At 36.6% G+C, this 144,179-nt stretch overlaps 10 protein-coding genes, 1 long non-coding RNA gene and 1 other non-coding gene across 13 annotated transcripts; 4 read left to right on the top strand and 8 right to left on the bottom strand.

Annotated features, from left to right (window-relative positions):
• Window positions 1-26,123: 26,123 nt before the first annotated feature.
• Window positions 26,124-27,840, top strand: LOC104104573 (6-phosphogluconate dehydrogenase, decarboxylating 2-like). The gene has a single exon (XM_009612706.4). The coding sequence runs from the start codon at window positions 26,124-26,126 to the stop codon at window positions 27,579-27,581; it is 1,458 nt and encodes a 485-aa protein (XP_009611001.1). The 3' UTR covers window positions 27,582-27,840.
• A 2,637-nt stretch (window positions 27,841-30,477) lies between these two features.
• LOC104104572 (protein SOB FIVE-LIKE 1) lies at window positions 30,478-31,570 on the bottom strand. The gene is made up of 2 exons (XM_009612702.4): window positions 31,248-31,570; window positions 30,478-31,157 (listed from the first exon to the last, which is right to left on the bottom strand). Exons 1-2 carry the CDS (start codon window positions 31,258-31,260, stop codon window positions 30,739-30,741), a joined length of 432 nt encoding a protein of 143 aa, XP_009610997.1. The 5' UTR covers window positions 31,261-31,570; the 3' UTR covers window positions 30,478-30,738.
• A 4,990-nt stretch (window positions 31,571-36,560) lies between these two features.
• Window positions 36,561-38,573, bottom strand: LOC138900501 (uncharacterized). Its single transcript, XR_011411557.1, has 2 exons — window positions 38,467-38,573; window positions 36,561-37,203 (listed from the first exon to the last, which is right to left on the bottom strand). It is a non-coding gene; the product is annotated as an uncharacterized lncRNA (long non-coding RNA).
• A 12,600-nt stretch (window positions 38,574-51,173) lies between these two features.
• On the bottom strand, window positions 51,174-51,280 carry LOC117278843 (small nucleolar RNA R71). Its single transcript, XR_004509202.1, has one exon. It is a non-coding gene; the product is annotated as a small nucleolar RNA R71 (small nucleolar RNA).
• A 25,020-nt stretch (window positions 51,281-76,300) lies between these two features.
• Window positions 76,301-76,696, bottom strand: LOC138900317 (uncharacterized). Its single transcript, XM_070187042.1, has one exon. The coding sequence runs from the start codon at window positions 76,694-76,696 to the stop codon at window positions 76,301-76,303; it is 396 nt and encodes a 131-aa protein (XP_070043143.1).
• A 478-nt stretch (window positions 76,697-77,174) lies between these two features.
• LOC138900316 (uncharacterized) lies at window positions 77,175-77,885 on the bottom strand. Its single transcript, XM_070187041.1, has one exon. The coding sequence runs from the start codon at window positions 77,883-77,885 to the stop codon at window positions 77,175-77,177; it is 711 nt and encodes a 236-aa protein (XP_070043142.1).
• Window positions 77,886-95,406: 17,521 nt separating this feature from the next.
• Window positions 95,407-108,364, top strand: LOC104099691 (ASC1-like protein). The gene is made up of 7 exons (XM_009606760.4): window positions 95,407-95,775; window positions 97,540-97,769; window positions 98,113-98,268; window positions 105,001-105,186; window positions 105,644-105,828; window positions 107,602-107,668; window positions 108,060-108,364. The coding sequence occupies exons 1-6, from the start codon at window positions 95,638-95,640 to the stop codon at window positions 107,625-107,627; spliced, it is 921 nt and encodes a 306-aa protein (XP_009605055.1). The 5' UTR covers window positions 95,407-95,637; the 3' UTR covers window positions 107,628-107,668; window positions 108,060-108,364.
• A 572-nt stretch (window positions 108,365-108,936) lies between these two features.
• Window positions 108,937-109,344, bottom strand: LOC138900315 (uncharacterized). Its single transcript, XM_070187040.1, has one exon. The coding sequence runs from the start codon at window positions 109,342-109,344 to the stop codon at window positions 108,937-108,939; it is 408 nt and encodes a 135-aa protein (XP_070043141.1).
• A 3-nt stretch (window positions 109,345-109,347) lies between these two features.
• On the bottom strand, window positions 109,348-109,935 carry LOC138900314 (uncharacterized). The gene is made up of 2 exons (XM_070187039.1): window positions 109,761-109,935; window positions 109,348-109,676 (listed from the first exon to the last, which is right to left on the bottom strand). The coding sequence occupies exons 1-2, from the start codon at window positions 109,933-109,935 to the stop codon at window positions 109,348-109,350; spliced, it is 504 nt and encodes a 167-aa protein (XP_070043140.1).
• A 228-nt stretch (window positions 109,936-110,163) lies between these two features.
• Window positions 110,164-110,724, bottom strand: LOC138900313 (uncharacterized). The gene has a single exon (XM_070187038.1). It carries the CDS (start codon window positions 110,722-110,724, stop codon window positions 110,164-110,166), a length of 561 nt encoding a protein of 186 aa, XP_070043139.1.
• A 6,311-nt stretch (window positions 110,725-117,035) lies between these two features.
• Window positions 117,036-121,514, top strand: LOC104099690 (uncharacterized). 2 transcript variants are annotated; one of them, XM_009606758.4, is made up of 3 exons: window positions 117,078-117,162; window positions 117,674-117,952; window positions 120,495-121,514. In XM_009606758.4, the coding sequence occupies exon 3, from the start codon at window positions 120,517-120,519 to the stop codon at window positions 121,327-121,329; it is 813 nt and encodes a 270-aa protein (XP_009605053.1). In that variant the 5' UTR covers window positions 117,078-117,162; window positions 117,674-117,952; window positions 120,495-120,516; the 3' UTR covers window positions 121,330-121,514. The 2 variants fall into 2 exon arrangements, with proteins under 2 accessions (XP_009605054.1, XP_009605053.1); XM_009606759.4 differs by lacking the exon at window positions 117,674-117,952 and having other exon boundaries at window positions 117,036-117,162.
• Window positions 121,515-124,192: 2,678 nt separating this feature from the next.
• Window positions 124,193-128,932, top strand: LOC104099688 (DNA-directed RNA polymerases II, IV and V subunit 3). Its single transcript, XM_009606757.4, has 3 exons — window positions 124,193-124,800; window positions 126,429-126,663; window positions 128,413-128,932. Exons 1-3 carry the CDS (start codon window positions 124,352-124,354, stop codon window positions 128,683-128,685), a joined length of 957 nt encoding a protein of 318 aa, XP_009605052.1. The 5' UTR covers window positions 124,193-124,351; the 3' UTR covers window positions 128,686-128,932.
• Window positions 128,933-144,179: the final 15,247 nt, after the last annotated feature.

The following is a 144,179-nucleotide window of genomic DNA, read 5'->3' as shown; positions in this document are numbered from 1 at the left end:
CTTTTCATAGCTCTGTTATGTCATTTATAACTTGTGTGCAAAATTTGAGGTCAATCGGAGTTGATTTGAAAGGTTTCGTCATCGAATGTAAAAGTTGGAAATTTTAAGTTTCATTAAGCTTGAATTGGAGCATAATTCGTGGTTTTAGAGTCGTTTTATGTGATTTGAGGTTTCAAATAAGTTCGTATGATATTTTAGGACTTGTTGGTATAATTGGTTGAGGTCCCGAGGGCCTCGGGTGAGTTTCGGATGGTTAACGGATCAAAACAATTTGACTTAAAAAGCTGTTGCAATTTTTCCTTCTGCTAGATATTTTGGGTTGTGATCGAGCCCAAGATCGAGCCCAGGGTCGACGGCCTAAGGCGAAGCCAGGGACAAGGCTCAGTATCGAAGACAAGATCGAAGTCCAGCTCGAGGGCCATGAACTAAGGCAATGCTCGAGGGTCATGATCGAAGGCAATGCTCGAGGGCCATGATCGAAACCCAAGATCGAGGGTCACAATCGAAGGCTCACGCTCGATGCCATGATCAAGGCTATGATCGAAGGACCAGGCTCGATGCCATAATCAAGACCATGACCGAAGTCCAGGCTTGAGCCTGTGATCGAAGCCACGATCGAGGCCTAGGCTCGAGGGCCATGATCGAAGCCACGATCGAGGCCCAGTTCGAGGCCCAATTCTGAAGGCTGCCTCGGCAGTTTTATAAAAAGAAGGCATTCGTCTCATTCGCCATTTTTAACAAATTGGAGCTTGGGCAGAGGCGATTTTGGATAGATTTTCAAGGAAAGACATTGTGGTAAGTGACTCTAACTCGGATTTAGTCTATATATACAAATATATCATTGGTTTCACCATTTAATTAGTATTTTGAGATTGAAATTTGGAAAAATTTTAGAAATCTCATAGAAATGAATTTTTGAGATTTCAGTATCGATTCGGAGTCAGATTTGAGTGAAACTGGTATGGTTGGACTCGTAATTGAATGTGTTGTCGGATTTCATAACTTTTGCCGGATTCCGAGACGTGGGCCCCACATGCGAATTTTTAATTAATTTTGGGATTTTATTGAAAATGTAGTATTTTCTTATAGAATTGATTCCTATAAATTTTAATGATTGTATCGAATTATTTTGGCTAGATTCGAGCGAGACAGAGTTGGATAATCGAGGAAAGGGTATACTAGTGGATTAAATTGGAGCAATGTGAGGTAAGTCTCTTGTCTAATCTTGTGAGGGGGAAATTACCTCATAGGTGATTAAAATTAAATAATTATTGCTAATTGTAGGGGCTACTTACGCACGAGGTGACGATAGTCCGTGCGTAGCTACTATTAATGCTAAAGTCCGGGTAGTTTAGGACTCAAAGCATGAATTACTTGTGTAAATTGTATTCTTTGTTTAATTAATATTATTTGATATATATATATTGTGAATTGTTAAATAAAAATATTAAAGGATGGCAATCTCATATACTTGATTTTTCTGTTTAAATTAATTAATTGTTAAGAGAAATGTTTTTCCTCCTAAATTTATCTTATAACAAATATACTCTCATTCCAGAGGTACATAAGAAAATGTCCTCATTTCTTATGGAGCGGGCCGAACGCCTCGGCAGGATAGATGCATCTATAGATTGTGTCACACGTCCCTCGGCAGTGTACACAAAACTCTGGATCGGGCCGTATGACCTCGGCAGAAATCATGCTTGATAATGATAATAATTACACGATTTTTGTAAAATTGAATTGTAGCTTGTAAAGCTATTTGATAAATTGGAAATTTATTGAAATTGAATTGCAGCTTGTAAAGCTATTTGATAAATTGGAATTTTTATTGAAATTGAAGGATCTAATTAATAGATTGGGAATTGTTGCATCTGAAGGATTTTTATTATTTCTGCTAATTGAATAAAATTATTGTTAACTCTGTGAATCATGCTAATTTGAATAATTATAATTTATTCTAATTATTATTGTTGACCCTTAGTGAGTGTCAAAGTCGGCCATCTCGTCTCTACCATTTCGAGATTAGGCTTGATACTTACTGGGTACACGTTATTTACGTACTCATGCTACACTTGTTGCACCTTTTGTGCAGGATGTGAGACAGATACTAGTGGAGGACCTATCATAGCACATCCTCATTATCCAGGGGCGTAGTGGTGAAATGCCTTTCTGAGCCGTCCTGCAGCTACCAGTGCCTCTTCTTATATTTTTAATTCTGTCTATTTTCATTTCAGACAGTATTTGAATTTTTGTATAATCTACTAGATGCTCATACACTCGTGACACCAGGTCGTGGCACACACATTGGTAGAATTTGGTGTCTTATTATTATTTTTTCGACTTAAATTTTATCGATATATGTTTAATTTATTAGTTTGCTTGCCTAGCTATAGTGTTGGGCGCCATAATGACCTATAGGTAAAATTGGGTCATGACACTTTAGCTATGACCCATTATGGTGGAGGTTCGAGCAGTCGGCCAACTCAGTCCGCACATCAGATTACTCGGGGTGCCCCAGTAAGTTTTTATAGTGCACCACCGACACGAGATTTTTACAGTGGTTATTCCAGTTATCCGGCACAGACTCAGTACGAGCAGTCGCGACCTCAGAGGGGCTGTTATGAGTGTGGTGACACTTGGCACATTATGAGATATTGTCTCAAACTTAGAAGGGGTGGATTTTATCTGACACTCAAACTATGGGCCCTAGTGCATCTACTACCCCACGTGCACAGCCAGTTAGGGGTGGAGGACAGACGGGTAGAGGGCGCCTAAGAGGTGGAGACCTGACCCGTTGATATAATCGCTATGATTTGGCTGAGGTCGATACACTAGATGGTGTCGTTACAGATATGATCCTGATTTGTTATAAAAGGATATTTTTCCTTAATTTGATTCGGTTATGAATATTGAGGCGAGTCCTCCTATTATGCTCCGCTTATGGGTAAGCATCGTAATTTTGTGAACCACTTATATGTTTATCCATGTAGGGAGGTTTGATGATGTTAGCCAGTGTCTATCATTTTATTTTTGGGCACTATTGAGGGCTATAAGTCGAAAAGTATTTTTTATTATTCATTACAGTGGGTTTGATGTGTTTCAGAATAATTGATTTCAATTTTATGAATTATATGCCCTACCGGTATGAAGGTTCATTATGTGTTATGAAAAATGTTTATAAAATTTATTGAAAAGAAAAAAGAAAGGAAATTGAAATTTCAGTTGGCACAATATGCAAAATACTTGTGATTCGGAGTTGAGGACGAGATCCTCGCATTTTTATATGATGTGAAATATTTAAACCGGGCTACAAGCCGCAGTGAAAGTTATATAAGGACGAGGTCCTTGTGGTGAAATATTTATGAGTTTAAATTCTCCCTTTGTGAAGTTTAATTTGTACTAAAGTACTAATAGGGAGTTATGCCTGATAGGCTTATGTGATAATTCTTTTATGTGTTTTTGTACCATAATTGTGCCGTAGTTATTGAGTTTTAGCCTACGAGGTGAGTGCCCAGGTGGCGTTAAATATGACTCGTTAAGTCTAGTAAATAGTTATGAGGTCTTCACGCCTCACATTCTGTTGTCAGTATTGTGAAAAATTCAAAATAAGGTGTTGGTTAATATGAGATTAATTGATGATGCTGTAATTAATTATGAACAGCTTTTAAGACCAGAGATGTGGTGATGGGCATACATATGATGTGCTTCATGTCCTGATATCATTATGATAATGCAGTGCATGTAATGCTGAGATTAGTGTTATTGATATATACATTGTGGTGCTTTGTTGGGTTGTGGATGTGTTGTTAGGAGTTATTTTGGTGTTACTCTGGCAGGTGGATAGGCCCATTTACAGGGGAGACTCTGCCGAAATTTTTGAAACATTTGGGAGTTAGTAATAATTTGGGGGATTGAGACATGCAAAAGAAGAGATAAGTTAGGGCGAATGATCTTAAGCGAGGGAGAATGTAACACCCCAAAATAATTTCGAAGTACTTTAACACTATCAAGAAAGTTGATGTGTGTGTAGACACGAGTGGCTATAGCCAGTTGAGATAAATACCGTGTGTTGATGTGAAAATCAGGCCTTTTGAAAATGTTTGGAATGTAAGAAATTGGTTTTTAGGCTTACAAGTGTAAATCAAAGAAATAATCTCAGCTGATACGGTGTTGTCGGGCTTATCTCAAATACGGTAACGTAGGATCAACCGTAAGTATATGTGTAAAAGTAAAATCATCAATTTGGTAACCTCAGAATAATTCTTAGCACGTTCGAGGACGAACGTTTGTTTAAGAGGTGGAGAGTATAATGACCCGACTTGTCGTTTTAAGAATTAACGCCTCGTTCAGCGACTTAAGTTCTCTAGAAACTTTGTAATAAGTATTATGACCCGTGAGCGTGGTCGAGTTTGATTTTTCGGAAAATTCGGAATTAATTAAAAGAAACAATCCTTAATTTAAAGCTTAAATGGAAAGAGTTGACCGGAGAGTATACTTTTGAGCAAACGACTTCGGAATAGAATTTTGATGATGTCAATAGCTACATATGGTGATTTTTGACTTAGCAGCGTGTCCGGAAAATTGTTTGGAGGTACGTAGTGGAATTAGGCTTGAAATGATGAAAGTTGAATTTTTGGGAAGTTTGACCGGGGGGTTGACTTTTTGATACCGAGGTCGGAATCCGATTCTGGAAATTGGAATAGGTCTGTTATATCATTTATGACTTGTGTGCAAAATTTGAAGTCATTCCAAATTGATTTGGTGTGTTTCGCCACAAGATATAGAATTTGAAAGTTCAAAGTTCATAGATTTTGATTTGAGGTGTGAATCGTCGTTTTGATGTTGTTTGATGTGGTTTGAAGCCTCGTCTAAGTTCGTATTGCATTTTGGGACATGTTGGTATAATTGGTTAAGGTCCTGAGGGCCTCGGGTGTATTTCGGAAGGTAAACGGAATGGATTTCGGACAAAGAGGGTTGCTTTCTGTTGTAGAGCTGTTCGCCAGAAATTTTTGATGCGTGGAGCCAATTTTGGAAGCTTATATCTCTCAATCTATAAGGAATCTGAAAATCTTTAAAACGTCAAAGTTGTAGCTCTTTGATTCTAGTTTCCAGAAAGTTAAACCATTTATTATTTGGACTTTTTATAGAAAGTTATGATAGATTGAATGAAGGATGGTAGAGCAATTTCGTCAGAAATTTTTAATGCGTGGAGCCGATTTTGGAAGCTCATATCTCGCAATTCATAAGGAATCGAAAATTTATCAAAACATAAAAGTTGTAGTCTTTTGATTTTAGTTTTCAGAAAGTTAAATCATTCATCATTTGGACATTTGTACGTAAAGTTATGATTGATTGAATGAAGGTTGGTGCAAGCAAGTTCTGGTGTGGACTTTTAGTGACGGAAAATGGACTTTTAGTGACGGATTGGCAGAAACTTAAGGACCAAAAATGGTCATTTCCTTCATTTCGTTTTGGATTTTTGGAGCACGATTTTTGGGTAATTTTCACGAAAAAATATTGGTGTAAGTGTTCCTTATCCTATATTGATTATATTTCATGATTCTATTCTCATTTACATCATAAATCCGTGAATTTATGGAAGGAAAATCAAGATTTTTGCAAAATCTTCCAAAAACGAAAATTTAAGATTTGGAGGTCGAGTTGTTATCGGAATTTGATAAAATTGGTATGGTTGCACTCGTATCGGAATGGGTGTTCGAATTTTATAAAAATTATGTCGGGTTCCGAGAGGCGGCCCCGCGTTGACTTTTGTTGACTTTTTAGAATAAATTTTCAAGTAGGCGTTTTATTATCCGGAATTGTTTTTGATGTATTTTAATGAAGTTATACAATTAATTTGGATGGATTTGAGCTGTCCGGAGGTTAATTCAAGCAAGAAGGCTATTTTGGAATATCGACCAAACTTCAAAAAAGTAAGCGTCTTGCTTAACCTCGAGTGGGGGAATTACCCCTTAGGCATCGAGTCTTATGTGCCATTTGGAAATGTGAAAAGCCGTGTACGCGAGGTGACGAGTACGTACTCGGGCTTATATGTGCAAAATTTATTAAGTTAAAGTCTTGGACATATTGTGTAGTAAATTGGATAATTGTTGGTATATATTTAATCATCTAATTGCAATGCCTCAAATCACAATTATTGAACTTGTTTTTATATGAAAATTTGATGTAATTATTATTACTTGTATAGTTATGTGATTTCCGCGAGTTTGATGGTTTGATATTTCTTGGAATTTGATTTCATTATGAATTTTTCCTATGCAGATAATTAATTAAGCAAATTTAAGAAGAAGTGTTAATATAATTATATAAATTTGAATTAATGAAGGTGTGCCCTATGTTGATTATTTTTCTATCTCTGTTGATTATTTTTGAGGTTTTATATACATTGTGTAGAGCCTTGGGCTATTTGTTGTGAAATTAATTGATTTTGTTATATCCTTGAAATTGGTTGTGGCCATTGGTCAAATTGTGATATTAATTGATTTTTGTTAAATTGCCGTGATAATATTCCGTGTAAATTGTTGTGTTAATTGAGTTATCATTTTGAGGATATAAGGGTGGCATCTCACTGTTGATATTACGTGGGCATAAGGAAGGCATTTCACTGTTATTATGTGTGTTGGGGTATTGTCTGGGCGGAGCGATAAGTGTGGCTATAAGAGTGATAAGGGTGGCTATAGGAGCGATAAGGGTGGCTATTGATATTGTTAGGGCGGAGGGATAAGGGAGGTTATTATAGGAGTGATAATGGTGGCTATAGGAGAGATAAGGGTGGCTATTGTCAGGGATGATATGTGATGATGTGGGGTTGCTGCGTTGGAAATTTTTATGTGATGTTGTGATTTTTATTGTTTCTATTTTTATATCTTGTGCAATTGGTTTTGTTGTTGGTAAATTGGTAATAGTCTGATTTATGTTGAAATTGGGGCATGTGGCCATTGCCAGGCGGATTATGATATGAAACGTGGGCACGAGATGTCGTGAGTAAATAATAATAATATTTGCACGTGAATTGTCCGTGCAGTTGTGATATGAAATGAGGGCACGAGGTGCCGAAAAAATATGATAATTTAATTATAGGCACGAAGTGCCGTGGAAATATGAAAGTGGGTTGAGACCCGTGTTTATGAAAAATATGAAAATGGGCTGAGACCCGTAGTGGTATGATTATGAAATGAAGTGTCACATGGTGACTTTTTAATTGAAAGAATTATATTCAAAATATTTCTTTGAAAGGATTTTTATTCAAAAAGATTTATTTGAAAGAATTACATTCTAAAGGTATTTATTTGAAGAAATTATATTTGAGAGAGATTTATTTAAAGGAAGTATATTTTAAAGATATTCATTTGAAGGAATTATATTTGAAAGAGATTTATTCGGAAGAATTATTTGTGAAAGATATTTATTTGAAATACTTGATTTAATTGGGTGTACTTATATTTATAAATAGTTGAGCGTTATTAATGGTGTTCTTGTTCCACTTATTGTTATTTGTTTCCTATTATATTTTATATCTTATTGCAAATGCTATTAGACTAGTGAGTGTCTTGACTGTACTTCATCTCTACTCCACTGAGGTTATTCTTGATACTTACTGGATACCGACCGTGGTGTACTCATACTTTACTTGCGCATATTTTTGTGCAGAGCCAGGTATTGGAGCTATCAGACTCGGACAGAGTTAAAGTGTGATTGCAAGGATTCAAGATAGAGCTGTTTGGTCGTCGCAGTCCCTTAAAGTCTTTTCATTTTATTGTACTGTTAATTATTAATCAAACAGTATTGAGTATTCAATCCTTGAGATCATTTCATGTATTCAGTTAGAGTTCGTAACTCAGTACTACCAGTCTTGGGAGGTTATTATATTCATATTTGTTCCGCTGTTGGTTTTGATTACCTATTCAATTCATATTCAAAAAAATAATGGCTTCGAAATGTAATGGAAATCGGCTTACCTAGTCTTATAGACTAGGTGTCATCACGGCGCCTGTGGTGGGATTTTGGGTCGTGACACTCTCTACCATTGACAGCCACTAAAAAACTTTGAAGCTTTGAAATCGAATTTGGATTTTCAAAAATTATTATTTGTTTGGATTGGTGTTGTTGCAAACAATTGGAAATATTGTTTGGAGTTTATATCTCAATTTTGATGGTATTTTGGTGAAGATTAGACTTGATTTTGGCTGAATTTCAAGAAGAAGAAGAAGAAGAAGAAGAAGAAGAAGAAGAAGAAGAAGAAGAACACATGACATACAATATACTTACGGAATTGTAGTAAAGTTGTAGTATAATTGTATGTAAATTGTATTCTGTTGTACTTATATATATTTTTTTCTTTGAATGTTGTATGAAAGTTAAAAAATAGTTGTATAATGCATGAATCATTATACAAAATTTGTATTCAAGTTATCAATACTATCTTTTTACATAAAGTTATTGATATGTATCAAAATTGTATTAAGAGAGTAAGTTTTGATTGGAATTTTAGAGAGGAAGAAGTACACACCAGACACATAATATATACAAACCAGATACAAAATATACAAAAGATATATTGTATAAAAATTGTATTTAAGTTGTATGATATTGTAGTTATATTTAATTGGGTAGAAATAATGTATGAAAGTTGTAGATAAATTGTAGATAAGTGTATATTGTATAGTTAGTTGTATGAAATTTATTTTTAGTATGTTTGAAAATTGTAGATAAGTTATAAATAAGTTGTATATTATATAATTAGTAGTATAAAATTTATTTTTAGTTTATATGATGTTGTAGATGTATCAAATTTGTATTAAACTTTTATGAAATTTATTTTTTTATTTGTATGTTATTGTACCATATAAATTTATCATCTCTCTATTCTACTTATGCTTCAACTCTAACTAATCTCGAGATCATTGATATATATGTCATGTTTGTGGTATGTGCCCCTTCCTCTCTAAAATTTCAATCAAAACAGAGCTTGGTGAAGTCGAAATTAACTTTCCAAAAGTTGGGAATATTTATAGAAGCTTTGAAAAAGGTCATGGCGGATAGCATATATCTGTTCCGAATTTCTAAGATGAACTAGGTGAAAAGAAAAAAGATAAGTCAGTTAAGAAAAGCAAGGATTCTGCAATAAAAGAAACAATTTATATTCCTTAAGGAAAACCATACCGCAACTAAAGAATGCAAAATAATTCTACAATTAAAAGAACAGTTGATATGCCAACTATGGAAATAGAGAATAGGGAACGTGCAATTAAAAGGAATGCAAAATTTTGGGTTAGAGAATAGGGAAATTGAGGGGAAGAGGAAAAAAAAATAGTATAATTAAATCCTCTAATTTAAGGCATTAATAATGGATTGTGAGCCTTTTAAGGTGGAATGTATATAATTTGTAAGTAATTCTTGTTTAGTGCGGGTAATATACAAAATTAGAATAATTTTAATAAATAAGTTTCAAATATTATATAGGAACAAAAAAATCCCTTGAGTTAGTATCCTAAAACCCGCCTAAACTATACAACCTTTGTTAGTTGCCTACCAAACTATCACATGTCTTCGAAAACCCCCTGAACTATATCTCACTTCATAATAAAAACATCTCATCGCTTTCTTACTAGTTAGTATAATACACTTTCTAAATTATTTTTAAAATCCGTCCTGTGGCAATCTACATGGATATTTATTTAGCTTAATCTAAAAAATCAGACTTAATTAATATTATATCATTGTAAAAAATTACATGATAAAAATAGAAAAGGAGGGCTAGGGTTAAAACTAGTGGGTCAATTGTAAAAAATTTATTTTCCCTTTACTCTCATCAGAGACTTTGCTCTCATTAGAGAATGGCTACACTAATCTCTCAGTAGTGATTTTCTCCATTAATCTTGGTTCTAACCTCGATTGATTTATCTATTCTTGCTTCTGTTTGACAATCGGGATAAAAACTAGGGTTTGTGCTCCTAAATCAGTATAAAAGATTAGGATTTTGACATACCTAAATTCTGAAGATTGTTAAAAGGAGATACCTAAATTGTTAAAGAAGATAGCTACACACAGGTCCTATTTCTTTGTTCCCTAATTTCTTGAAAGATATTAAACATCATGCTCTACAAATACTTGAAAAAGTATTCTTTCTTTCAAATAAATTTAGGTAAGAAATGAAGGATGCATAAAAGGATAAAGATAAAAAAAATAAACTCAGATAATAAGAGAGAGAGAATTTCAGATGGATTCAGATGAAGAAATAGAAAAGAGAGGTGAAAAAATGGAGAAGAAAGGTAAAACAATGAGGAAGGAAAGTGAAATATAAAGAAAAAGAGGAGAAAACAAAAAGAAACATAATTTTAAAAAAGAAGAGCTAATTAGCCATTAGATACTGTCGGGTGGGCTATTTTAATGGCTTTTTTTTAGCTTTCACGCGCTCTTAGGCGATTTGTTACACACATTATGCCACATAAGCGACAAGAGGGTTTTATTATGAAGGGGATATAGTTCAGGGAGTTTTCGGGAACATGCGATAGTTTAAGTGGGCAACTGACAAAAGTTGTATAGTTTAGACAGGTTTTAGGATATTAACTCTTTGTTATTTTGTCGTTGTTATTGTTCTTGTCTCCATTATTTTCAACATTACTTCTTTACTATTGTTTTTGTTTTTCATACCTACGTTGAAATATTTTTCTTGAACCGAGAGTCTACCGAAAATATCTTCTCAAGGTAGGGGTAAGGTCTGCGTGCACACTATCATTCCCAAAGTCCACCTGTGGGAATGCACTGATATATGTTGTTGTTGTTGTAAATCATGTTAGCAGTTCAGTTTAAATTAAGTATTTTATTATTTATGACACATGTCACCCGGGACGGCTCAACAAAATTAGAGGCCTAAAGCCAAACTAGCATAAGAGGCCTTGAACCCCTTTTCCAAAAAAAAAAAAAAAGAACTTTCTTATATACTATAATTTATTTAAAATTTAATTTTCTAACTTTTTGAAATGCAAAATTATGAATAATTATTTTGTTATAAATTTCTTCTAATAATTCTTTTTCAATCGGTAATATAGCTAATACATTCAATCTTTCTTGCGCCATGGTTGATTTTAAGTAAAAAAAATTCAATTTTAATTTTAAAAAACTTCTTTCAAGTTTCTAGTTTGTGGTCGAGGGCGGCCAAAGGCAATTGATACAAGAACTGATATTATTATTCTATAAGTAATATAAATATTTGAAAAAGAATCAAGCTTTTTTATTTGATTGAGTATATCGACTAGAGTACTATTAATTCAACTTTTTCCCCTTAAGTTTTGAATAACTGGATTCATACTTTCTATTTGACATATTTAAATTTTGATAAATACTAAAATGATAATATATGCATACGTACTGTAATATCAAGAAAAACAAATGTTAGATGAAAACTAACACTAAAAAGTTGGAATAGAAGAAGTTGATTCATTAACTTGATGTAAAAATAAATATTTATTGCTTTCATAATATACTTCTCATAGGCTTTAGCTTGATAAAAAAAATTGAATATTGTGAAAATCAAGAAAGAAAGTGAAAAGATTTACATAATATTTAATGAGAAAAAGATATTATCACTTGATTTCTTTCATAAATTTTGCATTTACATGTTAGGGGCCCAATTTTAAGGAATATAGATATTTTTTATTTTTATTTTTGCCAAGATATGTAATAAGAGTAAAAATACTTAATTTAAAATAAAATTATAGAGTAAAAAGTTGGGGGTCTCTAAAGTTGGGGGTCTCTAAAGTTGGGGGCCTAAAGCTTGGGCTTCATTGGCTTTACCCAAAAGTCGGCCCTGCATGTCACGACCTTATTGGTGCGTGATATCACACATATTTTTAAAAATCGATCAACAAAAAGTGGTGGGTCTTAGACACACTCTATAAATGTTGAGTGTACAAGATAATTTTCATCCGTAAAAAATATATAGCAGGAATTTGATCCACAATTTAGGGGATAACTGATGTATTTTGCCTAACTAAAATGATAAGTGTCTTGGCACGGTTCAAACGGCCATCTAAAAATCTCGAGCAATTTATAAAAGATGAACTCTTCAACTCACAAGAAGCAAAACGGGTGATAGTTAGGGAAGATAGAGATGGAGCGTAAATATTCTGATTTAACTTTTTTGTCCACAATATACAAATGGTGGTTTCTACACACAAAAATAAGACTTTAATATTCTTTTAAAAGAAAATATAATAATTTTTTGTTCACCTAACCTCGTGGAGAATCATGACTGAATATATTTTTCTCACCAACCTACCCAACCCCAAATAATAAAGGTCCATTTCTGAAAGTGGCACTCAGACGAGACTTTTTCTAATTTAAAAAAAAAAAAAAATAGTAATAACTACATCCAGAAACCAATTTTATTTAACAGAATTAATATGTTGATATAAATTATAATGTGAAAGAATATTCTAGATCAAGTGACATGTGCTTAATTGATATTCGAGTTACTGTATAAATTTGGGATCCGAAATGAGGAAAATTTGATAGAATTATTGGAATACTATTGTATTTAAATCTTTATGATTACACCATGAAATTTTTAAAATTTGCAACTCCCAACCTATTCAAATTAAAGTCACATGAATAAAATTTGTTTACTTTATTTCATTCTATTACCTTGGCCATTGTCCAAGCTTGCTTAAATTGAAATACCCTCCAAAAAAAAAAAGAATAAGAAGCCATAAGCTAAGGTAGGCATGTTCATGGATCGGATTTCGTATATTTTGGACTATAATTTCGGATTTCGAATTTGGTAAATTGCAATCCGAATTCGAACCAAATTAAATTCGGTTCGGATTGCATTTTGATGTTTGGATCGGATAAATATTTCGGATTACGATTCGAATTGTAAGCCTTATATATTAAGATGCTAAAATAAATGACTTTAAGTATAGCTAGCTATCCTGCTTCACTGCAAACTAACGAGTCATACACAACATTACATACAATTACTCAAATCTTTCATGATAAGGAAACTATGTATGATCACAATATACATGGATTGAAAAACATGCAAAAGCACACCCGTTTTAACCATTACATACCCAATTAGAACAAAAATATAAGGACATGATTAACCTCACTTGTGTTTCTCAACAAGAAAACTCAGAGAAATTATCTGATGTAACGCTCACTTTTATATGTAGACCCTATATTTTGAATTTCGGATCGGTTCGGATTTAAATTAAGCCAAACTGTATCCGATCCGATATCCAAAATAATTAAATCTCTAATCTGAAATCTGATCCAAAGAGTTGAAATCCAATCCGAATAATACGGATCGGTTCGGATATTCGGATTGACCCAAATAATGCACAGCCCTAGGCCAAGGTGCAAGCGCTAAACTTGATAGTTGAGTTGTGCTAGTTATCAGAACTTTTATCTTACGAGTAAGTGTGATGATCCAAAAGGTTATCTTTAAATTTAATAATTAATTCTATGTTCTAAAATCTCAAAAAGCACTATTTATCATTTCTCGACTTGCGTGCGTAGTTCGTAAAATTTTCCGGAAAGTTTTTATATGAAAAATTGATTAAAATATGAAATAGAGCCTTAAAACTCAACTGAGTTGACTTTGGTGAATATTTTGAGCAAACGTACTCAGATCAGTATTTTAACAGTTTCGCTAGGTCCGTATCGTGATTTGGGACTTGGGCGTATACCCAAAATTGAATTTGGAGGTCCCTAGCTTGAATTATCGCCAGTTGGCGAAAACTAGAAGCCTAAAGGCTTAAAGATTTCAAAGTTTGACCACAAATTGACTTTTATTGATATCGGGGTCGGAGTCGAGTTCTAAAAATTTTCATAAGTCTGTTATGTCATTTATGACTTGTCTGTCGAATTTGGTGAGAAACGGAATTGATTTGACATGATTCAGACGATCGGTGGTGAAAATAGAAATTTTAAAGTTTTCTTAAAAATTTCATTTGATTTGATGTCCGATTCGTAATTCTAGGTATTAAATTTGAATTTTGATCACGCAAGCGAGTTCTTCTGAGGTTTTCGAACTTGTGTGCATATTCTAGGTATTAAAATTTTCAAAAATATAAAATTAAGATTTGAAGGTCAATCCGGTGTCAGAATTCGATAATATTTGTATGGTTGAACTCGTATCAAAACGAGTGTTCGGATTTTGTGAGTTTTTTCGGGATTCGAGACGTGGGTTCCACTGATAATTTTTGAGATAAATTTCGGATTTTTATCCGAAAATTAGTAAATTCATATGGAATTAATTTTTACGATTTGTATTGAATATATTGAATTATTTATGACTAGATTTGAGGATTTCGGACACTAATTCGCTAGGCAAGGGTGTATTGAAAATTTGAATTTCGCTGCGAAGCGAGATAAGTGTCGTGGTTAACCTTGACTTGAGAGAATAGAACCCTTGAATTATTTGTTATGTGAATTTCATGTGTAACAATATATAGGCAAGGTGGCGGGTGCCTATACTTTATCAAATTAATTGTTTCCTAATTATTTAAACATCTTAAATTGTTTTAAGACACGAATTAATCGTTATAATAATTGTTTCACTCGTATTCCTTGTCAGATATTAATTCTTGAATTCCTCAATAATTATTACATGCTTATTTATTTTATGTGTCTTAATTGTTATTTAACGTTTAGCATATTAAATATTAAACTGCATATTTTCTCCTTGATTTTCTCAATTAATTGCTACTTGTCATTGTTTGTTCATAATTAAATTATAATTATTGTATGCCTTGATGCTTAATAGTTTCTCATTGAACGTGGTTCTATTACATTTAAGAGTTGTATAAATATATATGAAGGATCGGGTTGCAGGCCACAACATATTTATTTAAAGTTTATATGGGGGATCGGGTTGCACACCGCAACAGATTTATTTAAAGTTTATATTGGGGGAACGGGTTGCACGCCGCAATAAAAACAAGTTGAGAGATTGTGACTGTTGAATTGACTTCAAGTATTGATATTATCTACCGGTCTTACTACTATTCCCCTTATTATTATTAATATTTGTGTACAGGTTAATTTAAGCAACCTGCCTTAGCCTCGTCACTACTTCGTCGAAGTTAGGCTCGGCACTTACCAGTACATAGGGTCGGTTGTACTGATACTATATTCTGCACTTCTTGTGCAGATTTAGGAGTTGGTCCCAATGGCGTACTGTATATTTGCCTAGATATAGCTACCAGTAGAGACTTGAGGTATAACTGCACACTGTTCGCAGTTCTGAAGTCCCCTTCTATATTATCTCAGGTGTGTATTATATTTCAAACAACTTAAATTTTATTCAGACCTTTATTTATATTATTCTAGAAACTCGTGCACTTGTCACTCCAGTTCTGGGATGGTATTTAGATATCGCGATTATTATGGATTATTCACTTTATTTCAGACTTTATTTTCGCATTTATTTTCTTGTTATTAATTAATTTAAAATTTTGTTAAAAATAGCTAATTGTATTCTAACGTTGGCTTAACCAGCAAGTGAAATGTTAGGCGCCATCACGGTCTCGAAGGTGGGAATTTCGGGTCATGACAGTTGGTATCAGAGCACTAGATTACATAAGTCTCACGAGTCACGAGCAAATTTAGTAGTGTCTGAAGGATCGGTACGGAGACGTCTGTACTTATCTTTCAGAGGCTATGAAGTTTAGGAACAATATCACTTCTTTCTTATCCTGTTGTGTGATTTTATTCTATCATCAATAATTGAACCATTCTATTCTTATTCTCTCGCAGATGGCGAGAACACGTAATACATCTATCGACGGACATGGACCAGAGCCCCCAGTGGCAACTATGACCAGGGGTAGAGGTCGAGGCCGAGGTCGTGCTAGAGGTCGAGGCCGAGATCGTGCTAGAGGCCGAGGTAGAGGTAGAGCTCAGTCTAGAGCTCGAGCAGCCACACCTGTTGTAGAACCTCAGGTGGATCTTCAAGAGGAGGTTCCTGTTCAGACTGTACCAGTTAGACCAGTTCAGGTCCCAGAAGGATTCATAGCTACTCCAGTGCTTCAGGACGCTCTAGTCCGTTTGGTAAGTCTTATGGAGGGTGTGGCCTAGAATGGTACATTTCCAGTAGCACCAACCGTCTCACAGGCTGGGGGAGGAGTACAAAATACCACTACTCCCGCTCCAGAGCAGATGGCTCTCCAGAATCAGGCTCCAGGAGTCCCGCCAGTTGGGGTAATTCAGCTAGTTATTGCGGCACAGGCCGGTGATAGGCCCGCCATGTCTTCTAAGGCCTTATTGAGACTGGATAATTTTACTAAGCTCTTTCCAGTTCACTTTAGTGGTACACCTTCTGAGGACCCACAGGATTATCTTGACCGCTGCCATGAGGTGGCATGGAACATGGGTATAGTTGAGACCAATAGGGTCGATTTTGCTGTATTTCAGATGACGGGTTCCGCCAAAAAGTGGTGGAGAGATTATACATTGACCAGACCAGTTGGATCGCCTACATTGACTTGGGAGCAGTTTTCACGGCTATTTCTAGAGAAGTTCCTCCCTATCACATTGAGAGAGGATTACCGCAGGCAATTTGAGCGTCTACAGCAGGGCAGTATGATTGTTACTCAATGTGAATCCCGTTTTATGGATTTAGCCTGTCATGCTCTCCTTTTACTACCTACTGAGGGAGAGAGAGTGGGGAGGTTTATTGAGGGACTCACTTACCCTATCAGGCTTCAGATGGCCAAGGAGGTCGGAAGTGAGATTTCCTTTCAGGCGGCTGCTAATGTCGCAAGGAGGATAGAGATGGTTCTTGCACAGGAGAGAGGGCAGAGGTATGATAAGAGGCCTCGTCAGTTCGGCGGTTTCAGTGGTGCCTCGTCTGGAGGTAGGGGTAATTTTGGTAGAGGTCATCCTCCCAGACCGTTTCATTCAGCACTTTAGGCATCTCCCGGTGCTTCAGGGAGTCACGGTCATATTATGCTTTACTCTGGGCAGCCAGCATTTAGTGCACATTCAGCTCCTATCAGTGCACCATCACTCCAGAGTCACTACAGCGGTTATCCAGCTCGTTTGGGTCAGCTTTAGCTTCAGCAGCCACGGCATCAGGATGGGTGTTATGAGTATGGGAACATTGGTCACATCATGAGGTATTGCCCTAAGTTGTCGAGTAACAGATCTCGACAGGATTCTCGTGCCATCATACCGGCACCGGTTGCTTCACCGCCTGCTTAGCCAGCTAGAGGTAGGGGTTAGGCAGCTAGAGGTGGAGGTCAGGCCATTAGAGGTGGAGGTCAGGCCGTTAGAGGTGGAGGCCAGCCAGTTAGAGGTCGTCCCAGAGACGCAATTTAGAGTGGTGGGGCCCAGCCCCGATTTTATGCTTTTCCAGCTAGGCCTAAGGTGGAGTCATCCGATGCCGTGATCACAGGTATTATTCCAGTTTGCCATAGAGATGCTTCATATGTGTCCTCCATGATCTACTTATTCATATGTGTCCTCATATTTTTCTTCGTATTTGGTTGTGCCTTGTGATTCTATGAGTGCTTTTGTGTGTGTATCTACATTCTGTTGTAGTAGACCATGTCTATCATTCATGTGTGGTTACTATTGGTAGTCTTGAGACTAGTGTGGATCTTCTACTTCTTGATATGGTAGATTTTGATGTCATCTTGGGTATGGATTGACTGTCACCTTATCATGCTATATTGGATTGTCATGCCAAGACGGTGATCCTAGCCATGCCAAGGTTACCTCGGTTAGAGTGGAAAGGAACTCCTGGTCATTCTACCAGCAGAGTTATTTCTTATATGAAGGCTCGATATATGGTCGAGAAAGGGTGTCTAGCCTATTTGGCTTATATTCACGATCCAAGTGCGAATGTTCCTTCTATGGACTCAGTACCAACTGTACGTGAATTTCCAGAAGTATTCCCTGCAGATTTTTCGGGGATGCCACCTGACAGAGATATTGATTTCTGTATTGGTTTAGCTTCGGGCAGTCAGCCCATTTCTATCCCACCATACCGTATGGCCCTGCTAAAGTTGAAAGAATTGAAGGAGCAGTTATAAGACTTGCTTGATCAAGAATTCATTAGACCCAGTGTTTCGCCCTGGGGTACACCAGTATTATTTATAAAGAAGAAAGATATTTCAATGCGAATATGTATAGATTATCGGCAGTTGAACAAGGCTACTATCAAGAACAAGTATCCACTGCCAAGAATTGATGACTTATTCGATTAGCTTCAGGGTGCCAAGGTGTTTTCAAAGATCGACTTGAGGTCTGGTTACCATCAGTTGAAGATTAGGGCATCTGATGTCCTTAAGACAACTTTTCAGACTCGGTATGGGCATCATGAATTCCTAGTGATGTCATTTGGATTGACAAATGCCCCAGCAACATTTATGGATTTGATGAATCATGTGTTCAAGCCCTATTTGGATTATTTTGTGGTTGTATTCATTGGTGATATCTTGATTTACTCCAACAGTCGAGAGGAACATGAACAACATCTTCGGAGTGTGCTTCAGACTTTGAAGAATAATCAGTTATATGCTAAATTTTCAAAATGCGAATTTTGGTTAAACTAGTTGCCTTTTTGGGGTATGTTGTATCGGCAGAAGGCATAAAGGTGGATCCTAAGAATATTGAGGTTGTTCACAATTGGCCTAGACCTACTTCAGTTACAGAGATTTGGAGTTTCTTGGGTTTGGCAGGTTATTATTGTCGGTTTGTGGAGGTATTTTCATCTATAGCAAGCCCATTAACCAGACTGACCCAGAAATGTGCCTCATTCAGATGATCAGACGAGTGTGAGTTGAGCTTTCAAAAGCTCAAAACTGCTCTGACTACGGTGCCAATATTGGTATTACCCACAGGTTCAGGATCGTATACGATATATTGTGATGCATCTCACATTGGGCTTGGTGCGGTATTAACACAAGATGGCAGGGTGATTGCATACGCGTCCCGACAATTGAAAGTTCAAGAGAAGAATTATCCTGTTCATGACTTAGAATTGGTAGCCATTGTTCATGCGTTGAAGATTTGGAGGCATTACCTCTACGGTTTCTCGTGTGAGGTATTTACTGATCATCGTAGCTTTCAGTATCTGTTCAAACAAAAAGATCTTAATTTGAGGCAGAGAAGATGGTTGGAGTTGTTGAAAGACTATGATATCACCATTTTGTATCACCCCTGAAAGGATAATGTGGTGGCCGATGCTTTGAGTAGAAAGGTTATGAGTATGGGCAGCATTGCTTATATTCCGATTAGTGAGAGACCGTTAGTTGTAGATGTCCAGACTTTGGCTAATCAGTTTGTGAGGTTAGATATTTCAGAACCTATTCGGGTTTTAGCTTGTATAGTCGCTCGGTCTTCTTTATATGAGTGCATCAGAGAACGGTAGTATGATGATCCTCATTTACTTGTCCTTAAGGACACGGTGTGGTACGGTGATGCCAAACATGCTGCTATGGGGGAAGATGGAGTTCAGCGAATGCAAGGTCATATTTATGTGCCTAATGTGGATGGGCTTCGTGAATTAATTTTGGAAGAGGCCTACAGTTCCAGATATTCTATTCATCCAGGTGCCGCCAAAATGTATCAAGATTTCCGGCAACATTATTGGTGGAAGAGAATGAAGAAGGATATAGTTGCATATGTAGCTCGGTGTTTAAATTGTCAGCAAGTCAAGTACGAGCATCAGAGACCTGGTGGCTTGCTTCAAAAGTTAGAAATTCCTGAGTGGAAGTGGGAGCGTATCACTATGGATTTTGTTGTTGGGCTCCCACGGACTCAGAGAAAATTTGACGCAGTTTGGGTCATTGTGGATAGGTTGACCAAGTCACCACATTTCATTCCAGTGGCAGTTACCTATTCTTTAGAGCGTTAGCTGAAATTTACATTCGTGAGATCGTCCGCCTTCACGGTGTGCCTGTGTCTATTATTTTAGATCGAAGTACACAATTTACCTCACACTTCTGGAGGGATGTACAACGTGAGTTAGGCACGCGGGCTGAGTTGAGCACAACATTTCACCCACAGATGGATGGACAGTCAGAGCGCACCATTCATATATTGAAAGATATGTTTCGCGCTTGTGTTATAGACTTTGGAGGTTCTTGGAATCAGTTCTTGCCACTTGCGGAGTTTGCTTATAATAATAGCTATCAGTCGAGCATTCAGATGGCTCCATATGAGGCATTATATGGAAGGCGATGCCGATCGCCAATTGTTGGGTATCGATTTGGTGCAAGATGCCTTGGATAAGGTTAAGATTATTTAGGATCGATTTCGCACAACTCAGTCTAGGCAAAAGAGTTATGCTGACCGTAAAGTTCGTGATATTGCATTCATGGTTAGAGAAAGAGTATTTCTCCGGATTTCACTTATGAAAGGTGTAATGAGGTTCGGAAAGAAGGGCAAGTTGAGCCATAGGTCTATTGGACTCTTTGAAATTCTTGAAAGGGTGGGTGAAATAGCCTACAGGCTTGTATTACCACCTAGTTTATCAGCGGTTCATCCGGTGTTTTATGTGTCTATACTCCGAAAATATAATGGTGCTCCGTCCCATATGTTAAATTTCAGCTCAGTCCAATTGGACAAGGATTTGACTTATGAGGAGGAGCCGGTAGCTATTCTAGCCTGGCAGGTCCGACAGGTGAGGTCTAAGAGTTATCCTTCAGTTCGGGTGCAATGGAGAGGTCAGCGGTAGAAGCATCTACCTGGGAGTCTGAGTCGGACATGCGGAGTAAATATCCACACCTTTTCACCAGCTCAAGTACTTTTTCTAATTCCGTTTGAGGATGAACATTTATTTTAAAGGTGGAGAATGTGATGACCCAAAAGGCCATCTTTAAATTTAATAATTAATTATATATTCTAAAACCTCGAATAACACTATTCATCATTCCACGACTTGCGTGCGCAGTTCGTAAAAATTTTCGGAAAGTTTTTATATGAAAAATTGATTAAAAAGTGAAATAGAGCCTTAAAACTCAACTGAATTGACGTTGCTAAACATTTTGAGCAAACGGACTAGGATCAGTGTTTTGACAGTTTCGGTAGGTCCATATCGTGATTTAGGACTTGGGCGTATGCCCGAAATTAAATTTGGAGGTCCCTAGCTTAAATTATCGCCAGTTGGCAAAAACTAGAAGCCTAAAGGCTTAAAGATTTCAAAGTTTGACCACAAATTGACTTTTATCGATATCGGGGTCGGATTCGAGTCCTGAAAATTTTTATAGGTCCGTTATGTCATTTATGACTTGTGTGTCGAATTTGGTGAGAAACGGAGTTGATTTGACGTGATTCGGACTATCGATTGTGAAAATAGAAGTTTTAAAGTTTTTTTAAAAATTTCATTTGATTTGGTGTCCGATTCGTAATTCTAGGTGTTAAATTGTGTTTTGATCGTGCGAACGCGTTTGTTTGAGGTTTTTGGACTTGTGTGCATGTTTGGCTTAGAGCCCCGAGGGCTCGGGTGAGTTTCGGATGGCCTACAGACCATTTGAACTTTGAAAAAAACTGGTTTTTAGCTTCATCTGTCATCTGATGCATTGTGCTTCGCGATCGCGAAGAGGAAGTTGTGAACCGTGAGTTTTACCCTTCACGTTCGCAATGATAGGCACGCGATCGCAGAAGGTTAGCTCCCAGTGCACTGCGAATACTAGGGCCAAGCCGCGTTCGCGTAGAAGGAATGAAGGCAGAAGCTGGGTATACCATTTGTGCTACGCGATCGCACATAACTTGTGCGATCACGTAAGGCTGAGAAAATGTTCTACGCGATCGCATGACCATTTACGCGATCGCGTAGAGTTAATAATCCGGGTAGCCAAAATATATTTTGCGATCGCAAAGAGTTATCCGCGATCGCAAAGAGTAATATGGACCTAGGCAGAAATTGTTCTACACGATCGAGAATGAATTCCCGCGATCGCGATGAGTAAAAATCTGGGCAACAGAACTTAAGTTCTAAAAATGGGATTTCGTCCCATTTTTCACCATTTTCGATTTTGAGCTCGGGTAAGAAGCTTTTTGGGCGATTTTCACGGAAAAATATTGGGGTAAGTGTTCCTTATTCTATATTGATTATATTCCATAATTCCATACTCATTTACATCATGAATCCGTGAATTTATGGAAGAAAAATCAGATTTTTATAAAATCTTCCAAAAATATAAAATTAAGATTTGAAGGTCAATCCGGGATCGAAATTTGATAATTTTTATATGGTTGAACTCGTATCGGAACGGGTATTCGGATTTTGTGAGTTTTTCGGGATTCGAGACGTGGGTCCCACTGATGAAGTTTGAGATAAATTTTGAATTTTTATCCGAAAAATTAGTAAATTCATATGGAATTAATTCCTACGATTTGTATTAAATATATTGAATTGTTTATGACTAGATTTGAGGATTTCGGACACTAATTCGCAAGGTAAGGGTGTATTGGAAACTTGAATTTGGTTGTGAAGCGAGGTAAGTATCGTGGTTAACCTTGACTTGAGGGAATATAACCCTTGAATTATTTGTTATGTGAATTTCATGTGTAACGATGTATAGGCAAGGTGGCGGGTGCCTATACTTTGTCAAATTAATTGTTGCCTAATTATTTAAATATATTAAATTATTTTAAGACACGAATTAATCGTTATAATAATTGTTTCACTCATATTCCTTGTCAAATATTAATTCTTGAATTTCTGCAATAATTGTTACATGCTTATTTGATTTATGTGTCTTAATTGATATTTGACATTTAGCATATTAAATATTAAACTCCCTATGTTCTCCCTGATTTCCTCAATTAATTTCTACTTGTCATTGTTTGTTCATAATTAAATTATAATTATTGTATGCCTTGATGCTTAATAGTTTCTCATTGAACGCGGTACTTATTGGAGTATTTTTATTATATTTAAGAGTTGTATAAATATATATGGGGGATCGGGTTGCACGCCGCAACAGATTTATTTAAAGTTTATATGGGGGATCAAGTTGCACGGCGTAATAAATTTATTTAAAATATATATGGGGGATCGGGTTGCACGCTGCAACAGATTTATTTAAAGTTTATATTTGGGAAACGAGTTGTACCGCAATGAAAAGAAGTTGAGGGATTGTGAGTGCTGAATTGACTTCAAGTATTGATATTATTTACCGGTCTTACTACTATTCCCGTTATTATTATTAACGTTGTGTACAGGTTAATGTAAGGGACCTGCCTTAGCCTCGTCACTACTTTGTCGAAGTTAGGCTCGACACTTACTAATACATAGGGCCGGTTGTACTAATACTATACTGTGCACTTCTTGTGCAGATTTCGGAGTTGGTCCCAGCGGCGTACTGTAGATTTGCCCGGATACAACTACCAGTGGAGACTTGAGGTATAACTGCACAACGTTCGCAGTTCTGAAGTCCCCTTCTATATTATCTCAGTTGTGTATTATATTTCAAGCAACTTAAATTTTATTTAGACCTTTATTTGTATTATTCTAGAAGTCCGTGCACTTGTGACTCCAGTTCTGAGATGGTATTTAGATATCGCGATTATTATGGATTATTCACTTTATTTCAGACTTTATTTCCGCATTTGTTTTCTTGTTATTAATTAATTAAAAATTTTATTAAAAATGACTAATTGTATTCTAACGTTGGCTTGTCTAACAAGTGAAACGTTAGGCGCCATCACGGTCCCGAATGTGGGAATTTCAGATCGTGACAGTAAGGGTTCGATTTTCCACCTTATAATTCTTTTTCATTTCTCATTCCCTTACCATTAATTATATATAATAAAAAATAAATAAAAAAGTGTAAGTACTAGATGTTTGAACCTAGACATCTTGCCTTCCTACAATCCTACAGTGTACACTTTACTCAGATTTATAAGTTGGTATGAAACAAATTGAGCTTTTCACATCAACGTTTTCATAGGGTGTTACTGAAAAGAAAGAGGAAAAAGAGGAAAAAGAGAAAAGTTGATAGGGTGTTACTGAAAAGAAAAGGAGAAAAAGCAGAAAAAAAAGAGAGTAAGTTCTATGAAATGACTGTGTATATATAAAATTGATACGTATTAGATAATTTCATAACTTTTTAGATAAATATTAATTGGTAATTGAATTAAAAACAACAATTAATATACTATTACATAGTATTAATTTTAGCATAAAATAGTTTATATATTATTAGTATATATAATTTAATCGAAAACAAAATAAAATGACACCACCCAAAAAAAAGGAAAGAAGAATATTCAAAGGAAAAGGGAAATATCAGAAATATTTGAAAATTATCATGTGAATAGCCATAGCCCATAGGACAGCATTCTTGGAAACTCAGAAATATATAAAGAGCAGTCGTGCTTTGACTGCAATACGTAAGCCACAGTGTTTGTAGAAGAGAATTAGACCCCGTCACCTAAAGTTTGTTTCTCTCCATTCGTAAAAGTTCACATTGGGTAGGTGAGTTCACTCATTAAACTTATATCTTTATATGAAATCACTATTTATTTAGAAGATCTTAACAACCCCAGATCGCAAATTTTCCTTTTTCTTCATTTTTTGGACTTATTTAAGGTACTTATACCTTTTTTAAAATTTGGTTTAATCTGTTAAAGTTTTGATCTTTATTTTGTGACAGTTTAGTATTTGATTAAAGATGTTAGCTTTAATTCAGGTTTAATCTGTTAAAGTTTTGATCTTTGTTTTCTGATAGTTTAGTATTTGAGTAAAGTAGGTAGCTTTAATTCAGTAATCTGTTAAAGTTTTGATCTTTATTTTGTGATAGTTTAGTATTTGATTGAAGATCTTAGCTTTAATTCTTGATTTCTGATATGGGTTTTTCTCATTCTTCATTCGGTTGTCTTGTGGTTTAGTTTTTTTTACTGCAGGATTTTACAGTACTTGCATTGGATCACTTAGGACCCGTTTGGCCATAGATTTTGCCAAAATAAAATTTGGTTTTATTTGGCAAACACATGTTTGGCCATAGATTTTGCCTATATTTTGGCCAAATCCCAAAATCAGCTCTGTAGCTAGTTTTGGGCCAAAATATCACTATTATATTTTTTTAAAATTGCCCCAAACTTTTGTATTTCATAAAAGAACCTCCATTAATTATTTTGTAACGATGTTGCTTCGTCTTCTCGGTCATCCGATATTGTTTCATGTAGTTCATTATAAAAATGATAATTTTGTATCAAATTTATTTATGTTCAGGACTATGGTTTGCGATAATATAATGAATGTTATTGATAATGATACTGTTGGGTATCTGTGATAATTTTTAGAACTTGTGGATATAGGTCATGTTTCATGTTTTTCCAAACCAAACTTCACCCAAAACAGATGTCCAAACACATTTTCATCTTCAAACCAAACTTCACCCAAATCAGATTTTTCAGAATAAATTTGGGAAATCTATGGCCAAACGCTAGCTTAGTTAGAATGCTGAAACCTTCATTTTTTTTTTTTTTTTTTTTTTGGTTTTCCTCTTTTCTGGTTACCTTTCTTTGATTCTTGTTGTGCTTTTGGCCAAAAGGTTTGGAACTTCTCTTTTTATGTTTCATCCAGATCTGATCTATTATGTTTTTGTTGCTTTAGTTTACAATAACTGTTCTTTTCTTGTCACCTTTTGGTAACTTTTTTGGTATTTCTCTGTCAGCTGATTCTATTCTTCCTTCCTGCATCCGGATCCGTTTCACATTTGCTTCCATGAATTGGTTTTGTAATTTGTTCCTATACCCTTTTAGTTTAAGGTATCTGAATTGGTATTTCCTTGATTCTGTTACTGGTTTGATAAGCAGCAAAATTGTGAATGACAGAAAATATAATTGAGTTTAAACCACACGTTGACTTCAATTAGGTAAAATTTGCTCAAGAAAGGCAACAACTTGACTATATGAAGTAGGAATCACGATTTTTGGTTCTTTTATTAGCTTAATTCTAGAAGAAATAACCCATGTGCAAAGTAATAATGAGAGTCGATGTTAGCAGAAATGGTCTCTCAAAATGTGTCCTAATTATCTGTTCTCGTTGTTGCTATAAGCTATTCCTTCTTGTACCTTTTATGCTTTCAGTTTCATCCTAAGGATTTATTTCCCATCCTCTGATGACAGGTGACAGCATGGCTTCTCCGACAAGAATTGGTCTTGCTGGCCTTGCTGTTATGGGCCAAAATCTTGCTCTCAATATTGCTGAGAAAGGATTCCCTATATCTGTTTACAACCGAACCACTTCAAAAGTTGATGAGACTGTTGAACGAGCTAAAAAAGAAGGAGATCTTCCTCTTTATGGCTTTCATGATCCAGAGTCCTTTGTGAATTCTATCCAAAAGCCTCGCGTCACAATCATTCTTGTCAAAGCTGGAGCACCAGTTGATCAGACCATCAAAACTCTTTCGGCTTACATGGAGAAAGGAGACTGTATCATTGACGGTGGTAATGAATGGTATGAGAACACGGAGAGGAGAGAGAAAGAAATGGCTGAGTTAGGACTTCTTTATCTAGGGATGGGAGTTTCAGGTGGTGAAGAGGGGGCTCGAAATGGACCGTCGCTGATGCCTGGAGGCTCTTTTGAAGCCTACAAGTACATAGAAGATATCTTACTAAAGGTCGCTGCTCAAGTTCCTGATAGTGGACCTTGTGTTACATACATTGGTAAAGGTGGTTCTGGCAATTTTGTTAAGATGGTCCACAATGGAATTGAATATGGTGATATGCAATTGATTGCGGAGGCTTATGATGTTCTGAAATCTGTTGGGAAGCTCTCTAACGATGAGTTGCAACAAGTTTTCTCAGAATGGAACAAAGGGGAGCTTCTGAGCTTCTTGATTGAAATCACAGCTGATATATTTGGAATCAAGGATGACAAAGCAGATGGATATTTAGTAGACAAGGTTTTGGACAAGACTGGAATGAAAGGTACTGGTAAATGGACTGTTCAGCAAGCTGCTGAACTGTCAGTTGCTGCTCCTACTATAGCGTCATCACTGGATTCAAGATTCCTTAGTGGATTGAAGGATGAAAGGGTGCAGGCAGCCAAAGTTTTCAAATCTAGCGGGGTTAGCGATATACTTGTTGAACAGTCTGTGGATAAGAAGCAATTGATTGACGATGTGAGAAAAGCACTCTATGCATCAAAAGTATGTAGCTATGCCCAGGGAATGAATTTGATAAGGGCAAAGAGTGTTGAAAAGGGATGGGACTTGAAACTAGGGGAGCTTGCTAGGATTTGGAAAGGTGGTTGCATTATCCGTGCTATATTTTTGGATCGTATCAAGCAGGCTTATGACAGAAATCCAGATCTCGCTAACCTGCTTGTGGATGAAGAATTTGCAAAGGAGGTAGTTGAACGACAGTCTGCCTGGCGAAGAGTGGTCTGCCTTTCTATAAGCTCGGGTATCAGCACACCTGGTATGTCTTCAAGTCTTGCTTATTTCGACTCATACCGGAGGGAAAGGCTTCCCGCAAATTTGGTCCAAGCTCAAAGGGATTACTTTGGTGCTCATACTTATGAGAGGACTGATATGCCGGGGGCATTTCATACTGAGTGGTTCAAGATTGCCAAACTGTCGAAGATCTGAGTTTCTTCTGGTTACATTCTTGCCATTGACCTAATTGAATAAAGTTCATGTTGTCACTGAATCTGGGAAGAGAGATCCTGTGGTATCACATCTTGTCATCTGGTCTCTCAGGTGTTGAAATTTCCCTATGTTTGTTGTGGAGCCTATTTGTATTTCTAGTCCTTGGCAGCTTTTTTCTCGTGTTATGTTTTCCAAGTTGCTGAAAACTCTCATACAAGCAAAGAAAGTATTATCCCTTGTTTTGGATAAAGTTCTTTAATCTTTTTCTGTCCTTACTTTTGCTCTATCTTGACTTGCATTCTCATTTTTCTTAACCATTTAATGCATTTATCTTGTTCCTTCACTCTACATTGTTCGGGTGTGTTACACGATATTTTCTGATTCATTTGAAATATCTGTGCTATTTTACTTGAGGATCTTGATTAACCTCTGATTTTAAATCAGAACCACAGAAGATCTGGTCCAGTATATTTTTACAGCATTTTGTATATGGGTAATTGACCCTTTGATAAGTTGCTTTATATACGGGGATATCCATCTTTTGATCCTTTCCTTTTTGGGAAGTTACATTCAAGTTCCCATGTTGTCTTTAATTAGCTAATATTTGGAAATGTCAGAAGATTTTCATCACCGGATTTCACTTGGAACTAGGGACCTCGTAATTCAACTAATGATCAGTAGTAAATGGACACACTTGGTCCGGTGTTTTCCAGGAGTCTTCTTATATTGGTTGAAGACTTGTATATCAGTGTTGGGATAAGTGTGAGATTTAGAGAACCTCTGGTTTATCTTTAAAAAACAAGTAGTTTAGTATTGGAATGTCAGAAGATTTTCATCACCGGATTTCACTTGGAACTAGGGACCTCGTAATTCAACTAATGATCAGTAGTAAATGGACACACTTGGTCCGGTGTTTTCCAGGAGTCTTCTTATATTGGTTGAAGACTTGTATATCAGTGTTGGGATAAGTGTGAGATTTAGAGAACCTCTGGTTTATCTTTAAAAAACAAGTAGTTTAGTATTGGAATGTCAGAAGATTTTCATCACCGGATTTCACTTGGAACTAGGGACCTCGTAATTCAACTAATGATCAGTAGTAAATGGACACACTTGGTCCGGTGTTTTCCAGGAGTCTTCTTATATTGGTTGAAGACTTGTATATCAGTGTTGGGATAAGTGTGAGATTTAGAGAACCTCTGGTTTATCTTTAAAAAACAAGTAGTTTAGTATTGGAATGAAATGGGCCCAAATAAAGCGAAATGATAGAGGATTCACATCCAACGCCAACTAATCTTTGATTAAGGCGTAGTTGATTGATCGATTGGTAGTAAGTGGACATTAACTGCAAGTATCATACATCCGATCTGGTTCTGCTTATATGGTGCCAATTTTTAAGCTCTGAATACTAATATTTCACATTTGCTGGATTCAAGAACCTTGCCTATATATTTATCAGATTACATAGACTGGGAAAAAAATTAATCAGTCCAATAGTTCATAGCATATATCTAATCATCCCTAAATAATTGGAGTATTGGACTTATCAATTTTAAACCTCTTTCCTTATCCCCCAAAGAAAGAAAGAAAGAAAGAAAGAAAAACACCTCTTTCAACTTTTGTCTGTTCAGCCCAAGTTGGAGTCACTTGCCAAGGAGCAGATGCAGAAAATTCTGCCTTCAATTCTCATGAGCAAATTTCAGTAAGCAGCTGGCCTTACCGAGACTTATTGTCCATGCCTCTGCTCTGCATCTTTATCTATGTCCTTATCCAAGAGTATCCATGGAGCCTGTACATTTCTCCTTTTAATTTCCGTTGCCCTCTACACAGATCGCACTTTTAGAAAATCGTCTGTTTGTAAGTTTCTTATATCTAATTGGGTCAGTTTAAAATGGTTGTGCTTGAGTTAATTCGCTAACTGTTGTTATAGACAACTCGTGTTTACACCTTCAACTTGTTGCAACATGAGACGTGGCTTTTCTAAACATCATCTGAGGACCTCTTCTCGTAGATTGTGCATTTAGCCTGAACTCAAGATGTTTGCTAGCTTATGTGACAGATGTTTGAATTGTCAATTCTGCATATCTTCTCCACATGGTCGGTTGTTTACAACAAACGCAGTGTAATCCCACAAGTGGGGTCTGAGAAGGGTAGTGTATACGCAGACCTTACCCCCACCTTGAAGGTAGAGAGGTTGTTTCCGATAGACCCTCGGCTTACACATTGCAGAGGATCGTGCTTTAATTAAATACAGCACATGTTGTTTAAGTACTGCTGTAACTATGTTGAATAGCTTTTGGATTTGCAACATGATTTGTTCTGCAGTTCATGTGTAATTAGCAAGTCTGATCTCTGAAACCACCACCAAAAATAGCGGATAAAATTTGAGAGATCAGACTAATTAGGTCTTGAACTCATTCCTTCTCATTTACCTTATCCCTTCCCTTTCGTTTGATTCTTTTAGACATAACTTGCTTTTCTTACTACATTTATGTAGCAATTCTTCCTATAAGGTAAGTTCTCCTACCGATAGGTTGAAGCAGCTGGACAACCAACTTAAAGGGCAGCCTGGCACACAAGGCATCCCGCGTTCACGCAGGGTCCGAGGAAGGGCCATGTAGACAGCCTACCCTAATGCAAACATTAATGGCGGCTTTCGCGGCTCGAACCCGTGACCTATAGGTCACACGGTGACAATTTTACCGTTGCTCCAAGGTTCCCTTCCTGCACAACCAACTTAAAGTATCTGAAAACAAGAACTCATAAAAGAAAGACTATTATTTAAAAAAAAAAAATGAAAACATAAGAGCCTTCCACAATTTCCTGCTTCTTTTATTGGAATTCCAATAGCCATCATAGGCTGACTAGATTGAGGAAATTTATCGGTTGAGAAGAAAGATGCAAATATACCTCATCGGCGACACTCTTAAATCTTGACATTATAGGATATGTGATGCATTACATTTGTTGTTCATGAGCCAAGTAGGTTTGCTCAATCTTTTACATGATTTCTTCTTTCACCGTCGGAACTAAAATAAAAAAGTGAAATACTCCCTTCAAGATATCAACCCAAAATCTGATATCAGAAATGGACTAATGGCCGACGGTGAAGAATCAAATAAGAAGGATTTACAGTGATTGTGGTATCTCAGTTTAGCCCTTAATTTCCATGCTTTTCCCTTGTTGAACTGCAATAACCATAACTTTTGCCACTCTTTGCTTTATGACCTGGATCTTCTTTTGCTGCTTTTACATTCTTATCAGATATTTTCTTCTTCGCTTGTCTTTGTTGTTCCTTGCTTGTGAACTTCCTGTTGTCTTCTTCTGCATGCTTGAATTCATGTTTCCGATAACTTTGCTCTACGCTTGTGCTTACTCCTTGTTGACTTGGACCAGATGAAGCGTCAGAAGTCATGGAGTCGTCACTGCCACCACCTTCTTCAATATAATCAAGATTTTTGTATCCCTTCCTCGGAGTTCCTTCATCATCATCGTCGTCGTCATCTTCAACATGATTATAGTCACGATAAGGTGAACCGATATACATTGTCCAACCGGACTCATTACTGCTGCATTCTTCTGTTATACCTCCAAGTTGATAGTTTAGGATACTCCATTACTCTAACTGGAAAATGAAAGGCATTCAAAGAAAAAATAAAAATGACTAACCTTCTTTACTCATTCCTCAATGCATGTTTAGCTAGGTGCAGCACAATAGCAAGATAGACTGGGATTGTAGGATTCTCTTCGTTCTTTCACTTATTAATACTTATCTGTCACACCTGAAATACCATCCTCTTTACTCTCAGTGTCTACCTCATAAATAGAGAAGCAGCTTCTGAAATGGAAATACAAGGAGGGTGTCCCACTCCAGAAATAGGTAAGAATGTGTAACCCCAGTGTTCTTGATTAGATAGAAGAGGTCCTGTTACAGTACTCTTTGGTTATAAGAGCCTTTAAATTCTTTGTCTGTTTCATCCACAAAGATCAGCCTTTCATGTGAGATATATGAACTGAAGCCAACTGTGTTTTGGCGTCTTATATGAGGTTAAAAAATATTTTAAAAAAAGGACCGATGCACTAAGCTCCCGCTATGCGTGGGGTCCGAGGAAGGGCCGGACCACAAGTGTCTGTTGTACGCAGTCTTTCCCTGCATTTCTGCAAGAGGCTGTTTCCACGGTTCGAACCCGTGACCTCCTGGTCATATGATAGCAACTTTACCAGTTACGCCAAGGCTCCCCTCCGAGTTTAAAAAAATATAGCTTAATGTAAAATCCCAACTTCCCCCAATAAACAGTCAAGTTTTTTGCTACTTTTGTTTTGTCCTTTGTCTGCCCTTATCTTTCACCTCATAAAGCAGGCATTTGTCTTTTGTTTTCTTTGGGGGTAAAACTGAAACTCACAGTAAACTTCCTGAAAAACTTTTTGACTTTTGACAGTAGCTAATGAGTCAGCTATGTGATTATAGTTTGTTCAGTACCCCTTTGTGACTGGGGCCTTTGATGGGCAAAAAAGTTATTGGAGTAATCTGTTTTTTTACACTTTACTCATTTCATTTGTTCATCTCTTGCTACTATATCATGATTGGAAATTTGGGTTGTTTGTTGTATAAGTCTGACCTTCCAAGAAAAGGGAGAACTTTGCTCTGATTGTTTATTTCTTGTTAATTGTTATCCTCATGGTAGTATTCTAAAGAGTCTTCCCCACTTATTTTCTTGTTTTTGGCTTATTTTCTGTTGAGTTTAGACAGCAAAGGTCCCTTTGCATATTTTTTTCAGACTATATATATATATATATATAGTGGCCATGAAGGGGAGCCTTGGCGTAACTGGTAAAATTGCTGCCATGTGATCGCACGGGTTCGAGCCGTAGAAACAACCTCTTGCAGAAATGCAGGGTAAGATTGTGTACAATACACCCTTTGTAGGCCGGCCCTTCCCCGAACCCCGCGCATAGCAAGAGCTTAGTGCACCTTTTATATATAGTGGCTATCTTCTTTGATAGAATCTTGATTTTTTTTCTTTCTCAGTTTCTTGGGCTCCATATGGGGGTCAATTGTTTGGAAGTTATAAAAAAATAAGGGGACAACATTTCCTTAGCTGGGGATTTGATTCAACAACTTGTTTGCTTCCATCATGTGTTTCAACATTTAAATTATGGAAATCCAGGCCTCATGTGCAAGAACATTGATGCTTTTTGGATTGCAATTATATGCATGTGTTTTCATCAATATTTTTTTTGTGGAAGTCATTCTTACACATCACCAAAATTCTATTCATAATCATTATCATAAATCTTGGTAATTAGGCACTATCTAAACAGCTCAAAGACAGATAATGGAATAATTATAAAGCACTTAATTATCTGGCAGTATTATATTGAGTCATGGTCTATGGATTTAGCTGTCTTATAATTAATATTAGAAATTTAGAATCAAGTGTAATCATCTTTATGGGTTGCACAAATTGTTCTTTTTTAGTTGGAAATGAAACTTTAAAATCCTATTCCTCAATGTGACAGGTGAGGTTCATGCATTTTAAACTGGCATTATTAGGTTTAATCATTCATTTATAAGTTCCATTATTCTAGCTTTTTTCACTAATAGAAATATTCTTATCAGAAATGACCAACTTATGGCATTAGTCATGACAACACAAAGAGCAAAGAGCCAAGAGCCATGGCCAGTCTGTTAATTTAAGTATATTCTCATTTGTTGCATTTCTTAATGAAAACTGAACATGTTAAGATGAATTAGAACATGGGTAAAGTTAATTCTTCTTTTATTTTAAATTCCCTTTATTTTGTTGTTTGATTGGAGGGACTGAAGTAGTCTCAACATAAAATTTTGCATAACATAATACTCTCACTACCTTTGGTTAGAGGGGTTAGAGAGAAAAAACAAAAACTCGCTTCATATGATTTATGTAGCATTTGGTTGGTCATACAAAAGAATAAGATAGAATGTGAAATAAGAACACATATATATAACTATTTTACAAAAAATCTCTTAAAGTAGGTAATCTCTTTATAATACTATAGTTATTTACTGGATAACAATTCCTAGAATATTAATCATCATATAAATATCCTTTCAGTATTATTTGGTTTGAGGGATAGAAATTTAATCTTTATATAAAACTAATTCGTTTTGATTATACGATATTTGGTTTAAGGTATAAATCCTTGCAATTAATACAACTTTATGGGGATTTAATACCAGAAACTAAATGAAGTATTGCTAATCCCAGTACAAGTTATTTGAAAATTCATGAATTATACAAAATGTGGAACAAGAAAACCCTTGACATAGGCTCATCATCTTCTTTTAGTTTTATGAGTTCATTCGATTTACCTTTTTGACTCTTGTGCTAACTCATGCCTAACACTTAATAGAAAATACAAAAAGAAAAGAAGTCATAAAATGTACATTACCTCCATAAAGTTTGAAAAACAATTTAACAGAATAACCATTTAGATAACGAGAGATTATACATTATCTTTAAAAAGCCACAAAACCAAAGTAGAGAATTAGGTTTTCTTCACGAATCAACCTGAATCAAATATTTTGAGTTTTAATCGCATTGGACTCAAAATTAAATTAAATCTAGCTTGACAACTTTCTAATTGAGCCAATTAAACAGCTCGTGATCATGTGGTTACGGATTAATTATACAACAATATAATACGAAGACTGTAATATAGTCAATGATAATAGAAAAAACTATTATGTAAGGAATCAGAAAAGAAGTCACGTAAACTGAACAAGTGTATTGTGTTAATTACACTCGGTTCCATACTTGCAGTTGATTTACAACCTGAATATCATCTATCATAAGTCATAACAACCATGCAAAAATGATTTTAATTTGCCTATGCATGAAAAATCATTTTTAAAGAGGCTAAACGTGAAACAATTAAGTTGCTAAACACAATAACCATTTATCTCCATTCTCATAAGTCATATACTGTATATGTGCTCATAACGTAGCTTTCATATGGCTTTTGTAAAATCTTTTTATGAAAAATTAAATATAACAAATGGCTTTCTGAACCTCCTAGTTTATGATTATGCTAGGAGTTATATAATCGAGTCATTTAAAAATAGTTAGAGGTAACTCTCAGCTATTTTTAAATGGCTTTCTGAACCTCCTCTGGCGTGACGTCGTCCTTATGGACGTATTACATATCCTACTCGAAAGATCTTGGTAATACGAGTAGGTCCTACCTGCGTAGAGAGAACACCACTTTACTTTTAACGAAAACCGTGATTCTTGGCATCAGAAGACTTTGGTTATATCACAACCTTATTTTGATTTGATTGAACAATTGGATATAAGCTTAAGCATGACATGTTATGCAAGGACCTAATAGCTCCAATTATTAAATCTCTTTTCTCTATTGGACAAATCTAATTTTCTTGTTCAATCAAAAGTTGTCATTCAAGGAAAGATATATACAGAGAAAAATCCGGTCCATGTTTGCTTTCTTGGGGAAAAACAATTCTACTTTGAATATATAAATCAATTATATGGCCAAATCAATTGATATTATTGATCATATAGAGTTGTCCTTGTCCATGTTAATCTTAACATGTAATGTTGCTATTTAATTTGTAAGCCTAAAACCTAATTATCTAAATTACATCATAATTGTTTTTGTTCCACGTCTTTACAATCATCAACTGCTCCTCTGATGATAACGCATATCTACCAATAGTATCCAAGCGTCAATTATGTATTAATAATTTCTTCAAATTAATGATTGTGTTTGCGGTTTCATAATTAGGTACTATAACTAGCCTAATACCTAATTATCTATATAGCTAATAATTCATGAATTGTTTTTATTCCACACATCTTTATAATCATGCAACTGCTCCTATGATGACAACGTATATCCAACTATATTATCTAGGCATCGGATATCCATAATAATTTCTTCAAGTTAATTATATGTTAAGTATTGTTTTGCAAGCCATATATGTTGCATAATTAGATAAAAACTTCTTCTCTGCCGCAATGATTAAATATCAACAGGCTGAACAACTTCTCACTATGTTGATCGGTCCAATAAAAAAAAAATTGCACTACTTTTGCTCCAAATACTTCCTTAAATTTCCCCCTCCTTTAATTTATTACTTCTCCAAATTTTACAAATGCATAAAATTATTTATTGCCATAATTTACAAAGTTATGGTTTCATATGGCTTGGCTTTAGTGTGACGATTTTACAAGTTTCTTCGATTGGTCAAAAGTATTATGTTTGGATTAGTAAAATCTTTTTAATTTGGATTAGGACTAAGGTTTTAAATTCATCTTGATGAATTTTAACAGATTTTTTTCATTTGTTTTTTTTTTTAATGGACACTAAACTAATTGATTACTCTTTTTTCTTTGTACAAATTTAACAGATTGGCCACTATCTCAAGCACGGGAAATGAGCATGGGCCAAGTCGGGAAAGCCTAAGTAGTAAAATTGCTTTACCTGACAGTTTTGAGTCTGAATAAATAGCCCAGTTATGTTTTATTTAGAGATATTTACACAAATAGCCGGTCGGATAAACAGTAAGATGAAGTACACAAATAGCCCCTTAAAGTGGATGATCTTAAAATTTTGTCCCCAACTTCTCCATGGGCAGAACTTCAAGTTTAACAACGGTTGCCCTTGCTTGCCTCATGGGCAATACTTATAACTTTAGACCTTGAAGTTCTGCCCATAGGATAATTGTGGGTCAAAAGTTTAAGATCACCCCAAAAAGTGTCATCTTTCTGCAATTTTTTTGTTTATTCTCTAAACCGGTATCATAGACTACACACTGATTATACATGATTATATTGACGCACACGCACATAGTATATATATATATATATATATATATGGGTTTTGCTAACCTACTACAACTGTGTAGTAGGTTATAACCTATTACAATTGTATACATCTTTCATTTTACTTAAATATCCCTAGTAGCACCCTAACAACACATTATTAGGAGGGACTTTATTGTCTTTTCGTCCAAAATATAAGTCTGCTCAATTCTTTTTCTCTCTCTTTTCTTTTCTTCTCACGTCAATGGTGATACAACAATTAGAAATAAATACTAAATTGATAAAATGGCTATAATCTAAAGACAAAAGATAAATTAGAATATCATTTAGATAAATAGTCCTAACTTTCTCCTTGAATATTGGCATTCTCTTTCAGTTTAGTTTGTCACGCCCCAAAATCTGAAGAGTCATGGCCGGCACCCGGTGCCATACTCGGCCCGAGCGTACCACTCTGTAACTGTGAACTCTGTAGGGGTAAACCTCAACTTAGGCCAATGAGGTAATATTCTGAATCATCTGAAAATAACATCTACAACCAGCAATAATAAACTAAACATCTACATATGGCTGGTAAAGCCATAATACTAATATAAAAAAATGTACAGGACTCATCTACAAGCCTCTAGGGATAACCGAATTGTATCATGGTCGGGACAGGGCCTCGACCTACCCATCAAACCTGTATATATAAAATAGACTTCAAGGTATAGACCTGGTAACTACGAGGAAGTGGAGCTTACCAACCAAGCAAATGTTTGACTTTGTCTACTATGAAGGTCTATCCAGCTGTCTATCAGGACCTGCAGGCATGAAATGCAGCGTCCCCAGCAAAAAGGACATCAGTACGAAATAATATACCGAGTATGTAAGGCAACATGATAACTGAAATCTGAAACTGAACTGATAATATAATAACTGAAAGTACCTGGGAGTCAAATATAATTTGAATATATGCTTACCTGCTGATACTGACTCCTCTCTCTCAATATAGTAAGTAAAATAGTTGTCCGGCCCTATAAGGCTCGGTATGAGTAACTGTTATGCCGTAGTAGTCTCGCTCATAGGCGCTCGGCCATACTAGGCTCTGTATCTCGGCCATTCTGGGTTCGCTCATAGGCGCTCGGCCACAGTAGGCTCGGTATATAACTTACCATCTGTTCAGAGATTGCCCAATAGGGGCCTGCCCACCGATTATAGCTCGATGGTGGTGAAAATATTATTTATATATATATATATATATATATATATATATATATATATATATATATATATATATATATATATATATATATATATATACACTCACTGCTCTTTTGGCTTAAAGAAGACAATACTAAACTGAATATGAAGTCCCGATAAGGGAGAATACTGTAACTTATGAGACTAGGATAATGTACATAAGTTCAGGAATACGAACTTCTCTTTATGCCTCGTTATCAAACTCATGTAATTACGGGATCATGCCAAAATGAAGAAAGGTTTAGCCTTAACATACCTTATCACACTCTTTCCGATCACCAAGTCAACGAACGGCAAGCTTATTTTGTATTAAAACGCGCAACATCTCTCCTATAATCCTTACTTCCTCTAAATTCAAGATAACACCAACAACACAAGAATACAACAATATCAACATGTATACATTATTTTCCAATCTTATATACACCACAAAATACTACAAAACATCCCAACACACCCCAATCTCTTCATACACAAAACAACCACCGTAGTAGTGTCAAACCCGAAAATATTACGACGAATGACCAGCACACCATCCTGCATTTATGTGGTGTTTCTCCACACCCTTACTCCTCCAAAACTTCACAAAATAATAATAAAATACGCAGCCCAACAGCAACACAAAACAGTCTGCTACAAGTGAGTAACTCGAACTCACGACTTCCGATCACCGTCCCATGAGTTCTAACTATTAGAAAATGAATTTATCAACCTTTATTGATATTTAAAAGTTTAAATATGGAAATAAGGTATTTTATTAGCTATTAAATACCTTCCAAAACTCAAATTACAAAGAAAAAGAGATGCAATATAGCGATACTTACATCGTAGAGATCATTTTAATGTTATCGCAACTTGATTTCATGCCCCGGATGATAATCTTGTAGGAAATCCTTGTGGAGAGATTGAGAGTAAAGTTAGGGGTCTTATTTGGTCGTGTTCTCTGGAAAATTGAAGAAGGAGACGAGATAAGGATATAAATATCCAATTTCTTTGAAAAGTCAAAAATGTGCTACTTGGCACCCTATCATTGGCCCTTCTTCATATGCTTATATCTTTTTATCCGGACGTCGTATGAATGAACTGTTAAGAGCATTGAAAACTAGATTCCAAGACCTTCAATTTGATATATAATATGTCTCAAAAAGACCTCTTATAACACATGAAATGTATTGCTCAAAAAGCTTTAGTGACACACCTACTTGTCATCTATGTAGTCTGTGCAGTCTGGTGAAACTACAAATATCACTCTACTCTGATATCGTAACGATAAACAGTTTAATGTGTTAGAAACTAGACTCATAGATATTCAATTTGATGGGTGGAACACCCCATAACTCTAAGTATATTGGGAGAAAATCGCAGTTATATTTGACCAATAATTTCAATAAATCTTATGAACGTAACTTTTGATGACTTTCATCGACTTTTGTTCCACAACTCGCTTGAAGTCAAAACATAACATACGAATATCATACGACTAACATAACTCATAACATAACCTCCTTAGCATTCCCTACTCTCACCCCAAAAGTACATGTTATAGCATTCCCAACTTGTTGACTTTCGACGAAACTTATTTTCTTCAATTGGTTTAGCTTCTAAGCCTTCCAACCCTCTTGGTACTTGCATTCCATGATCTTAAATATTTGTAACCTCCAAGTTAAGTATAGTAACCTTCAAGTTTTGAGAACAGGATCCATGAACACTAGACATCCCTTCAGCAGGCACACCAAGAATGGACCCCAACAAGGTAGAGTCCATTACCATAACAACTCCATTCACAATACATAGATGTGATCATATTCAACTTTAAAAAGTCCAGCATAGAAACTTTGAACTTCCTCTTTATACACCATTGGAGCATGTGAACAAATGTGTCCATTGTTGGAACTCACAGATCTCAACCAGCTATCTCATACCAGCCTCCTCCAAGATATCAGGGGCAAATGTGCGGCCCCATAGCACCTTTTGACTTCTTAACCTCTCTTTCCCAGCACTCCTTGGATTACTCACTCTAGCCTTCTTTGAGGAACCAGGTTCCTCATCCGTATCGGCTTTTCTCTTAGCAGACTTGCAAACATTCTTTCCTTTTTCATCAGACTTCACAGAGTTTTCACCTAATTCTTCCATCTTCCTGGCAGCAGACTCTCTACCAACTTATCACCAGATTCTTTCACCACATTTTCACTAGCGACAACATCATCAGACTTGTTCAGACTTTCAGCAGACAAAGAAGATCCCCTTTTAGTCTTCGGGAGACCATGCTTCTGTGAGCGCTTTCTAGTCAAGGAACCAGGTTCCTCTTCTACTTCATCATCCACATTTACAAATGGCACTATCTTCTCGCTCACAACTTTCCCATCTTTCACTAATTTTCTTCTCCTAGACTTAGCTTGGTTGTTCTTAAGCGCAGACTCAAGAGCATCCTTCCTTTGCAACCTTGTAGTAGGTCTCTTAGGAATAGACTATTGAGCAACCGTTGGTCTAAACCTAGTCATGCTAGTAATTGGCATATCATCAGAATCCTCTTCACTATCACCCTTTTCTTCTCTGGACACAGATCTTTCCTCAGGCACCACCACACACAAAGGCTCAGCATCAAAATGAGGAAAGGAAGCAGGGTCATCACTGACCTGGGCTCTTAAGAGGACCCCTGAGTTAGATCCTCCTGGGAGGGATCAGGTCCCTCATTTGGTATCCCAGTAGTATTATCTTGTGCCGATTATTCAACAGGCACAAGCTTTCTACCCTCTTTCATAGTCTTAGACTCTTCCCCCTGAGTCCCAAAACCATCATCACCTCCTTCTATAACAACCCATTCATGAGCTATGGACAACATGTTCTCCGTTGCCTCTTTTTCTTGTACATTCATGGAAAACTCAATATAGGAAGGAGTGTTACCCGTGGACACAAGATCAAGAGCAGTCTTTGTTGAGTCAAACTTCTCGAAACTATTAGTTTGATCTACCTTTGAACCTTTTTTGCATAGGCGAACTTGAAATTTCCTGATTTTCTTCTTTGTCAGTAGTACTCTGTTCATCTCCCTTTTTCGGCGAAGTAGGAGAAGGGCTCTGGGCTACAAATCTTTTGGGAGTCGAGATTTTGTGACTCCTATGAGAACCAGAACTCGAGTGGGTAGGAGAGGAGACGGAATGTGGGGGTGACTCTGTCCTAGGGTTTTGGTTAGCAGTGGTGTGGGGTGATGAGTCTAATATCGGTGTTTCAACAGGTGAGGACTTAATGGGGATGTCACTTAGAACACTCGAGGTTGTTTGATTTTCACCCATGGCGAGAAGAAGAGAAGGGATTTGGCAGTTTGAAGAGAGGTAGAAGAATGAGGTTTTGAAATATGATGGGAGGAGTTGTGACAGTGATAGATGAATTTATGATGGATGGGGGACCGGTTAAGAAAAGGCGGCAGCTTTAGGAGTTGGGTCAGTTCTCAATGGGTGAGACGTTTGGGTTCAAAGAACACAAGAAAAAAGTAACTAACATACTGATGACGTGGCACTTGTTTTAATCTTTCAAAATTGTGCATGAGAGAACATAGAAACTACTAACCTGTGTCAGGAGAACCGGGTTCCCTGACCAATCTTGCATCTGTAAGCTTTGCCCTTTTTACCAGCGCGTACTGCATCAACTGCCTATTTGCTCTGTAATCATCATGCGTGTCTACCTGTAACGGTATAGAGGTGAGTTAGACTTTTGCCAGAAAACACTTTTTAGCTAAATTTACCTGAACATTTCTTTCATAGCCAATCATTGAGGGACCAGGTTCTCCATTGGGTTTTATCAACCCCAGTACCAGGTGATTTTTCTCAAAGTGTTCTCTGCTTAGGGCTTTGGTAAAAATATCTGCAATTTGACATGGCTTGTAGACTCTCTAGGATAAAACTGTTCTGATACCAAGTTTGTCAAGCCCCAAATCTGAAGAAGCATGGCAGGCACCCGATGCCATACTCGGCCCGAGCGTACCACTCTGTAACTGTGAACTCTAGAGGGGTAACCCACAACTTAGGCCGATGAGGCCATATTCTCAATCATCTGCAAATAACATCTACAACCAGCAATACTAAACTAAACATCTACATAGGGCTGGAAAAGCCATAATACTGATATAAAAAAAATGTACAGGACTCGTCTACAAGCCTCTAGGGATAACTGAACTGTATCATGGTCGGGACAAGGCCTCGACCTACTTATCAAACTTGTATATATAAAATGGACTCCAAGGTATAGACCTGGTAACTCCGAGGAAGTACAGCTTACCAACCAAGCAGATGTTTGAATTTGTCTACTAGGAAGGTCTATCCAGCTGTCTATCAAGACCTGCAGGCAAGAAATGCAGCTTCCCCAGCAAAAGGGACGTCAGTACGAAATAATGTACCGAGTATGTAAGGCAACAGGATAACTGAAATCTGAAATTGAACTGATAATATAATAACTGAAAGTACATGTGAGTCAAATATAATTTGAATATATGCTTACTTGCTGATACTGACTCCTTTCTCTCAATATAATAAGTAAAATAGTTATCAGGCCCTATAAGGCTCGGTATGTGTAACTGTTATGCCGTAGTAGGCTCGCTCATAGGCACTCGGCCATACTAGGATCTATATCTCGGCCATTCTGGGCTCCCTCATGGGCGCTCGGCCACTATAAGCTCGGTATATAACTTACCATCTTATCAGAGATTGCCCAATAGGAGCCTGCCACCGATTATAGCTCGATAGTGGTAAAAATACTGTAATACTGTATATATATATATATATATATATATATATATATATATATATATATATACTCGCTGCTCTTTTGGCTTAAAGAAGACAATACTAAACTGAATATGAAGTGCCGATAAGGGAGAATACTGTAACTTATGAGACTAGGATAATGTACATAAGTTCAGAAATACGAACTTCTCTTTATACCTCATTATCAAACTCATGTAGTTACGAGATCATGCCAAAATGAAAAAAGGTTTAGCCTTAACATACCTTATCACAATCTTTCCAATCACCAAGTTGAACTCGTCTCTTCATACCTTAATCTACAACAACGATAATAATACTATCATTAAGTTACGAAAAGTACAACTATCTCACAACGAACGACAAACTTATTTTGTATTAAAACGGGCATCATCTCCCCTATAATCCTTACTTCCTACAAATTTAAGATAACACCAAAAACACAAGAAACAACCATATTAACATGTATACATTATTTTCCAACCTTATATACACCACAAAATACTACAAAACAGCCCAACACACCCCAATCTCTTCATACACAAAACGACTACTGTAGTTATGTCAAACAGCCCAAAAATGTTACGACGAATGACCATCCCACCACTTTGAATTTATGTGATGTTTCTCCACACCCTTAATCCTCCAAAACTCCGCAAAACAGTAGTAAAATACGCATCCCAACAGCAACACAAAACAGTCCGCTACAAGTGAGTAACTCGAACTCACGACTTTCGATCACCGTCCCGTGAATTCTAACTATTAGGAAATAAATTTATCAACCTTTATTGATATTTAAAAGCTTAAATACATAAAGAAGTATTTTATTAACTATTAAATACCATACAAAACTCATACTACAAAGAAAATGAGAGGCAATATAGCGATACTTACGTCGTAGAAAGCGTTTTAATGTTATCGCAACTTGATTTCATGCCCCGGATGATAATCTTGTAGGAAACCTTTGTGGAGAGCTTGAGAGTAATGTTAGGGGTCTTATTTGGTCGTTTTCTCTGGAAAATTGAACAAGGAGACGAGATAAGGATATAAATATCCAATTTCTTTGAAAAGTCAAAAAGGTGCTACTTGGCACCCTATCATTGGCCCTTCTTCATATACTTATATCTTTTTATCCGGATGTCGTATGAATGAACTGTTAATAGAATTAGAAACTAGATTCCAAGACCTTCAATTTGGTATATAATATGTCTCAAAAATACCTCATATAACACACAAAATATATTGCTCAAAAAGCTTTAGTGACACACCTACTTGTCACCTATGTAGTTTGTGGAGTCTTGCGAAACTGCAAATATTACTCTACTCCGATGTCGTATCGGAGTAGACATCCCTTCAATAACCGTATTTTATCGCATCCCAACGCGATTCATTTTATGAGGGGTATTCTAATCTCATGCAATTCATGAAATCCCTTCTCTTTGAATCATTAACCAATCAATGGCCTTAACGTCATCCTCTTATCTATCACAATTACACCTTTATTCTACTACCAGGGCAACATTTCATCTCTTCAAATTGCTCACAGTCTTAGACTCCTCTGAGTTCATTCAGGCTATACTGAGTTTTTTTTATAACTTACAGAAACCATCAGCTCTCTTGTTTTGATGGGCTTAATTCTGAGGCCTTACATATTCTCGTCACCTTCTCAATCACCTCTTTTTATCCTTACTCATGTCCACCTAAAACCTTGTTGCTCTACCATACTTTAACTTTCTAGCACCATACATTTCCTTATGTTATTCTAGAACTTCAAGCGAGACATCAAATCGTATCTAACTCTTCTTTACTCTCTTAACTAGACCTTTCGGTACTTGAAAACCATAGGCTAGAAGATATGTCACTGACAACACCACTATCATTTGTGGATACTGAATCACGGCGCTTCTAGCCCTCTATCTAATGTATGGACTATTCACAACCTTCTACACTTGAGCATCTCGTACCTTTATAACCTTTACCTTACTTAAATTTTAATCTCGTATTGTATCTTCTATCTCTTTCATAACCTCCATTCCATATAGGTAGAATTCACATCAATAACTTGAAGCTCTACTATAAACTAATGCCTCTAGTGCGTACACAATCCGACGGGAGCTTCATACTTACTCCTTATGAGGCTGGTACTTTTTTTTTAATCTGGCTTTATTGTAGAGTCATTATAGAATATGGCTGATGTGCTATCATTATTGTACCTCTAATGTTAAGAGTGATTTTGCAATGTTCAGAATCATGATTTCTATAATTATATTGGTCTAATAATCAGAATTCTGATTCACTTACCTGATGTAACTCGTTAGTTTCCTCTTCTCTCTCAGCCTTTAAGTAGGCTTAAGCTATATTCCAATATGCGGCTCAGGGTATTATTACCTTCGCCTTTGGTGGACGCCATGGAACATCCCTAATATAATCTTCTAACAATTCAAGCCTTTATCTGTGAGGTGGACTCAATTATTTATTTAAACTTTATACCGGAGTCTCCTATAGCTATAGGAATGGCAACATATATGCTGCATGGATAATACTCCGAAATGTTAAGTGCGGTTATAACGTAACTAACTCTGGGTCATTGATTGAATAATTCCTTTCGTGCCTTCTCACCTTTCTTTAAAAGTGCGCAATTACTTCTCCTGGTCGTTCTGCCACTTGTTGCATGAATATTTGGCTTATCTTAGTGCCCACACCTATTGGAATTTCGTGCAACTCATATGATCTCAAATATTACTTTTGATTTTTACTTCCCGTTCATTAGCCACGATATGTGCCACTTTCTTATGGAGTGTATACAATATTGTAGTGAGACTGTTGTTACAAGATCATTTCTTCTTTAGGTCACTATGTTTATGTTGAAGCCTTCTTACTTATTTTCTCAGCTAGTCTTTCATTGTAGCACGTAGGGAAGACCCTCTAACTCTTGTAAAGCTGGGAGCTTTTTACATCATATACCCGATGAAAATTTTGATGTACTGACTCGCCAATAATTATCCTTAGTTACTTATCTCTGCGCCCTTATGCTCGTAGCGTTACTTCTGCACTCAAATTTTGATTATCTCCTTAGTGGCACACTCTCTTTTATTTTCGTAACACTTATACAGTACCTTTTACTATCCCAACTCCTATCAGAACATTTCTTAAGGATTACGATGACGTATCTGCGATACCGAATTTCCTATGTTGGCTTTCACTTCGTTTATCTTGCATGATCTACTGATTTATCTGAGACCTCTTGTCTAACCATGACTAGACTCTTTCTGAATTTCTGAATGAACTACTAACTACTCGTCAGTCCATGCTCATATTTACATTATGTGTAACCTCTCTTGGGTTATGTCTTTTGTCTTAACTTAACTTTTGCATTAGCTCCTAATGTATCACGTGTTCATTCGCACTTATTTATCAATAACATCTGGTGTGGGAATGCTTACTGCCTCTCCCTGACGTCGTGCTTGCATAATGTTCTGGAGTCGTAGCATATCTGTAGGATCTGAATAAATGAAATATCATTCCTTTCGCTATTTACTGCATTCTTCCTTTACTATTCCATAGTTACCTGAACTACTTAACTCTGACTTAATACCATATCACACCATCTTCCCCCATTTAAGGGAGTATTAATATTTAATGCAATGAAGACTTACTTATAAATATTTTACCTCTTCATCTTTGACCTTTTTTTACGTCTTCATTGACTCTTACTCGCCTTGCAGTAACACTTCTGTACCAAGGATAATTGAATATCTTACACACGACGGTGATACCTAGTGTAACTGTAACACTTAGTCACTTAAGCTTAACTTTGCTCAAAGTGCTTGCTTTAGGGAAACGTCTTCCTGAGTGACCTTTAAAGGTTATTCTTCTGTTGTCCATTGTATTATTGTTGGAATGCGATCTTTGAAATTCTCTTGATGTCGACTATTATCACCTCATTCGATCCCTAATTGATGTTCAGTTTATCTTGTTCACTAGCCCATGCTGATTTCTATTACTCTGGGGTTCTAAATTTTTGTTTTGGTAATCACGATGGACGCACCAACTCATTTTTCGAAATGAGGATATGACTTTTGGCCTATACTCTTTTATTGTTTCAAGGCCTGTCACATCTTGTCTTTTCCTTCACTTGACTATAGACTCTGTCATCATATCATATTTTGATTAACCGTTATCACCCATTTATCACATCTTATTCATAATACTTTATTTACTTTATTCTTATTCTCCTGCTAATATTTTCGTCTATTACCTTATTCTGAAAACTTCAACAAAATATTTTTTCGCTTTTAGCTCACCTTGATCTATCCACTGACTCTTCAGGTCACCTAGCATTCTCTCTTGAATAGGGACGGGGGCCATACTAAGGTAAATATTTATCCCTTCTAGGATTCCACTGCCTGCCTTCTGAAATTTTTGAACTTTCTAGTATTCATATCTGATTGTTCTATTCTAGAGTGCACCATCTGGGTGTCCCATAATGATATATATTACCACGTTTGCACTATTCTTCGAAAATTTTAGCTAATGGTAACAATCCATCCACCGTTTTTGGTTACTTTAACCCCAGCTGGATCCTGATGTCCCATCTTTCTCTTACACAATAAACATTAGCTCCCATAGGGAATAACTGAGATGGGTGTGGCCAATTGTATATATCTCCGTTACTGTAGAAATTAACTCATATTGCTTATATTTCTCTGCCTGGATTGTAAATATTGATAATCTTCACTAATTGGGTACTACGTACCCTTCTTTACCTTGCTTCTTTTACTTGTTGAAAGTTGTGTCTACCTTCTGATTCTCTTATTTATTTTTACCATATAGGTGGATAGATATTAATGCCTTAGGATTCCTTATTGATAGAATATAAGGGTCCACCAAACTCTATAGAGAACCAGGTTCTCTATCGGTTCCACTGGAACACACGCACACAGCAGTAAGTAAATGACAAGAGGAATTTTACGTGGAAAATTTCCAGCTCAACGGGATTAAAAACCACGACCTACCCTTGTAGGATTTCAACTTCACTACTGAGAAACTTTTAGATTACAACCTATGCAACCTAGGAATTAACCTCTTAATCCCTCACTAACTTGTAATACTCTATTACAAGCCACTTTGTAATAACTCTATTACAAAGACTTTACAACTCGACTAACACTAGCCAAGACTCAAACACAAAGGTTTAAGGTTTACAAAGAGTTTCCTACAGAATACTTCTAAATAAGCTAAGTAGGAATTACAATTTAAGAACTATTACAAAGTTACAACTCAACTAAGGACATACAATGACTTGTTGTGGGGAACTGGTCTGTAGTAGTGTTGTTCTTTGTTCTTGATGCACTTGAGAATTGGTTGCTTGATAATGAATGACCGTAAGAGTGCTTGAATTCTCTATGTGAACCCTTCATTTGTTTTACCTTCCTTGATGTTAATAATGCACTTATGACATCACTTGGGATGATGTAAGCAAGGTAGGTAAAAGACACTTCCCCATAAAGTTGACTGTTGCACTGTTTCTGTATTGTATCGTGTGCAGGCAGTAATTTTACAGCTGGGGCAGTTGACTTGTACAGTTTCCTCGGGAAACGATAGTTATCTGTTCCCTCTATTGTTCCTCTCACTCTGAAGAGTTGAAGCATATTCCAAGCTGGAACCTTTTGATCTTAAGGTCTTGAGAATATGTAACTGGTTCCTTATCTGGTTCTTGACAGTAAGTTTGTTAGATCATCAAAATATAAAGCAAGGTAGTTGTAACCTATCACTTATCAAGAAGCTTACAGTCTTAGTACACACATGATCTATTGAAGACCTCACATTTACTCATCGTAAATATGATACAAAATCGAGTTCTTCTGACTCAACTCTTCTGTAGCCACATTCAATCTCTTACCAATTATTTTTCTAGATGTAGGTATCGTTGTATTACGAATAAAATAAAATTTAGGAGTTTGAATTCTTACGACTAATCTCTACCACACGATCTAGAGTAAGAAGAAAAAGCGAAAGTCCTAAATGCCCTGTAGCCTCCTGCTTATAATTGTGGTGCACAACACACCTATAAATAAGACTCTACTAGACACGGCTTGTAGACTCCCTAGGATAGAACTGCTCTGATACTAAGTTTGTCACGCCCCAAATCTGAAGAGGCATGGCCGGCACCCGGCGTCATACTCAGCCCGAGCGTACCACTCTGTAACTGTGAACTCTGGAGGGGTAAACCTCAACTTAGGCCGATGAGGCCATATTCTGAATCATATGCAAATAACATCTACAACCAACAATACTAAACTAAACATCTACATAGGGCCGGTAAAGCCATAATACTGATACAAAAAAAATATATCGTCTACAAGCCTCTAGGGATAACTGAATTGTATCATGGTCGGGACAGGGCCTTGACCTACCCATCAAACCTGTATATATAAAATGGACTCTAAGGTATAGACCTGGTAACTGCGAGGAAGTAGATCTTACCAACCAAGTAGATGTTTGACTTTGTCTACTAGGAAGGTCTATCCAACTGTCTATCAAGACCTGCATGCATGAAATGCAGCTTCCCCGGCAAAAGGGACGTCAGTACGAAATAATGTACCGAGTATGTAAGGCAACAAGATAACTGAAATCTGAAACTGAACTAATAATATAATAACTGAAAGTACCTGTGAGTCAAATATAATTTGAATATATGCTTACCTATATTTGTGACTAGAGCTTAATAATGTTATTTATATGTCTAGGAGTCAATTGGAAGTGATTTAGAAAGTTTGCATGCAAAGTCAAGTAAAAACGGAAGAATTTGCAGGAAGTATAAGTTTGGTGCCTAGGTCCCGGACAACGAAGCGAGGTTCACTTCGCCAGGAAGTATAAGTTTGGTGCCTAGGTCCCGGACAACGAAGCGAGGTTCACTTGTGAATTGTTGTAACTACCAATTCACCCTACTATATATGCTATGCTTGGGAAAGCCGTGTTTAGATTAGAGTACAATTAAAGAGAACTTGCTTCTAAACCCGTGGCTAGGGGCACGATTTTGCGGTTAGGATAGGAATATACCTAACAGTCTTGCTTAGTTGAATATCGTATTATATTCATTCATGATAGACTCAATACCATAGGAATAAATGATTGATATACTGTGGATAGGCGAGTAGTACTGTGGGAACATGTTATTCATATAAACGATCCGGTCAATTAGTAACCATTGATAATCTGGATTAACAAGTGTGGTTATTGTACTTAATAGGATTGATAAACCGACCACAACCCTGGAATCTTCTTCTCCTCTGAGTAAAATTCAAAAACACACGTTTGCATCCTTGATAAATTAGCGAATTACTTGTTCAACTTCTGCAAAAGTAGTTTAGTAGAAAAATAATTTTTTTGATTATCTTGGACAGTTAATTAATTTTAGTTAGCTTAAGTAACAATTAATCTAAGTCTCTGTGGGTTCGACATCCGACTTTCGAGTCACTTTATTACTTGACGGCCACTTATACTTGCGTGTAGTTTGGGAACCAATAAGTTTTTGACGCCGTTGTCAGGGACTTAGTTATTGATTATTTATTTAAGTTAAGCTTTTATTCGTTATTTGTTCAAGTTTTAATTTTCAGTTTGCTTTATTTGTGTTAACGCATGCTCTTCTCTTGGATGCGGAGGAGTAGAAGAGCAAACAACCTCCTTCCTCTTGATCCTGAAATAGAACGAACACTTCGCATGGTAAGGAGGGAAGTCGAAGCTAGAACTAGAACAGAAGAAGAGTTGGACATTTTAGTTCAACCTCAACCACTAGAGATGGCATGTAATGAAGAGCAATCAGAGATAGAGGCTGCAAGGCCTAATCTTGCTAGTATGACTTAGGCTATAGTGAAACCTGATATAATGAGTCATTTTAAGCTCAAACAGTACATAGTACAGCAAATTCAGTCCACAAGGAAGTATGTGGGTCTATATCATGAAGATCCGCAATGGCACATTCAAAACTTTTTGAAAATTACGGATACTTATAATTATCCGAATGTCACTACTAGAAATTCGGTAAAAACCGACCAAGGTCGACCGAGCAACTTTGGTCGGTCAAAAAACCGAACAAAGTTGGTCGGTTTTTCAAAATATTCTATTTTTTAATTTTTTTTTACGAAACCAAAGTCGGTTTTCTTTGGCGCAAAAATACGGAAAACTTTTTTTGACTCCCGCGAAATTTATTTTTCAAGAAACTGACCAACTTTAGTTGGTTTTTCAATTAAGATAAGTAAAAATTAATATTAAAAAAACCGACCAAAGTTGGTCGGTTAATTCGGCCGGTCATTTTAAAAAACCGACCAACTTTGGTCGGTTATATTCGGGCGAAAATACAATTAAAGAGTATAAATCAAATAAAAGACAGTCTTAAAATAAAATTCACCAATGGTCTAATGGTAGAATAGTATCCTGCCACAGTACAGACCCTGGTTTTTTTTTTGAATTTAATTGACCGACCAAAGTTGGTCGGTATATCTTTCCGACCCCTAAAATACAGTCCACATGTAAATGGTCGCATTTTGGACGGTTATTGGCCATTACCGACCAAAGTTGGTTGGTTTTTTTGGTCAGTTTTTACCGGATTTCTAGTAGCGTATTTCCAAAGACTACGTCAGACTGACGTTGTTTCCCTTTTCACTGATGGGGGAAGCCAAAGAATGGTTGCAGAAGGAGCCCGCAAACTCGATCCACAATTGGGATGATCTAGCACGAAAATTCTTAATCAAGGTTTTTCCACTAAGAAGACAAAGTCGCTGAGGAGCCAGATTCTTGGATTTCAAAAATGAGATGGCGAGACTCTTCGTCAAGCTTGGGAAAGATACAAGAAGTTACTCAGACACTGCTCACATCATTGCCAAACTTATGAGGTGTTGGATCACACTTTAGTTGATGGGTTGGACGAGACATCAAAGATGAATCTTGACTTAGCATGTGGGGGTAGTTGCATGCCAAGATCGTATAGTGAAATCCATATCCTACAAAATAATTTCACTGCTAATGGTAATAATTGGCAAGGAGATGAGGAACCACAAAGAGCACTTAAACAGAAGGCAGCAGGTGTAATTGATGTTGATGATTTCTCATCCATGAGGGCAAATATAGCGAGATTAGCAAATCAGATGAATAAAATGACAATGCACCAAGCACAACAGATGCAATATGTGCAACAGATGTCTACTTGCTGCAAGTAATATCGTGAAGGTCACACAAGTGACATATGCCCCGTGAATCCTGAGTTCATCTACTATGTGGGGCAACAAGATAGAGGGCCGATGAATCAAAATGATCAATATGGTAACATATACAATCCGAACTGGAGGAATCATCCTAACTTTCCTTGGGGTGGAAATTAGAATAATAGGCCTCAAGCTAATTAAAATCAGCCACCTAACCCCCCCCCCCCCCAAACACACACACACAACAAGCAGAGAAGAGTTTGACTGACATGATAAAAAAGCTCTTGATAGATAACTAGAAAGTTATGACTGAGAATCAACAAGTTAGGGATGAGAATCAACAATTGCGCACAGGGTTCAGAAATCTAGAGAGGCGTTTTGGGCAAATGGCTAACAATCAGAACACTCGACTTGCTGGAGCTCTCCCAAGCGATATAGAGAAAAATCCTCAAGTCAATGCAGTGACGTTAAGAAATGGGAGAGAGTTGGTAGAAGTGCCTAAGAAGAAAAATGAGTCATCTGGGCTCGAAAAAGAAAGAGTTTCAAAACCTATAAAGGTAGATGAGAAAAACAAAACAGAGTCTGATCATATATCAGGGAGGGTGCCGCCCCCTTTTCCTCAAAGATTAAGAAAGAAGAATGATGACCACATATTTCACAAATTTCTAGATATGCTAAAGTAGATACACTTGAACATCCCTTTGGTGGACATGCTCCATGATGTCCCAAAATATGCAAAATATATTGAGGATATAATGGCAAATAAAAGGAGGTTAACTGAGTTTGAAACCGCCTCACTTACTTAGGAGTGCACTTCCAAGATCAACACAAGCCACAAAAGCTTAAGGATCCAGGTAGTTTTACTATCCCCGTGAGGATTGGTGAGATCGATATGGGTAGAGCCTTGTGTGGTTTGGGTACAACTATCAATATGATGTCGTTGTCAGCGTTCAAATAATTGGGCTTAGGAGCTCCGAGACCCACCACGGTGATGCTATAGTTTGCTGAATCTTATGTTTATCCTGATGGGGTGATTGAGGATGTCTTGCTGCAGGTTGGGAAGTTTATTTTCTCTGCATATTTTATCATCCTGGACTACGAGGCTGATGAGTTAATTCCTATCATCTTTGGACGACTTCTCTTGGCCACTGGAGATGCAATTATCAAAGTCTGAGAAGGTATGATGATCATGAGGGTGGACAATGAAGAAGCAGTCTTCAATGTATATCGATCCATTCAGTTGCCTCATCATTACGGGGACCTTGCCATGATTTCTGTGGTGGAGATAAATGAAGCAGTCATTGAGCCAAGTGCGTTTAAAGAAGTTGCACTAGAAAAGGCATTGATGTTGTTCACTCACTTGGAACTTGAAGAAGAGGTTGAAGAGATATTCCAAATTCTGGATGCATCTTGTGAATACATAAGAGAAAGATCCCAATTTGAGCCTCTGGATAGGTCAATCGGCCCACCTCTTAAACCCTCAGTTGAGGAGGCCCCAAAACTGGAACTTAAACCCTTACCATCTCATCTTCATTATGCATATTTGTGAAGTTCTAACACTTTACATGTGATTGTTTCTTCTCATTTGTCTAACCTACAGGAAGAAAAGATATTAAAGGTACTGAGGGAGCACAAGTGTGCCATTGGTTGGACAATGTCTAACATAAAGGGTATTAGCCCTGCATTCTTCATGCACAAAATACTCATGGAGGAGGGACACAAGCCTAGCGTGGAACATCAACGCCGCCTAAATCCAAATATGAAAGAGGTGGTAAAAAAAGAAGTGATTAAATGGCTCAAGGTAGGTATAATATTTCCTATCTCCGATAATAAGTAGGTAAGCCTTGTCCAATGTGTACCTAAAAAGGGAGGTATGACTATTGTAGTGAATGATAAAAATGAATTAATCCTAACTAGGACTGTGACTGGTTGGCGAACATGCATAGATTATAGGAAGTTGAATAATGCTACACAAAAAGTTCACTTCCCTCTCCCCTTCATTGATCAAATGCTTTAAAGGTTAGCCGGACAAGAATAATATTGTTTCCTTGATGGCTATTCGAGGTATAATCAGATTGCTATTCCCCGCAAGATCAAGAAAATACAACTTTTACATGCCCTTATGGCACTTATGCATATAAGAGAATGCCATTTGTGGAACGATTATTTTTACTGATATGGTGGAACGATTTGTGGAGGTCTTTATGGATGATTTTTCTGTGTTTGATCCCTCTTTTGATGAATGCTTGACCAATCTTGGTAAAGTGCTTACTAGGTTCGAGGAGACTAATCTGGAACTAAATTGGGAAAAGTTCCATTTTATGGTACGTGAAGGTATAGTACTGGGGCACAAGGTGTCCAAAGAAGGGATGGAAGTTGACAAGGCTAAGGTGGAAGCAATTGAAAAGTTGCCACCGCCAATTTCAGTGAAAGGAGTTCAGAGTTTTCTGGGACATGCATGTTTTTATCACCGATTTATAAAGGATTTCTCAAAAGTTTCCTCTAATTTGTGCATGTTGTTAAAGAAGGATGTGCCATTCAAGTTTGACGATTCTTGTCTGAAAGCACTCGATCAGCTGAAAAAGAAGTTAGTGAGGGTACCAATCATAGTGGCTCCTGACTCAAACGAGCCATTCGAGCTGATGCGTGACACTAGTGATGGTGCAATTGGGGCCGTATTGGGCCAGAGGAGGAGAAAAATATTTTACTCCATTTACAATGCAAGAAAGACTCTCACTCCTTCTCAAATAAATTATACTATGACTGAAAATGAGTTGCTTGCTCTAGTGTGGGCATTCGATAAATTTCGGGCCTATTTGGTTGGCACCAAAATCATCGTCTACACAAATCATATAGCCATTAGGTATTTGTTTGAAAATAAAGATGCTAAACCAAGGCTAATCCGTTGGGTTTTACTCTTGTAGGAATTTGACTTGGAGATCCGAGATCGTAAAGGAACAGAGAATCAAGTGGCTGATCACCTGTCTAGGTTAGAAACTCGGAATCATGTAGCTGAGGGAGATGTCATCAAGAAAACCTTCCCGGATGAGCAATTGATGGCCGTTACTGCTGAGGAGGTGCCATTGTATGCAGATTTTGTAAACTATCTGGCAAGTGGAGAAATGCCACCTGACCTTGAACCTTATGCTAAAAAGAAGTTCTTGTGTGAGATGAGCCATTTTTATTTAAATATTGTACCGATCAGTTAATGAGAAGATGTGTGCCCGAATATAAAATAAATGCTATCTTACATGACTGTCATGTGTCGCCTTATGCTGGTCATCATGCAGGTGACAAAATGACAGCCAAGGTGTTGCAATCGGGTTTCTATTGGCCTAAGTCGTTTAAAAATGCCCATGTGTTCGTGAGTAAGTGTGATAGATGCCATAGAACGGGAACGATTACGAAAAGGCATGAGATGCCATTGCATGGTATTATGGAGGTTGAAATCTTCGATATGTGGTAAATTAATTTTATGGGTCTGTTTCCCCCGTCCAATGGGTGCAAGTACATTTTGGTGGCCGTTGACTATGTGTCAAAGTGGGTGGAGGCCATTGCTCTTCCTACCAATAATGCCAAGGTTGTGGTTAACTTTGTGAAAAAGCATATCTTTACAAGGTTCGGCACTCTGATAGTGATGATAAGTGATGGGCGCACCATTTCTGTAACAAGCTGTTGGACAATGTCTTAGCGAAATACGGGTCAAACATAAGGTTGCGATCGCCTACCATCCTCAGACTAGTGGACAAGTTGAAGTGTCAAATAGAGAGATAAATCATATTCTGGAGAAGACGGTTAGTGCAAGTAGGAAAGATTGGGTTGCAAAGCTTGATGATGCTCTATGGGCATACCGGATCATACAAAACTCCAATCAGAGCCTCCCCTTACATGATGGTTTATGGGAAGGCATGTCATTTACCGGTGGAACTTGAGCACAAGGCCTATTAGGCGATAAAGAAGCTGACTTTGATGTAGAATTAGTGGGTGAAGAATGGTTGATGCAATTGAACGAGCTTGATGAGTTTCGCTTGCATGCGTATGAGAATGCGAAGTTATATAAAGAAAATACCAAGCGCTGGCATGATAAGAATATATACAATCGCGAGCTCGAACCGGGCTAATTGGTTCTCTTGTTCAATTCGAGGTTGAGACTCTTTTCGTGGAATCTCATATCGAGATGGTCGGGCCCGTTTGAGGTAGTAAGAGTCACTTCACATGGTGCAATTGAGTTGCGTGTCATAAATGGAGAAAGAACGTTCTTAGTGAATGGGCAAAGAGTAAAGCACTATTATGGAGGTGCCTTTGATCGTCAGAAGTAGAAGGTGTTACAATCCAATTATTAGGCGAGATTCTGCGTCGTACTGCGACATTAAATTAGGCGCTTTTTGGGAGGTAACCCAGCTTTACTGCTATTTTTTATTTTTATTTTTATTATATTATTTTTATAGTGTCTGTTTTAATTTTGTAGGATTATAAGCATAGGAAGCAAAGTCATTGGAAGAGTGCAAAAGCGAGCTAGATGGTGAGAACTAAGTGTGGGGTGCCAACACAAAGGACCGTGCCCGGAGAAAATCTGAGTACCTCGTGAGCCGTGATTGGTTCGGCCTTTGGCCTTTAGGTAGTTTCTTGTCCACGTTTGTTATTGTTTTGCTTTATTTATGCACCGGGGACACTGCACTCTTTTAAGTGTGGGGTGAAAGAATTCCTCTAGATAATTACTTGTGGTATGTTTGAAAAATGTTAACTTCTTATTTTGATTTTAGCTTCTTATTTTTATTTTAGTAGTTGTGTAGTATTTTAGTAGCTTAATATTTTTTTTAAATGTGGAAAATAAGAAAAATCGAAAAAAGGTAGAAAAATTGGACTTTTCCCAACGATGGATCTCCTAGACAGTTTTCTTGAGGGATTAAAGTCTAAACAAAAATCAAAAAATATGTATTATAGTTTCCTTTAGATAATAATAATCCCCCGTGATTTTTCTTTGTGCCTCGATTCTTTTTCATGGGATGTAGTTTGAACCGAGTCGTAATTTATATTATTTTGAGTAGGGTAGTATTTAGGAAATAAATGCAGGAAAGATGTGATTCCTAGGTGCTCTTGACTTGTTTGATAGTAGCATATTTAGGATTTGGCATGTGTAGTATCTTTCCTATGTGCTAAAATTGCTTATGATGCCTTGGTTATTTGGATAGCATGTTTTGTGACGCATATGTATCATTTTCTTGACTCATGTTCACTTTGTGCTTAATGATTAATATCTTATGGCTCCGTGAATACTTGAATTAGTTTGAGAGTCGGAATGAGACCGTCCTTAGTGAGTCATGTGCCATGTGTGAAGTGAGATTTTTGTGTAGTCCATGTCATTGTACTTGTGTCTAGAACTTGGCCGGTATATGAGTCTAAGCGAAATTTTAGGTGAGACTCGGTTTGAAAAATGATTTTAGGTTGTCTTTGTTCTTTTTGAGCTTAATGCTTTTTTCAAATAAAATCTATCCTTAGTTTAGTATTTTGAGCCTATAGCTTTTATTTGGCACCCACATTACAAGCCTATATCCCTTTTATTCTTAATTGACGTTATTTTTATCCTTTTACCTCTTGAAGCACTTCAATTGTGAAATGAGCACTAAAAGAAGTGAGGAGGGAATTTGGGTGGCTTGCGAGTGGAACCAATGAAAGGAAGAAAAGTGCACTTATTTTGTAAAAGAATACACCACTAGCGAAAATTGAAAAGAAAAAAAAAAGAAAAATCTGAAAAAAAAAAGAGAAGGAAAAACATAGATGAATAAATTGATATCTTGTTCTTGCTAGTGGGTATGAATTAAAGTAGTGCCTAAAGAAAGAGGGAACGTTGTTAGGGATAATTTTAGTTGTGAAATTAAAGTTGGGATTGATGAATTTGCGCTTACAGTTGTTTATGAGATGTGTTAAAATGCTTAGGGGGATTAGCCACTATTCTTAAATATATCATTCAGGTCCCTTAGCCCATATTACAACCATGAAAAGGTCCTAATTGATTTTAGATTGAGTGAGCCTACATTAGTATAGGTTTACATTAAGGGCAAGCCTATGGTACTAATTGCATGCATGTGACTTCTTTTATGAGAGTGAGGAGTTTTCTTTGATATATATGAGTCCTTAAAATATATTTAAGCGTTTGATTTGAATGTGTAGATTCAACTTACTATTTTGTTCTTGTTGTGAGGGCACATGGTTTCACGAGGGATATGTAACGTTATTAGACTTCTCAAGGATGTTGGGTGTAAAAGCCATGAGTGCATTGTGACACTGGGTCGATTTTAGAGGCTAGGATTGTTATAAGCACGCCGTCTTTGTTATGAATATTTTTGAAGAATGGCATAAGTTAAAGCGAAGTGTAAGTGATCGCATATGCTACAGATTAATTGTTGCTATCAACCATGGCCATTGGTGTACTGTGCTTCAAATGTGTAAATATAAAGTGCCCAAAAATAGTGTTAATTGTTGGTTGATTGAGGATGAGCAAGAGCTTAAGTGTGGGGTGGTGATGTTTGGCTAAAAATTTATGTTTTTGCATGTAATTTGCCTTGCATTATACCTCGATCTTGTTAATTTTTGTGTGAATATTTATGACTCAAGCTTAATAATGTTATTTATATGTGTGAGAGTCAATTGGAAGTGATTTAGAAAGTTTGCATGCAAAGTGAAGTAAAAACGGAAGAATCTCCAGGAAGTATAAAGTTTGGTGCTAGGGTCCCGGGCAGCGAAGCGAGGTTCACTTCGTCAGACTGGGACCAGAGCAGAAGAAACAAGAAAAGTCCCGGACAACCAAGCGAGGTTCAATTCTCCAGACCAGGACCGGAGCAGAAAATATCAGCTTCTCCCATCCAAATTAGGAGAAGCCCAATTCTCCGCAAAAAACCCTAGCCGCTATAAATACATTAAAACGTGCTTTTAAGAGGGGAGACACTACTTTGGAAGGAGAGAATACTTTGGGACATTATTTGGAGGCAAGAACATCATGTGGTACAACTTTTGAAGGAGAAAATCATCGAGTTCTTCATTCCTTCATCTTTTCTTTGTAATTTATTTATGCAAAATACTTTGAAAATTGTTACTACGAACATGAGTGACTAAGCACTCTAGTTTCTAGGGTTGTGGTTGACATGATTATTAATGTTTATTAGTTACATCTTCGTTAATTCGGATTATCATCTTATGGTCGTTTCTTTAATTTTATTTTTAACTTGTGAATTGTTGTAGCTACCAATTCATCCTACTATCTATGTTATGCTTGTGAAAGCTGTGTTTAGATTAGAGTAGAACCAAAGAGAGCTTGTTTCTGAACCCGTGGCTCGGGGAAGGATTTCACGATTAGTATAGGAATATACCTAACAGTCTTGCTTAGTTGAATACCGTATTATATTCGTCCACGATAGACTCAATACAATAGGAATATTGGATTGATATATTGTGGATAGGCGAATAGTATTGTGGGAACATGCTATTCATATAAAAGATTCGGTCAATTAGCAACCATACATAATCTAGATTAACAAGTGTGGTTATTGACTTAATAGGATTGATAAACCGACCACAACCTTAGAATTTTCATCTCCTCTGAGTAAAATCCAAAAAGGCACGTTTGCATCCTTGATAAATGAGTGAATTACTTGTTGAACTTTTGCAAAAGTAGTTTAGTAGAAAAATAATATTTTTGATTATCTTGGACAATTAATTAATTTTTGTTAGCTTAAATAATAATTAATCTAAGTCTTCGTGGGTTCGACATCTGATTTTCGAATCACTTTATTACTTGACTAGTTAACAACTTAAAATATTTAGAAAGTATTTTCAAGAAATACGATCATAGCAAACTTTGTTTAACTCCCTCAAATAATAATAAGTTCACAAAACTAAAACAGAGAGAATATAATTTAATCATATTTAACACTTAAATAATTGATACATTTCTTCGTACCAAGAAGGGGGGGGAATTAAATTGAAGGCTAAAGAGCTTCAAAATTTTGGCTCTTAGATAATTGTCATGTTGTCTATTAATTAGTAGCAGCGCTATAATTGATATTTTGACTAGATTCGAAGATCTTGCAATTAGGGGAGAACATAACTTATAAGTTACGAGTTCAAAATGAATTTTCGGTACCTTTTGTTCATATTCTGCATATATATTTCCTAAATATTTATAAATATATAATTTTAAACTCAAATCTATTGTATATTAATTTAAAGTCATTGTAGACAGGAGCGAAGCTACAACCTATCAAGTGTGATCAATTGATCACCTTTCGTCGAAAAATTACATTATGTAGGAAAAATATTAGGGTTTAGAGGTATATAACATATATTAAACATTCTTTATCGAAATTTTTTTTTACTTCTTTCAAGTTTGAACGCCTTTAGAGAAATTCTTGGCTTTACCACTGATTGTAGAAGTTAACTTTAAATTTTGGTTTCGATTTTGAGACAAGATTAGAACATTATGTATATTTCTTATAATTATGGCAAGTAGATGAACTATTATGTTGTCACTTAGATCATGTCCCAAATATTTTTAAAATAATAATGTTGTTCACGCATTTATGCTACTGGACACATGAGTATTGGCTAGCAAAATCTTATAGTAATGTTTCAATGACCAGTTTTTCAAACTCTACGTGAGACAGAAAGATAAGACTTTCGGAAGTACCAAGTAAACAATGATATGATTGGGGCGCGCATAGAACTCGTCCAAAACTCAACTGCTATAACTAAAGTTGAAATACTTCACTACTTATTGTTTCATAAAGTGTAATTTTCGGCTAAACTGTTAAATTTAAATAATAATGTGATAAATCTAGTTAAAGATAATAACTCTATATGCAAATCTTGAAAACATGTGGGAGATGAGGACATATTCCGTAAAGGATTGGTAAGTATAAAATATTTTTAAAGTGTGAGCAATAATGGAGGTGTAACTAGCAATAAATAACAATAAATGATATTTAAGTAAATATGAGGAATTATTTACCCAATAATTGATGGATTGACAAATATTTCTCCTGACAATGATGAATGATAGATAGATCCAAGATTTGCTTGATCAATCCTCGGATCTGGTGAAAAGGTGAGGAATAATATGAGCAAGAATCTTGATAAAAAAGGTAACCTTTGTATTTTTCCAAGAGAGAAAATCTTCTTCTGAAAAGTGTTCTTATCAAATGAGTATTACCGGCCCCTCTTCCTTTTCTTCTTCTCTTATATATTTGACACATATCCCTAGCAAACCCTAATAGTACAAGTGTATTCTCTCTAATATTCTATTTCGAAAACTAGTCGTTACTGTTCTTTACACAATGCTCGACCTCGGTCATGGTTGACATCTCGGCCATGAATCTTGCTGCTTTCTGGTCGACCTCGACCGACTCTTTCCTTAATGTCGTATTACGCTAAATATTCTTAGGGCAGATTTTGGCCTATACAGTTAGTCCCTCCGCTAATTAAGGCTGACCTCACACGGCCTTGATGAGCAGACTCTATTTATCGTGGTCGGCAAAATTAGGCGAGCAAGTCGAGCAGTGGCGTTTCGGATAAGGTGACAACATGACCTTTCGTGAGCCACAACCTTTAGGGTCGCATCGTTTCAAAATGACGTCATGACATCATGCGTCATTATGGGGTATGTTTCCGATGCTTTACATCGTTTCCCGTGCCTCTGTCATTTCGATACCTGCGCTGGGTAATGATGGCCTGATTTCTTGGTCCTAGCACTTGAACTCTTATAAATAAGGACGTGAGACCACTCGTTTGTGTTTTGCATATTCTTAACATCGAATCCATGTGTCTTACTCTCTATTCTTCATATTGAATCCTTGTCTTCTTTTTACTTCGTTATTGCATATCCACTCCCCCGATTCTGGTGATTCCAGTTGTTTCCAACCCTTCTGTACTTAAAATATCTTCTCTCAAAAATATGGTTAACGTACCCTCTGGTTCCGGCATTGCAACTGACCATATATCTTTGGCGGTGCGTATACTTCTTCATGATGATAGTGTTTCTGTTGCCATTGAGTACAAGAATTTCCTACGGTGGAGGAAATAATCCCTCGTAGTGGAAAAGTTAGGTCCGACTTTTCAAAGACGCCTGAGGACGACCCTGAGGTCTCGAAATCAGTGATGAAAAAGGCCGATCTCGCTGAGCTTAAGGCAAAGTTCAAAATAAATGCCCATATCGATATGATCTATCCCAGCGGAGCGCGATGTGGTACAAATACACCTTCCCGGGTATTGCGCGTTCTATGCGTATCCTTTCTACGTCGGCTGTTACTTTCCTCTTCCCCCGTTGGCGGAGGAACTTTGCCGTTATTACGGAGTTTTCCCGGCCCAACTCTCTCCATACATCTACAAGCTTATCCGTATGTTTACGAAATATGCGGAGTTGGCCTGGGTCTGGGTCGGGGTCACACTCCGCCACCTGATGCACCTCTTCGTCCCTACTTCCTATAGGGGATGATGTTGTACCTTCCCCACCGAGGAAGTAAATGTCTGGTGGTGAAGATGGACGACAAAGAAAATCGTCAGTTCTGGCTCAACTACTTTTTCATCAAAACCGAGGGCGTGGTGGCTAATGCGAGCGGATTCTCTAAGACTTGGAATTACGCCCGTAAGTATCTCTTTTTTGTCAAGCGTTTGTTTTGCTTGTTTTAGTCGTAGTTTGACATTCCGTCCCTTTTTCGTGCAGACGAGACTATGGGGACATTCATCACTCGGTCAGCTAGGTTTTGCCTCACACTGTGGGATTCGTGAATGACCAGCCTTTATTAGGAAGTTCAGGTCTGCGTCTTCCGCGACCGGTGAGTTCATCTATATATATATTATATCTATACTGTTTTGACCTCATGGTCGCTTGCTCGTTATAGTTTTGTATAGGAAATGACAATCCTTTAATCTTTCTTTTTCAGCCCGAGGATCTTCGAGGAGACCGAGGGCTCCTCCTCCTGCATTTCGTAAGAGGAAGGCTACTTCTTCTTCAGAGTCTGTTCATGTTATAACCGCGACCAGGCCTGCCCGGTTGTCTGCTTCTGTACCTTCTTCTGTCGTGGCTAGGTATGCTCAGTCGTTGACTATATCTGCAGCAGAACTCCCGACTTCCCCTTTACATCGTCTAGTAGACGAGGACGATGAAGAGGAATCATTGCCGAGTGGTGGTAATTTACTTCCCCGCAAGAGGAGATTAGTGGACGTCGGCGAAAGAGCTGTACGGGAGACGAATTTGGTGATGGGGGATTTTGTCGTTCGAGAAATGACTACCATAGATCTTGAAGATGACACCGAATTACTGATATGTAGGGATTGTAACCTATTATTTGCTCTCTTTTACTTGTGTTTAGAGCCAAAATACGTGAAGGTATTCCCGGAAACTAATGTAATATGATTGCTTGTAGGGATTGTTCAAAATGAGCCAAAGGAGTCATAATCAACTCATAAAGGAGTCAAAACTTAACAAAAACCAAGACTGGGACAAAAATATGAAACGCAGACCGCACAAATATTGTGCGGCCGCGATAGATACAACGTTGTCGCGAGCACTATTTCGAGGTCCGCGAAAGGAAGATTCAGAGAGATGGATTTTTGGGCCAAAACATGAACGCGGACCGCGTCAGAAAGGTACGACCGCGAAAATATCTGCGCGGCCTCAAAAATACCTGCACGACCGCGATTGGAATTACGCGGACCGCGGTTGCTGAGGTTCAAAGAGCTTACATTTTAAGCAAAAAGAAGAAGTGCAGTCCGCGTCAAGATTGTGCGGCCGCGGAAGTCTCCTACGCGACAACGATGAAAATTACGCGGTTCGTGAAACCATGCTCAACCCAAATCCAGAAGTGAAGAACGCAGACCGCGATCAGAATTACGCGGCCGCCAAAGCAAGAGTGCGGCCACGGTCAGAATTATGCGGCCGCGTAACTTCCGCAAGGGTATTTTTGTCCGTAAATTTTAGCTTAGTATTAATAGAACTTTTTGTCATTTTTAGAAGGGGTTGTGTATTTGCTGAGCACATGAGATGACTGGAACTTCTATTTTGGGCAATTTTGTATTAGATTCTCCTTATAACATTAGATTTTCATCTTTTAATCTAGTATTACGAATTTTATCTTCTTTTTATCTTTAATTTCTGCTATTTCTATGAGTAGCTAGACCCATAGCTAGAGTTGTGACCCAACCCTAGTATGGGTATTTAATGGGTACTGAATTTTAGGGTTTGAATGTTTATGGGTTAGTGATATTTAGCCTAGTTCTCGCTAGAATTATAGAATTAGTGGTTGTAAACACTTATTCATGCCTTTATGATTTAGTCTCTTCTTGAGAAAAACGGACTAAGTCTAGAAAAACTAGGCTAACAAGGAATTGAGGTGAACTCAAGAAATTGATAGCCATAATTAAAGGGTTAAACCTAGAGATAGTAATACCCGACTTAGGCTAATATCACGTGACTTGCCTGAATACCCATTTGGACTTGAGAAAGCCAAATTGGGCAAAATCACTCAAACTATCGAGAAGTATAAAGTGAGTACTTGGGTGTGATAGCTATATTACGACCCAAAATTAATTAAGCTTGCCCTAGATTCTTGCTACCCATTAGATATCCACCTAGGCGAAAGTCACTACTCTAGTCCTTTTAAACACTTGAAAACCAACATCAAAATTATTGTACTTAGCTTTAATAATTGCATACAATAGAATAGAATTAGAAGTAGAATCAAAACCAAAATGTGTGAAAGCGTAATTAGGAACAAAACACGCATCTAGACTTAGATATAAACCTAATTCCAAATTAATTAACTCGCTACTCAATAGTAGTGCAGGCTTGGACCCTATCAATTACCGCCCGTTATTCTGCCATTGTCTGAAGTCGAAGAGGGTACGACTCTCTCTGAGACCGTGATGAAATTTGAAGGGCAATCGGAGAGAGTCCCTGACGACTTGTGGCAGGATGAGCCATCTGCGCAAGGTTACGAGATGGGCTCTGATGTGGATACCAAGGAGGTGAGGATGATGGGGGAGGGACTTACCCGACTCGAGGTGAGGTTGGAGGGGACCACGCAGACTATTGCGATCCCCATTGATCAGAATTTGCTCGTTAACACAAAGGACGTGGTCCCCTCTATTTTGATGTAGAGGGTAAAACCCTTGAAAAGCTGAAGGATTCCACTTTATCTAGGAGCATAGCCGGCCTCGCTCTTAGGGTAAGTTTTCCGATCCTTCTTCGTTTTTGTATGTCGAGTTCAAAGTTTCTTTCTTACTCTTCGTTTTCAGTTTCTCTTTCTTTCAGATTGTGATTTTAGAGATTGAGAGCACCCGACAAGAGGAGAGGCGTAATGCTATTTTTTAGAAGATGGAGCGGAAATATTTTGAATACCGTAACAAGCACCGCGATATCTGCAGATGGTTCGATAATAGCGGCATTATCCAGGCTCTCCGAGATGAACTGAAGGAGAAGGATGACGAGTTGGTAAGAGTCATCAGAGAATGTAGCATTATCCAGGCTCTCAGAGAGGTGCGGCTCGATGAACGGATAGGGGAGCTGGAAAAAGAGGCTTCAAGCTTTTGTGATCGAGTTGCTGCTCTCGAGGCCGAGAAGGCACAGTTATTGGCTCATCCGTCTTCTTCTCGTACTTTTGCTTTTCCTGATGTTCCGCGGGATTTGTACGAGGAATGGATTCACGCCGAGGCCAAGCTGGATATATTTAGAGATTTGATGAGGGCGGTAACTATTTTAGAAGCCGACTTCGAGGATGTTTGTGTTAAGGCACGTAGAGCTCGGGTTGCTTGTGGTTATGATCCTGATACACTGGAGGCCGGTGATACCGATGAGGATGCGGGTGTGGATCGGATTGAACAGGACGCTTGGTATGAGGATGAGTATCCCGCTTGAGATGGCGATGGCGATGGCTAAGAGGCAGATGGAGATGGACTAGGCATTCAAGCTGATGACATTGCTGGGCTAGGTTGCGATTAGTTATTTTTCCTTTCCTTCTTTTTTGTTTAGCCACAGACTTGTGTATTTTTTTGTGGGTAAGTATGATATGCTAGTTCTGTACTAGTACCTGATTTTTTTTCTTCTGTTCGAGTTTGTATGCTTTTTTGATTTTGTTGCTTGGTTGCCTTAGTCATAATAACTTTGTTCAAGTAGGTTGAAACAAAAACTAGGTTTGATTGTGGCCGAGGACCAGTAGGTGTTGGTTTGAACAAGGTTGAACATATCGCATGTTTATTTATGGCCGAGGGCCGATTAGGTGTTGATTCGAACGAGGTCGAATATATTCTATATTTAGTTATGGTCGAGGGCCAAATAGGTATTGATTCGAACGAGGTCGAATATAACCTATATTTAGTTATGGTCAAGGGCCGATATAGGCGTTAATTCGAACGAGGTCGAATGTTACATGCGCTTAATTATGGCTGAGGGCCGATATAAGCATTAATTCGAACGAGGTCGAATGTAACATGCGCTTAGTTATGGCCGACGACCAATATAGGCGTTAATTCGAACGAGGTCGAATGTAACTTGTGCTTAGTTATGGCCGAGGGCCAATATAAGTGTTTATTCGAACGAGGTCGAATGTAACCTATGCTTGAGGAGAACAAAAATAAACTTCATGTACTTGTGCTTTGTTCATATACTTGGAGAGATTTACATATTTTCTGGGTGCTGGCTGGCATTTCAGTCCTAGTCCTAGTCTATCTAGTCCCTTCATTGGTAGAATTGGAAAAGTACTAAGAGGTAGAGCAATGAACTAGTCGCCCAGTGCCTTCGTCTGTGTGCACTTCAATCTTGAAGTATCCCCATCATCGCCTCGTTAAAAACCTCCTCGAGAAAACCCAATTGGGACAAAACTCGAGTGAGGGAAAAAGAGGACGACTTTGGGGACACCATCCTTTAAAAGTTGAAGTACTTGAGGTGTGTAATACTCCAGTTGTTTGGTAGTCACTTTCCTTCCATTGTTTCTAGTGTGAATGGCCCTTTGTTTGCTGTTGCCGTGATTTTGTAGGGATCGTCCCAGTTTGTTCCTAGTTTGCCTTCCCGCGGGTTTTTTATTGCTTGTGTTTTAGCTTTAAGCACGTAGTCCCCGACTTTTAGTGGCCTGATTTTTGCCTTTTTGTTATAATATTATTCTACATGTTTCTTTTGGGCGACCATTCTCACGTAGGCCATATCTTTTCGTTCCTCGACTTCGTCGATTCCTACATTCTACTGTCATCATTCTGGGGTCCGCTTTCGCGGGAGTATCTTAGGTTGGGCTCCTCGACCTCGACCGGTATTATTGCATCAGTCCCACTGACAAACTAGTATAGCGTTTCTCCTATGCTCGTCTTTGGCGTTGTTCGGTAGGTCCAGAGTACTTCTAGTAATATTACCGACCATAGTCCCTTGGTGTCTTCGAGTTTCTTCTTCATGATGTTTAGTATTGACTTGTTTGAGGATTGCACTTACCCGTTGCCTGCGGGGTGGTAAGGCGTTGAGAGTATTCTTTTGATGTGACATTTTTCAAAAAAGTCGGCGACCTTCTTCCCTTAAAATTGGGGTCCATCGTCGCAACTGATTTCTTTGGGGAGACCGAAACGACATATGATATTTTTCCATATGAAGTTGATCACTTCATGTTCGCGTATTTGGGTAAATGCTCTTGCTTCCACCCATTTAGAGAAGTAGTCAGTTAAAACCAAGAGAAATCGTACGTTACCTTGTCCTGCTAGAAGGGGGGCCACGATGTCCATTCCACATTTGATGAATGGCCAAGGGGAACTTACTGAGTGTAGGTGTTCGCCTGCTTGGTGGATTATTGGGGCTAACTTCTAGCATTACTCGCACTGTTTCAAGAAATATACGGCCTCATTTTCCATGGTGGGCCAGTAATACCCTGCCCGTATGAGGCATCTGACTAAAGCTCGATTGCCGGAGTAAGCTCCACAGTGACCTTCGTGTACTTCTCCAAGGATGCACCATGTCTTATTTGGGCCTAAGCATTTTGCCAGAGGGCCGCCATATGTCCTTTTGTACAGGTCATTGTGAATGATGTTGTATCTGGCTGCTTGCATTCGCAGCTTCTTGGCCTCTTTTTTTATCATTGGGGAGTACGCCATCCTGCAAATATGTAACAATACGGTTGTGCCAGTGCCAAGTCAGGTTTATGGTTCTTACCTTGATTTGATCTATCGACGAGTTAAGGAAGTGGACCATATTCCTTTCTTCGGTTGTAATGGTTTTAGTGGCTACGGCTAATTTGGTGAGGTCATCTACCTCGGTGTTCTGTGCTCGTGGGATCTGGTTGAGTTGACATTCGTCGAACTCGGGTAGTAGCTTACAGATTTCGGTCTGGTACTTTTGTAACCTTTGCTCCTTGATTTGGAAAGTCCATGTGACTTGGTTGACCACGAGTTGAGAATCGCAGCGCAATCTTAGCCGCTTCACCCCGTATTTGAGTGCTAGTCTTAGTCCTGCAATTACGGCCTCATACTCGGCCTCGTTGTTAGTCATGTCCGGGTATCTTATGGACTGGTGAATCACTTCGCCTAGTGGGACTTCTAGAACGAGTCCCAGCCCAGATACTGACGCGTTAGATGCGCCATCGGTGCGTAGTACCCAAATGTCTTGTGTTTGGGGAGAAGCGTGGATGACTTCTTTTTCGACTTCGGGCATTATTTTTGCACTGAAGTCGGCGACGAATTTGGTGAGGACCTGTGACTTTATCGTTGTTCGCGGCCGATATGTAATATTATGCTTGCTCAGTTCGATGGCCCATTTGGCCAACCTGCCCGATAACTCGAGTTTATGTAAAATTCTTCTTAAGGGTAAAGTCATGACAACCGAGATGGGGTGGCATTGGAAATACGGTCTAAGATTTTGTGAAGCTACGACTAAGGCCAGAGTTAGTTTTTCAAGATAGGGGTATCTTGTCTTGGCATCGACTAGTGTTTTACTAATGTATTAGATGGGAGATTGTGTACCTTCATTTTTATGGAGCAGGACTGCGCTCACAGCTACTTTGGACACGGTGAGACAGACGGGCAGGGGTTGTCCCGATTTTGGTTTTGAAAGAAACAATGGTGAGGACAAGTACACCTTTAAGTCTTTCAGGGCTTGGACGCACTCAGAGGTCTATTGGAGGTCGTTCTCCTTTTTTAGTACGCCGAAGAACTTATGGTACCTATCAGAGGATCGTGAAATGAACCTCGAAAGGGCGGCGATACGGCCAGTCAACCTCTGGACCTATATTTTGGTGGGCAAGTGCTCTGGTATCCCTTCGATGGCCTTGATTTGGTCGGGGTTAACCTCGATACCTCGCTGCGACACTAGGAAACCCAAGAAATTTTCTGAGGCTATGCCGAATGCACATTTTTCGGGGTTCATTTTCATATTATATTGCCTAAGTATACCGAAGGCTTATCTCAAGTGGTCGATGTGATCTTCTTTCCTTTTGGATTTGACCAGCATGTGGTCGATGTAGACTTCTATCGTTTTATCGAGTTGGTCTTTGAACATCTTCGTTATCAACCTTGGTAAGTTGCCCTCGCATTTTTCAATCTAAAGGGCATGACTCTGTAGCAGTACATCCCTTGGTGGGTGATGAAGGTGGTTGCCTCCTCGTCCTCTTGCTCTATGAGGATATGATTATAGCCCGGGTAGCCATCCAAGAAACTTAGTAGCTTGTGCCTGGTTGTTGCGTCGATGAGTTGGTCGATATGAGGTAATGGAAATGAATCCTTGGGGCAAGCTTTGTTCATGTCAGTGAAATCTACGCACATCCGCCACTTGTCATTCTTCTTTTTCACCATGACTACGTTGGCGACCCATTGAGGGTACTTCGACTCCCTGACATAGCCATTTTCCAACAATGTTTCCACTTCTTCGTGTACTGCATCATTAATTGCGAAGTTGAACTTACGCCTAACCTTCCTCACCGGGGGGTAGAGTGGATCGACGTTCAATTTGTGCGTGGAGATGTCCTTTGGAATACCTGGCATATCTGCATGGTTAAAATCAAACAAGTCTGCATTAGCAGTTAAAAATTCATGAAACTTACCCGGTTCCTGAAGTTTACAGCCGATGTAAGCTCTCTTACTGTGGTCGTTGTTGTCTAATTGAACGGGGTCGAGGTCCTCTATGGTCGATCCAGCGGCCTCGACCATATCGGGGTCTCTGATGACGTCCTCGCTGTTATCACATACCGACCTCGACCATGTTGATTGTTATGCCACTTTGTCTTTATCCTTTGTTTATTGGGTAGCTGTGCAGTCTAGGGCGATGCAGTAGCATTCTTGGGATGTGCGTTGCTCCCCTCTTATACTGAATACTCCCCATGGAGTTGGGAATTTGATGACTTGGTACAAGCTGGAAGGGATGGCTCTCATGGTGTGTATCCATAGTCACCCTATTATCGTGTTGTATGTCGTGTCCTGGTTAATGATGTGGAATATGGTTACCAGAGTGACGCCACCCGCTAAGACGGGGAGTGTGATCTCGCCGGATGTTCGCTCAACTGCATTGTTAAAGCTTGTTAATATGATGCAGCGTGGCACAATCATGTCCTCAAGTTTCATTTGTGCGAGTACTCGAGGATGGATAATACGCCGCTCCCATCGTCTACCATAATTCGTCTTACGTCAGTATCTAAAATTCGTAAAGTGATAATGAGAGCATCTTAGTGAGGGAAAGACAAACTGTTGGTATCTGACTTATCGAAGATGATACTTCATTCGAGTTCATCATACCGTTCGTGGGTGATCGACAATTTGAGCTTGTGGATTGTGGTGAACTTCACACTGTTGATGGAAGTGCCATCCCCGCCGCCAATGATCATATGGATGGTATGGCTGGCGAGGGCGGTTTCAGCGGCCCTTGATGTTGTTCACATCCCCTGGCAAACTTGATCTTTCCCCGATCGCTCAGCAATTCTTTGAGGTGTCTATGTCGTAACATGTTTACGACCTCTTGTCTTAGGGCGATGCAATCTTTGGTTTTGTGTCCTCACTCTTAATGGAACTCGCATAGGGCATCTGATTTCCTGGTATTTGGGTCTGACTTCATCTTTGATCTCGCCCTAATCATACCTCAGTTTGGGGTTGTGAAGCGGTCGATTGCAATAATAATACCCAACTAGGAGTCGGGATCGAATCCACAGGGAGCGTAGATGTGATTAGGTATATATTCGGACTAAGCGCGTAAAGTGTCTAAGATGCACTTCCACAAACTGTGTTTTGATTCTACTTCTAAATTATGCTACGATTTGCAAATGTAAAGATAGAGAATAATATTTTTGGTGTTGTTTTTCAAGTATGTAAAAGATCTAAGGTTGTAACTTCCACCTAGGTGTTTTTCTAGTGGGTTGTGGGCTTTAGAGCGGGTTTTATTGGTCGGGGTGTATTATAGCAATCAACACATAATTACCCACTCAATACCTCTCGGTAATAGAGTGGTTTTGCCCAATTTGTCTTTCTCACGTCCAAATGGGCAATGCACAAAACAGCTGATAGATGCTCAAGTTGGGTTTTACTATCTCTAGATTCAATCCTTTAATTGAGACTATCAATTTCTTAAGTTCATTCCAATTTCTAGTTAGCCAAGTTTTCCTAGACTAATCTCTCTTTCTCAAGTAGAGACTAAGTTAAATAGGCTTGAATCAATATTTGCAACCATTAATTCTACAATTATAGAAAGAACTAGGCTAATTATTACACACCCAACCATAAACAAGCCCTAAATCAAACACCCATTAGGTACCCATACTAGAGTTGGGTGACAACCCTAGCTAGAAATTTAGCTACTCATAGTGGGTGATGAAGAAAATAAAGAAGAAAAGATGATTAAACTTATATTTAATGATAAATAGATGAAAATCCAATGTAAAAATTGACAACCTACGATAAAGTTTCCTAAAACAGTAAAGAAAAACGGCTACCAACTTTCAGATATTCAAAACTTAACCTAATTTTGTCAAAAAAGACTATTTATACACAGCTGATATTTTTAGACAAAATTGCCCTTTTGGAGGTTCTGCGGCTGCACAATTCTGTGTGCAGTCCGCACTTTGCTGCAGCTCTTGAAGGGAGTGGTTTCTATGGCCGAACAATTCTGAACTGCGGCCGCACTTCTTGAGTTCTGCGGACCGCACAATTCTGGGTGCGGCCGCACATTTGATTTCAGTGGCCGCACAATTATAGTGCGGTCCGCAGATCTTGATTGTCTTGAATCCCCAACTCTCTGAACCTTGACTTCTGCGTCCGCACAATTATTGTGCGGTCCGCACTTTGCATTGCAGCACTGTCAAATTTTCTTCTTGTTCTATGGCCACAGACAGAATTTTGCGGTCTGCACTTTAGCCCTTTTTGCTTGATTTTTGTCTTTGTTCAAAATCACTCCTTCTTGAGTTGAATTTCATCACTTTGGCTCAATTTTCAATATTCCTGCAAGTAAGCATATTTCATCAATTTTCGGGAATACCTTTAAGCATTTTTGAACTAAAATGAAAGTCAAAAGGCGCAAATAAGTAGTCAAAATTCCCACCTATCAACTCTCCCAAACTTAAGCTTTTGCTTTTCCTCAAGCAAATAAGGTAATTCCTACCTCCACAAGAAAAGAACTATTCCAGCTAAACTAAGGTGAATCAAACACACATCAATTGGGACCAACAATTAACCACACACTCATGAATCATCAACAAGGCAATGTTTTGAAGGTTAAAGCACAAATAGCTCTAATGTGACACTTGAGCATCAAGAGTTGACTTTAATCATCAAGGAAGTTCTAACTTTCATGTAGGTCACTGTGGATCCCAAACTCCTCCTCTTATACTCTCCGTTAGTTCATCTCACTTAAGAATGTAGCACTCAATTCAATGATTTGTGAAAAGTTCGCTCATCACTCTCAAAAAAAAGTCACAAGTACGGCTCTAAGTACCATATGCTTGCCCCTCATGTAAATCACCACTAATGTAAGCTCACTCACCTTGAAATCACGTGGGGCCTTTTCGGCATGTAATGAAGGCTTTTGGAGTAAGGTAGAAAATGTTGGAATAGAACGGGTTCATCTTTCCTCAAGCACTCCATTTTCTCTTTTTGGCTCATGCTTTGTCGACTCTTTGAGTCATTTTCTTTTTCCTTAGGGGAACTAGAGAGACTTGACATCACTCTTTCTTGGTCATGATATTTATTTTCTCCTTCTTTGTTTTCTCCATGCTTTGCACTTTGCTTTTCTTTGAATCCCTTCAACTCTTCAATTTATTCACTTTCTTTTTGTGTTTTTCTTTTGTTCTTTCTTTTTCTTCATTTCTTTTCTTTTTTTTGTACCTTGATACCACTTTCAAACTCCTCGTCTCTCTCCCAAACTTATGTTTTCGCCAATTTACTTCTCATGAGTGTTAAGGAAAGCTCGGGTGCCAAGAGAGGATCACTACAAAACAGGTAAAGGCTTGTAACATGGTTATCAAATGATAAAGGCTTTAGGCTCAAAAGGGTTGACTAGGGATAACATCATTGGTGGGCCATGAAAATTTTCAAAACGGGTCAAGGAGAGCCTACAATCACTTCTCAAGCCAAGCAAAACTTAGAATTTCACCTAGAAACATATTTGGGGCAAGTTCTAGACCAGTCGCACGAGTACTTGGACTTGTAATAAAACATCTCACCTCTCACACAGTTGGATTGCTCAAGAGGATGGAGTCGAGGACCCACAACAACCGTAATCAAGATCGAAAATCACTAATGGTTCAACTAAACCACTCGATGATTGTCTAAGTCAACGCAAGAGTCACAAGGTCACTAACTAGAACTATTTCTTTCCAAGAACTTATTTTTAATCATAAGCATGTAGTTAAGTGTGTTGGTACCAAGTGAAGCATGCTTGACTCTTCTAGTTCGACTTACTTAGGTCCTTTTATTCATTATTACTATCGTTCTTTCCTAAATATAAAAAACGGACTCAATCCCTTAAGAAGGTTGTCACACCATCCATCGTTGGGAAGAGTCACCCGGTTCACACAAAAACCATATTTGGAAAGAACCGTGGCATTAAGAAAACCAAAGGCTTATTGATCACTAAAACATAAAAAGAAGCTACTAAATCAAAAAGAAGCTATTAAAGTAAATAAGAAGCTAGACTACTAATAAAATAGAATAAAGAAGCTATGACATAAACTAATGAAAGCAAACATGAATATAAAAACCAAAAAAGGCAAGAGAATATATACATTAATAGAGAGAGAAGAATATATACATAATGAAAATAAAAATAAAAAGAGAGTATTATAGTTATTACAGGCCAATGTCAAATGTCATATCAAATAAAAAATAGACCACCCCCAGAATAAGAATAAGCATTGTCCTCAGTGCTTAACAAAAATCAAAATAAGGAGGGGAAAGAGCAAAGAGGACTTCCTATGTGGTCTCAGTATCCATAGCAGCATCACTTCCCTTAGGCTCCTCCAGCTGGATCTCATCATCCTCTGCTCGGGGAGCAGCTTGGTTGGTGAACATCTGTAGCACTACCTCAGCAGTGTGGGTAGTGCGGTCTGGCTCCTCAGACTGGCCAACTGGTGCCACTGATGATGTTTGGTCTACTGGTACTGATGGATCTGTCTCCATCAATAAGTCAAATGGAAGATCCCCAGCGACTGTTATCTTGGTCACTTATTGTCTCAATTTATCAACTGATTTTCTAGAAGCCTGAGATTTCCTCATCTTCTTCACCTACTTCCCAAGCTCCTCAATTGCTCCCCTATATGCCACCAAGGTGACCATGATGGTCTTTTGATTCTCCAATATTTTCTTCAAAGTTTCCTTCACTGACGGAGGAATCTAGGTTACTAAGGTAGAGGTCTGAGCTGCGACAGCACTGGATAGGTCAGAGAGCTTTGCAATAGTTGTCTGCATCCAGTTGTTAAGACTCGCCAGTGTCTGGGAGACTCACAACGTAGAGAGTGGATAAGTTGACGAGGAAGGTACTAATATCGATGCTGATGTCCCAGAAGATGGAGGTGGTGGCATGGCAGCTATCTCGGTGGAAGGCCCGACTGTTGTGGAAGGCATGGAAGCTGTAGAAGGCATAGCAGCAAAATTAGCAACTACCACTGATGGCTCATCAGACTGGCCTACGATAGTAGTCGACTTACCCTTGTTTTTCAGGTTACTTGGGTCCTTCAAAGAGTACCAGGAGAAGGGCTGCTTAGCCCTTACCTTCATATCAAACCTCTTGGGCTCTACCCCTGCATCCGTGAGATACTCTGTGATAGTGTTGGGATACGGATAGGAGCTTTCACCCTGCCTGACAACCAGAGACATATTGGCCGACATGATGGTATCCACATTAATTGGGTACCCGTCCATGATAGATACAACTAAGACTGCCCCGGAGATTGGAAGATTATTTTCATTCCGGCTTGGGTCTATGCGACTGCATACAAATGTTTGCCACCATTTTGCTTCAAAGTTGAGGGTGTTCCGCAGAATAGGAACCCCTATTATGATCCATGGTGGTGGTGGTCCTATAGTTGCCACTATCTCAGCTAGCCAAGGGCAAACTGCAATCACCAAGTGCGACTTTCTATAAATACTACACCGTCTCCATATCCTCGAACCCCAAATAAGTGTTCAGGGTGCTCTGATCAAATCGTACTTTCAAGTTCCGCACCTTAGTCCCCTTCTTGATGTGCGCCACATAGGCGTAGAACTCCCGCACTAAGTGCTCGTTGGCATCCAATATGCTTTTCATGAACCATTTCCACCCTTTTCTTTCCCGAAATTGTCTTAACACATTCGGGTTGTATCTATCCAAATCTTTCAACACAAACTGCCGCTCAAGAGTGAGCGATCTCTGTGGCTACCACTCTCAGAACCTATTGAATGTAGTCAAGCTCAAGAACTTATCTTCCCAAACTTCCTTCTTCTTTGACCTCTCCAGGCCTGCAACTCTGGTATCACCCCCCCTCCCCCCCAGAACATCATCCGGAATATCATCATCATCATCAACTGTGACTGTACGGCGGGGACATGAGTAGATGATGGCTCCGTAACCTGACTGTTCCCTTCCGATACCTCAGAATTACTCTCAGAAAAGGTAGGCTCGTCTCTCAGTCGGTATTTGTCCTGGGGCATCTGTGGCTGTGATGGCACAATAGGCTACCTTTGCACTGAGTCGCCCTTTGATGCTTCCCTAGACGGGCCATATAAACTTGATTCGGAGGGCTCTGTTTTTCTACCTCGGCCTACTATTGCCTTCTTACTAATCATTTTTTTCATGGAGAGTGGTATGGTACCCCTGCCTCGGCCTTAGGAGGGTTCACCCTTCCCTCTAGAAGTGCCACCACGTCCTATTAATCTAACCATTTTCTGCAATACATAGCAACATGAGTCAATTAAAGTTCGAACACAAACTATAAAATAGTAGCAGATAAAACAGTAGGCAACAGGGGGAAGTGCAGTCCGAACAATTCTAAGAGTAGTCGCAGACTGCCTTGCACGGACCGCATAATTTTGAAGTGCGTTCGCACAATCAAAGTGCGGACAGCACATTGTGAGTGCGGCCGCACAATTCCAAGCCCAGTAGTACCAATTCTCTAAAGTATGAATCTGCGGTCGCACAAATATTTTGCGGCCGCAGTTCATAAAAAGAAACATGGGTTGCCTCCCAAGAAGTGCCTGATTTAACGTCGCGGCACGATGTAGATTATCATCAATCACTTGAAATGAATTAATGCCACGACGTGGCAATCATCAACTTTTCCAAGATAATGCTTCACCCGGTGACTATTGACTCTAAACACTTCATCATTTTTATTTTTCAAGTCTAATGCACCAAAGGGTGTCACCTTCACAACCTCAAACGGACCATTCCACTTAGACTTCAACTTTTCCGGAAATATCCATAACCGAGAATTGAACAATAACACAAAATCATCTTCTTTGAACCCCTTGTTCCGGATGTACTTGTCATAGAGGTACTTCATCTTCTCCTTGTATAAGGAAGAACTTGTATATTCACGGTACCGGAATTCATCAAGCTCATTCAATTGTGCCACCGTCATGTTAGCGGCGACATCCCAATCAAGATTAAGCTTCTTCAATGCCCACATAGCCTTGTGCTAAAGTTCCACCAGAAGGTGACAAGCTTTCCCGAACACCAACCGGTATGGAGACATCCCAATCGGTGTTTTGTAAGTCGTCCTATAAGCCTATAGAGCATCATCAAGTTTCTTTGACCAATTCGTCCAGTTGGCATTCACGGTCTTTGACAAAATACTCTTGATCTCCCGGTTGGAGACTTTCACTTGTCCGCTTGCTTGAGGATGATAGGGGGTCGAGACTTTGTGAGTGACACTATACTTGGTGAGTAAGGTATCAAAAGCTTTGTTGCAAAAGTGCAATCCCCCATCACTTATAATGGCCCTTGGAGTGCCAAATCTTGTAAAGATATTCTTTTTCAAAAACCACACTTCGAGCTTCATTGTTGGGTAGAGCAACGGCCTCAACCCACTTTGACACATAGTCCACATCTACCAAAATGTATGTGTTCCCACAAGAGCTTACGAAAGGTCCCATGAAATCAATGCCTCACACATCAAAAATGTCAATTTCCAAGATGGTGGTGAGGGGCATCTCATTTTTCTTAGAAATCCCACCGACCCTTTGACAGTCATCACAACGCTTAGCTAGATCACTTGCATCCTTGTAGAGAGTAGGCCAATAGAATCCACAACCCAACATTTTCATCGTCATTCTCGCTCCACCATGGTGACCACCATATGGTGAAGAGTAGCAAGCCTTAAGAATTTCCACTTGTTCTTCCTCTGGCATACATCGTCGAATCATACCATCGGTACAAATCTGAAAGAGATACGGTTCATCCCAATAAAAGTCAAGGCAATCCCGTTTGAGCTTCTTCCTTTGGTTTGAAGAAAACTCATTCGGTATAATACCACTCACAAGATAATTTTCTAAGTCGGTGAACCATGGCATCTCGGTCATTAAAATGGCTAGAAGTTGCTCGTCGGGGAAGGAGTCATTAATACCAAGGCCGGTATGTGGCCTCCCCTCCTCTTCCAAGCGAGACAAGTGGTTCGCCACTTGGTTTTCACTGCCTTTGCGGTCTTGGATTTCGAGATCAAACTCTTGCAATAAAAGCACCCACCACATTAACCTCGCATTTGAATCCTTTTTGCTCATTAAGTACCGAAGCACCGCATGATCGGTGTGGACAATCACCTTTGTACCCATCAAGTATGGGTGAAACTTCTTCATAGCAAGGAACTCTTTTCCGGTCATCGTGTAATTGATTTGGGCATCGTTCATGGTCTTACTAGCATAGTAGATCGTATGGAAGATTTTGTTGATACGTTGCCCCAAAACTGCTCTGACCGCCACATCACTTGCGTCACACATGAGCTCAAAAGGCAAGCTCCAATCAGGTGCGGTGATAATAGGGGTAGTAGTCAATTTGAACTTGAACAATTCGAATGCCTTCATGCAATCCTCGTTAAAATGGAATTTGGCATCCTTCTCCAAAAGCTTACACAAGGGGTTCACCACTTTGGAAAAATCCTTGATGAAATGGCGATAGAACCCGGCATGACCCAAGAAGTTATTCACTCCCTTCACGGATGTAGGGGTGGGAGTTTAGAAATCACCTCTATTTGGGCCATGTCGACCTCAATACCATTCTTTGAAATTTTGTGGCCAGGGACAATGCCTTCCTCGACCATGAAGTGACACTTCTCTCAATTGAGCACCAAGTTTGTCTCCTAACATCTTGCAAAGACCTTATCCAAGTTTTTCAAGCAATCATCAAAGGAATTCCCAACCACAGAAAACTCATCCATGAAAACCTCAAGAAAATCCTCCACCACGTCGGTGAAGATAGCCATCATACACCGTTAAAAAGTTGTTGGTGCATTGCATAACCCAAATGGCATCCGCGAGAATGTGAAAGTACCATAGGGACATGTGAAAGTACTCTTCTCTTGGTCCTCCGGAGCAGTAAGAATTTGATTATAGCCGGAATATCCATCAAGTAAACAATAGAAAGCACGGCCAGCCAACCTATCAAGCATTTGATCAAGGAAGGAAAGTGGGAAATGATCTTTCCTTGTGACTTTGTTGAGCTTGCGATAGTCTATACACATTCTCCACCCGGTCACCGTTCTTGTAGGAATCAACTCGTTCTTGTCATTGGTGACCACGGTTATGCCCCTTTTTTTGGGGACACATTGCACTGGAAAGGTCCACGAGTTATCGAAAATGGGGTAAACAACCCCAGCATCCAACCACATTATGATCTCCTTCTTCACCACCTCTTGCATTGCTTCATTTAGTCTTCTTTGATGTTCAACGGAGGGTTTGGCATCTTCATCCAAAAAATTCTTGTGTATGCAAAAGGCGGGGCTTATACCCCGAATATCTGCCAATGTTCATCTGATAGCTTTCTTCCTCTTTTGTAGCACTGCCAAAGTAGAGTCTACCTGCACGTTAGTCAAATAAGAGGAAAGAATAACTGATGAAGTAGAACACAGACCAATGAATTCATACCTGAGATATGGAGGTAATGACTTTAACTCCAAAGTGGGAGGCTCCTCGATTGAGGGCTTTGTTGGAGGAGTCTTCCGGTTTTCAAGATCTAAGGATAATTTGCAGGGTTCATAAGTGTACGATCCCATTCCTTGCAATGCATTCACACATTCCACATAGCCATCTTTCTCATCATCATCATGATTAAGCAATACGGCCTCCAAAGTATCATCAACATTCATCATGGCACTAGCATCATCAACTATCACCTCGGTCATTAAGTCCACATACGTACAAACTTCATTGCTATTCGGTTGCCTCATAGATTTGCACACATGGAAAACCACATATTCATCACCCGCCCGGAAGGTGAGATCGTCGGCTTCCACATCAACAAGTGCCTTCCCCGTAGCAAGGAAAGGTCTACCCAAAATAATAGGCACCTCAGTCCACTTCACAATCAAGAATTACAAAGTCTGCCGGGAGGATGCACTTATCAACTCGAACCAACACATCATCAATAATACCCAATGGTCTCTTCATAGTACGATACGCCATTTGTAGCCTCATAGAAGTGGGTCTTGGTTGCCCAATCCCCAACGTTTTGAAAACCGAGTAGGGCATCAAGTTGATACTCGCCCCTAGATCACAAAGAGCTTTGGCAAAGTCGGCGCTTCCAATGATGCAAGGGATTGTGAAAACACCGGGATCTTCCAATTTAGGATGCATTGAGTTCACAATTGCACTCACTTGATGTGTTATCTTTATAGTCTTACAATTCATCGATCTCTTCTTTGTCACCAAATCTTTCATGAACTTTGCATATCCGGGCATTTGCTCCAAAGCCTCAACCAATGGTACATTAATAGACAAGTTTTTCATCATGTCAATGAACCTTTTGAATTGGTTCTAGCCATTTTACTTGGCGAGACTTTGAGGGTATGGAGGAGAAGACCTTGGCATTGGTGCCTTAAACTTTGGCACTGCCGGTTCCGATATGTCAACAATGTGTTCCCTAGACGGGTTCACTTCTTCTTGAGTCTCCTCCACATTTTCATCAATATCAATTCTCCCTTCGTCATTTGCTTGCACCACATTTTTTGGAATCTCATCTTCTTGAATCACTTGTTCATCATTCACAATTTTTCTTTGACTTGAGGTGGTTGCATCCCCACCTTTTCCATTTCTTGTAGTCACGGCCATGGCATGTCCCGTGTTTTTCCCACCCTTCGGGTTCACCACCGTGTCACTTGGTAGTGCCTCCTTAGGATGAATGTTTAAAGCTTGCGAGATTTTCCCCAATTGAACTTCCAAATTGCGAATTGAAGTGTTGTGAGAGGCAAGTTGAGCATCGGAGTCGGAATTCTTCTCCATCATTTGTTTAAACATATTCTCAATTCGCCCCATCTCATTGTTGGAAGAGCTAGGACCATAGGAAGGATAAGGATGCGGGTTGCTTGGTAGTTGATACATCCAGAGCCTTTGACAGCCCGACCCCCGATTCCCTTGATTATTGTTCCATCCCCCTTGGTGTTTGCCTCCCCATTATCCTTGACTATTGCCACCCCAATTGCTTTGGTTGTTTTGATTGTTCCAATTCCCTTGATTACCTTGAGATCGCCATTGTTGTTGATTCGGGCCTAGAGTGTTGTTTCTTTGCCCTTGAAAGTTGTTCACATATTGTACTTCCTCCTCTTGTTCATTGTAAGATTCATCTTGGTCAAACCCACTATCTTCTTGCACATATTGTTCCGCACGATTTTGCACTTGTTAACCCTTTTGCCTTCGCTTGTTCACTATCATATTTACTCCTTCCATTGCATTTACTTGCTTAGGACCTTGAACTTATTGAAGTTGAGCTTTGGCTAATTGATTCATTATGGTGGTCAACTCGGCAATTGCTTGCATGTGATCATGCAATTCTTTATGTAGGTGAATCACATTTGGATCACCTTGAGGAACATTTCCTCTACTTTGCCATGCCGATGAAGTATCTGCCATTTCATATAAGATCTCACAAGCTTCGGCATATGGTGTTGTCATGAAATTTCCACCAGCAAGTTGGTTGACCACGCATTGATTGGTAGTATTGATCCCCCTATAGAAAGTTTGTTGAATCATAGCCTCAGTCATATCATTGTTCGAGCACTCTTTCACCATAGTTCGGTACCTCTCCCATATCTCATGCAACGGCTCATTGGGTTCTTGTTTGAATGCTAGAATTTCGTCTCTAAGAGTAGCCATATGCCCGGGAGAAAAGAACTTGGCAATGAATTTCTCCGTCAATTTATCCCATGTATGAAAGGAATGGTTTGGAAACCTTTCTAACCAATCCAAAGCTTTCCCCCGTAGTGAGAAAGGAAAAAGCCTCAACCTTAAAGCATCCTCGGAGACGTTTTCTATTTACTCCCCCAGTAAGTGTCCACAAATCCTTTCAACTGTTTGTACGCATTTTAATTCGGAGCTCCGGTGAAGAATCCCGGTTGCTCTAGCAATGTGAGCATAACAATTGTGATTTGAAAGTTACCCGCCCTAATGCGGGGGGTCTATGGCACTTGCATACCCTTCATTCGGCAACACCCGGTGTGGAGCAGCTCTGGGTGAAAGTGGGGGTGGAACAAGAACGTTGTCTTGAGATGGTCGGTCTCGTCTATTTGCTTGAGGTTCAGGAAGAACCTCTTTAAATTGGCCATCTTCCACGTCCACATCCCCCAATGGCATGTTTCCGAGAGGATTATTGTCGTTGAGAGCCATTGTTTCACCTACAATTGTTTAACCCAAAAATATTAGTAACACGGAAGGAAAAGAAGACAATTCACACACAAAACCAATTATATAGCTAAATCCGTTTTTAATGCTCCCCGGTAATGGCGCTAAAAATTGATCTCGCCCAAATCATACCTCAGTTTGAGGTTGTGAAGCGGTCGATTACAATAATAAAACTCAACTAGGAGTCGGGATCGAATCCACAGGGAGCGTAGATGGGATTAGGTATATATTCAGACTAAGCGCGTAAAGTGTCTAAGATACATTTCCACAAACTGTGTTTTGATTCTACTTCTAAATTATGCTACGGATTGCAAATGTAAAGATAGAGAATAATATTTTTGGTATTGTTTTTCAAGTATGTAAAATATCTAGGGTTGTGACTTCCACCTAGGTGTTTGCCTAACGGGTTGTGGGCTTTAGAGCGGGTTTTGTTGGTCGGAGTGTATTATAGATATCAACACATAATTACCCACTCAATACCTCTCGGTAATAGAGTGGTTTTGCCCAATTTGACTTTCTCAAGTCCAAATGGGTAATGCACAAAATAATTGATATATGCTCAAGTCGGGTTTTACTATCTCTAGATTCAACCCTTTAATTAAGACTATCAATTTCTTGAGTTCATCCCAATTTCTTGTTAGCCAAGTTTTCCTAGACTAAGTCTCTCTTTCTCAAGTAGAGACTAAGTCAAATTGGCTTGAATCAATATTTGCAGTCATTAATTCTACAATTATAGCAAGAACTAGGCTAAATATTACACACCCAATCATAAATAAGCCCTAAATCAAACACCCATTAGGTACCCACACTAGGGTTGGGTCACAACCCTAGCTAGAAATTTAGCAACTCATAGTGGGTGATGAAGAAAATAAAGAAGAAAAGATGATTAAACTCATATTTAATGATAAATAGATGAAAATCCAATGTAAAAATTGACAAGCTATGATAAAGTTTCCTAAAACAATAAAGAAAACGGCTACCAACTTTCAGATATTCAAAACTTAACCTAATTTCGTCAGAAAAGACTATTTATACACAACTGAAATTTTCGGAAAACATTGCCCTTTCAGAGATTCTGCGCCCGTACAATTCTGTATGCGGTCCACACTTTGCTGCAGCTCTTGACAAGGATCGCCATAGGCACTCAGCCATACTAGGCTCTGTATATCGGCCAATTTGTGCTCGCTCATAGGTGCTCAGCCATAGTAGGCTCGGTATATAACTTACCATCTGATCAGAGGTTGCCCAATAGGAGCCTGCCCACCAATTATAGCTCGATGGTGGTAAAAATATTGTAATACTGTATATATATATATATATATATATATATATATATATATACTCTCTCTACTCTCTTGGCTTAAAGAAAACAATACTAAACTGAATATGAAGTTCCGATAAGGGAGAATACTGTAACTTATGAGACTGGGATAATGTACATAAGTTCATGAATACGAACTTCTCTTTATACCTCGTTATCAAACTCATGTAGCTACGAGATGCTGCCAAAATGAAGAAAGGTATAGCCTTAACATACCTTATCGCAATCTTTCCAAATCACCAAGTTGAACTCGCCTCTTCGTACCTTAATCTACAACAACGATAATAATACTATCATTAAATTACGAAAGGTACAACTATCGCACAACGAACGACAAGCTTATTTTGTATTAAAACGGGCAGCATCTCCCCTATAATCCTTACTTTCTCCAAATTTAAGAAAATACCAATAACACAAGAATACAACAATATCAATATATATACATTATTTTCCAACCTTATATACACCACAAAATACTACAAAATAGCCCAACACACCCCAACCTCTTCATACACAAAACGACCACCGTAGTAGTGTCAAACAGCCCGAAAATGTTACGACGAACGACCAGCCCACTATCCTGCATTTATGTGGTGTTTCTTCACAACCTTACTCCTCCAAAACTCCACAAAACAGTAGTAAAACAAGCATCCCAACATCAACACAAAACAGTCCGCTACAAGTGAGTAACTCGTACTCACGGTTTTCGATCACCGTCCCGTGAGTTCTAACTATTAGAAAACGAATTTATCAACCTTTATTGATATTTAAAAGCTTAAATATAGAAATAAGGAATTTTATTAACTCTTAAATACCTCCAAAACTTAAACTACAAAGAAAAAGAGAGGCAATATAGTGATACTTACGTCGTAGAGATCGTTTTATTGTTATTGGTTCTTGATTTCGTGCCCCGGATGATAATCTTGTTGGAAACCCTTGTGGAGAGCTTGAGAGTAAAGTTAGGGGTCTTATTTGGTCATGTTCTATGGAAAATTGAAGAAGGAGACGAGATAAGGATATAAATGTCTAATTTCTTTGAAAAGTCAAAAAGGTGCTACTTGGCACCCTATCATTGGCCTTTTTTCATATACATATATCTTTTTATCCGGACGTCATATGAATGAACTGTTAAGAGAATTAAAAATTAGATTCCAAGACCTTCAATTTGATATATAATATATCTCAAAAAGACCTCTTATAGCACATGAAATGTATTGCTCAAAAAGCTTTAGTGACACACCTACTTGTCACCTATGTAGTCTGTGCAGTCTCGCGAAACTACAAATATCACTCTACTCTGATGTCGTATCGACAAACAGTTTAATGTGTTAGAAACTAGACTAATACCCCATAACTCTAAGTATATTGGGAGAAAATCGCAGTTATATTTGACCCAAAATTTCAGTAAATCTTATGAACGTAACTTTTGATGAGTTTCATCGACTTTTGTTTCACAACTCGCTTGACGTCAAAACATAACACACGAATATCATACGACTAACATAACTCATAACATAACCTCCTTAGCATTCCCTAGTCTCACCCTAAAAGTACATGTTATAGCATTCCTAACTTGTTGACTTTCGACGAAACTTATTTTCTTCAATTGGTTTAGCTTCTAAGCCTTCCAAACCTTTTAGTACTTGCAGTCGATGATCTTAAATATTTGTAACCTCCAAATTAACATGATTAGCTAACTTTGTAAACTTTTTAAAGATGATTTCATTTCTGAGCTTACATCAATTGACTTACGATATACTCGTACGTACGAAAACATGGGTTGTAACATTTTTAGAAGAAGCTTCAGTAATAAAGTTAATATAGAATCAAATTCGGTCGGCACTAACCCAACATTTTAATCAGATTTAAAGTTGCAGATGTCATTCTATTATCATAAATATGGGGAGTGGGGATGGAAAGATGAAAGATTGTATTTTTGATTATTTTTATTGAGATGTGTAACAAATTTTTAAATTTTTGTGACATTGCATAATGGAAGAAGGAGCAAGAGAGGGCATATATATATATATATATATATATATATATATATATATATATATATATAAAAGTTATATTTTTTTCTCTTGAAATGAAGTTGTAAAACTATCTAATGCTCCTCTGCAATTGTGTTACTTTTGTTGTCCAAAGACATAGAAATGCCATTGTTAGATATTCATGTAAGAGATTTTTAACTTCCTATACTACATATGAAACTTTATTACCCTCCCTAATCAAGTTTTAACTTAACTATATGGGCATATACGATTTATCAATTATATACAATTAGTATTAATGAGTATCCCTTTATATTAGGAATTGAATAGCAATTTCCTTTCATGTTGCACAATTGATATTCGAATTGAAATGGTCAATCAATAAATTTTGAAGGTGTTTAATTCTCCACCACTGACAGCCATTAAAAAGCTTCAAAGCTTTGAATTCGAATTTGGATTTTTAAAAACTATTGTTTGTTTGGATTGGGTATTGTTGCAAACAATTAAAAATCTTTTTTGGAGTTTATATCTCAATCTTGAGGGTGTTTGGTGAAGATTAGACTTGATTTTGGGTGAATTTCATATTGAAACTCGAAGAAGAAGAACACATGACATACAATATACTTACGAAATTGTATTAAAGTTGTATGTAAATTGTATTTAAGTTGTATTTTATTGTAACTATATATTTATTTTTATTTGCATATTGTATGAAAGTTAAAAAATACTTGTATAATGTATGAATCGTTGTATAAAATTTGTATTTAAGTTATAAATATTATCTTGTTACATAAAGTTGTTGAAATGTATCAATATTGTATTAAGAGAGGAAGTGTTGATTAGAATTTCATAGAGGAAGAAGAACACACCACTTATAAAATATATACAAATCATATACAAAATACATATTGTATAAAATTTGTATGAAAATTGTATTTAAGTTATATAATGTTGTAACTGTATTTAATTTGGTATAAATAATGTATGAAAGTTGTAGATAAGTTGTATACTATATAATTAGTTGTACAATTTATTTTTAGTTTATATATTATTATAAATGTATCAAATTTGTTTGAAATTTTATTTTTAGTTCGTAGGTAGCAGAGAATAGGAAAAAGAAGAGGAAAGAAAAAAAAATAGATTGTATATGGAGAAAGACGTCAGAAAATAAGGAAAGAGTCTGGATTAGCTCCCGTAGTTGAAGCTCTTATAATTATCAATAGGGTTCTAGATTAAGATCATGTGTCCATCTAAAATTTAAAAGGTCATGATTGTTTGCTCCATTTTCTTTATTTTCTTGCTCACGGTTTAAAAGAGAAACATAACAAATATGAGTTAGATGCTTGATTTGTTCGCTGAATTATCTTTTTAGATTCTTCATTGATTTTCGTTTTCTCCTCAATAGCTTTATTTAGCTACTTGATTTTCAAAAACAAAAAAAATTACTTAATTCAATAAAAGTTCATAGTTCTATACCCACTTCAGTCCCATACTCATACATCTAATATGTTTTCCGTTTTTTTAACTCCTTAGGTTAAACACAAAAGCATTTTAGTGATGGAGATATAGACTCCTTTTGAAGAATTTTAAGAATTGAGGAATTTTGTTAAGTTAGAAATTGAGCATTGGAAGGTGAGTTATAATGGAGATTTCGTGACCAGAAAAATGAAGAAATTAGAGGAAACAATCATGACTTTCTAAATAGAACCCTATTGATAATTACTAGATTATCAACAACAGGAGCTAATCTAGATCCATAAGGAAAGAGAAGAGGAGAGTAAAAAAGGAAAAATAGTATAATTAAATTTCTTAATTTAAGGCACTAATAATAGATTGTATATAAATTATAAAAAAAAAAAAACATAGTTAGGTCGGGTAATATATAAATCTAGAATAATTTTAATAAATAAATTTTAAATATTATATAGGAACGAAAAAATACTTCATGTAATACATCATTTGGACCCGAGCCACATTAATTAAGAGTCATCTTTAATAATATCGTTCACAGAATTTTGCATACATCGTATCTATAGTCATAAATTCATAATTCACCTTGTAAGTAAATCAAGATTTGGAACTGTTATTGGAAAGGCGTTACTTCATGTACCAATTTGATATATAATTTGTATCAAAACTATTTGTGCAAAGTTATTTTAAAAAAAACACATACGTAGGCAAATTCTTGAAAGCAAGATTCATATCATATATGTTTTCGAAGGTAGTCACAACCAAGTTTCAATAAATCTGGCTAGCAGATAAGAGTTAGGAATAGTGGTGGCAAGATGAACAAAAAATAATAATTATTTATCCATATTATTTACTAAAAAATGAGTAAGATAATAAACTTTTTAAAAGTGGGTCAAATATAAATAAGATCCATATTATCCACTTAAAAAATGGATAATCAATTGCAAAAACTCAAATTGGGGTTGTCTTAAGTTTGAGAGACTAGTAATTCTCCCAAAAGTAATTATATTGAAGAAGCCATGGATAATATGGATACCCATATTATCCGCCGGTTAATCCATTTTCTATCTGTATAAATATGGGTCAAGTCGGAGAATTTAATTTATCCGTTTTTTACATTATCCATTTTCAATCCACCCATATCTGACCCGGACAACCCGTTTGCCACCCCTAGTTAGGAACGTCAAATTATCCCAGAATTAATTATTTCGGGATTATTATTGTCACGCCCCGAACTCGGGGAGCGCGATCGGCGCTCAACCGAGTAAACCTGGTTAAGCAAGCCTGTTAGATTTTATTCTACCCAAACTCATTCATGAAATAAGAGGAGATGTACTCCATTAATCAAACACTGAGAAAATTTCATTAACAACCCCAATTTTTCCAATTCCATTATTCAAAAGAGATTCATTTACGATTTCCAAAATATTACAAGTTCATAATTATAATGAAAAACATGTTTGCCAAATATCAGCATTTCTAGTTCAATTTCCCACATCAAAAACTACCCACAATCTGTCTACGGAGCCTCTACGTATGACAGAAGAATAGTATGAAAGTGCCGGCAACAAGGCTCCGGCTATACCTCAAGACACAAAGTGTAACATCAAGTGACATCGGGCCCGGAATAGAGTAGGGTTCACCAAAACCTGCTGAATAGGGAGTAACTGCTAACGAGGACCAAAGTTGTCCGCTGCTGAATCACCTGCATCCATTGAAGATGCAGCGCCCCCGACAAAAGGGACGTTAGTACTGTCGAATAGTACTAGTATGTATAGCTAAAAGTCCTCTTTCAAAATAGAATGTCCATATAAGAAAAAGCAACACATAGAAATAACAAGTCACAATCAACAATATCTAAATGTCCAGTGAAAACATAATAATTTTTAAAATACTGTCACGACCCAATTTCTCCCTCCGTGAACCATCGCGACGGCACCTAGTCTCTACGACTAGGTAAGCCTAACACTTTGCAAAAATAAAACAAAAATACGAACATTAACTACTGACAGTAACAAATATCTAATAAGCAACTGAATGCCACTTGACATATACAATTATCACCTCTGAAAATGTACAAAACAATTCCCAAAATTCGGAATACCATAAGTCACAAGCTACTAAGAAGTCTTAACTGTTCTATCATCATTTCCACAAAAAGAAGGAAAAATGAACATAGAGGGATAGCGGGGGACTCCGAGAATCTGCGGGCACGAGCAGATGTACCTTGAAGTCTCCAATAAGCAGCAGCGACTGCAACTAGTGATGAGGCTGGTAAGATGAACTTGGATCTGCGCACGAAAAATATGTGCAGAAAAGGGTGTGAGTACACCACAACGGTACCCACTAAGTGCCAAGCCTAACCTTGGTCGAGTAGTGACGAGATCAGGTCAGGACCCTACTGGTATAAATATAATGAAATAAGACAATAAAATATCGCAGTAAAATAAATACGGAAATCTAACAAGAATAGAATCAATGAAAGACAACAGCTCAGAACACAGTGATAACAACAGGGGATCTCCCAAGATATCGTCTCGTATTCCCAAACGTAAATGTGCAGGGAGATCTCCCGAAATACCGTTCTGTAGTCCCAAAATAAATATGCAAAACAGGAGAATCTCCCGAAATACCGTTCCATAGTCCCAAAGTAAATATGCAGTACATGGGGATCTCCCGGAATACCGTTCCGTAGTTCCAAAATAAATATGCAGCGCAACCAACCGAAGTAACAATTACAGCAAGAAATCCTACAGTTTAGACTAAGTTCAAGTCAAGGAAAGCATGAAATTTTACTAAACATGTTGCACAGATTTCAAATAGGCAGTTAAATAATGTAGGCATGCTATTCTAGTCTAAACAAGATAGTTACATATGCTAGTGTGTTTCAAATAAGGAGAAAACAAGTTATGACTTAGTGAAAAATAGAGTTTTACAATAAATAGCATGTGTACGTACTCGTCACCTCACGTACACGACGCTCACATATCCAACAGTATCAAATTCTAAGGGGAGTTCCTCCACACAAGGTTAGGCAAGCCACTTACCTCGAACCAAGCTCAAATCAATCTGTCACAATGCTCTTTCCACAAATATCTGACTTCGAATGGCTCAAATCTAGCCAAAATCAATTACATAACATAAATATAGCTACAAGAAACTAATCTATCTAACGAAATCATAGCTAAGGCAAGAAATTAGAAAAACGCCCAAAAAGCCTCCTCGGGCCCATGTCTCGGAATCGAGTAAAAGTCACAAACAATGAACACCCATTCACTCATGAGTCTAACCATACCAAATTCACTCAAATCCAATACCAAAATCTCGATCAAAATCCCAAAATTGGGCCTAAGAACTTTTCTCAAATTTTTCCCTATTTCCACCCCAAATCCGAAATTAAATGATGAAATCAAGAATAGATTAGTAGGATTTAATCATAAAGGAGTTAGGAATTATTACCCAATATCTTCCTCCGAAAATCTCACCAAATTTCGCCTTTTACCGAGCTCTCAATCAAAATTTGTGATATGAATCTAAACCCTCATTTTTTAACTTTAAATTCTGCCCAGTGGTTCCTTAATTGCGATCGCGAAGAACAACTTCGCTCCCTCAGAAATTTACTCTATGAGAACGCATAACACCTCACGCAAACGCGATGCACTAGCTGCTCACACCTACGCGATCGCAATAGTGCTCACGCGACCGCGAAGAGTAACACTCAAACTCCACTGCTGCCTCACTTCTTCGTCGCGAACGCGGCCTAGCCCACGCGTTCGCGGTGCACTGCCTCATAACCTTAAGTGATTGCGTCTTCAGCTTCGCGAACGTGAAGAGCAATTTTAGCTGACCTCTCAGATGACCTACGCGATCGCGAGATCTCCCTCGCGAACACGATTAAGAAAAATATGTGCAATAACACCAGAAAATCTGCCAACTCCCTAAGTCCAAAAATGACCTATTGAGCATCCGAAATATGCCTGAGGCCCCCGAGATCTCAACCAAACATACCAACCAAATCCTAAAATACCATACGAACTTAGTCGAGCCTTCAAATCACGTCAAACAACATAAAAAATACGGATTATGTACTGATTCAAGCCTAATGAACTTTAAAATTTCTAAATTCTACAAACGACGTCGAAACATATCAAATCTCATCCGAATGATCTCAAATTTTGCACACAAGTCACATACAACACTATGGACCTACTCCAACTTTCGGAATCGGAATACAACCCCGATATCAAAATTTTCACTACCGGTCCAAATCTCCAAAAATTCGACTTTCGCCATTTCAAGCCTAAATAAGCCACGGACCTCCAAAACACAATCTGGACACGCTCCTAAGTCCAAAATCACCCAATAGAGCTAACGGAACCGAAGAAACTCCATTATGGAGTCGTCTTCACACAATTCCGACTACGGTCAAAATCCTAAGACTTAAACTTTCATTTAGGGACTAAGTGTCCCAAATCACTCCAAAAACCAAAACGAAACCTCCCGGCAAGTCACAATAGCAGAAATAGATATGGGAGAAGCAGTTAATAGGGGATCAGGGCTATAACTTTAAAACGACCGGCCGAGTCGTTACAAATACGAACTTCATATACCATTTTTGATTGGGAGATCATTAGCACCGATATACCACCGTCTTTGTTAGCACGGAGTCCGATCATGCCCGATCGGCTAGTCCATCTCCCCACGGATAATGTGGTTTGACATATGATGCGAAATAAAGTTGTTACCAAGAGTAGTACCACCATGTGCACAACATGGAGTCCGATCTCCACCCGATCAGCTAGGCTGTCTTCCCACATATGCCGTGTGGGTTGACTTTTCAAATCCACAATTATCACCAATTTCATCCCAATTAAGGGGGGAAAATATCACAATTTCATCCCAAATAAGGGGAATAATCACAATCGACCCCTACACCGGCACGTGTAGTTTCAAGTGTGGGCCTTATGACCCACCCTTCCTCGGTTTTGCTAATGATGCTCCCAAAAAATATTTTTGATTTGATTTGCACACATAGGTAATATAATTACAATTGTACTCACCTCAACATCTTTCACATGTATATATTCTCATTGGTATTTTCAGTCATTCATAACGACAATATTTCCTTGGCTCATTTGGCCATTCACAAGATTCTTTATTCCTGACACGATGGCCGTATTTCATATTCCACACTTTTACCTCTTTCAATTTCAAAGATCACCATCAAATATCAACATATAGAATATTTCAGCAATCATATACCTCAAATTCATTAGTAATAGAAACTTTAAACACAAAAGGTTTCTTCCCAAAGAATGGGGCATACCGACCAGTAATAGAAACACACATCAAAATCATACACAATCAATACACCATTTATTCTTGCAATACTCTTTCCAGAGATGACAATATACAATTTCAACGCCTAAGTATGTGAGAACTCGAGCCACATTGGATATATTTATAAAGCAAAGCTTTAGTTAAAATAGCCACTTATGGGCATGAATTGAGTACAAGAACTTTTAGGCAATTCTATTTTCGAAATCAATTTTAAACAGTTGAGTCGAGGCTCATTTCATATTCTTTATCGCATCCTCTCATTTTATTTGCAATACTAGCCACAATCATAATTTAAATTCTTGGCACGTTGGCCACACTCTATATCCCCTATTCACTTATTTCATTTTCAAGCATCTTTATAGATTATCAACAACAAGATATTTTCAATCAAGACTTTAGGTACACATATGAGCAATTTGGAGTCTTAAGCACATCGAATTTTTTTCTCACCCAATTAGTATACTAGTTTTCATTTAAAACACGACTCAAAGTCATAACATTTTAATACGCAAATCATACTTTGAACATATATCTTTCGACATAAGGCTCATTCGGAATAGCCAAGTTTATAGGAGATAATCCGGAATATAGAAATTAGAAATCTTGAGCCATCCATACTTGAACTTACGGGAACATTATGGAATTAGATTCTAAGAGAGAAAGTTTAGCCAACATACCTCAAATTCATCTCTAAATGATACTACAACGATCAACTGCACTAAGCAACTTTAATCTATAATAACAACATCCAATGGAACCAATATTAGTAATAAATTTCATAGTTTAGGCCATTTAGGCATTTTATCAAACACCTAGTAGGCATGAATCTCTACATCTCTTACCCATAAAATTAGTTCATCCAACTACTACCATTTACCAACAATTTATCCCACCATCATTCTTAAACAATTCATAACTTTCAACATCACATACATGACCATCCATCCATACCCAACCAACAAAATTCTATCAAATAATCACCTTTCAATCTCTACAATGGTTATGTATTTAAATTGGGAACTTATGGCTTCCAATCACCATATCATAAGTTCAAATATGTAATTCATACCCATATTCCCATAATATATCCATACATGTAAGTCTAAGGGTGTAGCATTACCTTTTGGAAGAAATCTTGCAAAATCCTCCTTTGGGTTCTTGAAGATCTATGTATTTTATGGAGGATTGAGTTAGTTTTAGGATGAAATTGATGGAATCAAAACACAAAATTAGTAGGAATTACTCACCTTGAAGATGGGGGGGGGAGTTGGGGGGTCTTAAGAGAGTGGAGGAAAACCCCAAAGTTCGGCCTAGAGAAATGGGGTAAAATGAACCCCGAATGAGTATATAGTGTTTTCTGGCGCCACAGGTGGCGTGGGGCCTGTGGCGCTAGTTCCAGAACCTCAAGATCCCCAGCGCCAGGGATAGCGCCCCACGCTACCCTAGGCGTTGACGATGGAAAAATATGGCATAACTCTCTCATACGATGTCCGAATTCGACGATTCTTTTTGCTATGGCTTCGTAATTTCAATACGGATCTAATGCTTCAATCGAAACTGAATTTGGAGCTCATTTGCTTAATGTGATACCACTTATACTCGAAGAAACGATGTCGTTGAAACACTTTTGATGTCCAAATAATGTGGTTCCACCCCATAAGTCTCCTTTGATACTCGAATACGTTATTCCCGAATAGTGTTATCGCACTTTAAAATATTAAATTATTAAAAAAATTTAACGGGGCCTTACAATTATCCCACCCTCCCATTGGGATAAATGCTCCCATTGGGATAAAATAACACTATCGCGATTTTATCTCAACCAAATATAAGATAAACTTACCTCAAATTTAATTCAGAGATTAATTATCCTTTATCCCGTAACAAACGAAACCTTGCCGTTACAATTGAGATATTATTAAAAAGGGCCTCATCCTTCTTTTCTCTCCGCTATTAGAAATGTTTTGCTAAATTAATATTTAAACTAAGTCAATAAAATATACTACTATAAATTATAGTACAGTTATTATGCCTAAACTTCTATCACAGACAAGGACAGACTGACTTTTCATTAATTATTCTTCTTCATTTATTGGTGGAACATGTTTGCTTAGTCCTTTGAAATTTAATAATTATAATAGGAGTATCAGTTTGGGTTCTTTTAAGTATGGTTGAAAATTGAAATTTATGATTTGCATGTGAACCGATATCTGACATGCATTTCTGCATGTTCTTTCCTTTTCTATTTTTTCTTTTCTCTTATTGATTAAGGGAGAAGCAAATTATATACAAATAGTTAAAAAATCTAGAATATGTTTTTACATAATACATACTTATTGTTACACAACACTTCCTCCAAATTTAGAATATGTTTTTACATAATACATACTTATTGTTACATAATACATACTTTAAATTTGCTTTAAAATATTTGACACTACAGACTTAACTAGAGATAATACACAATAAAATGAAAAGATCATAATATTTGCTATAGTTGAAAAGAATTGTTTTAGACTTGTTAGAGAACTTTATATATATATATATATATATATATATATATATATATATATATTATCTGTCATTTTCTTTTCTTATTTGATATATATGATGATAACATGTTGAGTTACATGATAATTATTCATATAGTCAACCCCATCATATTTAAGACTGAGATGTCGTTTTCGTTGTTATTGTGTAAAAACAATAAGCATTTATCCTTTTTTACGCACTTACCCTTGCTAGAATATTAATTACTTGAGACATTTGGAAAGGATAATGATAATTGAATACACTTATGATTAAGGGTGTGTTTGGTATTAAGTGGGTTTTTACTACATTTTCGGTGTTTATTTAGGTAGCACAAAATATTATTGGAAAATATATAATTTAGACAAATACTATATGAGACGAAGTGGGTAAGGGCGGGGAGGGTCGTAAATCAGGGTCTAGGGACTGAAGTGGCAGTGGCGATATTAGGGGAAAAGAGGTGTGGGGTGGGCCCGGGTTAGGGGTGAGAGTGTGGGTAGGAGGGGGAGGATGGGGTGAGAGTGAAGAATAGGACGAGGAAGGTTGAAAATGCGTTTTAGTAAATGTTTTCAGTAGAAATGACACCGCATAACCACTCTATAGGGCTGTTATTTAGGAATTAGTCAGTGCGTCCTGAATTTTAGTTTTTCAGTGCAATTTTGGGATCTGAATTGTCCTGAAGTTCATATTTTTAGTTTAAAATTTTTAGAACAAAATAAGAGCTAATTAATTTCTAAATAACATCCATGATAATGACTGTGTGCACTTGCCCCCCCAAAAACAATTTCGTACCAAACACACCCTAAGACTATAATAGTCTTTTAAAATGTCTTTCGTGCCATATAATAGACGGGAGATAATTCAATAGTTTATGACCATTATTTATTAAAATTAAATGTGCTTTGGCATGGGACCCACCATCATCCACTTGATCCAATCTTTCGAGCTAAACGAAGCTCCCAAAGTCACACTCCAACTCAGACTCAGAAAAGGGTCTAAAAAAACCGGATTTTTCTCAATTCACATGCAAACCCATCAAAAATTTCACATATAACATATGCAAGGTTGAATCTTTTGGGAAATTGAGATAATGGGTATGCTTCAAATTGGGAGTTTTCTTAATTGGGAATATGAATCTTACCCTGCATATGAAGATTTCGCTGTTCTTCCATTGTTTGCCTTCTTCTTTCCCACTGTCAGATTCTTGCTTGATAGATTTGTTTTTGAGGTAACTTTCCTTTTCTAAAAGTTTGTTCTTTTCTGGTAGATTTTGTTCAATGATTCAGTATTGAAACTTGTGGATGCATTTTTGTGAATTTTTTGGTTGTTTTTTTAGATGTGGTTTTGTTAGTTTTGATGATTTTGGTATGGATGAATCTAAATGTAAATTGTAGGATCTCTATGTTAGTAACTTGGTCTTTATGTAAGTGGAGAAGGGTACTGGGGAAGCCAAGATTTGAAATTTATGGGTTCATGATTCTAGAAAGTTACTTGTTTCTAAATTAATAATATATACATATTAAATGAAAATTTTAAGATAAATACCGAGCATGGACCAAGGTTACTAGGCTCGGCCGAACCCGTACCTTGGTCTCTAGCTCCGCCCACGGGGATGGGTCCATTATCCACTAAGTTTCGAATTGTGCGCCACTGGCGTTGGGGGATTTCTGGGTTATAAAAAAGAAGAAGAGAAAATTGGTCTTTTGAGTGAGTTGAAGTTTTTAGCTATTCGGTTAAAACTGCTAGTTCTAGAAGCAAAAGTCATATCCTTGGCAAGTGCATGTAACAAAATAGGATGACGAGATTCATGAGAATGAGTGTTTTGATTGGTTAAAGGTTCTAAGCACCCATTAAAATCGTTTAAGAAAAATCTCTACGATTTCCTTCCATCTCCTAAGTCATGGTGGGCAGAGTTACCTGCTACCTGCGCTGCTAGAGATAGCAGGTACCTGGTGGAATAGTCGAGATGCGCGCAAGTTGGCCGCTATTACCATTGTCATAAAGAAAATGTGCACATTAAATTGGTTAATCAATCTTGAAGTAGGAGAAGAACTCACATTCCTGGGGTATCGTTTGCTTATGTGTAGAGTAGGGGAGTATACTTTGGTTACCATTGATGCAGTTGTTGCGATGCTTATTGTGATATTATCATATAGAGCTTTACTTGCTTAATTTTTAGTTAAAGTATTTGCAATAGAAGTAAAAACTATAATTGTGCTCAAAATGATGCAGATTCCCTTTTCCTTTCTATATTTCCTTTTCTTGTCTAGCAAATAAAGCAGCTGGCACAAATATATTGCAATTAAATATTGCCATGTTACTTGGACAATTTTAGCTAAAGGGATGTTAAGATATTAATGCGGTTAGGAGGAAAGAAGTAAGCAAATTATAGATATTGAATATACAATTCCTGTACACCACCACCAACAACAATTACAACTACACCTCGATCACAAGCACGTTGGGGTCGGCTATATGAATTTTCACTAACTTTGTCGCTTCATTTAAGCTCATCTCAGTCCGATATTATACAGAATTAAAATAAAAAATAAAAATAAAAATAGAAAGATTCAGTTCCTATAGGGAACAGAAAAGGATTAAAATGGTCTGCACTTAATAAAAAGCTTTTCTGATTCACCAATTGAAAGAAGCTATGCTTTAAAAGAAGAGGCAGACTGACTAGAAATGATAGAGGCACGAAGCAGTTGATGAAACTGAGGCATATTTTCTCTAAAGAGACGTGAATAGTTGTGTTTTAGAGTCATCAAGTTTGAGGCGAACTGGAAAACTTAATCATGTAAAGTCTGACTCTTGCTATATCCTTTTCTAATTTTCCTCCTTTCAATTTCCTCTAGTCTTCACTTGGAATTTCTTTTCTATAGAATCATGTGATGCTGCTTCTAGAATAGGTAGTACCTCTCCACTTCTTTCTACATGAATTGTTCTTCTTGATGATCTCCTTTTCGACATGGAATTTATGTACATATTGCAGAAAGTGGCCAGAAGGTTAATATTTGGGAAAGGACAAGAAAGGATAGAAAATGAGACTGATGATCGGAGGAAAAAGATACGGAAATTCAAGGAATCAGCATGGAAATGTATATATTTTCTCTCTGCGGAAGTTTTTGCACTTGTGGTGACATACAATGAGCCTTGGTTGACAGAAACCAAATACTTTTGGGTAGGGCCCGGTGATCAGGTCTGGCCTGACCAGATGTACAAGTAAGACCTCTTCTATTTGCTTCTTAGCTTCTGTCCTTTGTGTTTTCTTCAGTGTTGCATTTGAAGGGGGGTGGTTGAGGATGAGGTGGTGACTGCTAAAATTTTGAGAAATAAGTGGTAAAGTTTGCAGGCAAGAGTAACTGGTTTGTTTCAGATAGAACATCCTATATATTTTCTGGGAAATAATTGTGGTTCTTGCAGACAGAAGCTACTGGTTTATGGCCTCTTTTTCCATAAATCATAGTAACATTTTCAAAAGCTAGAGCTGATTAATTTTAGTTTAGCTTACATGGTTTTGATATATATCTCTGCCTATCTGAGTGACTCTCTTGTGTAAATTTAGGTCCAAACTGAAGGCACTTTACATGTATAGTGGCGGGTTCTATGCATACTCCATATTTGCGCTAATATTTTGGGAGACAAGACGCTCTGACTTTGGAGTTTCGATGAGTCATCATGTTGCCACTGCGATTCTTATCGCCTTTTCCTATATATCCAGGTGTGTTTCTGTGGAGGTGAGCTTATAGCTTTAAATAAAAGGTAATTTTATTTGCTGAGATTGTGCGGGTATAAGTCTATCTTTTGCAAAAGGACAGAAATTTTCAGGGCATTCAACTTCTTGGAGCCAAACACGATCGAAGCAGGGGGCTTATGTGTTATTAGTTTAAAATTCTTACTGGAAGCAGATGCATGTTAAAAACATTACAGCAACTAGTTTCCCATATCAGATACAGAGAAGTAAAAATCCAAATTCAACGACGATATTGAACGTGTAAAAAAATGTCAGGCACATGGATTTTGTAAATTATGTTCAAATTTTCGTGCTTCTCATGGAGTTATTTGATTTAGGGGATCTTCTAGAATGCAGATTATGGGTTAGTTCTTGTCTTTGTCCATATTTTGATTATTTTGAGATAAAAAGTAGATATAAACTACTTCCCGGGTATTTTGTCTGGTAAGAGTGCAACATATATTGTGTGATTAGGCACGTCATGAGCAGTGTTGTGAAGAGCGTGAGGCGAGGAAAAGCGACAACCCCCTTTTCGCTTAAAGCGAGAAGCGAAGCGCTCTCTTTTTTGAAGTGAAGCTGAATTTTAAAAAAAAATATTAAAATAAATACTGCATAGACAACACATGTAACTGTAACACTGTAAGCAAATGTTCAATATTTCAGTGTAAAAACTAAAGAGTAACATCAATTAAAGCACAAAATGAGCATCCTATTCTTCTACAAGATTGTCAAATTCTTGTATTCCACTATCATTATTATATTGCTTGTCATCTTCTTCAACTTCTTCTTCTTCATCAACTAGGGACAAAGTAGCTGCTTCTTTTCCCTTCCTCTTCCTCTGTGAAATTGAAGTTGAGGTACTCCCCCTCAAACCATAAATCCTCTCCCCAATTCCATGCGCCTCCGCAACATCACCCCAAGTGAAATAAGAAGTTTCCTCAAATACTTCTTCATCTGCATTATCTTTCGGGACTCCAGTTAGCCATTCATTAGCATCATCGATGTTGTCCAAACTAATTGAATCAATTACATTGCGAGCGTTGTAACGACGCCTCAATGTTCTATTGTACTTAATGAAAACTAGATCATTGAGACCCTTCAAGGTTAGTTTGTTCCTCTTTTTTGTATGAATCTGCAAATAATAAGTAATTAGTAAGATTAGGACAATTGAGATATAATTTAATTATCTCAATATACTAAATCTTTCTTCTTAGTTCTTACATGTTCAAACACGCTCCAATTCCTTTCACACCCGGATGCGCTACATGTTAGACTTAGAACCTTGATGGCAAACTTTTGTAATTCTGGAGTGGAATGGCGATATTGCTTCCAACTGTAGAAGTAGAACAAATATTCAAAACATAATATTGATAAAGAAATAACATATTAACTATAAAGCAACATATAAGCACTCGCTCACCTGGTGACTTCATCTTTCTTTGTCTAATTGCCATGTTTTTCCAAAAAGTTGCTCGGCATTCCTATAAGTACTAAATTGCTCTGTTATTTTATCTTGCACGGATAAATCAGGTATCAACTTCTCAATACATTCAATGTATCCCTTTCACAATTCTTCATCTCCAAGAATCCTCTCTTCATTGTCATAAAACAGTTCCGGGTTCAAAACAAGTCCAGCTGCATGCAAAGGGCGATGAATCTGACCGTCCCACCTTTTATCTATGATCTCCAAGACTCTTTTGTATTTTCTTTGATCACTAAAAGAGTCTTGAATTGCCTCAGTTGCCCTATCCATTGCTTCGTAAAGGTAGCCCATTGGTGGCCTTTGCTCCTCATCCACCAAACGAAGCACTTTAACTAAAGGGCCACCAATCTTCAATGCATGAACCACATTGTTCTAGAATGTAGTAGAAAGCATAATATCTGCAGATTCTTTCCCTCGAGCTTCCCTTCCATAGGCACTGTTAGTGTACTCATCTGAAACAAACAACTTCTTCAAATTGCTTTTTTGCTCACACATCCTATGCAAAGTCAAGAAAGCGGTAGCAAATCTTGTCTTTGCAGGTTTCACCAAGCTTCTTTGTTTAGTGAATCTCTTCATCATATTCAACAACAAAAGCCTTTGAACAATATAGGAATGCACTCCAATTGCTTGATTAAAGACTGAACTGAAGGGTCTCTCCTTGAAAATGTCACCGTAGATCAAATTAATGCAATGTGCTGCACACAAAGTTCAATAAATATGCGAGTACCCTACAGACATCAAATCACCAGCTTTAACATTTTCACTGGCATTGTCCGTGACAACTTGAGCAATATTTTCTGCTCCAATAGAGTCTATTGTACTCTTGAACAAGGAGTACATTTTGGTTGAATCAGTAGAAGAGTCGCTTGCATCAACGGACTCCAGAAACAAGCTTCCCTTAGGAGAATTCACCAAGATATTGATGATCATTTTATCATTTCTTGCCGTCCACTTATCCATCATAATGGAACAACCAAACTTGTTCCATTCTACTTTGTGCTCATCCACGATTTTGTTAGTCTCTTCCACTTCTTTTTTTTCGATATGGACCTCTAACTTCATGATAAGTTGGAGGCTTCATTCCTGGACCATATTGGCATACGGCCTTAATAAAAGCAGAAAAGTGTCTGTATAATTAACACAATTAAAAGGAAAACCTGCATCATACATTCACCGCGCAAACATTGTAACTGCACGATCCCTCAAAATCGCTTTGGCATCAATTTAAAGATTAACACTTTTTCCTCCCTTATCTTTTGCTGGAAATAACAATCCATAGGACCTTTGGTCTTGCCAGTGGATCCACAACTAGAAGACATTGTTTGCATCCTTCCCTGTTTTTGTGATTTTGATGGAAGCGACGAAGCTTCGTCACCTTCTTCTATTTCATCATCGTCATCATCAAGATTATACAGTTCTTGTTCATGAAGCATTTGAGTCTTTAACTCTTTTTTTTTTTTGAAGGAATGCTTTCAATTCTTTTCACATGCGACGGAACTTTAGGACAAGATGCGACATTTGGATCACCACCGATTAGATGCGCTTTTTGACGATAGATTCCCCTATTTGAAATCTTGTCACAAAAAAAGACATCTAATTGTCATCTTGTTGGTCTCGCTAACTCTTGCAGAATAAGCCCAAGCCGGGCCTTTCCTATCTTCTTTTGGTGCCATTAAAAGAACAACTACATAACACATAAGAAAGGCAATAAGAAATAAGAATAAAGAATATAAAAATAAGAGGAAGGGCAGTATACCATTCCAGTAAAAAATGGGCAGCATTTCAAACGAAAAACAGTGCAAGAAAATGAAAAAGAAGAAGAGAAGAATGAGACAGAAGAACTGAAGGGGAAAAAAGAATTCGCCAGCATTTTGTTGCTATTTGGACGCTGACAACAGTGAAAGAAGGAGAAGGAGAAGGAGAAGGAGAAGGAGAAGGAGAAGGAGGAGGAAGAAATCACATACCTGGTCGATATGTTTCTCTGTTGCGTTGCCTCTTTTTTTCTCTGTTATGCTACTGGTCGATATGTTTTAAAAAAAGAACATCTTTTTTAATTAAATAGGTTGGCAGCCCTTTAAAACAGAGAAGCGCTCGCTTCTTCCGCATCGCTTCGCATCATCGCTTCTCGCTTTTTAGTGGGAAGCGTACCTGCTACGCTTCAGATAGCAGAAGCGCTCGATGGGTCGCCTCGCTTCTCGCTTTAAGCGAGGAAGCGCCCGCTTTTCACAACACTGGTCATGAGTTTGAACCGTGCCACATACAAGAGCCTAATATTTAAGTGGACAACGGTAGATGGACGAGCTCATTATCCGTCGATTTTCGAACTGTGCGCCACTAGCCCTCCGGGATTTCACGGTTATAAAAAAAGTAGATAGAAACCAAGATCCTTGTGGTGTAAAGCAATAGGTTAATGTTGGGACATATTTATAATAGATAGGCAGATGATAGGAAAGTAGTTTCAATGCAACCTAGCATCTCTGCCTACTTTTTTTTTATGTCGTATCCTCCTTTTTTTTTTGACCTTTCTGCTCTTATTAATATAATTTGTTTCCTTGCACGGAGAAAAAATACATGAACAAGAGTCTAAGGATTAAGGCAAACTGCCTGCAAGCAAATAAGTTTTGCACCTGTCTGTATGTTGGGATGGATTATTAAATCGGAATACTTACTTGGACAAGGAGTAGCTCAGTGGTAATTATTGAAGTGTCTAACCATCTCATCTAAAAGCTTAAGCTCTTAGAGAGAACACACGTTTATTTACTTAATTATGTCTTCAATACGCCCCCTCACATACGGGCTTTAATTCTATTTGAGGATAACATTTCAAAGTTTTAAGGGGAGAATAATTGGCATCCTAATCGACAAAGTGCAACAAAGAGGGAAGTGAGTAGTGGGGAGAAGAAGGGGGGTTAGTGAGACCAAATGCAATAAAAGAGGGACTTGGTGAGTTTGGAGGCAAGGTGATGAAATTAACAGGTGAGTTTGGGAGAGGATTGTGAATAAAGTATACGGAGCTCAAAATAGTTCATGGAATGTAAAGGGATAAATCACCCGAGCAAAAGGTTCATTATCAAGGTGGGGCTGAGGGAGGCAGGGAGCTAGGGGTAGAGTTGGTATGCATCGAAGATACAAGGATGATAGAGTAGGTATTCATCAATATGAGACAAAGATGGATGTACTTTTCAACCAGTTGTTAGAAGTGTGCAAGTGTGTGAAAGGAAGTCGGTCAAAATGAGATGATATCAGCTAGAGCAGTGTCGGAGATACTACTATTATATGATGAACGAGTACTAAAAATCTATGTTTACACTACTTGAGAATGTTGGCATTAAGGTTGGGTTAGTAAGATCGATGTTGAAAGGAAATTCTAGGATGAAATTGTTTTCATTACGTAAGGATGGGACATAATAAGAGAGTGCAGTAATAATTGGTACACATTTTTATCGACTTTTTGCAAGATAGCACCAAGTCATGTGAGTTTTTTTTTTCTCCCTTTTGTTCATTTCCAGGACGGCTTCCCTCATTGCTAGCCAGAAAGAAAATCATAATTTTCTAATGGCTCGAGGAACACACACTAATGAATAATGAAAGTATATGTACATCCTCATCAATAGTCTGTGATCATTATGTCCTTACTATTTTCATATGTCCTGATCCGTTAACGATCAAGTATGCATTTACGCTGGACTCTTCCACCCTATACCAAATAAGTTTTACACCTTTCAGACGAAGATCAACTAAGTGATGGTTATTGAAGAACTCTTAAGGACCTCTCCATTATGCTAGTAAAGGAGACACATCCAAATCTTTCCTTCAAAAATATAATTGTATTAAAGCCTTCTCCGAATACCCAAGAGCATAGATGTGACTCCACCGACACTCATGCTAACAATTTTGGAAGAAAGGAGTCATATAGCTTTTGTATATATATCGTTCATCTTTTTTCTTATGTTGAAAAGCTTTTCGAGCACCTGTGATTCCGATTAGTGTAGATGACGCTGCAATATGTAGAGTGCCATATTTTGTTTTGATTCCCTATTTTTTGATGAAGTACATATGGTTTACTTCCATTTATATCAAGACATATCATATCATACTATATTATAAGTAGGAAGCCCCAAAGTAGAAACTTGAATTACCAAAATACCCATCAAAAATTGAATGACCATTATACCCTTCAAACAAACGTTATTTCTATTACACTTTTGTACAAAAATGTAAAAGTACATTTTAATAAATTTATTAATTTATGAACATCTTTTCACATACAAAAGCTGGAATTTAGATTGTTGAAATCTTTAGCAGCCTTATTTGATTTTGTTGTTATATTTTTGTTATAAAATGATTGGTTGGCTTTTGTGTTATTCTAGTGGTTTGAGTGGTGGTAATTTGTTAATAGTAACTAATAAGCGGGACACTTTGCAAGCAGAAGAAGATCCGTGTAAAAATAAAAATTGAATTGTTGACTGTATACAAAAAAATTATATAACATGATACATGAATAGTAAATGTTTATAGTACTATGTATTTTGTTTTTTTGAGGTTGCTTACAATTTTATAAAAAGAACAGCACAAAGACTGTGCAGTTAGAAGTGACAAGATACATACTCCAAGAAAAAACAAAAGATAAGAATCCCCCTAAAACAAGAACTTACAAAAGATTCTATGATAACAAAAACTTACGGGGCATTCTTTACTCCAAAAAAAAAAATAGTACTAAGCAGTTCATTTTTATTCTCTGGATGGAGTTCCTTTCGCCCACAAGAGGTTGAGAGATCCAATATACATAGTAATTGTTAATATTGCACAAACATGATTGCAGATTCCAGAACTTATAAGCTTTCTTGTTAATTTATACTAATTAATATGGGATTGCACGTGTTCGAGAACTAGTTTACTTATAAGAGGAATTGTCAAAAAGTTATAGTACAAATTATTCTTCATTTTTTATAGCAAATGTGTTCTTCTACTTACAAGGTTGATGCTCTTTGGACAACTGTCTCAATAATGTGAAGTTGAATTTTAATTGCCTTGATGATTCATGTTCAAAATATTTTGTGGTGGAGAAGAATCACAAAAGCAATAAAGATTTTTGAGGTTTCTAAGGGACGAATTACAAACTGTGAACAACTGAATTTAACGATGCCATCAATATGTAAAGCTATGAATACTGTGCTATCATAAAGATAAGTTATCAGCATGTAACATTATTGGCTTTCTGTTTTTATTATTTGCAGGTTTGCACGTGTCGGTTCAGTAGTTTTAGCCCTTCATGATGCCAGTGATATATTCCTCGAAATCGGAAAGATGTCCAAATACAGTGGTGCTGAAGCTCTTGCTAGCTTTTCATTTATTCTTTTTGTTTTATCCTGGATTGTACTTCGCCTCACATACTTCCCGTTCTGGGTTCTTTGGAGTACCAGGTGAATCATAGGTGCTTTTTTTCCTACTTTCAAAGAAACTACTTTCTGTTTTCTTGGCGAACCCTTCATTTCTTGATTTAACCTTCTTAAAAAAGCACCATCTTATATGTTATTCACTGCCTTAAGTTACAATTTGCATTATCATTTGTTGATGATGGAGTTCAAATTAATATAATTCTTTATGCTTTATATCAGCTTTCCCTGCATTGCTTTACGCGCCGGCAGCTAAGTAAGCTGTGTATCAGTGCTCAGTTCTTAATTCAGAGGATTTAATATGGTCAACTAGTTTAGCATTATGGAGTTGTTGATAGATTGATATTAACGCTTAGTTCTCTTTTGAAAACTTCATTTGTGTTTTCTGCAGAAATATGAACTTACCAGTTAATGTTACCCTTTTTGTGAGAAATAGTTGTGTACGAGATTTATGTGAAAGTTCTTTATTTTTCTGTTAATGCAGTTATGAAGTTCTCCAGACTTTGGATAAGGAGAAACACAAAGTGGATGGACCAATCTATTATTATATCTTCAATTCTCTTCTATTTTGCTTGATGGTTCTTCATATATATTGGTGGGTGTTGATATACCGGATGCTTGTTAAACAAATACAAGCAAGGGGCCAACTGAGTGAGGACGTTCGTTCTGGTAAGTTTAAGAGCCACATGCTTATCTTGAACATCTTGATCTTACATTGTTCACTGCAAATCATGGCTAAAGTAAAGCCATAGCTTAAATTTTATTTCAAGTATTTGCTCCTTGCATGGTGAAAGAGACAGGAAAGTGCAAATGTAACGTTTCCATGCATTTCACTTATTGGTCGAGGGATAGAAATGTAGTTTTGTCCAATTCAGCAATTAGCTTGTGGATATTTTTTTCCTACCTCAAAACATCTACAGTTTCTCTCTGTCCAAACTTTGGAGTCCAAATATGAAATTTTATGATGTTTTTATGTTTTATTTTATGTGAAATAATAAGGTGATGTTTTCATGTTTTTACGGATTAAAGATGATGAAGCGGTTGTAAAGTTGTTTGTGCCCTGCTTTTCTGATCGAAAATTGACATAATAAAGATAATAAGAGTAGAGGAATATGGGATCTAGAACATGCGAGGAAATCAAGTTCTCATTTTCATCTCTTTCTCTTGAATTTCTGACCTAGTAGCAAATTTCTAACAGTTCCCGGCATCACCTATGAACACCAAACATTTTCCACGCGCACCATAGTCTATATGCATTAGACAAAGGACTGCAGAGGATTGACGTCCTCTCCTACCTTTTGCACATAAAACACCATATGATCTGAACTCTCGTTCCTTTCTCATGTTCTCTGCATAAAATGGCTTCCCATGTTGCTACCCACACAAAAAATAATATCTGTCCCGGGGCCCTAGGAACCCAATTCATGTATGAGGAAACTCTATGTTTTCTCTCCTTAGAACTCACTATAGGAGGATTTCACTGTGAAAATGCTGTCCTTTGGTCCTTCCCATTTACACTGTTTGTGTCTGTGACTGAGAGATAAGGAATCTTGTTAGTTTTGTGTTTGGAACTTGACTCCTGATGATTTCCAGAACTCCATATAGACCCCTTCCTTCTGACCCATAGACTCCCATAAAACCCCAGGCGCTTGTGCTACCCATGCTCTTAATAACTATGACAATGGTGAAATTTCCTTTGGTTATGTCGCAGAATTTATTTCCAATATGTACCTTCACGAAGTTAATCAAATTCTACGCAATGTTCCCAAGTGATCTCTACTATGTTGAGTTACTTCATCCAAGGAGAATAAATTTTTTATCTACTTTTTAGAACACAATTCAAATAGGATCACTTGGTTTTTGTGCATAGCCTCAAATATCTTCTAGTCCATACCTCTATGTGCATCTATATAGTACTTTTGTTTTAATTAATGTTTATAAGAGTGTCAACACTTTTAGGATTAAAAACATGGAGTTACGAATTGGACTGTTTATACTGCTTCCACAAGCTGGGTTCGATGTGGGATTGTAGAAAACATGTTTGCGCACGTCCATGTCTGCAAAGTATAGAAACAGGAACTTCAAAAACTTATTCTGTCATTAATAAGCAGTGACGCATTTCAAAGCTGTATATTCATTCTGGCCTGGCAGATGATACTAGCAATAACATCCCATACGAAGAAAAGAAGTATCCATTTTTTCAACATATGTTTATTCTAAGCCCTATATTTACCTGTAGACACTGACTTATTTTGCTTCTGTTGTTCACTTTCTAGAGCTCATAGCGAGTTTTCCTTGCTCTAGTGGTCAATGGTGTAAGGTCTTCCCATTAAAATGTTATTGGTCATAGCAGTTAAAGAAACTAAATGGCTCCTTCAGTGGAGCAAACTGTTTTTTCCCTATATTCAATTACGGTCCTTGATTGTGTTCTACCTCATGCAGATTCTGAAGATGAACATGAAGATTGACCGTGCCCTAAGACTTCTACTGGTGTGATGTTCATGTGAAGGTAGTTGATCAATCTTAATTCATTTGGATGCTAAATTGGGAAAAAGATAAACAAGGATCACAATGATCAGTTTTTTATGAATTATATGGTATATATACAATACATGTACAATTTTAATCTATTAAAAAAAAGCGTATGTAATTGTTTATGTTCCTTTAACGCCATGAGAGTTTTTTGAGGACATTCATGCTTTATCTAAAATCAGAATCACTATCCCTTTCTTTTTAATCGCAAATATGTTTTCAATCATTGGTGTGAAATTCTACATGTATGCTAAGTTCTTTGTGAAATAACTTTCACATTGTGTTATTTTCTTGGCTATTTGAGCTCAGCTGATGAGGAGGAGTCTCTTCATTTACTTGTTTATGTTTGTTGTGCTTTTCTTTTGCAGAAAGGAAACAACCAAATGCTCTTATGAACTTGTCGATGAGCTGAGAAATTGATGCTTTGGCTCATGAAAGCTTGGGAGTAGTTGAAGGTAGGTTGAAGTAACTGCATTATGGAGCAGAAAGCTAATTGATCATTTGAAGTTAATTTAACTCACCATTTTCTGGTTATTGAAACTGGCCAAAGGACATTTTCGTTGTATTTCCTTTTTCTTTTTTGTAATTTTTTGGCACCAAGAATGTGCGTAATGACTTCTAATGTTAATATAGAAAGACTTGAAGTTGAGTTGATGTAAACTTATTCATGGAACTTCAGCAGCAGTTTCCAGTTGTGCTGGAAATCACATTTTATTCTTGCATGGTTTTAACAGAAACTCCATAGCGACAACAATAACAAACCCAGTGTGATCCCACAAGCAGAGGCGGATGGAATTTAACTTTATGGGTTCAAGATTTAGACTCTAGGATATACCTCAAGGTACTATACAATAATAACCGAACGAAATACGAACAATGATATTTAATATATATGTAACAAGTACTGAACCATCTAACATAATATATATTCAATAAATATCAACATTATAATTGTACCCGACGGGTTGTCATGTTTTGAAAATAATCAATAATCGCATCATTAGGTACACTTTCAAATACTTCATCTTCTATATAACAAACTAAACAGTCATTCAAAAATTCATCACCAATTCTGCTACGCAAGTCATTTTTGATGTACTTCATTGAAGAAAAAGCTCTTAGCTCTTTCTACCGTTGCAGTAGCGACATGCAATATCAGACTTAACTTCACAAGCAAAAACACAAGTCTCCAAGTCTTGTACAAATCTGTTTCAACTAGTGTTTCTGAAAGATCTCCAAGTCCTTTCAAGTTAGAGAAATCATTGTCTTCTTCACAAAGAGAATATAGTTGTCAAGCTCGTAACTGAGATCTTCAAGCTTTGAACCACTAAACTCATGAGGATAAAGCGTAGCAAGTTTCATAATTCTGTCTTTATCATAATTTGCAAAAGAATTATCCGGACTCAAACTAGCCATACCAAGAAGTAGATTACTATTCACCGCATCAAAACGACGGTTAAGCTCCGAAAGTTGCAAATCAATAACAGTATTAAAAACTTCGTCACGGAAATGATAAGCATATGTAACACTTGAACTCCTACGCTTTGGCTTTCCAAGATGATAGTTCTTATCCATTTTAGGGATCATAATATCATGCTTGGCACAAAATGAAGAGGCGCCATCTATCAAAGATTCCCATTTAGATTCTCTCATCACTTACAATTGCCTCTTGGCGAAACCAACAAGCTTCATAGCATTTACAATATCCTGATTTTTTCTTTGCAAAGCCATATTCGAATCATTTGTGATTGCTACTAATTTTAACATCAAATGCATCATATGCACAAACTCAAAAGATCTTATGTCATTCACTAGACTTTTTGCCACTGATCTCTCAAGATAATTTGCACCCTCACTTGCAAGAAACTCAAGTACATTAATGAATGACGAGAATAATGCAATAAAGTTACGCACTGTCTTAAAATGAGAACCCCATCGGGTATCACCTGGCCTTTGGAGTCCAAGATCTTGATTTAGTCCACTTCCTGTATGAACTTCACCAAGCACTTGTAGCTCCTCTAGTTTTTTTGCCCGATCCTCTCATAGCATATCCCTACGCTTAAAAGAACTTCCAACAATATTCAAGACATAAGCAACAATATCAAAAAATTGATCTACATCACAATATTTTTTTGCAACGGCTACAAGAGTCAATTGCAATTGATGGGCAAAGCAATGTATACAATATGCCGAAGGATTATCTTTCAGAATTAAAGTTTTAAGACCATTGATTTCTCCTTGCATGTTACTAGCTCCATCATAACCTTGTCCCCGTATTTGAGATGGACTCAATGAGTGCTCTAAAAGCAAATCATAGATTGCTTTTTGTAATGACGATGAAGTTGTTTTTTTAACATGAACAATACTAAGGAATCACTCAATAAGTTTTCCCTCTTTGTTGACATACCGCAGAACAAGAGCCATTTGTTCCTTATGAGAGACGTCCTTAGATTCATCAACCAAAATTCCAAATTAATCTCCATTTAAATCTTCATCTATTGCTTTAATTATTTCTTTTGCACAAGCATTCACGATCTCTTTTTGGATATTTGGAGCAATCATCATGTTATTTTGTGGAGCACTTTGTAGCACAACTTTTTTCACTTCATCATCCCTATCTGCATACCATTGTAAGAGTTCTACAAAGTTTTCTCTTTTAGTAGAAGTTTCATCTTCATCGTGGCCCCGGAAAGACATTCCTTGTTTTAAAAGAAATCTTGCCACATCAATCGAAGCATTCAACCGAACTCGATAATCACTTTTAATTTTTTCAGACTGCTTGTCAAAAGAGGTTAGAATTGATTGTTCTTGATTAATTAAATCTTTCATCATCTTAAAACACCGATTGTGAAGACTATTCACCTCTCCAATATGTGCGTTAAGCCTTTCTGTAACTTTATTCCAAGCTCTAAAACTACTTTTTGTGAAAGAATCTTCAACTTTTCCATGTCCTCCATGCTCATTTTTAAACAAGTAACAATATAAGCAAAATATTTCATCAACTTTAACATTATATTCTATGTCACGACCCATTTTCTGAACAAGTCGTGACCGACACCCGATCACTAAACATGACCGAGTGAACCATCTGCGCTTATCAAATCTATTATAACTTCAAACTTTATATGCAACAAAGGAAATACTTTAACCAAATACTTTTAATTAATTTAAATATCTAAAATAAATCAGCTCCAAAATTTATTCGTAGTAACTACTGAAATATTGCAAAGCTATTATTTAAAACACCTAAATCTTAACCCACCGACTGTGTCTATGAAGCCTCTACTGATAAATTGACGCATTGTTCAGGACATGAGAGTTCCTGGCCAGTTCTCTAAGTAAACAAAGAAATAGCTAAATAATGATGACTCAAAGGAGTACTCCACGAACAAAAGCGGAGCTCACCAATAGCACTGGAAGTGAGAAAAGTCCTAACCCGTAGCCTGCTCGCCTGCAAAATCGGTTCCTACGTTGTATCACAGACCAACGTAGGTTCCCAAAAGAGAATATCGGTACCATCCATTGTACTTAGTGAGTCTCAATGACAGGGGACGGAACTTTAATAAAATATACATTACGATCAAAGATTCTAAAGGCATGGAAACTTAAAGCTTCTAAGAACAATTCTAAAACAATTGCATAATAGCAGTTTATGAATATTCTAAAAGAAATTCTTTTCTTTTTCTTTCTTATAAAAAAATACTTCACTTTATACTTCGGGAGTTCCATCTATCCTGACTTATTTCTGTCTTAGTCACCGTGTGATCGACACGGGTTCGATCCCAAACTGATCGAATAGGCCCAATCCACGAGATGCCACTCGCTTTATGGTTCTCAGCGCTCATGTATCATACCTTAGCTTGGCTAAGTAAATTCTCAGCAACGAGACCCTCGGCTCGTGTGCTCCCTACTCTGGCACAAGTAGTTTCAGGAAGTCAACGCCTTGGTCAGGACCCTCGGCCTGGACGATGACCCTTTCTCAGAATAGAGGATACTCCCAAAAATCTTTTCTTCCTAAAATTCCTTCTTGTAACTTTTCAAGTCTAAATCTTGTTTGAAAGTGATTTATCAATATTCATAATAATATTCTTGAGTGTATATATAGCATAAGCATGAAATAAAACTACACAAAATATTTTTAAAAGTTCTATCTAACTCTTGAAACTTTAACATGTAAGATCATGTAATAAAGCATAAAATATAAAAAATAGACGCTTATACTTCTCGAGTAAAATACATATGCTTGAACTAGAATATACTTAGTCAACATTACTCATTCGTTCCAATTAAGCACATGATGACTCGTTAAAGTATTTTATCAAACACTTTGTGGGCATATTTTTGTGAGTATAACCACTTTAGTAAAGGGTTATATCCACTCACCTCAAAACTCCTTGAGCCAATACGTAGGCCCAGTTCAATTTATACCCGTCAAATAATTAATTCTACAACAACCAGTATATTTAAATTAATTTTAAAATTTCACACCTAAACATCGAACTTATTGTTAATATAGAGGAAGAAGGGAATTAACTTTTCCAATTCTTACCTATTACTACTGCAGGATAATTGACAAGTAGGGAATTTTATATATCTGAGTTCAAGAATAAGTGAGTTGTGAAGAACCCTTTAATTTTTCGAGCAATTTCTGGCTGCCTCTGTTCGTATCCGTGCATCTGTGTTTCTGTATTCTAAGCCTTTTTTTTTTTGGGTTTTTTTCGAATAAGGCTTCTGCCCTTTTGCCCTTATGAATGAGAAATACGTCCTTCTCATTCCAAGGCTTTTCGAATAAGGCTTCTGCCCTTTTGCCCTTGTTTTGCCTTTTTTGTCTCATTTGCAAATGATACTATTTTTGCTTTGTTTCAATATGGATGTTTTGACCGTGGAAAGATTTTCAACTTTATGGAAGGGACTTTCCTTCTTCTAGAGGCCTTAAAGCGAAAATTATCTATAATATAAGATATATTGTTTGAAGGTTATTTTTTTGGGGGGGGGGGGGGGGTTGACTAATAATTAATAATACCCAATTTTAAATATTATTGATATTAAAATTATCAATATTCCCCTAATTGTATATCCAATTCTTTATAAATAGAGAAGTAACTCAAAAATCGATCACATGGGTTTAAATCCGTAATAGAAGTATAATTTAAGATAAAAATAATTTAAATTATATATTTAGAGAATTTTGAAACTTCTACAGATTTGAGGAGTGTTACATTCTAACCATCCAAAGTATGAAGTGTTAAACCATTCAAGATTAAATTGACGTATAAATTCACCAAAATCTCTTTTTGGAAAACTACAATTACGAGGTTGACAAGGTCCTTGTTGAATATAATATCTCCTCACTCGGTCACGTAAATTCGGAGGATACTCTGAAATTTGCTATCTTTCTGCGGGATCAGGTTCAAGATTCAAATTCAACATTTTCTCTTTGTTTGATCCTGCCAAAGGATTGATATTGTCATGAATAATTGGACTTGGAGAAGAACTCGACGTAGGAGGACTAGAACCAGAACCAGAACTTTGAGGAGTTGGAATAGCCTTGAAAACTTTCGTGATTATATCCACCCTCACTAAAAAGATCCTAAAAATCACAAAAAATAAATTACACTTCAAGGTGTAATTGAAACTTAATCTAACCAAATCGATATTTCAACAACTTCAGTACTTATGAAGTTAGAGTTAATATGATACAATATCTAATTTCTTCAGCATAACAAGAATGGAGTTATTCCCTAGGCCTAACTGTCATAGCATGTGTACTCATGAACTTTCTGTTTCAAATTCTTAGAGTGTCATCCAAAAGAAAAGTAAGATTAGTTTAGGAAAGGATTGACTAGTAATTAATATGATATAAAAAGTTAAATCTATCCTTAAAACTCAAATGTTGAAGCACAAAAAAAATCATAGCAGTTTTAGTTTATCACTAAAATTCACTATATGTGAGCTAAACATGAGTTTAACAGTTAAAATAAATGAATCCAAAAGAAAGTCTTTCATTAGTGAAGTAATAGAGTAAAACATTTGACCCGTTTCTTATATGGCACCGAAATGCAAGAACCAAGAACAACAAGGGCGAATCCTGTAACTTATAATTAATAAATATTATTGCATTATTATTGAGAAAGAGCAATAGAGGCATACCAGCAAAACTAAAGAAGAGGATTGATTGCAGTTTATGTCCAAGAAGAAGAGCCTTTGCTTTGATTCTTTTGAAACCCTAACTTTAAAAAATTTGAGAACCGATGAACCTTCTGAAAAGTGGAAGGTTTTGATATCTTAAAGTTTTGTGAAGACCAACTTTTTTATAATTATTAAAAAGCCCCACAAGTTAATGAAGTACACATCAAAGAATAAAATTAATTAGGTGGATCCTCATCTTTTAAGGATAAGAAATAGACCTCTTTAAATGGGAAGGTGCAAAAATCAGCAAAGGGCCAAATATACCCATCTACTTTCGAAAATGGTCTAACAATACCCCTCGTTATACTATTGGGTTATCTATACCTCTGCAGTCATACTTTGGGTTCAAATATACCCCCATTTAAACGGAGAGACATGTGTCATCGTCCTGTTGGTCAATTTTAAATATCTCCTAATTAATTAAAAAGACCAATTATTCATACCCGAAAAATAATTTTTTTTATTGTAAAAACTGGAAAAAACTAAAAAAAATATTTTTACTAAAAAATGAAAAAAACAAAAATATTTTTTTTTCTAGTTTTTACAAAAAATTGCTTTAAAAAACTAAAAAATATTTTCTAAAACAATATTTTTGTAAAAACTGGAAAAAAAAACTGAAAAGCAATTTTCTAAAGCAATTAAAAACTGAAAAAAGCTGAAATATTTTTAACTAAAAAAATAAAAAATAAAAAATTTATTTTTTCAGTTTTTACAAAAACACTACTTTAGAAATTTGCTTTTTAATTTTTTTTCCAGTTTTTATAAAAATATTGTTTTAGAAAATATTTTTCATCTTTTTTTAAAGCAGTTTTTTTTGTAAAAACTGGGAAAAAAATATTTTCGTTTTTTTTTAAAAAGTTTTTAGTAAAAAAAGTTTCAGTTTTTACAAAAAATATTGCTTTAGAAAATTGATTTTCAGTTTTTTCAAAAATATTATTTTAGAAAATATTTTTCAGTTTTTTTTTTCACTTTTTAGTAAAAATAATTTCAGTTTTTTTTCAGTTTTTACAAAAAATAATTGCTTTAAAAAATTATTTTTTGGGTATGATTAATGAGTCTTTTTAATTAATTAGAAAATATTTAGAATTGACCAACATGACGATGACACGTGTCCCTCCGTTTAAATGAGGGTATATTTGAATCCAAAGTATGACTGCAGGGGTATAGATAACCCAATAGTATAACGAGGGGTATTCTTAGACCATTTTCGAAAGTAGAGGGTTATATTTGCCCTTTTGCCATTTTTGGCACCTTCCCATTTAAAGAGGTCCGTTTCTTATCCTTAAAAGACGAGGACCCACCTAATTAATTTTATTCTTTAATGTGTACTTCATTAACTTATGGACTTTTTAATAATTATAAAAAAGTTGGTCTTCACAAAGCTTTAAACAGGAACAAACAAAGAAGTCAAACAGAGATTCGAACTCTAATCTTCCCTGTAAGGAGCAGTACTTTGCCCATCAATTTTACCACAGAACCCACAACCTCATTTAGTCTATGGGTTCAAACACTAATATATGATCATATTTCAGTAATTTTGCACAGTATATTCTCGGGTTCTGTCGAAAGTTATGGATTCAATTGAACCCGTATCTATAGCGCTAGATCCGCCCCTACCCACAAGTAAGGTCTGTGGAAGGTAGTGTGCGCGCAGTAAACCTTGTGAAGGTAGAAAGACTGTTTTCGATAAACCCTCAACTCTGAAAAAATATAATCATAACATTATTGAACGGAAATTCCATCTGCATTATAAATCCCTGCAGGTAGGCGTGATTCCCCTTTAATGAACTTTATGCAGCGTGAATCTGGATTAGTCGGAGTGGGTATTGGATATAAGATGGTTATACCAATAACAACTATGTTTCAGTCACAAATAAGTTAGAGATAGTTGTACCAAAAAAATAAATTTAATTGTTCGGTTTCCCTTTCAGCTTTTCCTTCAAATCTCATACTTCTAAACTCTTTAAATAGATTGAACGATCGTGATTTAGCCTTCACTTAAAATTGACCTGAAAAAAAAAGAAAGAGAGGAGTAAAGGTAACAAATTACAAAATAGTGTTTTTAATTAAGATCGAAGATATGCTACCAGATTAGCTACCTCCTCTAATTCTAGGTAATGTAGGATAGATGGCTAAAATGTTAGTAAAAGATTTTTGGAAAATAATACAAGATGGAAGAAAAAAAGAACTTGTTTTGAGCAACAAACGTGAATGTTTTTGTTAAATAGCCTCAATAATCAAAATTCATCACTAAAATTGTGAAGCCATCCATTTCCAAACCATTGACTGATATTCGTTGTCTGATCGCTTGTTTGGATGATCAGTATCGTGTTGTCACTTTAAATATAATATTTATTTATTTTGATTGTTACTTAAATTTTATTGTATCGTATCGTTAAATCCATCATTACGTAACGACGAAAAGTGTCACTTCATGGAATGACCAATTTGATGTGGCCGCGTTGTGACCCTATTTTTTTCTCTTATCTTGTGGAATGACCCAATACTATTATTAAATGATCATATTTTATCTTTTATCCTACATTTTTATAAAATAATTCTACGTCGTACTTTACTTTTTCTTTATAATAGTATTAAAAGTTCATTCTTCATATTATTGGTGTATGATATCATAATTCTACCTTTTTTTTAATGATAAATTTGAAATATTTGCTTGGTTTCTACTACACACGTGTTAACTCAAATGGTAAAATATTCCTAAAAGAATAAAAAAAAAGTTCCAACTATGCTCATGTACTATTTCAAATTGATCAATTTTGTCATCTCTTAAACTTTTGGTTCATTCTGGTAGTAGCAAATTGTCTCATATCTAGCCTTGCTATTGCCCATTAATGTAAAAAATGTATCTAAATTAATTGCGTGACTTTTAATTATAGTGTAAAATTACTCTTCGATTGAAATTTCAAAACAAAACTTTTACCTTAAGGCAAAAATAAATATTACGCCAAAATAACAAAGGAAAAATTTGCTCAATTTGAACTAGTTCAAGAACAAATTTAACCATTTTTCCTGAAATCTAATCACACTCTTCTCCGTTTTTGTTTGCGTTACACCATTATTTCCAACTTTCAGAAAAGCATGAAAAAAGAAAAAGAAAAAAAATTGTCAAAATTAAATTCCTAATTACAATTAAAACAAAAATTAAAAGGTAAAAAAAAAGGTTTAAAAGAATAAGACCAGCATTCTCACTCAACCTTGAATTTTCTGCAAGAAACATCTTCTTCTTCTTCCCCTCCAACTTTTTTCCGGCGGAATCTACTTGTAAGTTCCTTATTCTTCTCTTGCGCTTTCGTATTACACAAAAAACCCTAATCCCTTTTCCCAATTAAATTGTGTTCTAAACTTGCAAATTACAATTCTTTCACTGTATAAAGAAAGCCTCAATTTCAAATTTGCATAGTCAATTTTGTCCCTTTTTTACAAGATTATACATATTTATTTGATTCCCGTGTGATTTCCTGAAAAAAGGGTTAATAGATTTAGTATCTATCTTTACATTTTGAGTTTCTTTTAGTACTTTGGAAGAGACAGATCCAACACACACACACACACCCCTTTATTTTTTGCATATGTATACAAAGTTCGAGCTGAAAGCAGTGGGTTCCGTTGAATGACTTAGTTCCACCTCTTTACTTGGGGCGAAAGCGGAAAAAAAATTATTTTCTGAACTAGAAAGGAGATTTTTTGACACATTTTTTTTTTTTTTTTTTTTTTTTTTTGTGAATGGTACTTGTAAATATGCTAAATGTAGCTGCTCATCATCTTTATTTAGGGGAAGAGTCTGATTCAAAAGCGTCTGTGATCTCTATCCCGTCGAACTGAAGCACTTAAGAAAGAAGCTGATAACTTTTGGTTTAAGCACGCAATCACTTTGAGACAAGGGCAGAGCTAGCTTGTGCCAAGAGGGTTCAATTGAATCCTCTTCGCGGGAAAATTGTACTGCGTAACTAGGGGAAAATAAACTTTTATGAATATCTATAAACAGTTGAATCTCTTTGACATAAGGAAAGACTCTATTTTAATGGCAAAGGGGATTCAAAAATTGCTTCAGGTAACATGTTTAAATCCTAAGCGCAACATTTTAGTATATTTTGAACCCCTTTGTTGGAATTTCTAGCTCCGCCACTGCTTTGAGACTTTTGTCAAACAAATGGGTGCTTGGTATGGATGATGACTAACAATTTATATGTGTTCCTGTTGTTGTTGCTGTGAATGAATGAATTATCTTTGTTTCTTTCAAGAAAATGCAACCATTTTATTATCCAGACCACTAATTTCAAGGTTTGGCGTTTGAATCCAGACCAGTTAACTATGCTTTTACCTAAATTCTATTCACTCCCTCGACATTTGCCCTTGACTCTTGAGTTAAAGTTACTATGTTAGATAATTTCTATTTAATATCTGTAATAACTAATAATCCTTTTGTCTACCAAGAACACTAGTTATACGAGAACCCTCATGAGGATTACAAAGTAGAGGAGTAATGCACAAATAACAGAAGCAGTTTTACCCTTTCATTTTCGGTGAAGGTTCACCCTTCTGTTTTCTCCTATCCTAAATAACAAGGAGTTTCACATTTTATGGGTATGACCCTGTTGATTTATGGGGTACTCTTTGTTATCTGATTAAAAAAATACATTCTTCTCAAAAAGGACAAAAATCTTAGCAAGTTTATTTTGGTTGTATGAGCTAGTCACTGCTTATGGCAATTTAAAGCAAGTGTGGATGACATGTCATTTATAGGGATGCAAAAAACTGAGTCTGGAACTTTCTTTAATAAGGAATCCAAGTCTGGAACTAGAATCGATGATTTTATTGTCTTCAGTCAACTACTCCAGTCAGTGACCATTTCTACGGAAGATTAGCAGTCTTTTGTAGAGAACTGGAGTATCTTTTCCTGTAGGTTCTCTCTTTCTGGTGTAGTGCTTGAATACTGTGTTTGTTCCCACATCTTTTAGATATTCAATAACTTTTCTATTCCAGCCAGTGACCAATTTGCATAAAATCTGGAAATCTGCTGCTTTCCTTTTTCCGGTTCTCTTTTCTTCTTTTTCTCTATCTTCTGCTGGATGTTGACGAACGAAAATAATTTTGTGGTTCAAGCTCATCGAAGTTGAGGTTAGTGTTTGAGGAATCTGGAATTAGCTCACTTCAAACTTCTTGAACATATTCTTGGGTTAAGTTGAGTTTGAAAATAAGCTTTAATGCAACTGTTTCATGCTAAAATACGGGAAGCTGAGCCAAAACATCTGTCATTTTCTTGCTCACGTTGGTTGCATTCTTCATGCTAGTTTTATTTAGCTTCCTGTCAAGTTTACACTTGCCATGGAGCTGTTTATCTTTTCCTTTTCTTATGTCATGCTGATTCAGGAGAGGAGCCTTGGCATAACTGGTAAAGTTGCCTCCATGTGACCAGGATGTCACAGGTTGAGCCGTGGAAACAGCCTCTTGCAGAAAATGCAGGGTAAGGCTGCGTACAATAGACCCTTGTGGTCCGGCCCTTCCCTGGATCTCGCGCATAGCGGGAGCTTAGTGCACCGGCTGCCCTTTATGTCATGCTGATTCAGCTTTTGGTCTCATAAAACTGTTTCTTTTTACTTCTCATTTTCATATTATTGTTTTGTTAATTTTTTCTTCTATGTCTTCACTTATTCGTTTTTTTTCTTCCGGAAAGGTGTTTCTTTTTCCTTATGGAAGTACTTTAGAATCATATGCTAGTAAAAAGTACTTGATTATCCAAACACATTCTTTAAAATTGTTGACTTCATGTTGCCAATCAATCAGTTGGGACTTCTCTTGACATTAGGAAAGTTGATTGCCACTGATCAAGTGTTATTTAAGATGGACAAATATTTGTAGAGTTTTCTTTCTTGGGTTATTTTCTCCAGTAGTTATCGTAGTCATTAAGCTACTCCCCAGTCTAGTCCATGTGGGCCAGCTAGCCTCCTCTTTTTAAATACAATTATTGCGGAGTAGTAATTTGGATGAGGGCATCTACAAACTATAGTATTGAAGTGAATCTCCGCAGCTTGATAAGTAACCAGGTCTTGTTTTTTCTTCCAGAATGTGGTCTTGTTCGTTTCTTTCTTTTTTATCTTTTTTTCAAGTTCATATTTTCAATGATGTTGGTGAACGAGATAATAAAGATGGCTGGATACTATAAGCAACTCATTTGGAGAGATGTCATTGATCACCTCAAAATTTGGAATCAATCCGAGTTAGAATACATGATAGCATTTGCTAACATACCTCCTAAAACTGAGATTTGGATTGTCTTGCCAATTTGGTGATCTCCAATTGTAGTTGTGTTATGATCTCGATTGTTTATGCTTGGTCTTTCAATTTTTTACACTGACCTTATGTCGTAGAGCTTTGTGGCAATTACTCTCTAGCTTTTACCCTTCTTGCTATAAGAACCTAGGCTCGATAGATGGACTCGCTTCATTTGTTGATCTCCAAATTTTGTCGAAAGGCTATGTTCTTAAGCTCTTTGACTTGGTGATGTGCTTTGGCAATTGAATTTATTTATAGCCTATCAATCATGAGATATGTGTCCATAGGTGACAAATACATATTTTGTTGAATATTTGCAGGTTATAGGTTGACCAAAGAGAGATGGAAGACATACTAACGGAAATCCCTCCACCTTCAAGGTTCTTTTTGGAAGATCTGAACAACTTTTGTCCACCGTCTCCTCCTCTTCCCTCTCCATTCCTGTTGTTTTCAACTCCTAACCAGGAGAAATATTCTCGCCCTTCTCTCCTCATCATTGCCATGTCTTCTCCATCGCTTCAAGTTTTTCATCATGTGTCCTCCAAAACCCTTGTCGGAACTCTTATCCTTCCTGAAATCCCATTCTCTGGCAATTCAGTCGAGCCCTCTCTTAAAGACAAATCGTGCAATATATATGCCCTGAATGAAGCTGATAACTTGATTATGATTGTGTCCGTACAATATCCAGTTACTGCAGAGAGATCTCATGCAGTGGCAAAGCTACTGATTGGAGAACAGATTATTCCAGAAAAGGTCTTAATCCTGGACTCCATTCGTAGTAATAACTTTCGAGGAAAACTTTCACCTGATGAAGCGTTTGCATTTAAGCTGGAATCATCTGCAGAGAGAAAAGCAAAGGCTGATGGACGTCAAGATTCACCACTGGTAAAATGCACAGACTATCTTCCATCAGGAAGCGTTGTCGATGGCTTGGCAGCTGCTTTATTGAGCCGATGTCAGTTAAATAAGATCAGAGGAACACTGTGTGTTTCATGGCCTGAAGCTGGTATTTCAGTTATATCACTTGTTAAATCTCTACTGCTCAAGGATGTCCTGTCCGGCGTGAATCATATTAACGTTGGGGATCTTGAGGAGGAATTCCTAAAATTAGGTAGGAATAAGGATTTCCTTCTTGATTCTGAACTCTATACATGAAATGATGTCTTTGATTTAAAACAAATGGAACTTTTTCTGTTTCCAGCATCACCTTGTTCCTCCTTTTTGTTAGATTTCAATGTAGTTTGAACAAAGCAATATTTTCTTCATCTCCTGGATTACCAACTTGAACATGGTTCACCATGTCAAATTAATATTATGTTCTCCAGCTATTTGGAGTGTGATTTTCTCGGTGTTTGTATAATTTTGTTTGAAGAATTAATCCAAATAGCAGCCTACCTAACCGCTTAAACTAAAAATAGACGGTGGAGGTATAGTGTATGCATAATTTATGTATTATATGTATATAATGAATATATAATCTATGTATATGACTAGAGAAAATAAACAATAAATATGACCGGCTATTTGTGTAAAGATCGAAAAAATGCTAGTGAAACATAAACAGTAAAAATAGCACGGGCTAGTCAGTTTTCGGACTGGTAATTCAAAAATAGCCACTATTTTGTTGCAACACGGACCGGTCCAGCATAATATACTGGAGATTGGAGCACCTGTGTATGAGCTTCCAGCATATTATATTGAATCGATATATTATACTGGAACTCCAGTATATTATGCTGGAATATTTTTCGGATTTTGAACAGTGTTTTCGTTTAGATTTATCTTTACTAGAAAAGTAATTAAATTTCAATTACTTTTGAAATTGTGACTATTTTTTAATTGCCACTTATAAATCTAGCTATTTTTAAATTTTCCCCGCACAAACACCTATGCTGGTAACATTTTCATGCTATTAAAGTAACGGAATGCAAATCGAGCAGGTTACATCGTGAAATAGGGATAAATGCAGCTTGTAATGTTTTTGTACAACCTTTTCTTTTATTATGGTAGTGTTCGGACATTCGGTTCAGTTTGTTCATACTTAAGCTCAGAGACGAAGTCAGAATTTTAAATTTATGGGTTCGAGATTCTAATCGTTTTAAACTATTTAATTCTAAATTAATAATTTACATATATTTAATGAATTTTTAAGACTAGTGAGTGCTCAATTAATAATTTACGTATATTTAATAAATTTTTAAGACACATATAGAGTTCGAACCAAAGCTACTGAGTTCGATCAAATCTGCTCCCGACACTCTAGCTCTGACCCTGCTTAATTTATTTCATCAAAGGTAACTCTATTTATCAAGAGTAAATTTTTTTTCTTTTTTCAAAATATGCAACTTTCGCTTAACATTTCTAATGGTATGTTTTTTTTAATAAATATAAAAGAACATTATAGAAACAATAAAAGCATAACGGAAGAACAGATGGAATCTGTTAGTAGACATGCTATAAGTGATATATACTGAATGCGATTTATAAGTCTTATATGTCGTGGCTGTATTTGCATAATGCAATTTAAAATGATTTATAAGTTGCATTTGCCAAAAAATGATTTATAAGTTGTATTCATTGAATACGATTTATATTTGCAAAAACACCCCAATTTTGTTTTTCATTCTCGATTCGTTTGGAGCATTATCTGTTGCATACAATTTTTTTCTTCAAAATTGTAGCTCTTCATTTACATTTTCTGATAAAGAATGACAAGAAGTTTCTCCTATACAGATAATGAGTTATTTTTCAATATAACAAAGCACATATTTATCAATTACTTAAACAAATTCAACTGATAAAACATTGTTGAGTCGACACATGCATTAGTGAATTTCTGCATTTTTTAAAGAACATTAGTGAATTTCTATATTTCTAAATGAATTGACAATCATGATTATAATGTTTACCATCAAAGGAGAACTTTTTTTAGTTTTAATCATTCTAGAGAATATAAATGAAGAGTAAAATTTTGGAATTTTTTAAGGGAAAAGGGTGAAATATACCTCTCTACTTTCATATATTGTCTACATTTAATATCTGTTATACTATTGAGCCAAATTTACCCCTATCGTTATATTATCGGGTCAAAAATACCACTACAATCAACAAACTTTTAAAAATATCCCTTGATCTGTTAAGTAATCCAAAATCTCTCAAATTTCTTTTATTTAAATCACTTGTTGTTCTTCTTGGTCCACTATTTTTAAAATAATTGGCATTTACCTACTTTCTGAATTAGAGAAAAAAATATATTAAATAATACAACCGAATAAATAAAGTATAGTAAATTGAAAAATCTAAATTAGGTAGCTTTTCTAAATTCTAAAAGTATTTACAACATCGCAATTTTAATGAATTCGTTGCACCAAATATATGAAGACTTTGCAAGTATTAGTAATTGAAGTTGAAATTCCTCGTATACTTTACATTGTCTAATTCAACTTTGCTTTAATTAAATGCCTACACATTTTGCACTCTTAAGTTAGTCGATCGAACTCTATACTAACCGGGCAATGGCAAAATATATTTGAATATACATGTACATACATGATGATCAGCTGCACATAATACACAATAAATAGACCAACTAAATTCTACGGTGTGTATATGATTGAAAAATAAATAAAATTTTAAATCAATTTTATTTATTACAAAAAGAGAAATGGGTGCATTGGTAATAAAAATTAATTATAAATAATTTGTATAGTCTAGTAACTTTAGCATTCACATCAATAGGTATTTTTTATAATTAAAATAATGGACCAAAAAGAACAACAAATAATTTAAATAAAAGGAATTTGAAAGATTTTGAATTACTTAACAATTCAAGGAGTATTTTTAAAAGTTTGTTGATTGTAGGAGTAAATTTAATCCGATAATATAATGAAAGTTAAATGCAGATAATATATGAAAGTAGAGTCGTATATTTGACCCTTTTTCCTTTTTTAAATATATAAATAAACGGAAATGGAAAAAACAGACTCATATTACGTTTGTCGAATGCGATAATCGTTTTTGCGCATTGCCTGTCCAATCTGCAAATATCCCAAACCCAAAGGATTAAGGAACAAACTCCATACTCTTTAAAAAATTACAAAACACAGCCACAGTATACCTCAGTACTAGTATTTCACTTCCAAAACCCTTCCACCAAAAACACAAAGCAGAAGCAACAATGGAGGGCGTCTCGTACCAGAGATTCCCAAGGATCAAAATACGTGAAGTTAAAGATGACTATATGAAATTCGAACTGCGCGACACCGATGCCAGCATAGCCAACGCGCTTCGGCGCGTGATGATTGCAGAAGTCCCAACAATCGCCATTGACCTCGTTGAAATCGAGGTCAATTCCTCTGTTCTCAACGACGAGTTCATATCTCATCGTCTGGGGCTCATCCCGCTCACTAGCGAGCGCGCCATGAGCATGCGTTTCTCGCGTGACTGTGACGCGTGTGACGGTGACGGACAGTGCGAGTATTGTTCCGTTGAGTTTTACCTCCGTGTGAAGTGCCTTAGTGACCAGACGCTCGATGTTACTAGCAAGGATTTGCTGAGTTCGGATCATACTGTTGTTCCTGTCGATTATTCCGATGCTTCCTCCGGTTTTGATAATTCTACCAATAAGTGAGTTTTTTCTTTTCTTTGCTGGTTTATGGACTCTAACTAGTTTGGAACTGAAGCATTATTGCTGTTCTTCTTGTAAATAAGCCTACTTAAAATATGGGATTTGTAATTGTTGAAAAGAAGACAGGTTATCTGCTACAGCAGGTAAATATACTTGACTCTGATACAATTTAGGTGCTTTATATAGAGTTTAAGTTTTTATGGACTGAACTAGGTCGCTTAATAGGTAATTACAGGTCAATTTCTTGGTAAGCATTAATTGGTAATTGATAAAAATGGATTAATATGTTATCACAGGTTAAAGTCATAGGTTATAGTTCCCTGTAAGTGTAAAAAATCTTTAATAGTGTCAAAGTACATAACTTGTATCTTTTCTTTGTATATATAGGCATTAAGCTTCTCAGGCTATGATAAATCTTCGAACAAGTTACTATTTTCTTGCGCCTTTTCAAAAAAAAGTTACTACTAGTATTTCTTACTCGTTTAGCCTAAAGTAGTTTAGGTTGACACATTGTTTTTGTTGCTATTGTTGGTGTTATTGTGTTGAATATTTTTATGCATGTGGGTGTTTTTATGTATATCGGCATTAAGCTTCGCCGGATTATGATAACTCCTCCAGTGAGTTAATCTTTTTTGCCCGCCTAGCTGACTTTGACTAGTTTGGGATTGAGGCGATATTGTTGCTTTTGCTGTTGTGTTGTTGTCTTCTTCTCAAATATCTTTGTGCATGTAGGTCTTAAGCGCTCAATAGCAATACACTCTCTGTTTCACTTTAGGTGTCGTAAGTTGTATTTAACCTTAACCCAGTTATAGAGAGGTTTTTTAGTTTATTTTTTCAGAAATTGGGAAATGATATGTGGTACTTGTCAAAGTAGGGTCGAGATGCTTTCGAATGATTAAAGCTTTGGTTGCATAGGATGTAGTACATTTTTTGAATAATTCGATGGTGAAAAATTATAGGCGTAGTTAAGTTGAGACAGAGGAGTAGTAAAGTTGCCATTTTTGGACTTGGAATGAGTGATTTGTTGATATTTATTTTTTGGTGTCTTTGAATATCTGGGTATTTTGCCAACAAGGAATTACATCATTCTGCTGTGGGATAGTTATTTTCATGAGGTGATCTTTTTTGATAGAGACTGCAGACTGATGTTGGTGTTTATGAGAAATTTTGTGCAGTCCAGTTTGGCTGAGGGATTACAAAGGGGTCACTTGATTCTGGTTTCCAGTTGGTGAATCTGTTTTCTTTTTCTTTTTTTGGGCAGATGCACATTAAAGTGCCTTTGATATTTCATTCTATGGAGTGCAGGAGATTTCCTAAAATTTTGTTGAAGGATCGTCCTGTGTATTTAGAAGAAAGAAATCAGATATCAATCAAGCTCCCAATGAACTTAGTAAATAGTTTCTTTCTCGAAAGGATAATAGTTTTGAAGGTAGTGTTAATTAGAGAGTGTCACATGAAGAAGGATAGTAGTTTATCTTACTCAGACTTATCTCTGGTCACTGGTATTATGAGGAAATAATGTTCTTTCTAATATGCTTATTTTGGAGATCAATTGTGCTGAATGTCTTGGTTTGTACATGCTAACTGTCTAGATAGGATATTTACTGTCTTGCTTTATTTTATGCAGGGGAATCATAATTGTGAAGCTACGACGTGGGCAGGAGTTAAGGCTAAGAGCAATAGCACGAAAAGGAATTGCCAAAGATCATGCGAAATGGTCTCCTGCAGCAACTGTGACTTTCATGTATGAACCAGATATCTACATCAATGAGGACATGATGGAGACCTTGACTCTCAATGAGAAAAGAGAATTAGTAGACAGTAGTCCCACGAAAGTCTTTGGCATTGATCCTGAAAACAAGGTTGGTTGAACTTCGTACATTATATGTTTTATTGCCATAAAATGCCATACTGCTATGTCTAAACTTTTTTCTCTGATTTGTTGAACACCATCTGTGGTTCCTATTACCTTTTTTTTACGGACAGCATGTCATGCTTTATTTGGTGAGGACTGAGGAACATGAATGAACCCCTCTTGCCCCATTAACCTGAGCTTATATCGAGATCTTTTATCATGCTCGGTGTCTTCTGTTGTTGCTGTGCTCTTACCAAGAAAAGGCACTGTGAATGCAGGAAAAGAAATCCCCTTTTCTGGAAAAATTGGACACTTTCAGACGAAAAGAAAAAAGATAAGTAGAATAGTTAATGTGAGATAGAGGGAGTACTTGAGTTTAATCGGTTGATACAGCTAGTGTATAAAATATGAGTAAGCTCCTCATATTTGGTATAAATAACTGTGGAACATGAACTGTTTTTGCATATCACCATTTTGTTTACTATTTCTTCTGATTGGTAACAGTGACTGTAACTAATGTATAAAGTGATCCTTTTAGTTCCTTTGTTGTGCTTTCTGGAATCTGTCCATGAATTGTAGGTTTTTGTAGTATTTGTCACAACAACAATTTCTTTCAGGGGAATGTATTAGTAGGACTATCTGAGGAGCAATTTACTTTTTACACACAACTGAACTGAGTTAGGATGATGACTTTTGCTGGGATGCTTGGAGCTTGTTATGGTAGAGAAAATCATAGCAAGGAAAGTCAAGAGAAACTAGGGTGGAAGTCGCCTAAGTAGTCATATCCCATCCTCCTTTCTTGAAAAGTTGATTTGGTGCCCTTAATTGTTTGGGGCCGAGGTAATATTGGCTTTATAATTCTTAAGTATTGTCTGCCAATAAAGTGAACTCTGTTGTGGCTCCTATTAAGGGGTAATGACAGAGAACTGTTTAACATGCTAGAGGATTAAAACTAATATTTCTGGATAGTTGTTAGCTGCGAGTAAGCAAAATTTTTCACGCGAAGCATCATCTTTTTGCCAAATCTGAATTGGGTCTAAGAGCATATTGGGTTTTTTCCCTACACTGACTTTCTAAGAACTTATAAGGAAAATGCACATGGAGTACTGTAAAGAAAGTAAAAAGAAAGTGCACTTTGGATTGTATCATTTGATTGTAAAAGAGATGGAATTTCAGCATTAGGGTCCAGTGATGTTTGTATTTATTGGTTAGCAATAACTTCATTAAATTTATAAGATCTGAAGAATTAGAATGCAATCCTAGGGTGTTTTGGCTAATAAAAACTAGATTTGGAGCCTTTTCAATCCTAAACAATACCTTCCTGGAAATTGGGGATGCTATAGCTTTTCGGCACAGAGGTTTATATGGAGATTTTAATTCTAAGAGAAGGCACCGAATTCCAATCTGCTACAAGTCAAAATCATTTGTACGAGTGGTTAAACATTTTTCTTCCCAACAAGAATGGTAAAAATACAGAATTAGTTCGTTCTGCACTAACTCAGTGGTCAATCTACTGAAACCTGGAAAATGAGGAAGATCTCAGCTTTTAACCTAGCCAGATGATAAGGAAACATGGATTAATAGGTCAAAGAAAGAAGCAACTCGAGACATCTCCAATGAGTTCCTTTTGGATTTTTCCTTTTATAGGTCTCATATACTTCTGTGGAGTTGCTTTTGAAGTTTATTCAGATTGTGTTGTTGTATTTCTCGTTTCTTTTGAAAGTTAGGCCTTTATTTTTTTACTTCATCTTTGCAGGTTATTGTTGTTGATCCTGAGGCATACACTTACGATGATGAGGTGCTTAAGAAATGTGAAGCCATGGGAAAACCTGGACTTATAGAGATACATGCCAAGGAAGATAGTTTTATTTTCACTGTTGAAACGACTGGCGCAGTTAAAGCTTCACAATTGGTACTCAATGCAATAGAAGTGCTGAAGCAGAAATTGGATGCAGTACGCCTTTCAGATGACACCGTGGAAGCAGATGATCAGTTTGGAGAGTTGGGTGCACATATGCGCGGAGGGTAAAACCTCATTGGTCAATTTGAACTTCCTCACTTGTTAAAACTGTTGAAAGTGTTGATGTTTAATATATGTCTTGTAAGGACAAAAAATCCATGAACTACTTAACCCATTTTCACTTTAGGACTTAACTGGTGATGGAAATGTAGGAGACTGCTTTTGTTTGTTGAAAGTAAATGGTTTTTTCCCATCATCTTGTACTGATGGAATGTTGTTGGATATCATATCTCAATGGATCATCAATTCCCAGCTATGTATTGACCGACTATTAACTACATGTGCTTGCTAAGGCACGCTGTGTCCAGGGTCGTTTGGTAGGGTGCATAAGAATAATAAGAATAATACTGAATAGGGTCTTATAGTACTGAATAGGGTGTATTAGTTATGTTGAGATTGTTTATTATCGGCAATTTGGTTTGGTGTATTAAAGGTTTTGAAAGGGCAGTTCTGTCTTTATACATGCTTATCCATGTATTAAAAACTATGGTATTGCTAATGTTATGATTTGTTATATATAAGAATAATATTGAATAGGGTGTATAACTGATACTTTATTAGTTATACACTAGAGAATTTGCCCGTGCAGTTTGATAAATTATGTTGGATTTTTTTTATTTTTAAAATTCAATCCAAATAGAAATAATAAATTTTTATTTATTTATAAACATTATGAAATATTTCTATACATTGATCAAGTCACAAATATATAATTCTTATTAGAGTTTGAGCTTAGTTAATTGCATTTGGAATTTTTTTTTAAAAGAAAAAAAAAGAAATTTGTACTTTTGTGTGGTGATGTGCTTTTAGTACATGATTCTTAGTTTAATTATATATTGGATACACAAATGTATTCAGACATTTGTCTTCGTCCTTCCTCTAATAGTAGTATTTGATTTTCTAAAAATTTTAAATTAAAAGAACATGAAATGAAAAGTAAGAAACTACACCATTGAATTACATTCCAGTCATGTACTATTTTGCCTGTTATTTTCCTCTATTTTTATTTTTTTACTATTTTATCTTTTTAATTCCCTGATCTCTCTACTTATTTTCGTCCCTTTTTCTACTGATTCCTACCTTATACTTTCTTTATAAATTTCGTCTTACGTTTAACGGTTTAAGTAACATGAATCATCAATCTAAAAAAATATTATACTATCAGATGAAAATTATTTGTTGTAACATGCCATATAAAAACACGAAAGAAGGGAAAAAATTTTCTTACATCATTTGATCTATTTTTTGTACACAATGTACACAACTCTAAGTGGGCATTTGGACATAAGAATTGTAAAATTCTAAAAAAAGTGAAATTATTTTCAAGTAAAAATTGTATTTGAAAATTAGAGTTGTGTTTGGACATGAATATAAGTTCAGGTTGTTTTTGAATTTTATGAGTGATCTGAGTGTAATTTTGAAAAATAGTTTTTTGAAATTTTTAAAATTTTCAAAAATTCCAAAATTCATCTTCAAGTAAAAATTTAAAATTTTATAGCGAAACACTAATTTCGAAAAAAAAAGGTGAAAAAAATTTCATGGCCAAACGAGCTATATAAATGTATGCCAATAAAAGATGCCACACACCTTTTAATGGGATAAAATGAGAGAAAATATTTTAAAAAATAACATAGTAATATTTATTTGGTTTTAAATGAAGATTAAAAAATGCTCGTGACGCTACTATCACCACTACAATATTCATATAGACACCCCCCTCCGAAATAATAATAAAAAAAAGCAAGAAAATAATTTTGAAGTAAAAGTTGTATACATGCACAAACTAATATTGGATGAACTCCATTAAACAAAAGCTTGTCAAACTTGCCTACCAACTCCTGAAATTTGATAGTGGGGATGAAACCAATGACCGTGTGTGTATATATAAAATTGGCTGCGTGTTAAATAAGGAATTGAAAGGGCAGCGGGTAAAATAATTAATGGTATGTTTGGAAAGCAACCAGGTAATTGCAACTGATGTAATTAGTAGGGTATAACCTAGTAATTACACAATTATATAATTACGACGACCTGTTTGTTTGTCATAATGTAATTATAGTATAATTACAAGTTTACTGTTTGGTTGCACAAGTGTAATTACATAGTTAGATTAAATTTTAAATGACGTAATTATCAAAACTTAAAAGTTAATATAATAAATATATGCCTATAAATTTTTATAAGTATAAGTGATATTATATTTGATATTTAAGATGTATATTTTGTTATCAACCTATATTACTGTAATAAATATTAAAAGTAGTAAACTTTCTAAAGAAAGTCAGTAGAAATAGTATGTCAAAATAATATCTGGAATAAATCGAGCCCACTGAATACACAGTGCGTCCTTAAAGAAATTATTCCCCTCAAGTACCCGAGGTGCTGGAATATATCCTCCCAGGATAGAACGATTTAACTCACCGGAGTGTTGGTACCAAAAACGCCGATGAACAACGAACCACTCAAAGGCTGTAAAACACACTGGAAATTTTGTGCAGAAGAAGAAGAGGAAGATCAGAAAATTTCGCAAGTAAAGATTCTGGGATTCAAGGCATATTTATAGATCATTTGACACTGTTTCTGAAAAGGTTTGCAACCTTTCAGAAATAGCCATAACTGTTGGAACAGGTGGGAAGAAATATTGCGGGAAAACAGAAAGCGGAATTTGAATTTTTGTTAATTAATTAAATAATTGAAAATTTTTTTTGTCTAAAAGGATTAATCAATCAATCGATCTTTGACCAAATCCAAATCCGAAGCCGAAGCCGAAGCCGAAGCCGAAGCCGAAGCCGAAGCCGAGCCGAGCGACGACGACGACGACGACGCGAGGCTTGCCTTCTTCTTAACTCTTTAAGAGCTAGAAAAAGAGCAATTGTATATATACCCATCAAAAGTCTTTTCTTCCTCCAATATGGGACAATGTCCCTTTGCTAAGGAGGGAAACTCAAATATTTCATTTTCCCTCCATTTCCCATTCACCCTCTTTAATCTACTCAAGCTTAAAATCCCAACAATCCCTCACATGAATGGGGAATGGCTATAAAAAAAAAAGGAATGCACGGACGCATGTGTGTTTTACATGCAAGAATTAATTGAATCTGGATAAGTAGGTTTCCCTTTGAACTTTCCGTAGTGAACTTATATCGGATATACTCGGTCAATCGGTAGATTTGATATCTTTGAACCGCCGAGCTTTGTTGTATACCTAGACACCATAAGTCACATAATCAATCCTTAACCATCTATGGTTCTCACAGTTGTGTTCGTTTCAGCCATGAACACCGTATGATTTCATGAGTGATTAGAGAATGGGTCCCTACTTTCATTCCCCTTGAAGCGACTTACGCTTCACACTCACATAGGTGATTTTTAAACGTGTAATCCTATAGACACACTATCTGGTCATATCCTGCCAGACATAGCAAATCATTAGAAAGCTTTAAGCTTTGTTAACTCATCAAAAAACCTTAATGCTTTACCTCGATTTATGAACATTGTCTTCATCACGAGAATGGGTTGAGTTATTTGACAATGTTGAACCGTCATTCATAACTTTGTTTGATCTCTTTGAACCTAGCTCGTGGGATCTCCAGTCTGCTAGGTAGAGTTACCGCCATGATGACTTGTCCTAGACCTTAACCCCATTCCCTTTGATGATCTTTCAATTGCCTCTCTAGATAGGCCTTTTGTAAGTAGATCCGACACGTTATCTCTTGACTTTACGTAGTCAATTGCGATAACATCACTAGAGAGCAGTTGTCTAACGGTATTGTGTCTCCGTCGTATATGACGAGATTTTTCGTTATACATAACGCTCTCTACCCTTCCTATTGCCGCTTAACTATCACAATGTATACAAATAGGTGCCAAAGATTTGGGCCACAATGGAATATCTTCTAAGAAATTCCGAAGCCATTCAACTTCTTCACCGGCCTTATCTAAGGCTATGAATTCAGATTCCATTGTAGAACGGGCAATGCACATTTGTTTGGATGATTTCCAAGACACTTCTCTACTCCCAATTGTGAAAACATATCCACTCGTGGATTTAACTTCAGATGATCCAGTGATCTAATTCTCCATTTAAGAAAGTTGCTTTAACATCCATTTGATAGATTTCAAGACCATACACGTCCCCTAGTGCCACTAACATCCTAATAGTTGCTATCCTCGTTACTGGCGAGTAAATGTAAAAGTAATCTAGGCCTTCCTTTTGTCTATAACCTTTGACAACAAGTCTTGCCTTATATTTGTCAATAGTGCCATCAACTTTTATTTTCCGTTTAAAGACCCATTTTGAACCTAAATGCTTATTTTCCGGAGGAAGATCAACCAATTCCCATGTATGGTTATCCAAAATTGATTAAATCTCACTATTGATTTCCTCTTTTCAAAATGCTGAATCAGAAGATGGCATAGCTGCTTTAAAAGTTTGAGGCTCATTTTCAAGCAAAAATGTCACAAAATCTAGTCAAAATGAAGTAAATGTTCTTTGACGTTTGCCATGCCTTGGATCTTCTATACTTGGAGTATTTTCCTTTGGTTCTACCCGAGGCCGTTTAGGTCTTTCACTTAATGACTCGTATTCAGTTTTTTTACGGATAGATATTTTCAAAGAATTCAGCATTATCTGATTCTATTACCGTATTAACGTGAATTTCGGGATTATCGGATTTATGAACCAAAAAACGACATGCTTTACTATTTGTAGCATATCTAATGAAAACGAAATCTACAGTTTTTGGTCCGATTTTAACCCTTTTCGGTAAAGGAACTTGTACCTTTGCTAGATACCCCCATACTTTGAAATATTTCAAGTTGTGTTTTCTTCCTTTCCATTTTCCATATGGAATAGATTGCGTTTTGATGTACGGTACTCTGTTGAGTATTCGGTTAACTGTAAGGATAGCTTCCCTCCAAAAACTCTACAGTAATGAGAAACCTATTAATAAAGAATTCATCATTTCCTTTAATGTTCGATTTTTTCTTTCCGTAATTTTATTAGATTGAGGTGTGTAAGGTGCAGTAGTTTGATGGATAATTCCATATTCCGAACATATTTATGCAAACGGAGATTCATATTCTCTACCCCTATCACTTCTAATCATTTTGATCTTTTTATTCAATTGATTCTGCACTTCAATTGCTTTATCCTTACTATTAAGCAAACAAACATAACAATATCGAGTACAATCGTCAATAAAAGTAATAAAATACTTTTTTTCACCTCGAGATGGTGTCGACTTCATATCATAAATATTGGTATGAATAGAGTCTAAAGGATTTGAATTCATTTCAATAGACTTATAAGGATGTTTTACAAACTTAGATTCAACACATATTTGACATTTTGATTTATTACACTCGAATTTAGGCAATACTTCTAAATTAATTAACTTCCGCAAGGTTTTGTAATTGATATGTCCTAAATGAATATGCCATAAATCATTTGACTCCAATAAATAAGAAGAAGCTGAAATTTTATTCATACTGTCAACAACCATTACATTTAGTTTGAAAAGGCCCTCTGTGAGGTAGCCCTTTCCAACATACATTTCATTCTTGCTTACAATAACTTTATCAGAAACAAATACACATTTGAATCCATTCTTAACAAGTAAAGAAGTAGAAACTAAATTCTTCCTAATAGTAGGAACATGAAGAACGTTGTTGAGCGTTAACACCTTGCCGGAAGTCATCTTTAGGAATATCTTCCCATAACCTTCAATCTTGGTTGTTGTAGTATTTCCCATGGAAAGATTTTCTTCGGGACCAATAGTAGAGTAAGTCGCAAATGCTTCTTTGACAGCACAAACATGTCGAGTGGCTCCAGAGTCAATCCACCACTCCTTCAGATTTTCAACTAGGTTGCATTCCGAAAGCATTGCACACAGATCATCAATGTTATCATTCTTCTCCACTATGTTGGCATGTCCCTTCTTCTTATCCTTTTTCAGGAGACGACAATCAGGGGCTTTGTGACCGATTTTTCTACAATTGTAGCAGCTGCCCTTAAATTTCTTTTTGTTCTGCTCCTTAGTCTGTCCAGAAGACCTCTCTCTCTTCTTACTTTTTGGAGCAGTCTCCTCAACTATATTAGATCCCATGATCGTTGAATTTCCACGAGACTTTTTCTCGGCTGTTTTGTTGTCTTCCTCAATCTTGAGATGAATCACAAGATCTTCCAACTTTATTTCTTTGCTCTTGTGCTTAAGATAGTTCTTGAAGTCTCTCCACGAAGGAGGCAATTTTTCAATCATTGCAGCCACTTGAAATGCTTCATTCATGACCATACCTTCAGCAATAACGTCGTGAAAAATAAGTTGAAACTTCTGAACTTGGGTTCCAACAGTTTTGATGTCTATCATTTTATAATTTAGAAACTTGGCAACCACGAACTTCTTCAAGCATGCATCTTCAATTTTGTACTTCTTCTCAAGTGCGTCCTATAATTCTTTCGAAGTATTCATCGCACTATACACATTGTACAAGTCAACCTCTAAAGCGCTTAAGATATAGCCTTTACAAAGAAAATCTGCCTGTTTCCACACCTCAACAATCATGTATATAAAATTAATTTCCTTAAGATTGTTATCAACCTGTATTACTATAATAAATATTAAAAGCAGTAAACTTTCTGAAGAAAGTCAGTAGAAACAGTATGTCAAAATAATATCTAGAAAAATAATTTCTGGAATAAATCGAGCCCACTGAATACACAGTGTATCCTTAAAGAAATTATTCTCCTCAAGTACCCGAGGTGCTGGAATATATCCCCCCAGGATAGAACGATTTAACTCACCAGAGTGTTGGTACCAAAAACGCCGATGAACAGCGAACCACTCGAATGCTGTAAAACACAGTGGAATTTTTGTGCAGAAGAAGAAGAAGATCGGAAAATTTCGTAAGTTTTTGGGATTCAAGGCATATTTATAGACCATTTGACACTGTTTCTGAAAAGGTTTGCAACCTTTCAGAAACATCCATAGCTGTTGGAACAGGTGGGAAGAAATATTGTGGAAAAACAGAAAGCAGATTTAAAATAATTCGGGAAAGAAAAATGAACCGGACTAGGTCGCGGGTCATGGGTTATTCCAGATTGAATTTTTATTAATTAATTAAATAATTAAAAAGAATTTAAGCCGAAGCCGAGACGAGTGACGACAGCGCGAGACTTGCCTTCTTCTTAACTCTTTAAGAGCTAGAAGAAGAGCAATTGTATATATACCCATCAAAAGTCTTTTCTTCCTCCAATATGGAACATTGTCCCTTTGCTAAGGAGGAAAACTCAAATATTTTATTTTCCATCCATTTCCCATTTACCCTCTTTAAGCTACACAAGCTTAAAATCCCAACATATTTTTTCGTGAATATACATTAATTAGTAATCATATATTTATAACTAATATCGTAAAAATAATTTATATATATATTTCAAATTATTAAAATTTAGTTTAGATACTTACAAAAACTAAAAATATACGTTTTGTAAGAATATTATGGAATTCATGTTTGATAAGATAAATTAATATTTATAAATATAATGCCATAACATTATCCAAATGTTTGAAAAAACTAATATATCAATTCTAACTAAAAAAATAAACAACATGTAATGTGAGCCAACACTACGAAAATAAGTAAATTGGAACCATGAATATAACATAATTTTAAAATTTTTAAAAAATAATAGTTTAATATATGTCAAATTCCAACATAATAATAGTAATTTTCACTACAACTTAAGATTAGAAAACATGATAAGTTTATAACCACATTCAACAATGAAATTTTACTTTAATTGCATCACTCATTATATGCCAAGTTTGTTAATGATTCATTATTTCTAATATTAGGAGGTGTAGTTTCAAAAAATAGAATAACAAAATAAATAATAAATAAAATATAAGCAATTATATGGAATCACAAGAACTAAAGGTAGAGAAATAAAAGACAAATAATTTACAAAGAAAAATATTTTTTAAAATTTCAAAAGAAATTAAAAAGTAAAAATAAACTAATAGAAGTAAAAAGTTATAAATAAAATAAATTAAAATTAAAAAAAAATAAAAAAACTAAAAGGCAACCTTGTAATTACACAGTGTAATTACCACCAATTCTCACCTCCCCCTTGAGAATTGGAGAGTGTAATTACACCCCTCCAATTATATCTAATTTCATGATGACCAAGTAATTACTTGGCAAACAAACATGCCAAGCTGTGTAATTACACCCAATTACACCAAAATCCATTTTCAAGGTGGCTTTCCAAACATGCTCTAATTAGATACTTCTTCCGTTCACTTTTACTTGGCACATTTGACTTTTCATGCAAACAATGATTGACACGATAATTTTACCACAATAACCATATTAATTGATATATAATAATTGAACCCAAATTCTCAAATAATTTCTGAAGAAAAAAAATACTCCAAAGAACAAGAGAATAAAAGATGACTTTAGTGGACTTTTGTGTTTAACGAACGGGGATAATGAAGAGTTCTATGTGAATTCCAATGTTGAGCATTGGAAAACTACAATTGACTATTATTTATTCAAGAAATGTTGGTTAATGAATTAAGGGTAAAACATAATTTTTTTTTTTTTTTTTTATATACGTAAAATGATAATTAAAAATATAAAAATAATTTTAATATACCTACCAAGTAAAAGTGAAGAGTACAATTTAATGCTCATAATTGTATAGTAATTGAAACAAATCCGTTTCTAATTTGGAATGCTTACTTTTAACTCATAATTAAGTTTCTTTTCCCTTTTATAAGACTCATAATGACGTATAGGATAAGGATTCTAATAAGTGAGTAATTATATTGAAATAATGAAAACAAAATTCAAAAATTCAGGAAAAGGATAAATAGAGATGCTGGCATTTGAGGCATGCCACATCACCGTCCTCAATCCCAAGATTATATAGATATATACTCCCTCCGGTCACTTTTACTTGACACGTTTTGACTTTTCACGCATCTTAAGAAATAATAAATGAAGTGCATAATTTACCATATTACTCATATTAATTGATGCATATTTTATTGGATTTGAGAAAATGATTTGAAATGGTAATAAATATTGTGTGTAAAACAGGAAAAAAATTGGTGTCTTCTCTTGATATGCGTAAAATGCCAAGTAAAAGTGAACATCTATTTTTAGTACACATACCAAGAAAAGTGACCGGAGGGAGTAGGTAGATGTCAAATAAGGAATTTAAAGGGCAAACGGTAAAATAATTAATTAGATACAATTTAACGGTCATAATTGTATAGTAATTGAAACAAATCCAAATAGGGAAAAAAGATAAATAGAGATGCGGGCATTTGAGGCATGCCACATCACCTTCCTCGTTCCCAGAATTATATATATGTAGTGTAGATAGGTGTCAAATAAGGAACTGAAAGCCCAAACGGTAAATTAATTAATTAGATACAATTTAACTCTTATAATTGTATAGTAATTGAAACAAATCCAAATCAGGAAAAAAGATAAATAGAGATGTTGGCATTTGATACATGCCACATCACCTTCCTCATTCCCAGAATTATATAGATATATAGATATAAATGTCAAATAAGGAATTGAAAGGGCAGACGGTAAAACAATTAATTAGATACAATTTAACGCTCATAATTGTATAGTAATTGAAACAAATTCGTTTCTACTCTCTCTGTTCAATTTTACTTGTCACTTTTAGCATATCAAGAAAATACTTTCCTGTTATACCCACAATATTAATTATTCATTTCAAATCATTTTCTCAAATTAATTAAAAATATACATCAATTAATATGAATATCATGGTAAATTATGCACTCAATTTATTATTTCTTAATGGGTGTACAAAGTCCACATTGAACAAGTAAAAGTGAACGGAGGGAGTAATTTGGGATGCTTACTTTTAACTCATAATTAAGTTTCTCTTCCCTTATTTAAGACTTGCAATGATGTATAGGGAAATGATTCTAATAAGTGAGTAATTGTATTGAAATAAGGGGGAAAAAATCCAAAAAAATCATGGAAAAGGATAACTAAGTTGTGGAATGCTTACTTTTAACTCATAATTAAGTTTCTCTTCCCTTATTTATGTCACGATCCAATTTCACCTATAGGTCGTGATGACGCCCAACACTATAGCTAGGCAAGCCAACTAATAAATTAAACATATATCGATAAAATTTAAGTCCAAAAAAATAATAAGACACCAAATTCTACTAATGTGTGTGCCATGACCCGGTGTCACAAGTATATGAGCATCTAGTAGATTATACAAAACTCCAAATATTGTCTGAAATAAAAATAGACAGAATTAAAAATACAAGAAGAGGCACTGGTAGCTGCAGGACGGCTTAGAAAGGCAGCTCACCACTACGCCCCTGGATAACGAGGATGTGTGATGATAGGTCCTCCACTAGTATCTGTCTCAGATCCTGCACAAAAAGTGCAGCAAGTGCAGCTTGAGTACGTAAACAACGTGTACCCAGTAAGTATCAAGCCTAATCTCGAAGTGGTAGAGACGAGATGACCGACTTTGACACTCACTAAGGGTCAACAATAATAAATGGAATAAATTATAATTATTCAAATCAGCATGATTCACAGAGTTAACAATAGTTTTATTGTGATGACCCAAAATGTCATCTTTAAATTTAATAAGTAATTCTATATTCTAAGACTTTAAAAAGTACCATTTTATTATTCCTCGACTTGTGTGCGCAGTCCGTAAAATTTTTCGAAAATTTTTTATGTGAAAAATGAATTAAAATGTGAAATAGAGCTTTAAAACTCAACTGAGTTGACTTTGGTCAATATTTTTAGCAAACAGACCCGGATCAGTATTTTGACAGTTCCGGTAGCTCCGTATCATGATTTGGGACTTGGACGTATACCCGAAATTTAATTTGGAGGTCCCTAACTCAAGTTATGGCCATTTAACGGAACTAGCAATTTAAAGGCTAAAGACTTCCAAGTTTGACCACGAGGTTGACTTTTTGATATCGGAGCCGGAATTCGATTCTGGAAATATGAATAGCTTTGTTATGTCATTTATGACTTGTGTGCCAAATTTGAAGTCATTCCGGATTCATTTAATATGTTTTAGCACGAGATTTGCAAATTGAAAAGTTTAAAACTCTTAGGTTCGAATCGAGGTGTGAATTATAATTTTGATGTTGTTTGGCAGGAATTGAAACCTCGAGTAAGTCCGTATTATATTTCTGGACTTGTTGGTATATTCAAACGGGGTCCCGGGGGTACCCCGAGCGTGATTCGAATCGAAATCGGAAGAAGAATTGGACTTAAGCCAATTCTGAAAATTTCTGCCTCTGATGTAATCGCACCTGCAAGGCTCTTGGCCGCAGGTGCGATGCCGCATGTGCGGCGGAATTGCGCAGATGCGGGACTGGGCTGGCCTGTGATCTTCGCAGGTGCAACTATTTTGTGCAGAAGCGGATATCGCAGGTGCGACAGGAATGTCCACAGATACGGAACTTCACCTGGCAGCCTGGCATCGCAAATGCGAGTCCGCAGATGCGAAAATGACTGGGTAGAGCCCATAAATTCGGAAGTCGCTATTTTTACTCATTTTTGAGTTTCAAGTCTCGAATTTGGGCGATTTCAAGGGAGATTTTCACGACTTTGAATTGGGTAAGTGTTCTATAACCAAAAGTGATTATAGTTCATAAATTCATGTCTATATTCATCATTTATTTCGGATTTAGATGGAAGAAATTGAAATTTTTGTAAAACTTTCCAATAAACGAAAATTTAGATTTGAAGGTCCATTTGACATCGGAATTGGATAATTTTTATATGGTTGAACTCGTAGTAGAACGGGTGTTCGGATTTCGTGAGTTTTTTGGGGATTTGAGACGTGGGTCCCACTGTCGAATATTTTAATGAATTTCAGATTTTTATCCGAAAATTAGTAAATTGATATGTAATTAATTTCTATGATTCGTATTGAGTATATTTAATTGTTTATGAATAGATTTGTAACTTTTGGAGATAAATTTAAAAGGAAAAGTTGTGGTCGAGTAATTGATTAGAATTTGCAAAGCGAGGTAAGTGTCGTGGTTAACCTTGACTTGAGGGAATAGAACCCTTAAACTATTTGTTATGTGAAATGCACGTGAATGATGTATAGGCGAAGTGACGAGTGTCTATACGTCGTCAAATTAATTATTTGCATAATTACTTAAAAAATCATAAATCATTTTAAATTATGAATTAATTATTATAATACTTATTTCTCTCCTATTCTTTGTCAAATATTAATTCTTGAATTCCTGCATTAATTATTACATGCTATTTGAATTATGTGACTTAATTGTTATTTGATATTTAGCATATTAAACTGCCTATTTTCTCACCGATTTCCTTAATAATTTGCTATTTGTCATTGTTTGTTTCATAATTAAATCATAATTATTGTATACTTGTTGTCTTATAATTTTATATTAATTGTTGTATTTATTTGGGAAATTTCTTCTATAAGAATTGTTAGAAAGGAACATATTGGTGAATCGGGTTGCACGCCGCAACAGACTTATTGAAAAGTCCATATTGGAGGATCGGGTTGCACGCCGCAACAGACTTATTAAAAGTCCATATTGGAGGATTGGGTTGCACGCCGCAACAGACTTATTTAAAAGTCGATATATATAAATATATATATATATATATATATATATATATATTGGGGGATCGGGTTGCACGCCACAACAGACTTGATTAAAATGAATATATTGGAGGAGCGGGTTGCACGCCGCAACAGAACTGAAGGTGAATATATTGGTTGAACGTCGCAACAGAACTGGATGTGAATATATTGTGAGAGCGGGTTGCACGCTGCAACAGAATTAATGGAAATGATAATTGGTTATGACTGCTGAGTTGGCTTCAATATATAAATGAGTTACCTAATTTATTTTTATTATTGTTATTGTTACTAATATTGCGTACAGGTAATGTAAGTGACCCGCCTTAGCCTCGTCACTACTTCGTCGAGGTTAGGCTCAGCACTTACCAGTACATGGGGTCGGTTGTACTGTGTAAGGACCCGACCGGTCATTTTGAGCATTTACGCTCCTTTCAACTATTTGAAGTCTTGAATAACTTCTTATGAGATGTTATGACTTGTGTAAATTATCGGTTTTGGTTTTAAGGTATTTCAGAGTTAGCTTGGAAGAATGAACTTTCATGTTGGAAGCTTAAGTTGGAATAGTTGACAGGATACTGACTTATGTGTAAACGACCTTGGATTTGAATTTTTTTGATTTCAATAGCTCTGAATGGCGATTTTGGACTTAGGAGCGTGCCCGAAAAATTATTTGGAGGTCCGTAGTGGAATTAAGCTTGAAATGCCGAAATTTGAATTTTTGAAAAGTTTGACCGGGGGGTTGACTTTTTGATATCGAGGTCAGAATCCGATTCTGGAAATTTGAATAGCTTCGTTATGTCATTTATGACTTGTGTGCAAAATTTGAGGTCAATCGGACATGATTTGATAGGCTCTGGAGTTGTTTGTAGAAATTAGAAATTTCAAAGTTCATTAGGCTTGAATTGGGGTGTAATTCATGGTTTTAGCGTTGTTTTAGGTTATTTGAGGGTTCGAATAAGTTCGTATGATGATTTAGGACTTGTGAGTATATTTGGTTGAGGTCCCGAGGGGCTCGGGTGAGTTTCAAATAGTTAACAAGTTGGATTTTAGACTTGGAACTCTGCTGGAATTTTTCTGATGCACCATCTGGTTTCCTTTATTGCGTTCGCGAAGAGGAATTGAGAGGCTGGTAATATTTGCTCTTCACGTTCGCATTCGGGAGTTTTTCAAGGAAAACAATGGGGTAAATGTTCTTAACTCAATATTGGTTAAATTACCCAAATTCATGATGGTTTTTATCATTTAATTGGTGAATTGAGTTGGAAAAGTTTGAAAACCCTCTTGGTTTAAATTGAAGATTTGAGGGTCGAGTTGGAGTCGGATTTTGGTAAAATTGGTATGGTTAGACTCGTGGTTGAATGGGCTTCCGGATTTTGTAACTTTTGTCGAGTTCCGAGACATGATCCCCACGAGCGATTTTTGAGTTTTTCAGATTTTTATGGAAATTTTTTTTTTTTTTATGGAATTAATTCCAATGAATTTTATTAACTGAAACGAATTATTTATAGCCAGATTCGAGTTGTTTGGAGACCAATTCATGAGGAAAGGACATTGCAGAATAAGAATTTCAAGGCTTGAAGTAAGTAACACTTCTAAACTTGGTTCTGAGGGTATGAATCCCCGAATTTAGTATGATATGAATTGTTTGGAGGTGGCACACACGATAGGTGACGAACATGTAGATGTGTACCACAGAAAGTGTGTCTTGAATAAATCCCGTGAAGTAGTAAAATTAAAGAATCATGTTATTATCTCAACATATGGCACGTGTTAGAGGAATTAAGTTGAGGCTAGTAATAAAAATCATGTTTAGGCTAATGCCGATATTTTAGGACCCATGGGGTCGTGATGCTGTTGAATTAATTGTTCTAAAATATACATTTCACCCTTACTAATAATTGTTCATTGTTAGGATGTTTATGGGATAGATGCGCAACGCACCATGCCATTTGACTTTATATATGTTATTATTAAATGGATCGGGGCTGCCCACCTGCAGCATACCAGAATGGCTTTATACATTATTATTGTTCTGGATCGGGGCTGCCCAGATGCAGCAGGCCTTATTGGCTTTACTATTTTATGGATCGGGGTTGCCCGCCTACAACAGGTCTTATTGGCTTTGTATTACGCTTGGGCTGAAGGAGCCCCTCTGGAGTCTGTACACACCTCCAGTGAGCGTAGATGATCATCGATATTCGGGATGGACTTCCCAAGGCATGGACTTGCCTTACTTATTTGTATTGTAATGAGTTATGCGGACATGGATCTTATCAGTATCATTTATATTTAGGGATAAATTATCCCAGGGCAGGATTAGCTCTATACGGTATTGGGTGACTGATTGTCAGTCGATGTGCATATATATACGGGTTGGAGCACCCCTGGGCTGGATTGGCCATAAACAATACCAAGTGACCGGATAATTTGTGACCAGTATTTACTTGAGGTCTTTATATTGAGATGTCATATGCCTCATATCATCCAGTATTGATCTATTTCACTTGTACTAAATTTACTGTTGAACTTGAAAGTATGCCTATATTTCTGTACTATTATTTTTACTAGACTGTACCTGTGGAGCTCATCATTTATTTCAGCCCAGAGGTTAGTCTTGTTATTTATTGAGTTAGTTGTACTCATACTACACTATGCACCTCGTGTGCAGATCCAGGTGCCTTCGGACACGGAGATTGTTAGATTTCAGAGTACTATCAGTTGGAGACTATCAATGTAGCTGTTTTGCGTCCGCTGACCTTGACTTTCTTTCCTTCAGTTATTGTACTGTTCTATACTTTCAGACAGTGGATTTTTATCAGCCAAATAT

This window comes from Nicotiana tomentosiformis, chromosome 10 (assembly GCF_000390325.3).
Source record: "Nicotiana tomentosiformis chromosome 10, ASM39032v3, whole genome shotgun sequence".
Classification (NCBI taxonomy): Eukaryota; Viridiplantae; Streptophyta; class Magnoliopsida; order Solanales; family Solanaceae; genus Nicotiana; species Nicotiana tomentosiformis.
Note: the sequence above shows the minus strand (reverse complement) of the source record. Positions and strands in the feature narration are given on the sequence as shown.

Bases quoted from the DNA above. Each gene is read 5' to 3' on its own strand.
- LOC104104573 (XM_009612706.4), top strand. From the start codon at position 26,124: ATGGCTTCTCCGACAAGAATTGGTCTTGCTGGCCTTGCTGTTATGGGC.
- LOC138900315 (XM_070187040.1), bottom strand. From the start codon at position 109,344: ATGAGAGAATCTAAATGGGAATCTTTGATAGATGGCGCCTCTTCATTT.
- LOC138900316 (XM_070187041.1), bottom strand. From the start codon at position 77,885: ATGACCGGAAAAGAGTTCCTTGCTATGAAGAAGTTTCACCCATACTTG.
- LOC138900314 (XM_070187039.1), bottom strand. From the start codon at position 109,935: ATGCAAGGAGAAATCAATGGTCTTAAAACTTTAATTCTGAAAGATAAT. The intron at 109,677-109,760 runs GTTCTTTTAAGC...AAGTTCATACAG, and splicing joins TGTCTTGAATATTGTTGGAA to GAAGTGGACTAAATCAAGAT.
- LOC138900317 (XM_070187042.1), bottom strand. From the start codon at position 76,696: ATGTGGGCATTGAAGAAGCTTAATCTTGATTGGGATGTCGCCGCTAAC.
- LOC104099688 (XM_009606757.4), top strand. From the start codon at position 124,352: ATGGAGGGCGTCTCGTACCAGAGATTCCCAAGGATCAAAATACGTGAA. The intron at 124,801-126,428 runs GTGAGTTTTTTC...TATTTTATGCAG, and splicing joins TTTGATAATTCTACCAATAA to GGGAATCATAATTGTGAAGC. The intron at 126,664-128,412 runs GTTGGTTGAACT...TCATCTTTGCAG, and splicing joins GCATTGATCCTGAAAACAAG to GTTATTGTTGTTGATCCTGA.
- LOC138900313 (XM_070187038.1), bottom strand. From the start codon at position 110,724: ATGGGTCGTGACATAGAATATAATGTTAAAGTTGATGAAATATTTTGC.
- LOC104099690 (XM_009606759.4), top strand. From the start codon at position 120,517: ATGGAAGACATACTAACGGAAATCCCTCCACCTTCAAGGTTCTTTTTG.
- LOC104099691 (XM_009606760.4), top strand. From the start codon at position 95,638: ATGGGTATGCTTCAAATTGGGAGTTTTCTTAATTGGGAATATGAATCT. The intron at 95,776-97,539 runs GTAACTTTCCTT...TACATATTGCAG, and splicing joins TTGATAGATTTGTTTTTGAG to AAAGTGGCCAGAAGGTTAAT. The intron at 97,770-98,112 runs GTAAGACCTCTT...GTGTAAATTTAG, and splicing joins TGGCCTGACCAGATGTACAA to GTCCAAACTGAAGGCACTTT.